Source organism: Malaclemys terrapin, chromosome 1 (genome assembly GCF_027887155.1).
Source record: "Malaclemys terrapin pileata isolate rMalTer1 chromosome 1, rMalTer1.hap1, whole genome shotgun sequence".
Lineage (NCBI taxonomy): Eukaryota > Metazoa > Chordata > Testudines > Emydidae > Malaclemys > Malaclemys terrapin.
In genome coordinates, this window is record NC_071505.1 from 38675141 (window position 1) to 38783097 (window position 107957).

General features: G+C 42.6%; 1 protein-coding gene across 2 annotated transcripts; it reads right to left on the reverse strand.

Annotated features, from left to right (window-relative positions):
• Positions 1–28520: 28520 nt before the first annotated feature.
• MAPK12 (mitogen-activated protein kinase 12) lies at positions 28521–105858 on the reverse strand. 2 transcript variants are annotated; one of them, XM_054022610.1, is made up of 12 exons: positions 105522–105855; positions 103847–103976; positions 78079–78137; positions 66167–66278; positions 56762–56791; positions 54822–54869; positions 45533–45647; positions 43076–43147; positions 36193–36272; positions 35192–35270; positions 34124–34297; positions 28521–31376 (listed from the first exon to the last, which is right to left on the reverse strand). In XM_054022610.1, exons 1-12 carry the CDS (start codon positions 105635–105637, stop codon positions 31306–31308), a joined length of 1086 nt encoding a protein of 361 aa, XP_053878585.1. In that variant the 5' UTR covers positions 105638–105855; the 3' UTR covers positions 28521–31305. The 2 variants fall into 2 exon arrangements, with proteins under 2 accessions (XP_053878585.1, XP_053878594.1); XM_054022619.1 differs by lacking the exon at positions 28521–31376 and adding an exon at positions 31388–32226 and having other exon boundaries at positions 105522–105858.
• Positions 105859–107957: the final 2099 nt, after the last annotated feature.

The following is a 107957-nucleotide window of genomic DNA, read 5'->3' on the forward strand; positions in this document are numbered from 1 at the left end:
ACATTAATTCTTTCACTCAAATGGTGAGATTGTGCCCATGCATTTCTCAGCCAAGCAAGGGAATAATGGGGTTTAAACACTCAAAGTCTTGCTTAGCCTACATGGGTTCCAGTCTGTAGAATGGAGAACAACTGCTGGTCTCTGGGTTGTGGGCAAGTGGGTGGGGAGAGGGAAGTAGGAGGGGCCCTGGCTCTGAGATGCTGGCCAGGTGTGAGTGGGGAAGCAAGTGGAACCCTTTCCAGGGCTGTATTATATAGCAACTATTCCCTTCTCTCCCCTTCAAAGTAAGGAATTGTGAATCTCTGAGCCACAATTTCTTCCTGGGGCTGTTCCTGGATTGGAGCAGTTATGAGCTGCCACTTACTCAGCATTGTATCATAAGACTCACTCTAGTCCCAAATTAGTATTGCAGGGAGTTAAATCAATTTTCATATTTGCTTACTGTGCTCTGTCTTTAAAAGGATCTGCACTTTCTAACTGTAAAGAAAACTATTGTGTGTGAGTGAATGTGGTGCTTATTGAGGCAGATGGACTGAGCATCCTGGAGACACAAGATCTCAATTTATAACAGGTACAACACAATAGAATGACCACATCAAGAGACTCCATGCTGGCCTCTCAATATGTCTCCACCAGGAATTGGAGGGACAGCTCCTCTTGTCTCAGAGAGATCAGTGCAGCCTGTCAGAAGAGACACATACTGTGTGCTCTCTCATGGAAGTTTTACTTCTGCCCTTTCTAGTTTTGCTGTGTATTCTTATCATTCTGACTAAAAGTATCTGCTCCTTGAGTATGGAAAAAATGAATACATGTATTGTTAGCTATAAAATGTGATGGTTTCGAATACATTTTACTTTCAGCTTTTTAGTTCATGTGACTCAAAAGCCAGTGACCACACAGCCCTGCTGAGAACACTAGCTTTCATAAACACATACCCCTTCTGCTTGATATTTGTCACTGTTTCTGGTTTGAGGCAGCAACTGAAACCATTAACTAGTAGGCCATAGTTCCAGTTATTTTTGCTGGCTGCCTTTTGCCTGAAAACATAGCCCTTAGGATTGGGCTCTTGATTCTATTGCACCTTGGTAATCATCTAGTTCAAGGGTATATTAGCTGAGTCAAATTGCTCATCCTGTGCTATTCTCAGCATCATCATTTCCCAAGTAAGCCTTCTCCATTCTGACACTTCAGTTCCACACATTCACAGTTCAGTGTTAAGTACAAGGAAGTTCTTAAGCTATATTTATTTGTAGGCCTCAGTAGTTTGACATCCTCCATGGAGGGAACTCCAATTGACATACAGTCTGCCAGCAGTTGGCTATACTTCATCATTTTTAACAAGACTCTAGCAAGCCAGTCACTAAACAGAGACATGGCTTGCAGAGCACTTCACATCGATTAGTATGTTAACTCCTCCACAGAAGTAGGAGTTACAGCCCTTGGTGTTGCCTTTTCTTTTTGTGGCTACTTAGCTGCTCATCAGCATTGTGTGGAAAAGTTGCAATGTGAATTTGCATGTGGCTTCATAAGGGAATCCTTTTACCATGTGTTTCACCACCCCCATCCCACTTTGATGAGTTGTTTCGCTTCCTTCATCTGGTTGTGCTGCATTTCTTGCTGCTCTTCCAAATCCTTGTGGGACTCCAATGGAAGGGCTGCCTGAGTAAGAACTACATAAAAACAAAGAAAGTAAGAATTGGTGAGGAAACTGAGTGAGGATATTGCAGGGCCTATATGCCTTTTTTGTCATTATTAAACTAAGTTTTGCTAGCTTTGAAATATGTGATGCTGTCCAGTCAAAAAGTAACTGCCGTGTTCTACAGGTATGTTGTTCCTGAACATGTGATTCAAGCTTCATTCTCTTCAAGACTTTTGAAGTAAGTTGTGAGATCACTCCCTTAGCCACAGGCCATATTTACTGTTCTTGACTATGAGAGACAGTCACCTGTTGATGGACCCTGATAACTTGAATAGTCACCGGAGACTACCCTCCTCCTCTACTCTGTTCCCTTCATTTCCTTTGACTGTTCCCAGGGAGACAGAGATTAATGAGGAGCCATTGATCAGACTCTATAAGAAATGGGACTGGAATTCTCTTCAAAGAAGGCAGGAGTTTGTTTGGGCAATCTGAACAGATTAGAAAACTAAGTATTAAAAAAAAAAAGTTAAACTAAAGATTTGGTGAACTATTTAGCCAGAATCATTTTAGATATCAAACAAATAAAATAATTGTAGAAATACAAGATGGTTTGAAAAGGATCCAACCCTTAAAACTTTGTGCCTTCGCTCTCCACTCAGGCTTTGGCTACGCTCGCGGATCACTGTGAAGCGCGAGTGTAGTCGCGCCGCTAGCGCTGCGAGAGCTCTCTCGCAGCGCTGCAAGTACTCCACCTCTCCGAGGGGAATAGCGTGCAGCGCTGCAGGCGCTGATTACACTGGCGCTTTACAGCGCTACACTCGCTGCGCTCAGGGGGGGTGTTTTTTCACACCCCTGAGCGCAGCAAGTGCAGCACTGTGAATTGCCAGTGTAGCCAAGGCCTCACAGTCCTAATGAGAGATTTCCAAGAAGCCCTGCTCTGTCAGTAGTAGAATAAATATTTTGTACTTTAACATCCCAGTTGCCATTAAACTTTGCCACACTAACATGCTTTCGTCTATGACAGCAATTATTTCATCATCTCTTCTTTTGGTTTTGATTTTGGTGGATTACAAAAAATGATGGTAAATAGATACTGGCGCCAATATAACTGTGAGGAATAGTTGTGTTTGGTACTGAAAGGGTTTTCTTTAATTTGTTAATAAGAATGGTTTTAAATATGCTTTAATTTTTTTTAAACCAGAAATATTATTTTTACTTAAAAAGAGCTGTAGATGCACATAGTGCAATACTGTAGATCGTTCAAGAGAACAGGGCTACTGCCCTGGGATGTTACAAATGAGGAGCTTTATCTTTATTACTATTAATTATTTATTGGAGAATAAGGATTGTCCAATGGTTCGGGTGCTTGTCTTGGACTTTAGAGACCCAGGTTCAATTTCCTGCTCTGTCACAAATTTCCTGTGTGACACTAGGCAATTCACTTAATCTCCCTGTACCTCAGTTCTCCATCTGGAAAATGGGGATAATAGCACTTCTCTATCTCACATGGGTGTGGTGAGGCTAAACACATTAATCACTGTGAACACGGGCATCCGGTGAACTGGCCTTTGGGGTAGGTTAGCCCCCGACCCCTCCCCTTCTGCTTGAGTCCCAGCCCCTCCTCCTCCCCCCCTTCTGTCCCTCCTATCCCGCAGGAGCCCAGAGCACCTCTACCATGGGCCCCAGCCCCAGGCCACCCAAGCGCCTCTAGCCCCAGAGCACCTGATGACGCAGTCCCAGCGCCCCAAGCGCCAGGCAGGTGGCATGGCCCCAGCGCCAACTGCCCCGTGTCCTGGTGGCAGGCCAGCCCGCCCCAGCCCCAGCGAGCCTGGGCCAGGGAAGAGCAGGAACTGCAGGAGGGGACCTGGAGGCAGAGCATGGGCAGGGTTATGCCAAGCTGTTTGGGGAGGTACAGCCTCCCCCGGCATATGATACCCTCTGCCCATGACTGTGAGAGACTCAGATAGAATGTTAATAAGGGCCATGGAAATACTGGCAGGAGCTAGTACAGTAGTGCCAAGGGCCCAGGGTATTTAGCACCATACAAAGAGTGAGTGAGTAACAGCTTTTAAATAGACCTGCTAGACAAAGGCTGGACTAGGAAACAGGGGCGCGGTGAGGTGATTTGTTAGTGGCAAAGGCAGGACTAGAAGAACTCACATCTCCTTTTATCCCCATCCAATGCACTATCCCTGGGGCCACTCTGCTTTCAGTCCAGCCTCACCTAAGTAATCATTTCTCGTGGAAGTCAGTTGGACTACTTGCATGAGAAGCTTTTAGGCTCAGAACCTCAATTCAGTGCAGGCCTACAAAGAGGTAAAACATCCTTAGAAGTATCTGTAGGCTGCATTCAGTGGATGGCAATACAAAGCTGATAGTAAAGTTAGAGGCAGTGGTTGGGTAAATGCTGTGTGCAACACAGGTTGTTTCTGAGAGGATAGTGGAAGGAGAAAAGGAGGACAAGAGTTGAAGATTATTATAATGCAAGTGAAATTCCTGCTCTTCAAACATATATACGTTTTGTGTAGCAGAGACCATCGTTTCATTAGGTGTCTGTGCAATGCTTAGAACTTGGGGCTCCAGCTCCAGACTGGGACCTGTAGGTGCTAGAAACATACTATCTCCATTGGGATTCTATACTGCGGCCCATCACTGTACTATGTGAGCACTTTGCACATAAAATCAGTAGCAATAGCCACGTCTCTAGTGGATTCATGGAGCCCCTTGTTAGGGATTAAAAACTAACCTATGCATGTGGGGACAGTGGTTGTTGTTGATGGTTTGATTTGCTTGTTTGTATTTATTGTTAGTTTTTAATTTTTAGTTTCGTTTTTTTAATTTACTTGGTTTTAATTTAATTTAATTTAATTTAATTTTTTTGCGCAAAAGTGGGGGCCTGTTTAGGTAGATGGAATGCCAATGTTGGGGGGTGTCATTCTTGTTACAGAGGAAAGAGTCTTATGAAGAGGCAGATTTTGCAGCATTTTGTAAAGATGATCAGACTCTGGGTTTGCCCAATCTCCTGCAGAAGTTCATTTTATAGTCAGATCCCCTCCACTGAGAATGCTTTGTTCCCGGTAAGTAAATAATAATAGGAATGAATATGCAGGTTTTAAGAATAATTAACAGGATGATTTAAAGAAGACTACACTGTACAGAAGGGTGTATTGAATGATTTGCCAGCCCCTTTTGAAGTAAAAGTTATGTAAAAGTAGTTCCAAAGATGCTGTATATGTATGCTTTAACATAAGCCAAAGATAAATTCATTTGGATGAAAGTAAACAGCAAATAGATACCAATTGTTTGTAGGCCATTGAGAAAGTAAACAGGGTCATCTTGTCTGTTCCCAGCACTTTCTTTGTCTGTGGCCTGTAGTCAGCTACTGATTAGCATGATAAGACAAAAACACATCAAGACCTGAAAATTATGTCTGGCCTCTGGCTGTTACTGGAGATAGCTCAAATCAGTTAAGAAAGTAAAACTTTCAGATGAGTACTCACTTGACTCCATTAAGCCGGGAGCTGCCCCTTTCAACTGGACTTGCCAGCTTCCTGAATCCTACTTCATATTATGCTAGGTTCCTGGAGGAAAAAAACCCACGGCTTGGCATTTATAATAATAAACATTGGGCCAAATTCTCTGCTGATGTAACTCAATTGAAGTCAATGAGACTTAATCATGTGATTAAAAGTGAAACATATAATTAAATGGTCTACAGAATAGGGATAGTCTTAAATATGTGTTTAAGATTATGCATAGGTTTAAGTACATAGGCTGAATTGGGCCTTATGGTCAAATCATGAGATCTTTTTCATCAGTGAGAGCTTTGCTTGAATAATGACGGCAAGATTTGGCCCACTTGTTTAGTTTGGAAAATATATTGTAACATAAATGAGTGAAATAAAAGTTCTATTTTCAAGTGGCTTTAGTGAACAGGGATTTAGAAATAATAATTTGTCAGCAAATAATCAAAGCCACAGCCTGCAGATGCATTGTGTTTCTATCTGATGGCTTCTTGGTAGGTTGTTTTTTGATGGATCCTGCTATAAATCTACCAAGATAATAACATTCTTTTTAAGTAAGTGGATTTACTTTTAAAAATTCTACAAAGAAAAAACTGTTACACAGATGAAATATTAGTCTTTACTTTTGAAATTTCTACTTTAATAGTATTCTTGGATTCAGATTTTTTTCTATACTTTCCAAACTTTTGCATTCAGATAAACACAAACAGGTAAATGTACATGACCCTTTTGGCTAGCTCTCTTATAAGAAATGCCTGTGTCTTAAATCCATCAACTGATACAACATTATAACCAAGCTTGTTTTTAGGAAACTTCATTCTGAGATCATGAAAAAGAAAATATGTTTGCAATAGGTGTAAAACTGTTAGGACAGGGACTGTCTTTTATAGAGCATCATGTACATCCTACTGATGTATAAATGTGATAATGATTTGTTCCTGATCATTATCAAAACAATTCCCATTGGAATAGTTCTAGTTTATTCCCACTGCCCCCTCCCAGAGGGGTAGTGGGACTCTTCCAAATATCTGCAAAAGACCTGAATATTCTCTACTTTTCATTTTCCTCCACCCCATTTGAGACCCCCTATTACTGTCAAGTATCAGGGGGTAGCTGTGTTAGTCTGTATCTACAAAAACAACAAGGAGTCTGGTGGCACCTTAAAGACTAACAGATTTATTTGGGCATAAGCTTTCGTGAGTAAAAACCTCACTTCTTCGGATGCATAGAGTGAAAGTTACAGATGCAGGCATTATATACTGACACATGGAGAGAAGGGAGTTACTTCGCAAGTGGAGAACCAGTGTTGACAGGGCCAATTCAATCAGGGTGGATGTAGTCCACTCCCAATAATAGATGAGGAGGTGTCAATTCCAGGAGAGGAAAAGCTGCTTCTGTAATGAGCCAGCCACTCCCAGTCCCTATTCAAGCCCAGATTAATGGTGTTGAATTTGCAAATGAATTTTAGTTCTGCTGTTTCTCTTTGAAGTCTGTTTCTGAAGTTTTTTTGTTCAACGATAGTGACTTTTAAATCTGTAATAGAATGACCAGGGAGATTGAAGTGTTCACTTACTGGCTTATGTATGTTACCATTCCTGATGTCCGATTTGTGTCCATTTATTCTTTTGCGGAGGGACTGTCCGCAAAAGAATAAATGTTACTGACACTCCCTTTCTGGATAAGGATGACTGCATGGGACTCCCAGACACAAAGAGGTTCAGTGAGAGGCTACAAGTCACATCATTAAGTGGCAGGCTGGGAATAGAACCCAGGAGCCCTGGTACCAAGTCTTTTGCTTAATTGCTACATCACATCCCAGTATATACCTATTTATAAATATAGATCTATACCTTGAATCAGGGATTCTCAGTGTTTATAACATGACTTCACAATCAGACACCCTCATCTAATCCTCCAAAGCTGCACCACCCCCACAAATACATTGCTCTAGCATTAATACTAATTTACAGAGATTATGTTAGATATATTATCTGCTCTTACGAACAGCAATACGGTTCCTGATTTAAATGTCAAGAGTGGCAATAGGTTTGCAGAACAAATTGCCATTTTTTAAAAGTATGAACAACTTTGATTTTTATCTCTGCAGTGTGTAGGAACTGGGCAGTATCCCTTTAAAAAGTCTGAGTCTCCTCTAGTGGCACTCTCTGCGTTCTATGTTTAGTAACGTACCCGAGCAGCAGTGTGTACATGTAGGTAGGCCTCGTATGTTGTGTATCCTTAGCCCTGGTCTGCGCTACCAACTTATGTCAGTATAACTACGTCGCACCCTGAGTGACATAGTTATACCGTAGTTATACCAACCTAACCCTCAGCGTTGCTACCGCCTCTCAGGCAGGTGAAGTACCTGGGCTGATGGGAGACGGTCTCCTGTTGTGTAGGTAGCATCTTCACTAAACACTGCACTGGTGCAGCTGCAGTGCTGTATGTGTAGAAAAGCTCTTAGTAAACATGGTCACTTGGACCCCAATGTGCTGCTGTGCTGCCTTCATATTACATTTGCTGTGTAAAGAACAAAAGATGCAACAATTGCTCCCTGACATTGTTAGTCGGTGTCATGATTAATATAACATTTTCTGAGGCACATTCTAGGGTACAATCAACCTCAGTTAACAGCGGTTGTTGTATTGCTTCACTTTGCATACCACCTGCTAACCACTCCCTTAATGCAGCATTTAAACGCTCTCCAATCTGACCACACTCTGTGAATTTCCTTAATTCAGCCCCACATTCAGAAATTGTTTCATTTTCTTTTTGTTGTCTAAAGAGCAAAAGACACAACAATTGCCAGAGAAAGATGTGCAGGGAACTAACAGTTTTTTCTTCAGCCTCCATGATACCAGTGGCACTAGCTCAATTCAATAGGCGCTTTATACAACTGCAAAGGCAGGTTCCTTTTACATGGAGGTTTGTGAAACACACATTGCCTATATTGAGATCAAAGACGATTACTTTCTATTATCATGTCTTGCTGAGAGGTGCACTGATAAAGATGTCTCCACCCTAATGCTTAAACCCTATTCAGACTAAAATAAATGTATGGCACCAGCTCAGCCTCCAGGCTAGGATTAGAGGCCATGACTCCAGCACCCATTTGCTAGTCTGGATACAGAACATATTTTGCCTTTGTGTGAAATGTAACATAGCTTGGTTTGCACAGTCATTTGCTGTCTTTGGGCCACTTTTCTTCCAACTGTGCTAACAGGGAACTAAATTACGATGAATCCAGCCTAAATAGCTGAATGACAACAAGAGCTGAACAAATAAATGGGGAAAAAATTACTAGGCAATAATTTATAAACTGTTTAAACTTAAATGGTGCCTAAAATTACTTTTAAGAATGCGGTTTGCTTTGACTGGTCTTCTAAGGAGCAGGGAAGGAAAGCTGAGTATGGAATGCATGTAATTGACTGAATATTTATCTGGAGAGGGTGATTTTAGTGAACAGCAGGGGTTTCATTCTCTAAATAACATTACCGGCTTCACACTGGGTTTTGTGGCCTAAGATTGATGACTGTAATGTTTGAATCACTTGATGCTCTCAAGAGGCAATTTTCATTATTAAAATAATAGAGGCGTAAATAGATTAGAGGTGGGATTGTTTTAGCTGACAACATTTGAAGGCTAGACTCAGGAACATTAGGGGACAAAAGTAAGGACACCATTTGAAACACCATTTATATATTGGTGCAGGAGAGTTTTCCTGAGGCACAGAAAGGAAAAGTGATACTTTTATTAAGAAAACTAAGTGTGCTTCCTAAATGGGGACGATTGGCAAGTCTGGGTCATCACACTGAAAGCGTTCCACCCCTGAACACAGGAGATAGTTACATTTTTATTGCCATTTGGGGCCAGACTCTGCCACCTTTACTCATGTTAAGTAGTACTTGTCTCAGTAAGGAGTCCTACTGAAAGTGGAGTGAAGCCACTCTCTGGCAGCCTGATCCTGCCCATTGAAGTCAATGGCAAAGCTTCCAGTGACTTAAATGGTGCAGAATCAAGCCCTGAAAGCCAAGTTCTGCCACCCTTATTCACGCTGAGTATCATCATATACTATGAACAGTCCTACTGATTTCAGTGGATCACTCATGGCGTACAGCACTATTCAACACAGGTACAGGTGACAGCACCTGGCTGTATATAAATAGACCACCCATACTACTCCTGTTTTTCAACTGACTCTTAGGTGGTTATGTAAGAATGCATATTTACAAAACAGGACGTTTAAAAGGATTTAAGCTGGGAGGATGCCTCAGTCCAGTACTCTGCACTGGCACATGGGAGAATGGCTAAAATAATCCCCTAAATCCTGGGTCTCTCAGAATCCCTGTGCCAGCAAAGGCTAGGAATGCTGCAGGTGCACATGCCTGGCTCCAAGGGGAGAAAATGCCTTCTGCCACTTGAAGTCCGCACGCATATCCTTGGGCTAAGCAGATTATTTACACAGAGGTTCTGCCCCACCCAGGGTTAAAGATACCGGAAGTGCAGAATTGAACTTGGTCCTCCACCTGCGTTTGCATTATGCCACTAGCCTGACCATGATTTCTTTTGCTGACTGCATAGGTAGTAATGTTGGTTTTTATTTGGTAAATGGATTTGGTAGATGACACTAAAGGATGAAGCATGGGAGAGGGAGATACTTTCTCTGCCTTTTTGACTCCCTCCCACCCCCTAATTTTCCTACTGTTACTTTTTCTCACTTTAACATTTTATTGTTTCCCCACTTTCTCTCACTTCTTTTGTGCTCCTGCCCCCAACTTTCTCCAGTAAAATCAGATCTACGTAGGTGTGGAGTGGGCACTTTGTTAGAATCATCCTCTGGCTCTTTCACTCCATTTTCTGTCTGGACTGCCTGCTTAGACTGTAACCTCCTCCTGGGAAGAGTGTGTGTTTTTGTACCTTATTTAGTACGGAGCATCCTATCCTGCTGGCACTTAAATTATAAATAGATAATATTTCATTTTAATCTTGTATGAGAAATTGTACTTGCTGGGAAAAAAGATGTCTTCTCTGTTCACTTGTTAGGTCCCACAGGCAATTGCTTCTAAAAGCTTTTCAGATACGGAGTCTAAACTGTGGCTGGCAAGTGTAAATTCAATGTAATATTGCTGGCATCACCAATCTTTTCCTTCCTAATGTGAACTGATGAAGCTTGTAATACATTTACACAACCCCTCTGAAATATGTTTGCACTTTGAAATTTCTGTGAACTTTAAAGCAACAACTTTAAAGCAACAAAACAGAGGAGGGATAAGGAACTGTCTTCTTACGTGATGTTGTTACACTTAAGCATGTGTTTAACTGCTTTGTTGAACTGGGGCCTAAATGCCATATTATCAGTCTTGTGTGGCAGAGAATATATTTCTAGGAAGGATGAAACTTTTGAGGTAAGAGTGTTTGTAGCCAATCTTGTGAGTATCCCCAAACTTTTAAAGCCTAACTTTTTGGGCTGGATGAGCCATAAGAAATTTAACCTGTTTTAAAGTTAGGTAGCTGATCATAAGGGATACACTGTGCCAAGTTCTGATCTCACACTAGTGTACTCCATTAGCCTCAATAGGGGCGTATAGGCATACTCTCGTATGAATTTAGCACGTTGGGTATAGCTGACCTTGGGTGATATATTCCTCTTCTTGTTCAGCTTTATACTTTGGACTTCCATCAAAAAGTGCTGAGGAATGATCAGTCATATGCCATTTCTCAGAGTTGGTGATACAGTTTTGGGAAAATCTTCCATTTTCGTAAATAATATACATTTCAAAACACTTCCAATAATGAAGACACATACTGTTTATGGAAAGCCGTTCAAATGCAGTAAGACATGCAGCAAGCTCATTATATTGATCAAATAAGATCAGTGACATCATAGCATTAATCCAATCATCATCCGTAGAATCCACAGTAATTCCACATACTCTAATATTACAGCACAGGAAGGTAGAGTTCAAGTTCCATTTTTAAGACTTATGATGGTATTGCTAATCTATCCATTAATTATAATTTTAGAGAATTAATATTAACTGAGAAAGTCACACTGAGACGCTGAGAATTTCTAAACTTTTGCCTCTTTAAATTTCATTCTTTCACAGCTGTTCTGTAATTTAGCAACCTTAACTTAAAGTTTAACAGGGAATTTTATTTTGGAATCCATAAAAGGAGTCACATTGAAAGCCTGTTATGTGTAACCTGGGATTTGAAGTTTGTTTATATAGTTGGTGCCTCTGTCCTCTCACCCTGCTGGTTGAAGAACTCTGTCTCTGTTTGCAATTTTTTCACTTCAGTGGTTTGACTTATCTGATGAGTGTGAAGGTTTCATTTCAGATGTAGAGAACTTCTTCACTTGTTTGCATTCGGTTTCCTTTCTGTCTCAACACTAATCTTGGTGGTGGAGGGAGGGTGGGGTGGGCTGCACACATAAGCAAGCTAGTCATTGCTAGGGCAAATTACATATTCTAGTATTTTAATTTTTGTACTTATTATGGGTCTGATCTAAAGCCTGTTGAAATCAATTGAAAGATTCACATTCACTTCAGTAGGGTTTGGATCATGCCCTATGACAGGAAAACTTCTAATACGTTTCTTTTTATTTTTAAGAATTATGAATAAATGTTTTCAGCCATAATTTGATCATGCTGTTATACAGAATGCCTGGTCTAAGGACCAGATTTGAAATACTAGATGTTCTCAAACCAACAGGCTCAAATTTCAGCAGGGTTATCTCAACCCTTCATCCTCCCAAGACAGATCACAAAGTACTGTTATGAAATTTGTGGGTGTTTCACTTAAAAACAGAGGTTCTCTGATTAAAGATCTGATGGCACTTTTCATCTTTTCATAAAAAAATAAGGACAAGGGCTAGTGTCTTTGGCCAAGAGTTTCCTTTGACACACTGGTATGTGCTGGATGGCTTTTACACTTTATCCCAGGTAGCAGCTTTTCAATAATGCTGTATTTATGTCGTGTGTAAAGTTCTTTGAGATCCAATATGCAGGTTTAATATTAACTGAATATTGAACATAAGCAATAAGACATGGTAGTTATATACACACACACACACAAAATTACATTAAAAGAACATTAGTAAGGTTGTATGCAGTGTTGTAGCTGTGTCAATCTCAGGATAGCACAGCTGTGCCATTGTAAAGTGCGCCATGTGGCTGCTCTTTATCACCTCTCCTGGCGACAAAATAAAACCATCTTCTAATGAGGGGCGGTAGCTTTGTCATCAGGAGTGCGGCTCCCCCCTGACAAAGCGCTGTCCACACAGGCGCTTTTCGTCACAAAAATTTTGTCGCTCAGGGAGGTGTTTTTTTCACATCTCTGAGTGACAAAAGTTTTAGTGATGAAAGTGCCAGTGTAGACATAGCCTAAGAGAGACAAGGTGGGTGAGGTAATATCTTTTATTGGACCAATTTCTGGGCATACACAGAGCTCTTCTTCAGGTCTGGGAAACTTACTAAGGCTATGGCTACACTACAGCTTAAGTTGACATAAGAGAAGGCTACTCACCTTGCAGTAACTGAGGTTCTTCGAGATGTGTCCCCCTGTGGGTGTTCCACTCCCAGGTGACGGTGTGTCCCGGTGCCATTGATCAGAGATCTTCGGTAGCAGCACCTGGTCGGGACGCATGTGCTCAGCTGCTGTCTCATGGCATCGTTAGGTTCTGCCTGAGCACGCGCGTCCCACACCCCGCTCGGTTCCTTCTCTACCGTAGATATGTCAGAGTAGTACTCCAAAGTAGAGGGGAGGAGGGTGGGTAGTGGAGCACCCACAGGGACACACATCTCGAAGAACCTCAGTTACTGCAAGGTGAGTAACCTTCTCATCTTCAAGTGCTGTCCTTGTGGGTGCTCCACTCCAGGTGAATGTGAAGCAGTACCCACTATGGTTGGTGGGATTTTGGAATTACGGCAGTGACAACTGTAGACAGTACTGTGTGGCCTACTATGGTGTCTGCCGTGGTATCCTGTGTGATAGCATAATGTTTGGCGAAAGTGTGGTCAGATATCCACGTGGCTGCCTTGCAGATGTCAGTAATAGGTACGTTATGAAAGAAGGCAACAGATGTTGACATCGCCCAAGTAGAATGAGTTCTGATGCCCTCTGGTGGTTGAGCTTTCTGAGTCTGGTAACAGGATCTGATACAGTCAGAAATCCACTTGGAGAGTCGTTGCTTAGAGATACACCTCTACCCCGATATAACGCGACCCAATATAACACGGATTCGGATATAACGTGGTAAAGCACTGCTCCGGGGGGGTGTGGGGGGGATGGCTGCACACTCCAGCGGATCAAAGCAAGTTCGATATAAAGCGGTTTCACCTATAACACGGTAATTTTTTGGCTCCTGAGGACAACATTATATTGGGGTAGAGTTGTAGCTGCACCCTTCGATCTCTTGGTAGTGGAGACAAATAGCCGAGGGGATTTACGAAATGGTTTAGACCTGTCTAGGTAAAATGCGATTGCCCGTCTGATGTCGAGGGTATGTAATGACGCTTTTTGTGGAGTCTTACGAGGTTTGGGATAGAATGCAGGTAGGTATATTGGTTGGTTAAGGTGGAAGGTAAACACCACCTTGGGGAGAAATTTAGGGTGGGGGGACGGGTCGCAAGGTAACCTTGTCTTTAGAGAAGGTTGTGTAGGTAGGGTAGGCCATCAGGGCGCTTATTTCTCCTACTCTTCTTGCTGACGTTATGGCAACCAAGAAAGTTACTTTCATAGACATGTGGAGCAAGGATGAGGTAGCCAAGGGCTCAAAGGGAGGTTTCATAAGACCTCGGAGAACTAGGTTGAGATTCCAGGCAGCTGCTGGTGGATGAATCTCAGGGTAGAGATTTTGCAGGCCCATGAGGAAGCGTTTTATGGTGGGGTGGGCAAAAAGTGAATATCTGTCCAGCAAATCATGGAAGGTGGTGAGGGCCACGAGGTGTACTCTGATGGAGCTGAGCGAGAGCCCATCCTGTTTTAGTTTCAAAAGGTAGTCTAGGATGTCAGGGAGGGTCACGGCATGGGGCATCAAGTGTCTATGGGAGCACGATATGGAGAAGCGTTTCCACTTTTGCAGGTAAGTCTTACGAGTGGAGTCTGTGCAGGAGGACATATTGGACCTGCTCAGAACAGACTAGTTCGTGGGTTTGGAACCATGAAGGAACCACCCGTCAGATGGAGTTTCTGGAGCTGCGGATGAAGAAGCCGGCCGTTGTTCTTAGAAAGCAGATCTGGTGTGTTGGATAGAGTCCTCGGAGGATGGATGGACATGGGCAGCAGGTAAGGATACCATGTCTGTCTGGGCCAAGCCGGAGCAATAAATATGACCCTGGCCTTGTCCTCTCTGATCTTGCATAGAACCCTGTGTATCTGTGGGATTGTACATGAGGGAGTTGTTCCACGGGATGAGGAACGCATCTCCTAGGGATGCGGTCCCAAGTCCTGCTCTGGAGCAAAATAGATGGTATTTGCAGTTCTGGGTTGTGGCAAAGAGGTCTATTGATGTGGTGCCCCAGTGGGAGAAGAGCTGTCGTAGTATCGTGGGATGCATTCCCATTCGTGTTCCTTGGAGAAGTGTCTGCTGAGTTATCTGTGGTAGTGTTGTGACACCCAGGCAGGAAGGAAGTGGTGATTTCTATGTGATGTTGTATGCACCAGTTCCATAACCGGATGGCCTCCATGTACAGGGAGTGCGATTGTGCTCCCCGCTACCTGCTGATGTAGAACACATATGCTATATTGTCCATCAGGACCAGAATGGATTTGTTCTTTATGATGGGGAGAAAGTGAAGGCAGGCATATCTGACTGCTCTGAGCTCTAGGAGATTTATGTGCAGATGTATCTCTGACAGGAACCAGCGGCCCTGTGCCGTGTGTCCCCCCCAGATGCGCTCTCCAATTGATCAGGGAACCATCCGTGGTGAGCATGAGCACTGGGGAGTGTTGATGGAAGGGAACGCCCATGCATAGGTTCTCTGGGTTTGGCCACCATTGTAGGGAGGCTAATATGTTCACTGGAGGAGTTAGTGTCATGCAGAAGCTGTGTCTGCTGGGTTTGTAGTTGGTGTTGAGCCACCCCTGAAGACATTTCATGTGCAGCCTGGCATACTTGACCACGAAGGTGATGGCTGTCATGTGGCCAAGAAGCTGTGGGCAAGTTCTTGCCTGTATCCTGGGGCAAATGGAGAGCGTACATATGAGATGTGTAATAGCGAGGAATCTGTTGTGTGGGAGTGAGGCTCTGGTTCTAATTGAGTCCAGCTGAACTCCGATGAACTTGATCTGCTGTGTGGGTATCAGGGTGGATTTTTGGAAGTTTATTTGCAGACCTAGACTGTGGAAGAGGGAGATGGCAAAACGGGTCGCTCGTAATGTCTCATCGTATGAGCCGCCTTTGATGAGGCAGTCGTCTAGGTAGGGGAAAAATATAATCCCGTATTTGCGGAGGTGGGCCATGACTACGGTTAGGTTCTTGGAGAATATTCTCGGTGCTGTGGAGAGTCCGAATGGGAGTACTCTGTATTGAAAGTGGTCATGTCTGAATGTGAAGTGTAGGAAGCATCTGTGTGCTGGATGAATGGATATGTGAAAATAGGTGTCTTGTAGGTTGAGGGCTGTGAACCAGTCCCCTTGTTCCAACACAGGTATTATTATGCCCAACATGACCATCTTGAATTTCTGTACACACACAGATTTGTTCAGTTGGTATAGGTCTGGTATAGGTCTCCATCCCCCACCTTTTTTTGGGTCAGAAAGTAGTGGGAATAGAACGCTTTTCCCCGATGTGTCGGCACAGGTTCCACTGCACCTAGCTGTAAAAGATGAGCCACTTCTATGCGAGGGTAGGTGCTCGTGAGAGGGGTCCCTGAAGAGGGATGGGGAAGGGGGAAGGATGGGCGGGTAGGATATGAAAGGGATGGAGTAACCTGACTGAACTATTTCTAGGACCCAACGGTCCTGTGTGACCTGTTGCCAGGCATGGTGGAAAACCTGGAGGCTGTGGCCAAATGGGCAAATAGGCAGTGGAGTCAAGGAGTGGTCGTGTAAACCCTTGACCAACACTTCAAAATTGCTGTTTGTTTCCTGAAGGGTGGGAGGTAGCTGGTTGTGCACGGTTTTGTCTGCGCCTAGGAGGTGTAGTGCAATTTCTCCCTATATCATATGGTCTGCGCTGGGACCGGTGATATTGTTGTGCATGTGGCCTCTGATAAGGCTGATACTGTTGTCTCCTGGGAAGGGACGGATATATGCTCAGTGTGCACAGGGGTCGGCAACCTACGGCACACGTGCCAAACACGGCACACGAGCCGATTTTGAATGGCACGCGGCTGCCTGCCGCGGTTCCGACCCCCAGCCGCACTCAGTCCCCTCCCGCCCGTCACCGATCTCCCCTGCTGGGGCAGGAGGCAGAAGCTTCGTCCTGCAGCAGCCAAGCTCCCTCCCTCCCCAGCTTCTTCCCCCAGCCGTGGTGCAGCCTGCTTTCCTGCCCCTCCTCCTCTCCTTCCCTGCACCGGCCCTTGCAAAGGGAGGGGGAGGAGTGGCAGCATGCTCGCTGCTCCGCAAAAGCCCCGCGGCCCCGCTCTCCCGGCCAGAGCTCCAGCTTGTGCGCGGCAGCCCCGCGGCCCCTTGCTAAAGCCGGCTCTGGGTAAAAGAGGCAGAGAAGAGGTAGGGACGGGGCCTTGGGGAAGGGGGTGGAACAGGGCATATCCCTTCCAGCCCCCTGCCACGAGCTGCTCAGGACAGGGGGCTGGGAGCACCCCCACAAGGCAAGCACCCCAGCCCTCTGCCCTGAACCCCCCCACACCCAGCCTTCTGCCCTGCACCTCCACACACACCCCAGCCCTCTGCCCCCCCCAACATCCATCCCTCTGCCCTGACCCACCCCACCCCCAGTCTTCTGCCCTGCACCCCCCCACACCCTCAGCTCTCTGCCCTGACCTCTGAAGCCCCCCACACCCCCAGCCTTCTCCCTGCACCCCCCACACCTCTCCAGCCCTCTGCCCTGACCTCTGAAACCCCCCACACCCCCAGCCTTCTGCCCTGCACCTCCACACACCCCCAGTCCTCTGAAGCCCCCCACACCCACCCTGAGCAGGCTGGTGGCATAAGATCAGCGTTTTAATTTTAAATGAAGCTTCTTAAATATTTTGAAAACCTTTTTTACTTTAGATATAACAATAGTTTACTTATATAATATATAGATTTATAGAGAGAGACCTTCTAAAAAACGTTAACATGTATTACCGGCACGCGAAACCTTAAATTAAAGTAAATAAATGAAGACTCGGCACACCGCTTCTGAAAGGTTGCCTACCCCTGCTCTAGAGTCTTTCATAGTGTGAAAAACTTTGTCAGGTTTTTTTAGAAAAAAGCTTTTCTTTATCAAAGGGGAGGTCCTCCACTTTGGTCTGCAGATCTTTGGGGATGCTGGATGCAGACAGCCAGGAAGACCTGTGCATAACCACAGCAGTTGCGGTAGTGTGGGCTGCTGTGTCCGCCATGTCCAGAGATGCTTGGAGCGCCGTCCTGGACACCAATTGACCCTCGACAAGGACTGACAAAGTCTGCTCTCCTGTATTCAGGGATATGGGAGGTAAAATCAAAGAGCTTGTTGTAGTTGTCAAAGTCATAGCTTGCAAGTAGGGCAGAATAACTTGCAATTCTGAATTGCAAAGTGGAGGAGGTATAAACCTTGCGGTCCAGGTCAATCTGTTTGAGGTCCTTGTCCTGTGTGTCCTTGTCCTGCGGGGTGGGCCGGTATCGTGGCTGTTTTGTCCCGTGTGTGGCTGCACCCACTACAAGAGAATTTGGTTGTAGATGGGAAAATAAGAAATCTACATCCTTAGCAGGAACATAATATTTACATTTAGCCTTTTTGCATGTTGGTGGGATGGAGGCGGGGGTCTGCCAGAGTGTCAGCTGGTTCTAGAAGTGCTTAATTTATCGGGAGTGTGACCTTTGATGGTGCAGAGGGTTGGAGGATTTTGAGGAGTCTGCGTTGTGTCTCCTGAACTTCCTCTAAAGGGCTGAGTGCCACCCTCTCGAAAAGTTCCTGGAATTGCTTAAAGTCGTCCACATTCTGGGGAGATGGAGGCACGAGGGCTCTGTCTGAAGCTGATGGAGAGCTAGAAGTCAGTGAATCAGGGTATGGTTCAGAGCCCCCCTCTTCAGGAGGTGGTTCAGGTGCTCGGGATGTAGACAGAGCTGAGATAGAGGCGCAGAACAAGCTTGCAGTCTGGTGGAAGAGTCATGAGGATGAGTGGCAGCAGGAGCCGGACAAGAGTACCATTGAGGCCAAGGCATGGGGTAAGAGAAGTGAGGTCCCGCCCACGGGGGAATGAAGTAGGGAAACTGAGGCTGGTGCTTGTGAGCTGTGTCTTGAGGTATAAATGGTTCCGGTGGAGAAGGAGAAGCGAGTGGGGAGAACTCTGCCTGCTGCTGCATGTCGGTCTCACTGTCAGTGAGGGTAGCCAGGTCAGGTGGCGAGAGCGGCTGGTCAAACAGTGAGCGCTGTGTGTCAAGGAGCAGAGAGTCATGCTCAGGGGCCACTGAGATGTCATCTTGATTTAAAAATTACTGCTGCTCCATGGGCTGTGATCCTGCGGAGCGCGATGTGTGAGAGGAAGCCCGCATCGACTTTTGCTTTGCTTTCACGGGTGCTGCGGTCTGTTTGTAGGTGCCCTGCAGGGGATCCATGTGAGTGTCCGTCAGACCATGGCATAGGCTCCTTGCAGGAGTCACATTTCTTAAATCCTGGGGACGCTGGCATTATTGAACTAGGAATGCCTGGGGAGGGTGTCTCAATGGGAGACAAACGTGAGGAAAAAAGTCCCCCCCCAAACTAGGTAACTATTCTAAAGGAAGGGAAATAACTGGGATATTTCTAACTAACTGTTTCTATGTCTTTGTACTTATTTCTTTCAGTGACCAGGGAAGCTGTTCAGCACTGCCCCGAGCCCTGTCTTCAGCAGAGGATGGTTGAGAAGGAACGGAGGGGGGTGCGTAACGTGCACACTCAGGCAGACCCTAACTGCGAGACAGCAGTTGAGTGCATGCGTCCCAACAGGCACTGCTACCGAAGATCTCCAATCAACGGCATCGGGACGCACCATCACCTGGAGTGGAGCTCCGACAGGGACAGCACTCGAAGAAGTTATGTTGTTCAGGGGGGTCAATTAGCCACCCCGTGTGACATAACTTATGCTGATTTAAGCGCTGGTGTGGAGTACTTCTCCTGCTGATGTAGTAGCTGCCACTCATTGGGGGTGGATTAATTAAGTTGATGGGAGAGATCTCGCCTGTCAGCTTAGATGACGCAGCTGCGCTGCTGTAAGCTGTCTAATGTATCCATAACCTAAGGCTTGGTCTACACTAGCAATTTATGTTGGTGTAAATACGTTGCTCAGGGGTGTGGGAAATACACACCCCTGAGCGATGCAGTTATACCGACCTAACTCCCAGTGTAGACAGTGCTATGTTGATAAGAAGGCTTCTCCTGTCAACATCGCTACTGCCTCTCTGGGAGATGGATTATCTACGCCGACAGGAGAAGCCAGAAAAATTCAGGAAAGATTTCTTTCAGGGTTGGGTCCTGAACCCCCTCTTCTGGCCTTCAAACAACCCCACAACCTCTTCAACCTCATCATCAGAAGCAAGCTCCCCACAGACCAGAACACACCACTTCAAAGAGGCACCGGACCCTTCCAGAACAACAGATGCAAAACCTGCAGACATATCTCCACTGCTACAATGATCAATGCTATCCTCCCCCCACCCCCGCACAACTCACCTTTGAAGATCCTTGAGTCCTATACATGCCTATCTCAACACGTGGTGTGTACCTCCTCCTCCAGTGCACTAAATGCCCCACTAGCAATAGTCTATGTGAATGAAACCAGACAATCACTATGCTCACGAACGAACTCACACAGGAAAATGATAAAAGACAAAATCCCCACATCACAAAGTGATCACTCTATATCTGACCTATCAGTCCTCATCCTCAAAGGAAACCTGCACAACACTTTCAAAACATGAGCCTCGGAGCTTAAATTCATACCTTTGCTAGACACTAAAAATCATGACCTGAATAGAGACACTAGATTTATGCCTTATTACTATAATCCTTATGACTGGAGTGGTGCTAATGGGCCACTTCACCTTGAATGGTCCCTTAAAATATGTGTTGACTACCTATGCTAAACAATCTGTTCCACTTTACATTTAGCTGTAACACTTCGAGTACTTTCCCAGACCTGAGCAGCTCTGTGTAAGCTTGAAAGCTCTCACCAACAGAAGTTGGTCCAATAAAAGATATTACCTCACCCGCCTTGGCTCTCTATTATTAAGATTGCAAAGTCAAGCACACAAAAAGTAGGAAATACCAGAATTAAGGTCACCTATGAAACCTTAATTTGGTCCCCTCGTGTGTATGCATTATGATACAGTCTTTAGCTAAATGATTACAGGACTCCTGCCTCATTCAGTCCACAGGATAGATGAAGCTAGTCAATATTTTGTTTTCTCATTGTTCAATATGTGGCCCCATACTATTCAAACTGTGCTCTGAATACAGAATTATCAATTTCCTCATTAGGGTGACCAGACAGCAAGTGTGACAAATAGACTCATAGACTCATAGACTCATAGACTTTAAGGTCAGAAGGGACCATTATGATCATCTAGTCTGACCCCCTGCATGCTGCAGGCCATAAAACCGTCCCTACCCCTTCCCTGGACTCTGCTGTTGAAGTCCCCAATCCTGTTTTAGGTGACTTCAATCGGCAGAGACCCTCCTGCTAGAGATCCCTGCCCCATGCTGCGGAGGAAGGCGAAAAACCTCCAGAGGCTCGGCCAATCTGCCCTGGAGGAAAATTCCTTCCCGACCCCAAAAATGGCGATCAGTCAGACCCCGAGCATATAGGCAAGAGTCACCAGCCTGACCCCTGTCAGCCATTATACGATTTACCTACCATTGTTTGGTTTTCCTTGACTACTATGTTTTACCATTAAACCATTCCCTCCATAAATTTATCTAACTTAATCTTAAAACCAGACAGGTCCGTCGCCCCCACCGTTTCCCTCGGAAGGCCGTTCCAATATTTCACCCCTCTGACGGTCAAAAACCTTCGTCTAATTTCAAGCCTGAACTTCCCCACGGCCAGTTTATATCCATTCGTTCTCGTATCCACATTAGTACTAAGCTGGAATAATTCTTCTCCCTCCCTTGTATTAATCCCTCTAATATATTTAAAGATAGCAATCATATCCCCCCTCAGCCTTCGCTTTGTCAGACTAAACAACCCAAGCTCCTCTAGTCTCTTTTCATACGACAGGTTTTCCATTCCTCTGATCATCCTAGTGGCCCTTCTCTGCACCCGTTCCAGTTTGAGTTCATCTTTTTTAAACATGGGAGACCAGAACTGCACACAGTACTCCAAGTGAGGTCTCACCAGTGCCTTGTACAACGGGAGCAGGACCTCCTTATCCCTACTAGATATACCTCGCCTAATGCATCCCAAGACAGCATTGGCTTTTTTCACCGCCACGTCGCATTGTCGACTCATAGTCATCCTGCGGTCTACGAGGACCCCTAGGTCCTTCTCCTCTTCCGTTACTTCTAACCAATGCGTCCCCATCTTGTAACTAAAATTGTTATTAGTCATCCCCAAATGCATTACCTTACACTTTTTACTATTAAATTTCATCCTATTTCTGATACTCCAATTCACAAGCTCATTCAAGTCTCCCTGCAGGATATCCCTATCCTCCTCCGAATTTACAACGCCTCCCACCTTCGTATCATCCGCAAACTTTATCAGCCCACTCCTGCAATCGGTCCCGAGGTCAGTTATAAATAGATTAAATAAAATGGGTCCCAAAACCGAACCTTGAGGCACTCCACTAGTAACCTCCCTCCAACCCGACAGTTCACCCTTTAATACGACCCGCTGCATTCTCCCCATTAACCAATTCCTTATCCACCTCTGGATTTTCATATCGATCCCCATGTTTTTCAGTTTAACCAATAATTCCTCATGGGGTACAGTATCAAACGCTTTACTGAAATCCAGGTATATTAGGTCCACCGCATTTCCCTTATCTAATAAATCCGTTACTTTCTCAAAGAAGGAGATCAGATTCGTTTGGCACGATCTGCCCTTCGTAAAACCATGTTGTAATTTATCGCAATTGCCACTAACCTCCAGGTCCTCAACTAGTTTCTCTTTCAGAATTTTCTCTAACACCTTGCACACTACAGATGTTAAACTAACAGGCCTGTAGTTACCCAGATCACTTTTTTTCCCTTTCTTGAAAATAGGAACCACATTAGCTATTCTCCAGTCTAACGGGACCACCCCCGAGTTTACAGATTCATTAAATATTATCGCTAACGGGCCTGCTATTTCCCGCGCCAATTCCTTCAATATTCTCGGATGAAGATCGTCCGGTCCTCCCGACTTAGCCCCATTAAGGCAATCAAGTTTTGTTTCTACCTCGAATACGGTAATCCCCCATCCCGAATGCCCCTCTGTAGTGGTGCTAGTATCCCTAATACCTTCATTGGCCTCATTAAACACCGATGCAAAATATTCATTGAGATATTGCGCCATGCCTAGATTGTCTTTAATCTCCTCTCCGGCAATAGTCTTCAGCGGTCCCACTTCTTCTTTCTTTGCTTTCTTCCTATTTATGTGGCTGTAAAACCTCTTACTATTGCTTTTAATTCCCCTCGCTAGGTCCAACTCTACACGGCCTTTGGCCTTTCTCACTCTATCTCTACATTCTCGGACTTCACTAAGGTAAGTTTCTTTACTAATCCCTCCCCTCTTCCACTCTTTGTACGCTTTCTGTTTTTTCCTAATCACCCCTTTGAGTCGGTCGCTCATCCAGCTCGGTCTAAATCTCCTGCTTTGTAATCTTTTTCCCTTTTTTGGAATGCAGGCCTCCGACAGCTCATGCATCTTTAACTTGAAGTAATCCCAGGCTTCTTCTGCCTTTAGATCCCTTAATACGTTTGCCCAATCCACTTCCCTTACCTGTCCCCTTAATTTGTTAAAATTGGCCTTTTTAAAATTATAAACCCTAGTCTTTGACTTAATTCTGTTACTCCTCCCATGTATTTTAAACCGAATTAGCTCATGATCACTGGAGCCCAAATTGTCCCCCACTAGCACTTCCTCAACGAGGTCCTCACTGCTTACCAGAATCAAATCTAAAGTGGCCTCCCCCCTCGTCGGTTCAGCTACCACTTGATGAAGGAATTGATCAGCAAGCACATCTAGGAACATCTGAGCCCTATTATTACTACTAGCGTTTGTGCCCCAATCTATATCTGGGAAGTTAAAGTCCCCCATAATTACACAGTTTCTATTAGTAATTACTTCTCTAAACACATTAAATAGTTCCTTATCCATATCCTGGGTCGATCCCGGCGGTCTATAGCACACTCCAAGCACTATCCCCGGAGAGGCTCTAGTAGTCCTATTACCCAGTGTGAGTATTGCCCAGACGGACTCTGTGTTATCTAATCCATCCACTATTATTTCTTTACAGCTTATTTCACTGTTGACATACAATGCCACCCCCCCACCTTTACCTTTGTTCCGGTCTTTCCTAAACAGCGTATACCCCTCCATACCTGTGTTCCAGTCGTGACCGTCATTCCACCACGTTTCTGTTATTCCTACGATATCCGGTTTCAGCTCTTGGACCAAGAGCTCCAATTCCTCCATTTTATTACCTAGGCTTCTCGCATTGGTGTATAAACACCCTAATGTATGTCGTTTAGCCTGTCTCCCATTAGTAGCACTATATGTTGCGGGCCTCCTTGCGCCCGTCCCCCCTGTCCTTCCTATGTCCAATCTCGTCTCCCCGGCTATGTCTCCTCTCATTTTACTCACCTTTTCCATACTGGAATCTGGCGTGGAGATTAACTGTGCATCTCCCAACCTTCTCCCCAAACTTCCTAGTTTAAAGCTCTAGGGATGGGGGTGGCGGGTAATAGGAGCCTATATAAGAAAAAGACCCAAGAAAATCAGGACATCTGGTCATCCTATTCCTCATGGACTTTTCTGTGCCATTTATCACAACAGTATTTGAGTGCTTCACAAACACTAATGAATTTATCTTCACAGTACCACTGTAAAGTGAAGGGATGGTATTATCCCCATTTTATAGTTGGAGAACTGAGGCATAGAGACTAAGGCTATGTCTACACTACAGATGCTGCAGCTGCACCACTATAAGGTCTCCTGTGTAGACACTTTATGCCAGCGGGAGAGAGTTCTCCTGCCAGCATAATTAAACCACCTCTAATGCGCGGCGGTAGTTATGTTGGTGGGAGACATATAATTATGTTGGCCTTGCCCCCGTAGGCCTGGGCTAGAGGGAGAATGCGCAGTCTGGTCAGCATTAGGAGCTGTGAAAAGCTTGAGCATGCTCAGTGAGGACAAAATCTTTATAGAGATTTTAGCTGCTAAAATCTGTCCCTACTGAGCATGTGCAAACTCAGAATTTTCAAAGGCTTATAACTTGGATAAATTTGAAGGGATTTTCACAGGGATGGCAAAAGACACTTCCCTGACTTAAAGGCCACCCCCCCCTTGCTAAATTTCATACCCCTTCTCCAAATTATGGGGTGCTAGAATTTTTGAAAGAAAAAGTTACCAGAATTTTTTAACATCAGCAAAACAATTTATTTTCCCCTAGCTTCATTATCAGAAACAGCAGAACTGCTTTGTCTCGGGGAGAGGGGAAGTGTTAGGAAGAATTTCAGTCTCGATTATTAAATTTTGGCAAAGATATAAACAACTGAAAAGAGGGTATTATAATAATGGGAAGACTCAGACTACCTTAATAATAGGCAGTCCTGCCAGCACCAATGCTAATGGTATTGTACTACATTGTATTGAAGGCTAAATGTCACTAGTATCCTAGTAACTATGCATAAAATAATCTAGAAAGACATAAAACAGATGAAAGGTGAGGGAAACTGGATGCAACATACAAAGTGGTCAGAGCAAAGAAGGCACCTTTCTTTAAAAGAAAATGTATTACTCAGGGCAAATTCCCCTTTTAGTTATGGAACTCCATACCTAGCCATTGCTTTATATAACAGCGTTATCTAAAGAGTTTATTGCTTTGTCAGGAAGGAAGCCAAAATTAAATATAAAAACAAAAGCGGTGTTCCTCTGAACAAAATCCAACACCAAAAGGCCCAGATTTCTGTCTATAGATGGGGAACATAGTGCAGTTGCGGGGAGAAGTATATACAAAGGCAGCCCTTGCACTGCCCTGATCCTGGGCTGGTCTCCTGGCATGATTTGGAGGCGTCTGTGGGCTGCTCTGAATTATTGTAGCTGCCTATAGCATGAGGGCCATACAGCAGCCAGCAGGATATGATGAGGTGGGGGTATGGCACAGGAGTCATTACAGCGGTTCTGTGCCATAGGAGGATCCTCTATATTGAGGTTATCCTCCCATGGCAAGGTACAACAGGTTTAGGGCTGGAACCCACTAACAATGCAGTGCAAAGCAGCCACATCACACCTTAGGATCGGATCAAAAGCTGTCAAATCCAGCAGTTACCTTGTAAGAGAGCAAACAGAGACACAGTATTCATTTGTGTTAGCTACAGTAACAGAGGTGCCCCAATTTTTGTCTGAATTGATGAACAATTCTTGGCATCTGCCCATCCACTTGACAGACAGTCAAAACTCCAGTTGACTTCACTGGGACCTTTTCACCCTTACTCTGCCTGCTTTAACTGGAGGTTTTGCAGTGGCATGTTAGTTGCTGAATTAGAAAGAATGCTCATCAGGGTTCATTCACTTGGAGTTAGTTCAATGTTGTGTGGTTATTCTAAAGACAAGATAGCTGAGGTGAAATCTTTTATTGGACCAACTTCTGTAGCTTTCAAGCTACACAGAGCTCTTCTTCAGGTTATTCTAACTGAATATGCCTAAGTGATTCCACTGTTGTTCAGGAGGGTTTTTACTTGAATGGTAGTTTCAGTGCCTTTAATAGTAACATTGTTTCATGTTGCAATATATTCCACATCTTAAGAATGCTTTTCAGAAAGCAAACTGCTTGGTTTTGTTTCAAAGTTTTTCTGTGCATACTTCTCCAATTCTTTTTTTCCTCAATAATGACTCACTGCATTTAAAAATATCAGCTAAATAATTTAAATGAAAAACAGAAAAGTAAGGAGTTTCCTGAAAACTGCCAGTGGTTGGACACACCCCAACTGACAGGGCACAAAGACAACAAAACTAACTGCACTGTCATGTGCACAGAAAGTGAGCCTTCGGGAAAGGGAACAGAAACTTAGTTGCTGCAGCCCCCTAGTGGCCACAATTATAGTCTCAAAAGTATTACAGGTTGTATTGTATTTTCATTGTCTATTGAGATCAATGGGAGTTTTTCCATTGACTTCACTGGGCACTGCATTAGGTCCCAGTCACTGCCTTTGATTGTTACTTATATTACAAGTAGTGCTCAGAGGTGCCAGTTAGGATCAGAGCCCTACCAAAGTAGGCATTGTCCAAACACAATAAGACATTCCCTGCCATGAAAAGGCACGTTATGTTTACAGTACTTTCCACAGCAAAATTGAGAGGATTCTAAAACAGGATCTGAACAGTAATTTGTTTCATTTGATTTCATGCATAGCAGTCAATTTACATTTGCATTATTTCACTTACCCTTCACTTGTGATAAGAGCGTTTCAAATACATCAATACAAGCAATGTAGAGTTTATATTGCGAGGGGATTAGTGCACTAGTCAAATCCAATTGGGAGAGTCCCCACATCCTTAAGTAAAACACTAGTGATTGATGTAGCAGACCATGGAGTGCTCAAGGAAACTGTACTACAGAAGGCAGTTCAGCAGGACTAAAGCAGGGTGGGGGTGGGGTGTCTTGTACTGCAATATTATGTAACGCTGCATTCTGAAACCAATTTCTTTGTCCTCAGTTGCCTTCTCCCTACCAGCAGCATAACAAGCTACATACTTCCCATGTCTGAGAGATGCAAGCGGTTGCTAGGTGGCAATGTAAGATTTTAAATAGTGACATAACAATCACAGAGTGCAAATAGTCTTCTGAGCACTGAGAATCACCTAGCAACACCATGGGGCAGGGGTGTGTGTGTGCGGGCACATAAAAGAGATCCTCCTTTCCTAAACTACCAGCAACCCAAGGCTTGGTTCTCAAACTGTTTAGAAAAGTCTGCCTGGGGCGCTGGTGGCCCATGCACTGAACTGGACAGAACCACTGGCCACAGTAAGTCAAGTGCTACTTCCTATGTAGGAATGGATGGGGAATTAGGAGAGGGAAGGTGGATTGGCAGGGATAGCTTATTCAGGAAGGTTTCCAGACATGTCACTAACCCCTCTGTACCTACAGATAAAGCACCCCCCAGCTTCCCACTGGACCTTCCCCTAAAACAAGTCTAAAGTTACCGTTTTCATTCTTGTCCTCTCTAAACCTATAGCATATCAATGTTCTAGACTTGCTGCTCAGTGTTCAAATGGTTAGCATGGAAACTTCATTTTTAATAGCCTGCTTTCTGGGCTGACCATGTGCATGTGCCAAGTATGAGCCCTAAGGGAGTATTTTAGTCCAAGTTATAATAAAAAATAATCTCTGATATAACATCTGACACAACCTTAGCTGGAGCAGATGGAAAAGGCACTTGATATTTGAATTTTGCAGAAGGTAAGAGAGCAGGAAGCTCAAAAGAGCAGCTCATAAGCTTTTTTATTCTAAGCAATGGCTTTTTAGGGCAGTGGATAGTGAACATTAATTGAACAATTGGTATTGTAAAATGGTCAGGACGCATTTAGGTTGTTGGATTTAGGGCCCATCTCCACTTCCAGAACGCTGCTAGCTCAAAGTTCTCTTCTAAACCTGACGTCATAACAGGTTTACTAATTGTCAGTGTGGACAGGAAGACAGTGGTTCTTTAATCAGGTTAGGGAATGGTTTTATGTCTAGGCCTTGAAAACCTGCCCTCCAGAACAAAAAGTCATGATGTTTCTGTAAAAACTGAGAATCCCTATGGAATAACCAGGTGGCAACACTACACTCAGTCACATTGTGTGGCTGATGTACAGTGCTGGACATTGGAGTGGAGGAGGTTAGAATCTATGGGCTTATTTCATTCCAAAATAAACAAAGCCACCATCTCATATTAAAATGGGATATATCTATAATATCGGGTTTCATACAATTTCTTGACAGCAAAAATATTTTACCCAAACATCTTTCATCAACAATACAACTGGTTTGTGTGTGTGTGTGGGGGGGGGGGGGCAGGGGATCGAAGAGTGGGAAAATGAGACCACTATTATTAAAAAAACAGTTTATTTTTCACAATACATCTTGAGTACATGCAGATCATATTTACATTTCTCCTTAAGGCAAACAGAAATTGGGTTCTTATTGACCTGAGTTGCCTAGCACCAGTAGAAATAGCAAATAAAAACCTATGAAACTTAGCCTCCCCTTTGAATCAGCAGTTGTATCACACAAAGTATACTTTCCTCCACATTCACATTTCTTTTAATAAGCTATTCATACTAATGATCCCTATTGCTCTTCTCAGCAATTTTTCTTATCTTAAGCTCTTTGAGGATATATGATGCAGAGATATTACTTCCTGCTTATGTTAACTCTATGATCCCTGGTCATTTGACACTAGCTCACATAATATTGCATCATCTCCTGTATCTTCCCTGGTACATTCAGAATTCTGTATATTTCATCAAGGTCTTCTTTTCAACATCTTTTTTTTCCTAGAAAGGGTTAAAAAAATAAGACAATCCTATATTCACTGATGGTTTTAGAAAAATTAAAATTCTTTTGCTTATGTCTCGTTGTGCCTGTCCACTTCTACATTTAGAAATCATGGTAAGTTGAGAGGCAAAAGTCCATCTCCAAGCCAATGCAGGAGATGTCGCATGATCCTAATAAGTGCTGAGCAGTAGAACTGGGCAACATTTTCCAAATCTCAATGAAATTAAAAAAAAAACAGACAGGAAAAACAGAATTGACATTTTTCACAAAACAGTCATCCTGAGATTTGACCAACTGTAGTGCAGGAAGAAATTTTTAAAATTTCCAAAAGTTTGGTGAAATTTAGAGTTTTGAGATGTATTTTAAAAATATAAAGCAACACAAACTGAAAAAAATGCATTGAAGTGTTTGTCCCATTTTTCCTGACTAGCTCTATCGAACACCCTTAACTGCCATTACCCTTCCATGAGAGTTGAAGGTATTTTGCTCTCAGCACCTTGGTGGAAAAGGCCCAGAGTTTCCATATACAGACGGTCTCAGATATTAAAGGACCTGATCCTGTGCCTATTGAAGTAAATGGCAAAGCACTTATTTACTTTAGTAACATAGGACCAAGCTCAAGGTGAGAGCAAATGATAGGGGCAAAATGGAACATGACTCTCAACACGTGCGTTCCTTAGTGTCTTATGTGCTAAAAGGTTTTCCTTTGGGTTGCATTTATTCCCTCTTTTTATGCATGTTGTTTGGTTTTTTTAAAGGCTTATTTATGCATGCATAAAATTGCAGGGTTTTAGCTACCAATTCCTCTCTCTATGTACCTCTTCTGGCTGCTAAAGTGTTCATCACAAATACTTCTCTGCTAGATATTGGTATTTATAGAGCTTTATATTAAACAATCATTAAAAACTGAGTTGATGAAGCCTTCCACTTTAAAATGTTTATTGAGTAAAAAAAAGTCAACTGAGCCATCTCTGGGTTCCTTTCCAGTTATTAGCTACTAAGATCAAATGTCTCTTTCCACAGATGTTCCACTTGGCACTGACGCAAAGCAGCACATTGTAGTGGGAGTAACCCTTATGCAAGGATTCAATTTTTAAAGAGATGAGCTTTAACCATAAAAACACATACAAAGGTTTGTCAATTTCCATTTCCTGCTCCCCTGAGATTATTATGAACTAAGCAGCTAGGAAAGTGCAAGAGATGAACACAGCTGAAGAACCCATAGAAGCTTCTAACCAATATCCCAGAGTAACTCATCAGGTAGATGTCTCCTGTGGATATTGTACCTTCTGTCAAGGGATTATTTTTCACAAGAGAATGAGATAATGAGATTTAAAAATAATTAGTTCTGTACACCTAATACTGCCTATGTATAATATGAACAAAACATCTAGCTGCAGGACAGAAGAAGAATAAAAATATTATTATCCCCATCCCTATTGTCATGAAGTGACATTTTCCATGTAGCTTTATTTCTAACTCACATTGAGACACTGATCCCACCCCTCCCGATCACTATGTACATTTTCAATCACCACATCAAAACTATGAAGAAATTACAGAGCTTATAGAATGTTATAAATCCTCACAATTTTCCCCTGGAAATCAGGACCCTCTACTCCACTATATAAAATGAGAGCAAGTTATTCAGAAGAGGAAGAAAATACTGTATTATTTAAAATCAGGACCACTTGCAGCTCTACTCAGTCCCCTGCTAAACCTCTTATAGCCATGGGTGTCCCTGACTGCCACTGCTGCCTCTTGTACACATCTCTCAGAGTAGGTTTGTTGAGCCTATCCAGCAACATTTTCATTCCCTCACAATCTGCAGATCATCCACAAATTGGCTTCTGCAGGAAGGAAAGAACCAAGAGGGAAGCTAGCAAACTCCCTCTGAGGCCTTCTGGGCTTGGCTCCTGGGGCTCATACTCCCCTCCATTCATGTAGGAAGAGGGAAACATTTGTCCATTAGCCTCAGATTGCTTAAGGTGTTAACTATTACTCTATTACCCTGTGACTCGAACTAGCAATACCTGGTCTAAAAACACATTCATGAAAACCCTGGTATTTTGAGGAGTATTTTGATTAAATGAAACCACAAATTTGCACAAAAAGATGAGAAAATTTGGATAGAGGTAAGTTTCCAGGCAGTCTTGAAATGCTACTTCCAAAGGCACTAGCTTCCTGGTTAGAGTAAAAACACCATTATTCCTTACAATACAGATATAACAGATTACATCCAGTTTATTTATAAAAAGGTTTGTACAACTGACTTATCACAAGCATTTACACCCTTCCTGCTTCTTTTGATTTTTGAAGAGATGGTTCATACGGTTACACTGCTGTTTCCTTTGACTCAGGCAGGGGAGATGGCTTGAAGTTTATTACCTCTTTATAGGTAATGCCTGAAAAACAACAGTAAGAGAAAGCATTGCTAGTATGTTCATAAAAGGAGCCTCATAGACAATAGTCGGGAGCCAATCCCAAAATGGCTGGAACGTTGTCTATTTGGGAATGAGAGACAGATGAGGGAAAGAAAACATACCAAGAGGTAGGGTTCAAGTTTTCAAAAGTGGATGCCTAAAATTAGGCATCTAAATAAGTGACCTGATTGTCAGTGTTGCACCTACAACTGGCATTATCGTCAATAGCTGCTGTCATGCACAGCAAATCTGAAAATCAGGCCCTCTCGCTTAGGGGCCTAAATATGGGCACTGAAAGTTAAGTGCCAAAGTTTGAGAATCAGGACCAAAACTGAGCCTCCAAATCTCATCAGAAAGAGATGGTCTCTCAACCTCTATTAGCAATAGGCAGCATGACTACCTTAGGACTACAGCTGGTTGTCAGTCTCACAGCAGGAGAACATGCTGTGAAAGGCTCCTAATAAAAGGGTAAACCAAAGAAGAATTCAATCATGGACAGGCAGGCAGGAAGCTGTTAGAGAAAAGGGAGCTGAATCCCCACTTTTATGACTGCCAGACATCTGGGTGAAGGCAGCCTTAGATTTCCAGAACTGAGCCTGGTATGTATAGGAGCCACTGATGTCTCTGTCTTGTTTTGTTATGAGACATTCACATGCTAAGTATCCAGTTCCCCTGTGGAGGGACATCAGTTGCTTCCTTTGCTTGAAGTTTATTTTTAATTCATCATAGTCTGTAAATCTAGTTACCACAACTTCCTAGTTCCGGTGAGCACAGAAATGCTGCAAGAACATCATCTCTGATGACATTTTAGTATTTCTCAGACTGGCCAACGCTAGAAAGTAAGGATGTGAGGAAATGAAAGAAAAGCATGAATCTCAGAGACAGCCTGGTTTGCATGATGTGGTGAGGACTAGTAACTTCCTTTTTAGTTTTTTTTTTTTAACGGAAAGTTAAATTAACTCAACATTTATATTTATTTAAAAGTCAGCAGTCTCAAGTTTTGTAGATTGTAAAGGGTAGCCCTGGTCATTTTAGGAAATTTAAGGGAATTTGGTTTTAATTTGAGTGACACCAAACAAAGCAGTTAGAAATGGGAGATTAGAAAGAGGACAGCCAGCAGACCCAGCAGCAGAGGGGAAAGAGTAGGTGGAAAAATCAGCAACATTAAAAAAAATATTCATGTTAAAAAAATAAAAAAAGTATATAAGTAACCAATAATCAGCACAATCTCTCCTGTGTATAGAGGCATATCACTCAAATGCATTAATTATGCAACCGCATAACCTGCTTTATATGAAGATGTATCCACTCATGGGACACCTAAGCACAATCAGTAGCTCACTAGGTTTAGGAGAAGTATTCTCCTGCTCCATTGACAGTAAGCAATAATACACAGCATAAGAATTCAGAAATGCCTCCTTTCTGTTCGGTTCAAGGTATCTTTCAGCAGAAAACCAGGAGATCAAAGTACAACTTGCTACTTCCTCTTCCCCTCTATTTTCAACATTTATTATGCTAAGGTAATAACTATGACCTGCACTCAGTCACTGGAGCCAACAGCACACTGAATACTAGTCTTATGTTCCCTTGCACAGGCTCATAACTGTGGCTTGTTGCCAACCTTTGGGAGGCACATGCAGATGGGAGGGTGTTGATAGCTTTGCTGAGGTCTGTTTTAGGAAAGGCAGATTTGTAACGATCCATCATCACTGCTCCCATCCCTGTGATGTATGAATCAGGGAAATGAAAAAAAGAAAACCCAGAACAAAAAGTGAACCCAAATCAATAACTGACTCCCACTCTTCTTTCTTTCCCTCAGAAAAGAGGAAATTATCATTTAAGTTTATTCTATACATAGCAATAAAACCTTGTAATAGTGTTCTACAAACAGTATAAATCTAATTATTTTCCACTTTCAAGACACCTCTGGACAGTGAGAATGTTTGATAAAAACCCAGAATGATCCATAAAGATCAGAGGCCACTCTAGATCTACCAAAAAGCAACAAGGGTCCTGCGGCACCTTTGAGACTAACAGAAGTATAGGGAGCATAAGCTTTCGTGGGTAAGAACCTCACTTCTTCAGATGCAAGTCACAGGCATCTGAAGAAGTGAGATTCTTACCCACGAAAGCTTATGCTCCCTATACTTCTGTTAGTCTCAAAGGTGCCACAGGACCCTCTGTTGCTTTTTACAGATTCAGACTAACATGGCTACCCCTCTGATTCTAGATCTACCAGCCAGCTTTGCTTAACCTCACTGCTAAGCAAGACTGTCCCAAAAAGTAATTTTTTATTTCCATTCATAGTATAAATAGCTGCACTGTAAAGAAAATCTCTGGTCATCTAAAGGCATTTCCCATATGGGTCAGGGAAGGCTTGTTAGAACCTTAGCTAACCTTGGGGGACCGAGAAAGGTGAATTGAAAGAGCTCAGGAAGAGGAAATTTGGTGGGGAATGGGGAAAGGGAGGGAGGGAGGAAAACAGATAAAGCATGGGGGGTTTGGGAGGAGCAGAGGAGGTGCTCTGGAGAAAGATGGAACTAGCAGAGGGGCAACCTTAGGAGGAGGTACAAGGTGAGATTGGGCACTGACTCATTTTATGTTTCTAGACCCCATTGGTGCCTATTTTCTGCCAAGACCAAAAAAAGTCATTTGTAAAGAGAGAACAGTGTTTTTACTTCTCAGCTAGCCCTTCTTAGTCCCTTTTAACCCCACTATAATGAACTTACGCTTCCACTCATCCAGTGGCAAATCCATGTTGTCAAATGTGTCATCATATTTCTCTGCCTCAGTTTCCTCTTCAGGATCATGAATTGGTTCAAAATAAGGATGTGCTAAAGCTTCTACTGCCGTTATCCTCTTCTCTGCATCTAACACCAGCATCTTCTCCAAAAGGTTTACAGCTGTTCAACACAAGCCAAACACGACATTCAAATATTGCCACTGAATCCAACTTGGATTTTAAGCTGTTGTACCATTGTTGTTTTTTAGAATTACAGATGATTACAAAGATGAGTTATTTCATTTCATAGACATATGCTGTTTTAGGAAAAAAATAAAGATACAAAAAGTGTTTTGCTGCTGTCAAGTCATATTACTGTGATATTCAATACAAAAACCACTTCATTATGAGCCAATCCACATGTTCAGTACACTTTCAATCCACTAGTGCAGTCAGACAGCCATGTGTATATCTATAGCACCGATTTTCTCAGCTATGCAACCACAGTGAACTCCATGGTAATCTTTACATGCATTTCAGTGGGATTTGGATCAGGCCCTGTGTGAGTTTACTGAAAAATTCAAAATGTACCGTGCTTACTCAGTATGTTATCTTGAGAACTACCAAATCAAAACCAATTTTCTCTGGACCCTGAGATACTTCTCACTGAGGACTATTTTCATGACAAATTTCAGTTTTCAACCCCTATCTGTTTGTCTTGTACAATCATTCAGAATAGGGCTTTAAGAATAATTTTTTTTAAATAGGAAAATTATATTATCTATATTTGATTTCTTGCTACTCAGAGACCCTGATCCAGCAAAACGTTTAAGCATTGGCTGGATCAGGGCCAACAGCATAAACTACTTTTGGTTAACTTTTTAAGTCCTGCTTGCTTATCCAAGGACTAGTGTTGGAAAAGTTCAGTCCTTAAGATTAAAGATATGAGCAATGGAAAACAAGGGGTTAGAATCCAACCTTAATTACCATAATGCAACCTTAATTATAGCACCAGCTGCTGTGCCTGCTGTAGCACACCACCACAAATGGTAGAAATCCAGACATATTTTCTTACCCAAAGGATTTGCATACTTCAAGATGGCTGCAAAGTCTTTTTTCTGCACTTTTGGGAGGCTTTTGATATAATTTTTTGCCTTAAAAGAAACATGAACATTGGTTAGAACAGTTCTTCCTTTTTAAGTGATAAAATTTAGCAATATGCTTGCTAGGTGAATTTTCATGATTTTTGTGAGAGCATGCTATGCATATGAACACCTTGTTTGCAGGTTTTAAGAAAAAGGAGAGAAACAATGCCTAAGGTTGATCCTTAGTACTGTTTATTACAGCCTGAATATTACTGTATTTAGTTTGGGAAATGTACCTGCATCATTCAACAGAGTTATAATTATTTTTTCCCCACTGTGGGTTGATACAAGTTTCTAGAAAAGTAGGTCCTTCTTTTTAAGATGTATTCAATGAGTATTTAAAATTTACAGGTATGTTAAGGAACGTTAATGTGCATTTAACAGGGTTTAAACTCTCTAGAGAAGTGTGCACATGGGACCAGGGAAGGCAATGTTAAAAACACAAGAACAAATGTGCTCTCAATAAAAGTAGTAGCCATTCAGCTAGAGCTGTTGATGTGCCACATATGTAAGAAACTTTAAGCACTTAGGCGGACATATTTCCAAGTGACCATTAATTTTTAACACTTCAGTTTTGGGTGACCACCTTCAGATAGGACTCAATTTTCATACATGTTGAGCACCTGCAGCTCTCATTGACCTCAGCTGAAATTGTAGGTGCTCAAGACTTCTAAAAAAAAAAATCAGACTCCGTATCCATAATTAATGAACACTTTTGAAAACGTAGGCCATTACCTTATTAAAATGTACTTAATTTAAAACTATTTGATAATTGTGTTTGACTAAATAAACCAAATCAATAAGATTTCCAGAAAATTCTTGAATATTTTTATGATGAGATTCAGAGAACAGCTTTCCATTAAATTTTCTTGCATTTGAAACTAGAACAAGCAGCATATTAGCAGAATACTGTACCAAGCAGTATACTCACATCTTGACTCTGTAGTTTCTGAACAAAATCTTGAGTTGGTGTGCCTGTTACCTTCATTATTTCTGTGAGCTGGTCCAGATCTGAATACCAGATGTCAGGAATCAAGTCTTTGTACAGTGACAAAATTAAAAGCCCTAGAAAAATTATGCAATTTCCTTGCCAATGGAGATCAAAGCGGAACACACAACATAAAGGTGAAATGAGAAACTTTACATTTGTGCAGTTCAAGGTTCTGTGTTTCTTTTGCAAAAGTTGAGGACACTGAAACACCCATAGTCAAGTATATTCCAACTTTATGGGCCAGATAATGTCCTTCCCCTTGGGTAGCTTATACTTGTGAAGTGTGCAATGGATCGTGTGATTGGCACTAGGGTTAGCCCAGTTAGCCAGGGTGTTTTGGAGTAAAACCCTGTAAGCCTTCATGGCTACCATAGCGGCCTGGAAAGCAAAGCTCACCACCATATTTTGTCCTACAGGGCAATCCCCTACTTTTCCTGTTTCCACCATCCCACCATGCCATGGGGAGGAGAGGTTGGACTTTCAGGAGACATATACTCCAAAAATAAACCTGCAGCCAGCAAGTCCTGCAGTTGTCCTGGTTTACCTTGCCACTGGAAATGGTCTTGTTGACTAAAAGTGTGTGCAAGTTGGTGCGCAACTACTTGTTCACTTTAAACAGATTCTCATACATCCTTCAACAGTCTAACAAGTCCTGCGGTTATGGGAGAATGGGGAAAGTGACAGGTGATGGACATTGCTGGGACTCATAGTCATGAATCTGAATGCAGGCAGGTCAAGACTTTGGTCACTCTGCATTGACCTGAGGTAATACTGTAGTCCAGCAGCATCTTGATCGACTTGTCTCCTCTATTCAGGGACAGCACAGCCGACCTCAATACAAGGAAAGGGGCTCAAAAAGGTGCCCTAATAATTGCTCATCTTGATCAGCCCTGACCAGCTTACCATGGCTGGAGGGTGGCCCATCATGTGGTCGAAATTCAAATACGCCTTGAAAAGTTGCTTTTTGTCTCAATGTTGTGACATGGAATGTCCGTACACTCCTTGACTGTCCAAACCAAACTGATCATCCTGTCAGGCAGACTGCTCTGGTTGCTCAACAGCCTAGAAGATAAGTATTGACACTGCAGCACTGAGCAAGATGCAACTTGCTGATGAAGGTCAGTTGATTGAGGAGAGTGCTGGGTATACTTTCTTCTGGAAGGGATGCCCACAGAACAAGCCATACAATGCAGGAATAAGCTTTGCAATCAGAAATAATCTTGTCTCTCGTTTGGAGAACATACCCACTGGCATAAATGATAGATTGATGAAGCTTCGACTGCCCAAAGAGGCAGATGTTATGCTTCACTGATTACTGCTTATGCACCAACAATGACTAATTCTGAAGGAGGAATTTTATTTTTAACTAAATTACCTGATCCGATTGGCTCCCTGTGAAGAAAAGTTGCTTGTTTTAGGCAACTTTAATGCTTGTATTGCCTTTACGACTCTATGTGGCATGGTGTACTTGGCAAACATGGCATCAACAAGATGAACAGCAATGGCCTACTTCTGCTAAGGACAGATGCTGTGCACCATCGAAATATTGAAAACACTATCTTCTGACTCCCCAACAAATATATAACAATCTGGATGCACCTTTGCGCAAGTCATTGGCATTTGATTGACTAGGTGCTGGTTCGACAATGGGACCTACAAGATGTGCGCATAACTTGGGTATTACATGGAGCTAATTGTTGTACTGACCATTATCTTATTCCATCAAAGCTTTCCCTCACTATTTGGCCAAAAATGTGTAAAAAACCAACAGTCAAGCTTATAAATACTGCTTGACTGAATGATCTGTCAATTGCCAAACAATTTTCAACACAGCTAACTACTCTTTTAGAAACTCTTCCAATGATCAGTGATGACGTAACTGCCGAATGGGTATCCTTGCGTGACACAATTGATAACACTGTCATGAATTGTGTTGGACATACGAAATGCCATCATGCAGACTGGTTTGATGAAAATGGTCATAAAATATTGAATCTCCTTGATGTCAGGTGACAAGTCCATGCTGTGCTCTTAGCTGACGCATTCTATGGGTTGAAATAGGCCAGACATAGGGCAGCCTGCAGTACGCTCCAATCCAAACTCTGCCACATGCAAAATATGTGGTTTGACCATAGAGCAGAGGAATCACACACCCTTGCTGATAAACATAACTCCAAAGGTTTCTATGAGGCAGTCAAAGCTGTGTATAGCCTATCCGATCTGTCTTGACACCACTACCAAGTGCTGATGATGAATCTTTCATCACAGATCGCACTGCCATCCTCCAATGGTGGCATGAACATTTTAGTGAACTACTTACTTGTTCATCTACTGTTTCTGATGAGTCACTAAATCAGGGGTCTCAAACTCAAATGAACACGAGGGCCGCATGAGGACTAGTGCATTGGCCCGAGGGCCGCATCACTGACACCCACCCCTTGCTGCCCCCGGCCCCGCCACTCCACCCCTTCCATGAGGCCCTGCCCTTGCCCCACCTCTTCCCTGCCCCCATTCCAACCCCTTCCCCGAAGTCCTCACCCCAACTCTGCCCCTCTCTGTCCCCAGGTGGTGCAGGAGGGGTGTGGGGTGTGATGGGGGCTCAGGGCAGGGAGTTGAGGTGCAGGAGGTGTGTAGGGTACGGCGGGGGGCTCAGGGCAGGGAATTGGGGTGTGGGGTGCAGAAGGGGTGAGGGGTGCAGCAGAGACTTGGGGTGTGTGAGGGTGTGGGATGTGGCAGGGGCTCCAGACGGGGTTAGGGTGCAGGAGGGGTCCGGGGTGTGATGGGTGCTCAGGGCAGGGAGTTGAGGTGCAGGTGGTGTACAGCAGGGGGCTCAGGGCAGGGAATTGGGATGTGGGGTGCAGGAAGGGTGCGGGGTGCAGCAGGGGGTCGGGGTGCAGGGTGCGGCAGGGGGCTCAGGGCAGGGAGTTGGGGTGCAGGAGAGGTGAGAGGTGCAGCAGAGGGTTGGGGTACAGGATGTGGCAGGGGGCTCAGGACAGGGAGTTGGGGTGCGGGAGGGTGTGGGATGTGGCAGGGGGCTCCGGACAGGGGGTTGGGGTGCGGGGTGCGACTCCAGAGTGGCAGCACCTCACTGAAGAGAGAGGCTCAGGACTAGGGCAGAAGGGCAGGGGAAGGGCAGCCTGCCCTGGCCCTAGTGAAGAGGGACACTAGGACCTGCCGGAAGCCGGCAGCTGGCAGAGCGGAGTGGATTCAAGGTGTGCTGCAGGCTCCTGAGTCACCTTGTACTGCAGGCTCCAGGCTCCGGGGCAGTGAGGAGGCAGCAAGTGGGTGCTGGGAGACATTCCGGGTAGGGTGACCAGATGTCCCGATTTTATAAGGACAGTCCCGATTTTTGGGTTTTTTTCTTATATAGGCTCCTATTACCCCCCACCACTGTCCCGATTTTTCATATTTGCCGTCTGGTCACCCTAACTCGGGGGGGGGGGGTGGGGGGGGTGGCAGGTGCCCCAAACATTGGGGAGCAGCGCACGGGGAGCTTAACAGGCACAGAAAATAACTCGGGGGGCGGGGTTGAGGGGAGTTTGGTGGCGACAGGAAGTAACGGGGGGGGAGGCGTGGGGAGCTCCACGGGCCGCAGGGAAGAGCTCCGCGCCGCGTGTTTGAGACCCCTGCACTAAATAATGTATAGAAACACCCCACATCTACTGCACTTGCCGATCCACTCACATGAGCCAAGATGCTGAAGGCCGTTCAAATAATGAAATAAATTCCCTGGCCCCAATGTAATTCCAGCTGAGGTTTTCAAACACAGAGGAAATCTTCTCATTGACAAGCTCTTCGAATTTTTCTTACATGTCTGGCTTCAAGAAATTACACCACAACAATTGAAAGATGCCAACATTGTCACTATTTATAAGTGTAAAGGCTCAAACACCGACTGTGGTAACTACTGAGGTATCTCTTTGCTCTCTGTGGCCAGCAAGATTCTTGCATGGATCCTCTTGAACCACTCCTGACCCAAATCATCGACAACATGCTAGCTGAGTCACAGTGCAGCTTTCGTGCTCAGTGGAGCACTGCTGACATGATCTTCATCATGTGACTATTACAGGAAAAATATGTCACAAACAGCACCAATCTTTATACATCTTACAAATTGCTTTGTTGCGACAGCTTGTCACTTTGGCCTCACCATCAGTTGAACGAAAACCAAGATTATATACTAGCCAGCTCCTCAACAACTTTACCAAGACCCATCAATAAGGTTGGAAAGTTTTATGCTGCAAGCTGTCAAACAGTTTACATATCTTGGCAGCATATTGAACAACGAAGCTATAGTCAACCATGAAGTGGATGTGCGAATTAAGAAAGCCAGCACTACATATGATCGCCTCTATCACCAAATCTGAAAGCAACATAGAATCTGTCTACAGACAAAAATCAAAGTCTATAATGCTGTTGTCCTCAGGACATTGCTCTATGGGTGCGAAACATGGACCTGTTATTGACGACACATTAAAAAGCTTGACAATTTCCATTTGCAACACCTACGATGATTGCTGCACATGATATGGCAGGACTGAGTTTCCAACACGGAAGTCCTGGTGAAAGCTGGTTCGGTTGGCATCAAGGCTCATGTGATCCACACCCAATTGAGATAGGCTGGCCATGTAATTCAAATGCCTGAGACCCGTCTATCAAAACAAATCTTATATTCTGAATTAAGCTTCAGCAATTGTTAGCATGATAGGCAGATGAAACAAAAACTGTGCAAAATGAACATTTCTTACTCATCCTTTGAGCAACTGGCGATTGATCATATTGCACGGTGCCACGTCATAAGGGCGGGTGGCCACAACTTTGAGAAGAATCATGGGAGCAGCTGGAAGCACAGTGCCAGTCACAGAAACAATGTGCAGCTCAATCAACACAATTAGGAAAATGGTTCTGTGGCCAGTGTGGTAAATGTTGTTCTTCCTGAATTGGTCTATGGAGTCACATGAAGACCCATTAGTACAAACTATGATTGTTGACATCATCCTCGAATCTGAGGTGACCAGCTGATTATCATCATAGGTAGCTTCCTGACTACAGCTGGTTGAAAATTTGAAATTTTGACAAATATTCCATGAAATGTTATTGTAGCTTTTTAAAAGTCATTTTCCCTCCTTGCTCCATTCCAAACCCTGAGATTTCCTGAGACAACCTGGGTGGGATAAGGCAAGTAGTCCCTGACCTTATGTCTCCTAAGGAAGTATAGCTTACTCAGCACCAGTATTATCTTTTCCAGGGATTCCAGCAGGTTTCCAGGGGCTGATGCCATAGAAAGCAGCTCTTGTCTGGCGTTGCACCTCTTTGCCTATTGATTTTGCAGAGCTCCAAATACATGAAGATCAAACATTCAAATGCCTGTAGAATCAGAGGGAGATGATGGATGAAACTGAAAAGCTTTTACAAATGATGTTAAAAAAATTATTTGATATCAAATTTGCAACAGAATTTATTTATGGAACTAAAACAAAAGAACTAAAAATTATATTTCTTGCTTTGCTTACCTGAAAAGGACTGGAATGAGATTGTGTTCTCCTTGCAACAGCTAACATAGGTTCACAGATTTTAAGGTCAGAAGGGACCATTATGATTAACTAGTCTGACTTCCTGCATAACATAGGCTGTAGAACTTCACCCAATACCTTCTGCAATATTCATCTCCTAAGATTATTAAAATACTGGTTTTCCCACTCCTGAATTTCTGGTGCAGCTTGAAATTGTGACTCACTTGTTTCCTTGTGTATGCATAAACGTTACATAAGTATCCTCAAGGCCAGCACAGCTCCAGTAATAATACTGGTTAGTTAACTGCTGCCCTGAGGCCAGCAGGAAAAGATATTTTTGTATTCTGTTGTTAACAAGGGACACATACTTGAATCTAATTAATTTAAAAAAATGTGTTAAAAATAGTTTCAGGTACTGCAGCTTCCCTAGTTCCCTCATCTCATCTTTGTGGTTTTGCAATCTCCATTCTTCTCTTTTGAAGTGTTTTTCTCACATAATAAGGGGGAGAATAAGACACAAACAAGCGAAATAGAAACATACTAAAGCCTCAAAATCTTATGCTTAACTTTAAGCATGTATAGTAACTGTTGGCAGAACCCAGGCCTTAATGAATACATATCCAAGGGAAAGAGTGAAACTGGTTATACACAAGCCCTCTCAAATAAACAAAACAGAAAAAAATTAGACAATTTCCCCCTCTAATTCCTGTTCACCGATATTAATTTTAAGAGTTACTTGTAACAATAGAAGGTCAAAAATGTCTATACTGAAGTGGGATTTTTAATGTTTTTTAAGTTGATTTAAGTTTTAAGTTCTCAGCAATGAATGATACAACTCTATTTTAAATATGGAGAACCTTCCTAACCAGATCCTAACAATTCTGGATAAAATCTTGAGAAGTGTGTACCCCGAACCCAAGGCACATATGTAAACTGGGCTCTGTATATACCCATAAGGTTGGGTGTTCACACAACACCAGGTTTGTGTGTGTACACTCCTGAACCGGGGTGCCTGTTATTGAAGATTTTGCAGAGAACCTTCCACCTGAGAATCTGAGAGTGCTTTGTAACATTCAATGCTCATATCTCTGTAGTGAAGTAGCTCAGTAATATTAGTCCTAATTTACAGATGGGTAAACTAAGGCACAAACATCCAGTAATTTGCCCAAGATTTAAAAACAGGTGGGGGGGAGGGAATTAATTGACCATTGTTTTAAATCTATATCCATTATGAAACCAACTTATTGTGACACACAAATACCGACACACTTTTCATATCCTTCTGCCAAGAATTCTTCATGAAAGGATACGATCATTTCCTTTGAACAGTGGCCTCCCTGTTATCATTTCTGCCATAATACAGCCCACTGACCAGATGTCAACTGAAATTATAAAAAAATAAAATAAAATAATCAGTAACATTAAATTGCTGAATTATATTTTTAAATCCCCTCACAAATGTATGGTTAAAATACAGTTTCAGTTATACTTTTTTAAAGAAGTGTATTAATATGGTTGATCCTTTATACGAAAATAAATGTCTACCAAAAGCAAGTTGCAATAAGGTAACTGGTGTTCATGACCAGGACACAGGGAGAGGGCAGCTCCTCAATATCAAGCTGATGCATACAGGAAGTAATTCTTCCAGTCATTTAGGAAGGGACTACAGCTACCGTCATGCTTCTTTAGTACCCCTTCTTTGCTGAATGGTTTGCCCTTCCAGTTGGAGTTAGGGTACAATCTGCAACATCCTGCAGAAGGATTACAGCATGTAGCAAGGGTAGCGCTCGCTACCACCTATGTCCAAACCCAGATTGCCTTTTTCTCTGTCTACACTGGAGTTTAATTTCTGAAAATTGACAACAACAAAGGATTACCCAAATTTTTTAACTGCAGGGAACTTGCTCTTAATTACAGTTTTACATTTTCACTAGGGTTGTCAAGTGATTAAAAAAAATTAATCGTGATTAATCACGCTATTAAACAATAACAGAATACAATTTATTTAAATATTTTTGGATGTTTTCTACATTTTCAAATATATTGATTTCAATTACACAGAATACAAAGTGTACAGTGCTCATTTTATATTTATTTTTTATTACAAATATTTATACTGTAAAAAACAAAAGAGTATTTTTCAATTCACCTTATACAAGTACTGTAGTGCAATCTTTTTATCATGAAAGTTGAACTTACAAATGTAGAATGATGTACAAAAACCCCTGCATTCAAAAATAAAACAATGTAAAACTTTAGAGCCTACAAGTCCAATCAGTCCTACTTCTTGTTCAGCCAATCACTCAGACAAACAAGTTTGTTTACATTTGCAGAAGATAATGCTGCCTGCTTCTTCTTTACAATGTCACCTGAAAGTGAGAACAGACATTTGCATGGTACTGTTGTAGCCAGTGTCACAAGATATTTACATGCCAGATGCGCTAACAATTCATTTGCGCCTTGATGCTTCAACCACCATTCCAGAGGACATGCGTCCATGCTAATGACTGGTTCTGCTCGATAACGAGCCAAAGCAGTGCAGAGCGACACATATTCATTTTCATCCTCTGAGTCAGATGCCACCAGCAGGTTAATTTTCTTTTTTGGTGGTTTCGGTGCTGTAGTTTCCGCATCAGAATGTTGCCCTTTTAAGACTTCTGAAAGCATGCTCCACACTTAGCCCCTCACAGATTTTGGAAGGCACTTCAGATTCTTAAATCTTGGGTTGAGTGCTGTAGCTACTTAGCCCCTCACAGATTTTGGAAGGCACTTCAGATTCTTAAATCTTGGGTTGAGTGCTGTAGCTATCTTTAGAAATTTCACATTGGTATCTTGTTTACATTTTGACAAATTTGCAGTGAAAGCGTTCTTAAAACTAACAACATGTACTGGGTCATCATCCCAGACTGCTATAACATGAAATAAATATATAGCAGAATGCAGAGCAGGAGACATACAATTCCCCTTCAAGGAATTCAGTCAGAATTTAATTAATGCATTATTTTTTGAACAAGCGTCATCAGCATGGAAGCATGTCCTCTGGAACGATGGCCAAAGCATGAAGAGGCATATGAATCTTTAGCATATATGGCACATAAATATCTTGTGACGCCAGCTACAACAGTGTCATGAGAATGCCTGTTCTCACTTTCAGGTGACATTGTAATTAAGAAGTGGGCAGCATTATCTCCTGTAAATGTAAAGAAACTTGTTTCTCTTCGCAATTGGCTGACCAGGAAGTAGGACTGAGTGTGGACTTGTAGGTTCTAAAGTTTTACATGGTTTTGTTTTTGAGTGCAGTTATGTAACAAAAAAACCCTACATTTGTAAGTTGCACTTTCATGATAAAGAGATTGCACTACAGTATTTGTATGAGGTGAATTGAAAAATACAATTTCTTTTATCATTTTTACAGTGCAAATATATGTAATTAAAATAATATAAAGTGAGCACTATACACTTTGTATTCTGTGTTGTACTAGAAATCAATATATTTGAAAACATAGAAAAATATTTAATAATATTTAATAAATTTCAATTGGTATTCACAATTAATTTTTTTAATCACAATTCATTTTTTAGTTAATGTGTGAGTTAACTGCAATTAATCGACACCCCTAATTTTCACATATTCTCACCATCATTTTTCATTTCTCTCTGAGGAACAAAGATATGGTTATATATTACTTTATTCAATGCATACGTGGGAGCTGCTAAGACTATTCAGAGCAAGGATGTTGAACTTAGCTCCCACACATACACATTACCTGTTTGAGTATAATGCATCCAATTAAGTATGACCTCCGGGGCTCTGTACCATCGAGTAACCACGTAGCCCGTCATTTCACTGTCCGTATGCCTTGCCAGCCCAAAATCCAGAATCTATATTGGAAGAACAAAATGAATGCAGAGACATTCCAACTGGAGACAATAGAAAAAGTGAACATTTCACATAGATGTTTTCTTGCTGCAATGTAAAATTTGGACAGAAATAGCATACAAGTTACGTTTCAGAATGCTTCTCTCCCATTTATGATACTTTAACAAAAATGGAGCTGCTGAGCTTTGTAACTGTACTGAAGGAAACAGTAAATTCTTTAATTAATTTTATTAAAATATTGGTCAAATATTTCATTCTACTAATAAAACTCCCTGTCAAGGAATCGCCATCAAACCTTTCCAGGGTTATAATGAAGCTATCCACCTTAGGTACTTATATGGCCCCCATTCTTGTTGCAGCTGAGTGCCGCACAATCTTTAATGTATTCATTCTAATAGCACCTCTCTGAGGTAGGGAAGTATTAGTATCTCCATTCTACAGATGGGGAACAGAGGCAGAGAGAGACTTGTCCAAGGTCATAGGGCAGGGAATTGAACCTAAGTCTCCCAAGTCTCAGGCTACTGCTTTAACCAACCTTCCTCCCTCTTCCTCTTCTGAAGTGCCTTTTAAGGAGTTCAAGGCCCATAGGTGATACATTCAGAATTATAAAGTTATATATTATTAAACTTACTTATTCATTAAACTATTATTGCAGTCCCTTGGATATTTATCTATACAGCTAGCCATTTCCGGGGGCAACCACTTGAAAATACAAGTACAAGCCTGGATCAACTTCTACAAAATGGTCCAAATCAGAGGACTAGCAGCAGAGACCAGCTAAAGCAGGAGGCCAACAGTGAACAGACTCATAGTCAGCAATGAGAAATTACTAACCAGAAAAGTGAGCCTCTTGGATGAGGTGAATTAACAGATTTATCGCAAAAATGTACCCATCCACTGGCTTGTTGAAAAATAGAACTGAATGGACCATCTATGGCAGGGAAGATTTAAAAAACATAATACATGCTTGAATATGTAGATCTACTAATGAAATAACTGCTAAAATTTCCATGCTTACCAGACTGCATGGATACCTTATGGACAGAGATTTATAGTACAAACACTCATTGACGCTGCAAAAGGACCCGGTATTTGTAACATGCTGACTATAATTCAACCATTTTAAATACTTCACTATTCAATAAAATAGTATCATCACTCTCCTGGCACTAATGAAAAAGGAAAGTTATATTAGGCTGTTATTCATGGATGCAGGATGTAAAATGTAAATATTATGGCTTTATTCTCACTGCATCACTTTAACATAATTTCCATATTTCATATCAGCTGAGGTGTCAACTGCATTTAAAACAGAAATGGGATGCAAAGCAGAAAGAGAGATCTGCTATGTTTACCAATAATTTCCACTTTGCTCAATGGCACTTAATCCCTATTTTGTACTACATCACCCATAAACTTTCTCATTTAAATACTGGACACAAGGCAAATAAATATCTTCATAAACAGGATAGCAAGATATACTTTTAAATGAAGCATCCAGACATCCTTTACGGTGTTCTCAACTAGGTCTTCACAAGACACCAAAGAAAAGAAATGCAACACTTCAATGCTTTTCTATGGTCTGCATCATTTACATAACATTTATTATTACTTATACAGGTTTTTTGATTTGCCAGACTAAGATCTGTGGTTTCATTGAGCGCTAGAAACAGTTGCAATATATTGCAAATCCTGGTGTATTTATTTAGTAAAGGTAGCTAAGAATTACAAAAATAGTTAGTACATATGTTATGCATAGGGTTGGGCAAAATGTTTCACACGTCTTTTTTTTGAGGGGTGGGCAAAAAATGCAGATACAGCAACACAGAAATATTACACACTTTTTTTTACTGTTTTGCCAAAATGTTCTGGTAAGAAAAAACAGCTTAACCCCGCCCCCCTCCAAAAACCATTTTGTTTTGACATTTTTAAGTGGAATGTTTCAATTTTTCACTTTGAAATAATCTTTTGTTTCAGAATTTTTGTTAATTTTATTAAAACATTTAAAAAAAATTAAAATTGTCAAAATCTAAAAAAACCCAAAAACACTTTGATTAACCTGAAATATCCCCCTCCTACTTTTCAATTCACTGAAAAAGTTAAAAAAAATTGGTTTTGGTTCAACCCAAAATGTAATTAAAAGAAAATGTTTTGGAATTGTCAGCAAACAAAAAAATCCATTATTTGCCCAGCTCAGGGCCGGCTCTAGGTTTTTTGTTGCCCCAAGCAAAAAAAATTTTGGCTGCCCTCTCCCGCCCCCACTGCACCCTCCTGCCGCCCCAGCCCTGGGTCACTGGTAACTCGCTCCCAGGGCGGGTCATTCAGCAGGAATTTTGGATGTGCACAGAACACAGACAGGATTGGTTCCTATATGGTTACAGAACTGCAGTAAAGGGGAACAATTTTCAGCTTGTGTGATTGAAGGCTATCTAGATGCATATTATAAGACTGTCCTACATAAAAGAGGAAAAGCTGAGGTGCCTTTATTATTCTTTTGTTCCATTCTTTGTTTCTACAGGGAATTTGCCAATGCAATATCACTGTCTTCCTTTTAAACAAATAAAACTAAAACTTAATAATAAATAATAACAATAATAATAATTAAAAAAAAGCAATGGCTGTTGAAAATAGCAATTCCAGTCCTAATAACCACTGGGAAGCATTTCTTGCTCAATTTATTCTACTTTTTCCTACAGCAAGTTACAGTGGATCAGTGTATTTGATTTGGGAGAAATGAAGTAACAGCTGCCCAAATTGAGCTTGAGCACTCCTGAATTCTGAGGGTGTTCAAATCTGGAAGGCAGGTGCTGGATCCCCTTTCTGAATATTAGCTAAATCTGGAAAAGAAAAGTCAATTTCTGCTTCCATGGCTCAGAAATGTAAATCCTCCTACGTGCCTGGTACTGTATCTAAAGCTGCCCAGTCTAGTAGAGCCTCCCCTCCCTTACTTTTCATTTTAAATTCTAGTGGGATCCACGTACCTCCCTTGCTAGGCTTCAGATAGAGAGGTGCAATGTCCATTTAGTCCACCCAATTCTTTCTTTGGGGGAGAGCCCAGGGCTGGGGCGGCAGGAGGTGCAAGGGGGGGGGAAAGCCCAGGCTGGGATGGCAGGAGGTGCAGGTCGGGGCCAGAGCTGGGGCAGCAGGGAGTGCGGGTGCAGCGCAGGGGGGTGGAGAAAGAGTCCAGGGCTGGGGCAGCAGGGGGGTGCGGGTGGGGGCCAGAGCTGGGGTGGCAGGAGATGCGGATGGGGGGAAAGCCCAGGGCTGGGGCAACACAGGGGTGCGGGGGGAGCCCAGGGCTGAGGTGGGGGGTGGCAAAAAACCTAGAGCTGGCTCTGTCCCTACCATTTACATAGGGTTACCATATGTCCGGTTTTCCCCGGACATGTCTGGATTTTTGGTAATCAACCCCCTGTCCGGGGGGAATTGCCAAAAAGCCGAACATGTCCGGGAAAAATACCGGCCGGGCACTTCCCCTCCCGGGCTCCAGTTGCTCTACTCCTCCCCTGACTCTTCGGCTCTGTTTAAGAGCCGAGCTGCCCGAGCGCTCCGGCTTCGGGCAGCCCCCTTGCCTCCGGACCCCGAGCTACCAGTCGGGCACTTCTCCTCCCGGGCTCCAGCTGCTCTGCTCCAGCGGCGCAGGGTCCGGAGGCAAGGGGGCTGCCTGAAGCCGGAGCGCTCGGGCAGCTCGGCTCTGAAACAGAGCCGAAGAGTCAGGGGAGGAGCACAGCAGCTGGAGCCCGGGAGGGGAAGTGCCCGGCCGGCGGCTCGGGATCCAGAGGCATGGGGGCTGCCCGAAGCCCGAGCGCTACTGGCTTAACGGTTTGCCGGGCAGCCTGCACTCCAGGCTGGGCGCTTCCCCTCCCGGGCTCCAGCTGCGCTGGGGAAGCGCCAGCCAGGGGCGCAGGGTCTGGAGGCTGCCCGGCAAACCGTGAAGCCGGTAGCACTCGGGCAGCCCTTTTTGCGTGGCTGGGAGGGAGGAGGGGGAGTTAGGGCAGGGACTTTGGGGAAGGGGTGGAGTTGGGGTGGGGCCAGGAAAGGGGGGGGGCCAGGGCCCGTGGAGTGTTCTCTTTTTTTATTTTTTAAATATGGTAACCCTAATTTACAGCAAGCTGCAGCATGAGGTTTCAGTTCTACACTCCTTTCCCCTCCCTTTCCTGTTAATTGTGGCCAAGGGAATGCTGGGAAATGTAGTTCTTTCCCTGCTCCGGGGATGGCTCTATAGGCAGGGAGCTAACCAAGGAACTACAGCTCCCAGGGCTCCCTGTTGTTTCTCAGCTCTCATGCTGGATTCTTGCGCCCCTGCAAACTTGCTGCCCCAAGCAGCTGCTTGCTTTGCTGGTGCCTAGAGCCGGCCCTGGTCCAGCTGTAGTCATGCAGCCATTTTAGGATTTTCATTTTGTTTTGTACAGAGTAAATGTTTATTCATTCTTATGAACAGATTTCTAATTATTATGGTTAAGATTATCACAGTTAAGGCTGCACTACAATTTCCGTATCAAGCCACTGTTTTCATACATTCTTGACCTAAACATTTAACCTTTTGGGCTGGAATTTACCATGCTGGAAAGCGATTTTTTGAACAGGTTTAGGCAAAATCGCTATAGCCACTTTAAAATTAAGAATAGGATGGTGGAAAACACATTTCTCCCCACTACAAAAATAAACACATAAATAAATAAATAAAACTCCAGCTTCCCACCTTAATAACAAAACACCAACTGAACTTTGACACTTCAAAGATAGCCTAGAAACAGGCCTTAATGTCCAATATGCATTTTGTTAAAAGTATAGGGGTGAAAAAAATTAGTTTGATGACTCTGAAAATGCATGACCAAGCTTTAGAAAGTTATGCTAAGCTCTTAGCTGGGGATTTAAAGATGGATGTGGTGCACAGTTAAGAGAACAGCTATACTCCATAGGCCCATTAGCTGTGGAGAAAGAGGCTTTCAAATTGTGCTCATAAAAACAGTGGAGTTTATTAGTTCTGTATGTTAGTGAACAGTGAACTTGTGCACCTTGCAAGCTCTGCAAAATATTTCACTCCCAGGGAAGGTGGCAGAGGTTGTTAAGTTTTTCAAGCTGCAGGTATTGTAGTGATGAGATTACTGCCTGATTGGAACCAAGTTTCCCCAATTCTGGACAGAGGAATTATAACTAAACTGAAGTCAATGAAGTTACACTGGTATAAATGAGATGAGAATCAGGTCCTTCTCCTGCATTTCTTACACAGACTAGTCTACCTTTTATAGATTGCTCCCTGCTGTTTACAGGTACCAGGTGTCTTTTCACAACTGTTAATGCCTGTTAATTACCAGCCTTGCATATTTCTTTTCCAATTTTAATAAAATAAACTTTAGAAATTACTGCAACATTAGAGTTTGCAAAGTTAAGTACTTGAAAGTCAGGAATTGTCTTTATATGATCTTAATTTATCTTAATACTTGTGTATCTAAGGTCATAGTATCCCTTTAACATGGGGAATCTGTAAGTGGCTGGATCCACCAGGTTAAGGCTCCAGAGAATTGGAGGGAGTCTATATTATACTGAGAGCTGGGCAGGAAATGGTTTTCCCATCCTGCACACATTTTCAGTATTTCAAAATCTTTTCCATTTCACATTGGGAGAAAACCGAGACCTTTTGAATTTTTTGTTTTGTAACAAAATGACACCCACCGACCCATGAATAGCCAGTGTCCCTGTAGTTAGGGCATTCACCTGGCATGTGGGAGACCTAAGTTCAAAAGCTCCTGCTCTAAATCTCTCCTACAGTTTCTTTGCCCTAACCACTAGGCATTTGCTATTTTAAGATGGGTCTCTCTCTCTCTCTCTCTCTCTCTTTGAGCAGAAATTCTGTCCTGGACCTAAAAAACCTGCTCGATACAAGTTTTGACCCATGAAAAAGTTTTGATTTTGCTGAATCAGCATTTTCCAACAAAAAATGTTTTGTCGACATATCCCCAACCAACTCTAATTACAGTGCCTCGGTGCAGGTACAGAGCGTTAAAGTTGTGCACTAAAACTTAACTGTTCAGTGTGCCAACTCTTCCAATTTTATCATGAATCTTGTGCTGCTGGATGTTTTTCTTAAAGTCCCAGTCCTGGAGTCATGCAACTAGGGGAGAACTTTAACTTTTTTTTTTTTTTTTTTTTAAAGAAGGGCAGGGAGAAAAGATGGAACACATGTCCCACGGTGTAACCAAAAGGCTCAAAAACCAAGAGAGAGAGAGAGAGAGAAAAAAACAAACAAACAAAAACTTCCAAACAATTTATTATTGTTTACAATTTTCATTATTTAAATCCAATTTCATAATTTTTTGAAGCCTGACTTGTGATTTTTGAATGCTTGGTGTTGACAATACTGCTTTTGTATTTCCTGATTTTTGAATGATTGACTGTGCACAGTTTTTGAGTTTAATTGTTGAATTACTTACTAGCCTTTTATGAGGGTGATGTTTGTAACTTTGGCAATCCTTCCAGTAAGATAGCTCACATAGAAACAAGTTCCACAAAATAAATAAGACTTTCGAAATCTTGGGGAGAGAATACCTTTTAATTCATTAGAAAGACAAGGTAGGTGAGGTAATATCTTTTATTTGACCAACTTCCATTGGTGAGAGAGACAAGCTTTTGAGCTATACAGAGCTCTTCTTCAGGTCTGGGGAAGGTACTAAGAGTGTCACAGCGAAATGCTAAATAAAAACAGATAGTTTAGCATAAATAGTTAGCACATATTCTAAAGGACCATTCCAGGTGAAGTGGCCGCTGGGAGCAGTCTGAATCTACTGACCTCATATAAGGGATATAACCAGAAGTCTTGTAATAAGCTGACGGAGACATGTATAAATCACATTTCATAAAGTTTTCTTATTTGCTTTTTTATAACAAACTCTTCACTACAATTAAACAAATACATATTGTGGGGTCTGGGCTATTTTGCATAATTATTTCTGGAGAATAAATATTATGCTCTAACACACTAATGGATTGGAAGATTCCCAAGACAGAGAAGAAGCAGAGTGATAAAATCAGATTCAGTATTTCAGCTTAATGATCTAGAGCGAAGCTTGCAGATGGCAACGCCTACTTGCACAACAGTTCAACAGGAATCTGCTTAGGGCACTCATATGCAGGGATAACTGAACAGAAGAAACAGCTCATACTTCTTTCCATGTAAAAATGTCTTAGAAGCAAAGCGCTGACTTCCTAATTTCCCTGGGGGTGCCTGACTCCGCTCTGCCCCAGCCCCTACCCCACTCCACCCCTTCCCCCAGGCCCGATCCCTGCCCCTTCTTGCCCCCACTCCACCCCTGCCCTTCTCTTTCTGCCCCCTTGTACCCTCTCCCCTGAGCGATGCCCTGCCCTCACTCCTTCCCTCCCCCCCCAGCACCTCCTGCATGCCGCTGAACAGCTGATCTGCAGTGGGTAGGAGGTGCTGGGAGGGAGGGGGAGGAGCTGATTGGCAGGGCCTGCCGGCGGGCAGGAGATACTGGGGGGGGGGGAGGGGAAGGAGCTGATTAGTGGGGCCACTGGTGAGTGCTGAGCACCCACTATTTTTTTCCTGTGGGAGCTCAAGCCCTGGAGCACCCACAGAGTCGTCACCTATGCTTAGAAAATCTTAAATACCTGCCCCTAATTAACAAAAAAATTACCAACTGTCCAATTAAAGGACACAAGCTATTCTGGAAACCCACTAGAACCAGTACTGCTGTTAGGAAACTTTACAGTATGCATTTAACATTATCACTGGCTTTCCTAGTTTCAGTGTCTTTTTAAAAGAAACAAGAGCCCCATTTCTGATGTGTGAATTTAGGTCCAGATTCGGATATCCTCGCTCATGTTGAGTAGCACTTTACTGCACAAATACTCCCACTGAAGTGGATGGGACTAGGTGGTGTAAAATGGTATTGGACATGAGAAAGGGTATCACAGCAATGCCCTTACACACTAGCTGCCTTTTGGCAACACGGACATTAACTCTTTTGGAAAAAGTCAGTTTTTTAGCTGAGTGACTACATGAGAAAATAAGTAGATATTCATCACAGTTTATGTATTACACATACCTAGACCTGAAGTAGAACTCTTTGTAAGCTCAAAAAGCTTGTCTTTCTCACCAACAGAAGTTGGTCCAATAAAAGATATTACCACACTCACCTTGTCTAATATGGCTACAACAACACTGCATACATACCTACACTGATTATTATAGTTTATACAATTATGAGGGAACATACACACTTACAGCAATCCACTCTGCAGAACCACAGACCTATGTATAAACAGCCTTCTTTTTATACCCACTCTAAAGCAGCCAATTTCAATTTTTACAGTAGGCTTTGCCACCACCTCCTCCAACCCTGTAGGGAATTCCTGGTACTGTTGATCTCAGCAATAACTTGTGGTTGTTCTGTCATTATTATAACCCGTGCCATAGGCTTGCTCATCTAACAGTTATCCTCTGCACATCCAACTGTTATGTGAACTCATTACCAATACTTAATATCATAGTTGAATTTCCTTATGCTCTGAAGCTTCTTGAAGGAAGATTTAAATAACACTGTACCTAATATTGATCCCTAATTTGATACTTTGTTTTAAAAAAAAATTCATGACAAAATAGCAATCCTTCAGCCAATTTCAAACCACCTGACATTGCTCATAGTCAAGCTAATGTGATGTAATTTAAAAAGCAGGATTTCATGACACTATTAAATGATTCACGAAAATCCATATAGATAACATCCACTGAATTCTATTTTGTTTAAAAAGCAGCAATTGAGGGTATTTGGCAAAGTTTTTCCTCCAGAAATAGTGCTACTTGCTCGGTTCCATAATCCTCTCGGAGGTTGATCATCCAATCAGCTGCTTGCAATCACTCAGAATTGTGTAGATACACCCAATGAGATTTTGATCTTCAGGTTCCCCCCCCCCCCGCCAAATAATATAAGTTCCATTTGGTTCTTCCTCCTGCTAAGGTCCTGGGACCACATTTGGTCCTCCCTCACCTCAATTTCCAGGTAATTCCCATATCTCCATGACTCTTCAAAAGTCATAGGGTAAAATCCTAGCCCAACTGAAGTCAACAGGAGTTCTGTCATTGACTTGGTTTCACCCATGTTCTCCTATGCAGTGTGTTTGTAACAAATTCAACTGCATACTTCAGGAAGTGTTCCTACCTTCAATTCACAATCTTCATTTACTGCTAAATTTCCAGGCTTTAGATCCTGTAAATATATCAAGTTTGAGATGGGCTTTTACAACAAACAGAAAAATACACTTTTTAAATAAAAACACTTGTGTTATGTGAAGGAAATTGTGAAAGATAGGGCAATTTCTTGCAATAGCCTTGAAAAACCTTATTGAATGTTATGAGCTTCAAAAGTACTATTTTAAACAATGTGCCAGACAAGAAAGAACTTTTGGGACAAACAAAGGTAAGTGGGTTTCCTAGAAAATACCTGTGAGGAGATGAATGCAAATTCCCAACTCTGGCCCCAACCTTTTGAAGTTATATCCTAGGACTTACATAAACTCAACTGAAATTAAATAGCTTTCCTTCATGGCTGTTAAGCCACATATGTGTTCTTGGAAGAAATCTTCAATGAAAGGTCCATTAATATTAATTGTGTTTATTGCAGCAGTGCCCAAGGGCCAACCAAGAACGGAGCCCCATTGTGCTACAACCAGAGAAGAGTAGACGGTCCCTGCTCTGAAGAAATTACAATCTAAATAGACAAGGTAGACTGAGGGTGCTATAACACATAAGCAAATTGTTAATATACATCAGTATGCACCTAAGCAGATTGTTTATCCACCTGGGATGCTCTTGAGTATTAAAAGAGATAAACAAGATTTTATGATCACACCTTCTTTAGCCATAACATGCTCTCCTGTCTTAGGCAAAGTTTGGATAAAAAGGGATTTCCTGCTAATTTGACTCACTTGAATGGAGGCTGTTACTTGTTACATTAAAAAAATGCCAACAATAAAAAGTCAGGTCTTGATCACCGCAATATCCCTCTCCATTTAACTGCTGCAAGACTTTGAGACTATAGATAGGGGAGGATACTCAAACAGTTTGAAAAACTCAGACCCTTAAATTTTATTATACAAGATTAATGATCTGTAGAGATTCCAGATTTAGGGAGAAAATCTGAGCAGAATATCCCCACAACTTTTGCAGATTTATGTCAACTACACCATAAAACAAGATGCTTGTAGAAAATTTCTGCACAACTTTCCAATTGTCCATCCCAAGAATGGATGGAAAAAAAAAAAAAGCAGGGGATGTGGACGGTTAACATCATAAGGGCCTTGGAGTGAGAGAAGGGAGACTTCGAGTTGCAGAGGCTCTACAATGGAATTGAAAGATGATCAGTCAGCGGGGGAAACTTAGAGAAAGCTGAGTGTCTGTCAAGCTTAGACTATGACTACAACAGCTTTGGGAGCTAACATTCACACGTACTGAAGTGTTACATCATGTTGGGTTTGTGATGACTGATATAATTTCCAGCAGTCAAATTGAAGCCACATGGGCGAAGTAAATTTTTTATGATGCTCCTGGTATTTTACTACAAAGGACTGATTTCTTCTCTTGGTTAAGATAGGACAGCCAAGTCTTTGTGGAGGAATGGTGCAGTTTGCAAGTATAAGGGCAGGCAACCCAAAATGTTGTCATTTCAAAATTCTCACACTGATTTTGTGAGAGCTTTGGTGGGATTTTCAAAAGTAATCACAAAGGCCAGTTTTATTTCAGTGCACAAAATTTTGATAAAAAATATTCTTGTCAAAATATTCAGTGGCAATTTCTGACTCTTTGCATTATGGCTGAAAATTTTTCAGTTTTTATGTGCGGTTTTCCAATTTTCTGAGGAAAACACACTTTTCATGCAAATTTTTGTTTAGTCTAAAACCCAATTTTCAACCAGTTCCAGTTTAGTCATTGGCTGTTCTGAAACCCCCAACGTGGGGACCATATCAATTAAAAAACATCCAGCCAAAATTAATCAAGTCAAGAATGGTGTGCAAACTATATCTATGGACATACAAGCACACAAACATAGTCTACAGAATACGAATAAAAAAAATAAATATTTTTAATTCTGTTTTCACTTACCCTGTGAATTATGCCTGCTGAATGGATATACTGTGAAAACAAAATGATACGTTAATTGACACTTGCTGGATTCTCAATAAATTATTATTTCAGTTCTGCTGCAAAAATTGGCCTTATGTGGTGCTAAAGTGATCTGAAATTAATAATACACTTTTTAGAAAAAAATGAGGCAATCAAATGTATTGTCATATAAAAAAATTTAAATATCATTAGATGCCAAGTAGAAAAGTTAAGAGAGATCACAATGTTAGAGGCAGGTGATAATCAGGTTTACACACCTTTATATCAAATATTCAAAGAAAAAAATAAAAGTGTATTCATTTTATCAGGTTTCAGAGTAGCAGCCGTGTTAGTCTGTATCCGCAAAAAGAACAGGAATACTTGTGGCACCTTAGAGACTAACAAATTTATTAGAGCATAAGCTTTCGTGGGCTACTGCCCACTTCTTCAGATGCATCCTTATGAGCTTATGCTCTAATAAATTTGTTAGTCTCTAAGGTGCCACAAGTACTCCTATTCATTTTATGACACAATTACAACTCATTCACCCTATGGATTTCCTGCCAGAGAGATTAGAGAATGATTTTAGAGAAGGTCACACTGGACTCCTAAAACTAAATTTAAGGTATAAGATTATTTTTGCTTTCTAAAGAAAGTCTCAAGTATAAAGCTGCTGCTTTTTTCAACCTATAATCATTATTTCTGTAGTTCTATTTGAATATTGATACTGAATCAGGTCACCATGCTTCCTCACTTTTAATTTCCTCATAAATCATTTTTGTGTCCAGAAACTCTCTGGTATTGTTAGAAAAATAAAATCATCCTGAAATTGGGCTGTGAAATATATGGATTAAAATAAATCCTATTGTTTACTTACTGTAAATTCCTGAGCTAGCTACAACAGAAATCTAAACTGCACAATCACAGTTTAGGTTCAGATGCCTCTGGTAAACCCCAGATTGAGGAAAGCATGTGCTATACGACTGCAGTCATCAGATTTAAGCACAAATTTAGCTTTAGGAAAGCAGATGCTCAGCTTTAAGCATGTGCTTAAGCACCCTTCCTGAATAGGTATCCTTTCCAGAATAAAGGCCTGAATGCAAACAAACCTGAAAGTAATCTTAAAAAAAGCATTTTACCTTGTTGGAATATTTTCACCATCTTTCCAGAGCTCTGTGTGAGGATGCTCAAGTTTTCAAAACATACATAACTCAACATAAGGGAGGTCCAAGGACTAGAGTTTTGGAAAAGCAGCAAAGAGTCCTGTGGCACCTTATAGACTAACAGACGTATTGGAGCATGAGCTTTCGTGGGTGAATACCCACTTTGTTGGATGCATGCGACGAAGTGGGTATTCAACCACGAAAACTCATGCTCCAATACCTCTGTTAGTTTATGAGGTGCCACAGGACTCTTTGCTGCTTTTCCAGATCCAGACTAACATGGCTACCCCTCTGATACTAGAGTTTTGGAGAAACTGATGTTTATACCATATTGAGCAGCACTGGCTATGTTCTGATAGGGACGTGCCAATGTGTACATTCCAGTTACTAGGACCTTCTGAAGTTCCGTAGACAGTTTGGTAAATAAGGGAGATAATATCGTTGTTACATTACTATGATGTCTAATAACTTTGGTTCCTCAAAGGGGCAACCAGAAAGATGCAAAAGCCAGATTGAGATGTATGTAATGTTTGCTTTTTTGGTATTAGTAGCAATTTGAATTAGAGCAGTTTTGACAAGTCCACTTGGAATAGTGTTCTATCTGCTACTGTGCCGCATTTCTGAAATATGACATAGCATGACGATCGACTCTCTAAGCTCACTATATAACCGTTTGGGAGTTAAATGAAAATCTCTGTGTTGTTTGGATTTGTAGTCTTAGTTTAAATGCTCAGGAGCATAGCAGTTTTACTCAAAGGGACTTTTCTTGATTTGTAAACCACTTCAACTTCTAAACCAAACAACCAGAAGGCAAATACCCGCCTTGCCTTCATCCTAACACTTCAGAAGAAGAACAGTTCTGCCTGGTTCCACCTCTGACTCTCCCAGCTGAGTTAATGGTTCCAACAGTCCACAAAATCTCCATAGAGAGCAGAGCAGTTATTGATGAATATTCTGCTTGAAAATTCCATTTTGTGCAGAGATTCTCTACCAGACTTATAATGGGTGGGTTAGTAGCAGTTATATCCATATGCAGTGCTTTACGAACACTAAACAACCAATCAGGGATGGATCAGGATTGGAACCTAAGTGGCAGGAAGGGACATCAATCAGCTTGGTGTACTGGGAGGGCAGAGGAACTCCAAACTTGGTACAGAGCTCAGGCACATGAGCTCACCTTCTGGGCAGCCCTCCACAAATCCTGCCTCTATCCACCCCCAAAAGGAACCATGAAGTTAAGCCATAAGCCCTACAGTTGCAAGAAGAAAGGAGAGTCACAGATGGGCGTTAGGGGTGCCAACCCTCCAGGGTTGTCCTGGAGCCTCCAAGAATTAAATATTAATCTTTAATTAACGATTATGTCATGTGATGAAACCTCCAGGAATAGGTCCAATTAAAATTGGCAACCCTAATTGGTGTCCTAGCCATCTTCCTCAGCAGACATATTGTGTATTTTAGTTTTAGATCTCTTTTTACAGGAAACGGACCAGCACAGGAACTAGTATTTCAAGGTGTACACTGCTTAAAAACCAGAATAATATGACAAGATGAAATGCCTCCCATGCATGTATTGGTTTTGTGATCTTTTTTCCCTTTGTTGTATTTCAATGGATACATCAAATCATTTAAGGATCTAGAAATTAAGATTATATAGTTAGCTACTATTATTGCATTTAGTGCAAGAGGAAACAAACCTTCACGGACAAAAAATTGTTTTTTTTTCTTTTCCATGTATGAAATCTAAGAGTCAGTACTGGAATCCAGTGACCTGTACCCCTACTTGAAGATCAGGCCCAGTGTAGTACAGCAAGAACACAAGCTTCCCATGCAGCCAGACATACAATTTTAGAGCAATGCTGTTCAGAGTCCATTTTATCTCTGCCCATTGCAAAGACTAAATAACTCCTCATCCTACCACATTACACAGAGGTTCCCTCGCTCTCACCTGACATAACTTGTTTTGAAAGCCAGCCTGCTCTTGAACTGCTTACAGTAGTGAGTTTACAAGCCCCATCTTTGCATTCCTAGTGCTGCTTTCATATTGGGACATATCTGTCTGCCCTTGGCTTTATGTTCTCCTAGACCACCCTTAGCTGATGCGATTATAAAATAGTTTCTTGTTTTGACATAATATGAGCAGAGGGTGCAAGACGAGTCATAACAAGAAATGCCACACTAAATGAGTAGGCCTGGGAGAGGGACCACATATACTGGACATTTTCAGCTGGAGGATCAGTTCCATTTGTGAATAGCCTGCAGATCAGACAGTTCCAGCACCATCACTAGGGAGTGAAAAACCACCTCCCATACTCCCTTCCATAGAACTGACTACTGTAGAGAGGAGACGTTGGTGCCATGGAACATAGCCTGTAGCACTACTTCTACCACTGACTGGAGGAGATTGGAAACTATGAAGTGCTATTTATTTCGTGGATGGAAGGGTGAAGTATATCAGGATGAGAGAAGACTGCTTAAACAAGAGGAAGTCCTGTCACTTGGGTACAGAGTCCTGAGAGTATTCCTATGGAAAGTATTTGTTCGCAGTCAGACTCCCAGCAAAGACCGGTAACATCTCCTGCCAATGGCAGGTTTAATTTTTGAGCAACAAGCATGTCACAATGACCATATACATTCCAAATTGTTTCTTAATGTCTTCTCACTGAATCCCCTTCAGATACTAAGACAGAGTGCAAAACTGTACATAGTCGGGAAGTAAACAGAAGGCCTAGGGACTTTTGCACAAGAACGCGGGATCTAGAAACAGGAATTGTAAAAGAATTTTAGCCTCGGGAGCTTTAGTAAAAATGGGCCTTAACCACCTTCAGAGAAGAGAATAGTTTTCCTTAAACATCTTACTTTCGCTAATGGTCTCTCCCTCACCATACCCAGGAATGAGTGTTAGAAATGCAAAGGAGGAAAATAAACAACTCATTTAAACACGTTGGATATAATTTACATGTTTACTAAACACTCTTCTTAATAGAGAGATGGTGAGACCAAATTATTTAGCACTTCATTTCTGATGCCAGGTTTCTTTTATAAACGTTCTTTTTTTGTAAATCAAGATATTTAAATCTACATTGCAGTGTACCCCAATACTGAGGAAACTACTCCAGCTTAGTTCAGAATATTTTCATTTTGACGGCGTCTCTCTCTAAAATGGGATTTTGCACTCTCCTATTATGGATTTTTACCCATTCTCTCATAAAAGTATCTATTAGCAGAGAGATTTAGACCATATCAGTCATTTCCCTCACAACATTGTCACGATTTCATCTTAACAACTGGTCTTGTTTCTCTGATTAGGGTGAACAAATTGATTTGTAGTACAGGAACCTTGGGAATAGCTAAAAGGCAAATTTTGGTACTCTATGCAAATTCAGTTCAGTAAGTTACTGCACCCTGTTGGTAAACTCTTCATCATCCGTCACCTGATAATAAGTGTTCTTGGCAGCACATAAAATATAAGGGCAGAGTAAGGAGCCTGATCCAAATATGAATCTTCCCACTGACTTCAACGGTTTTTGGACCAACTCTTTTGAGCATTTTAGAGTACAATCAATACAGGAAGAGATGGCAAGGGAGTTTGCAAAGTGAAGTCTAGTGAATATTTTTTAAGGGGAAAACAAGGGAATGACTGAATTTAGTATTCATGAAAACAAGAGACTAATAGCACTAAGTTGAGTCTATCGTAACAAGGGCTGGTGCTGTGGAAGTGTCACTCAGACAAACAGCACTGCAATGTTCCTGCTTTTAGATCAGTTCCTTGGAGACTTTTCCAGCTAGACACAGTGCTTGCTCAGAGTGAATTATCACAGGGAGAAAGATCCAAAGTATAGTGACATAAATGACAGGTGAAGTAGTAAAGATTATTGTTGAATGTCTGACTCACAATATGAAAGGACTAAAACATCAAAAATTAATGGATGAATAAAGCCGTACATTTTTGCTGATAATGCTGAGGTTATTAGAGATGCACTTCTCCATATGACCAGATGGAAAGCAGTTTTGCAAATAGTCAAGGGAATCATTTCTATTTAAAGATACAGTAAGATTAGGGTATCGAGCTATACTGGTTTACTAGGATTATCTCAGCATCTCTGCAAGATTTGCTGGAACTGGAATGCCCCAGTTTCTCCAAACCCTGGGATGCCGGGTCACCTAAGGAGCGTCCTCCCATTTCCTCTTTACCCAGTGTACTGCTTTGAGTGCTTCATACATCAGCACTTCACACCTGCTTTCCCAGCTTCCTATGAATGTAGTGCATCTGATTAGCAGGGACAAAGGCATCCTTTGGGACTCACAAAGCCTACTCTTGTGGGTGCTCTATGATTGTAGGGGCCTAAATATGTCAGGGCTAATCTATGTATTTTTTTTCCCACAGTAGGTTTCTAGCCCTTTTCCTTATGAAGATATCCTAAAAAGGTAAATCAAGCCCTACAGTTGGAAATTCATAATTGATTTTTTTCCCCTGAAGATCCCATCTACCCCACTACTGTCAACTCAGGCTGGTCTTTTAACATTCATGAAACCCTTGAGCACAAACCTTTTTACTTGGAGCCAGGGGCAAATGAATAAATGAGGGACAAGATAAAAATATATACACTAAATCTGGAGACAGGAGAAAACAATACAGACACAAAGGGGTAAATGTACGAAGTAGTGGAGTGAGGTCAGAGAGGAGGGGAAAACAGCACTCCTAGGCACCCATCACCAGAGTATCCAGGCACAATGTGTCCTGCCTGTTCTTTCGGTTTCAAATGTTTGAAAGGTCCAACGTAAATTAGGAAGAAAAACTGGTTAGAATCTGATCAGGCATGATATGCCTGTCTCATTTAGGGCTTGATTCTGCAGTTTACAAAGCACAGGGGGATCCACTCCACCCATATTAACTTCAGTGAAACGCTGCATGAGTGCAAGGCTCTTCTTATGAGTCGTAAATTGCAGGACCCAGGCCTTAAAGACCAAACATTCACAGAATCGCCAAAAATATACATCTAATTAAAAATTCTGCTATTCCATAGCCTTGTTAGAGTTTGTCTCCCAGGGTGAAGGGAATTCAATTCTACAGAAATGGCTGTCACTATAGGAAAGACAGGTTTCAGCCTGCCAAACTAGGTCAAAGCACTTTCAGCAATCAAATCTCAACTGTATGCTAAAATTGTTGTTGAAGCACAGCGTGTTAATGAGGACAGAATACAGCATCTTTTATAAGGAAGCTCTCTCCTTTTGGATGCACAGCTTTCACTAGAAGGAAACAAAAAATAAACCTTTATGATAAACAACATACTTAAAAACCAAAACAACACACACTGTAATTTAAAAATTAGAGTCAACGTTTTCATTTCCATTCCTAATCTAGAATGAGACGGATTCTAATCTTTGATTTATAGGAATCATTCAGAAACATGGGGGTTCAAAAATATTTTTCTGTTTTTTTTTTTTAATCATTCATGGTTTAAAAATAGAATGTTAATGATCATTGTCTATTTTGTGATAATAAGACAGAAAATATCATATTGCCTCTATATAAATCCATGGTATGCCCACATCTTGAATACTGCATGCAGATGTGGTCACCCCATTTCAAAAAAGATATATTGGAATTGGAAAAGGTTCAGAAAAGGACAAGAAAAATGATTAAGGGTATGGAACGGCTGCCATATGAGGAGAGATTAATAAGACTGAGACATTTCAGCTTGGAAAAGAGACAACTAAGGGTGGATATGATAGAGGTCTATAAAATCATGACTGGTGTGGAGAAAGTAAATAAGGAAGTGTTATTTACTCCTTCTCATAACACAAAAACTAGGGGGTCACCCAATGAAATTAAGTGGTAGCAGGTTTAAAACAAACAAAAGGAAGTATTTTTTCACACAACGCCCAGACAACTGTGGAACTCTTTGCCAGAGGATGTTGTGAAGGCCAAGACTATAACAGGGTTCAAAAAACAACTAGATAAGTTCATGGAGGATAGGTCCATCAATGGCTATTAGCTCGGGGGAGGGGGGGGGGCGCGGCAGCACAGTGATCAAACACCATATTCTGTGTGTCCCTAACCTCTTGTGAAGGCCAAAACTATAACAGGGTTCAAAAAAGAACTAGATATCTTCATGGAGGATACGTCCATCACTGGCTACTAGCCAGGATAGGCGAGGATGGTGTTCCTAGCCTCCGTTTGCCAGAAGCTGGGAATGGGTGACAGGGGATGGATCACTTGTTCATTCCCTCTGGGGCACCTGGGCATTGGTCACTGTTGGAAAACAGGATACTGGGCTAGATGGACCTTTGGTCTGATCCAGTATGGCTGTTCTTATGAAAGCCAGATGAAACAAAACAAAGAACAATGAAGATGGAAATCTGTTTATTTAGCTGAAATGAGGGAAAGACAAACATACACATTGTACAGCAGTTTAGTATATGAGACTGGATACTTTTGAGGTGATCCACAGTCATTTATAAACAGCATCATTATTAAAAGACAGTACATATGAGAAGAAAATTTCTGATAGCAGAAGGCTCTATAATCTATCAGACAAAGGTATAAACACGATCCAATGACTGGAAGCGGATGTTAGATAAATTCAGGCTAGAAACAAGATGGAATTTATTTAAACAGTGAGTGTAATTAACCATTGGAACAACTTACCTAGGGATGTGGAGATTTCTTCAACACTTGAGGTCTTTAAATCAAAATTAGATGTCTTTTAAAAAAAAGCTTTAGCTCAATAAGATATGGGCTTAATACAGGAAACAGTGAAATTCTATAGCCTGTATTCTGCAGGAGGTCAGACTAGTTGATCACAGTGGTCCTTTCTAGCCTTAAAATGTATGAATATGTCCATTATCAAATAAAAATATCAAACCCTGAGATAGTATCAAACTATGTTCCCAAAAATCATTGAAAAGTGATGCTGTTTCAATGGATACTTTTCCAGCATCTTTCCTCCCCCATCATTTACAATTTTTCTGTACAGACGGTTGACTTCTTTTTGGGGGTGGAGGGATGAGAGGTTTTGAAGAAGTTCTAGCTTCTCTCAGCCACATTACACACTAATTTGTCACTAAAAATCCAGAGTGTGTGTTAGCGTGTTTTTTCTCTACACCAAGCCACCCCACCATCTCATGCTAGTAGACTTCAGAGATCCTTCAGATCTCTAGGGAAAGGCTACATAAAACGTTACTAGATGGAAGTATATTTTAGAATTTCACAGGTAATGTTAGAACCCTGATTAGTCAAGGTAATTAAGCCTGTGAGCAATCCCATTGACTTCAGTAGGATGAGTCATGTGCTTAAAGTGAGGTATGTGCTTTAGTGCCTTGCTGAATTGGGGCCCAATTCTGTAAGAGGCTGAGGGCTCTCGACTCCCATTAACTCTAGTGGGAGTCAAGGAAGCTCAGCACCTCACAAGGGCAGGTCTTTACTCTGGGATGCCCATGCCTAAAGGTCTCTGTTCATCTTATCAAAAAAGGAATTAAAACAAATTTACAATAAGCATAGGTAATATGAGCATGAAAGGAGATCCCCGGAGATAGTTAATTAAAATAAACAGAACTGACATGAAAGCAAAAACTGGAAAGGCATCACATCTGATGTCACATCTCCAGTAGATACAGCAGGGGAAAAGCACTGTTCTCTTAACCACAGCACTTTAAACTGACTTTGACAAAATCTGCAGATTAGCAAATAGGAAACTTTTAAAACTGACCGTGTAACCTGGTGCTCTGCACCGCCATATGTGAAATCCAAGTTTGATTCTTGGCTTGGGATCAAATCCTGGCCCCGTTAAAATCAGTGCCATTGTCTTCCGCAGGGCGAGGATTTCACCCCTGGTTTCTAATTATCTCAGGTAGCAGGGGCTAGGTGTGCCAAAGAAGCAGCACAATCAACTGCTGGAGGAGGATGGACTAAAATCACAGTAGTGACTTTTCTGGCTTGTTAAAATAAAAGTGTTGCTGGTCTACAAGAGAGTCTTCATGGATCAAATATATTTGCAACTATAAAATCATCAGGACAAGGGACTCACACTCCAACCCCCACACGTGATTTTGAAAAAATATAAGCAAATATTCATCATCAAGAAACACATCTATTGTGGGGAATTCCAGAGCTCACAATGTCTATAGGGAGATTAAATTTTGCTCAGCTTTCAAATACTGAAAAATGTATGCAGCTCTCTAAATCAACTTTCTGAGAAAAAATTTAACATGTGAAAGTAAGAAAGTAATAAAAATGGCAAACCTTTAGGCCCTTTAACATTTGATAGACCAGGAACTGGATTCGATCTTCAGTTAATTTCTCATGCTTCATTATCTTACTCAAGTCTGTTCCCATAAACGGCATGACTAGGTAGCTAAAGAAAATCGAGTACAAAATAACTCCATCAAGTTTGTCAAAGTGAAACATACCCGTACATTATATCTCAATGAGAATTAGAAATTACAGTCCTTACCATTTAATTAAGCTACTGGTTAATTTGATCTCCCATTTAATTAAATACCTCTAGAACCAAATAATTTCTACTAAAAATAATATGACTTCCCTGCTTTATTTTTATCAATTATGATTGCTTGAAGCAGGTACTGAGTAACTCAATCACTGGTTATAGGAAGTTGTCAATTAACAGGAAATGACAAATTCTGAACAAGATAAAAGAGCCCAAGGAAGATCTTTGTGTGCTTAAAAGATAACTAGATAAAAAGCTCTGTAATTTACACATTGTTTACCTAAAAAGAACTATCATGAGTTATGCAAACCAGTGGGTACTATCCATAACAAGGTCAACTACATACCTCAGTCAAAGTGACAGGAACAAGATCTGATCAAAGTCAGAAGAGGGTATTACTGTGAGACATGATTTCTCAACCTGGAGGTCATGAAAAAGTATCACGGGGTCATGACCACCCTGCACTTCCCATATTTCTAAATGGGAAGGGAGTCCAGGTACAGAAAAGGCTGAGAACTATTGCTGTATGTCAAGTTGATATTTCAGGCCTAGCCTTAAGAATGGGACAGTTTGGGACCTCATGTTTCTGAGGGCCTTCAGTAAGCTCACAATTCAGAATCTAGCCTGATGTCCAACTTTGACAGGAGGGCCAGCCTATAGCAACTACTATAGCCAAATACACTGCCAGCAGTTTAAGGATCAAACCTTAAGGCTGTACCTGCATATAATGAAAACTAGACCCAATTATGAAGTATAGAAATACATTTGGTCATTGTCTGAGCTATAAAGATTTCACCAATTTGTCTTAAAGGGTTTTTCTTTGTTTAAAATCTATGGAGTTTCAATATTTTATGTTCAGTCTTACAATAACTGAGGTTTGCCACACAGTATCAATGTCATTAAGAGAGAAATAGAAAATTTGATTCTCAAATTAAAGAAAGAGCAACAGACATTGAATCGTAAATCACAGAGGAAAGGGAACAATAAGGTAGTTCCAAAGAATTTTGGCTGGAATTTTCAAAAGAGCCTAAGGGAATGAGGCTCCCAAATCCCTTTCAATGGGATTAAGCACCTAACTCCCTCAGACTTCCTTTGGTGCAAAGTTTAAGCAATTTAATTCAAGTACAATGTGGAGAAACAGAAGATAAGTGGAGGAGCAGAGAATGAAACCTCTCTGCTCTCTATCAGTATATTTATGGCACATGAAAAAACATTTCTCACTGATAAAGTGGATGACCTAGACAATAGATTTTAACCTCAAATATATTGGTGTTCCTGAACAATGAAAGCATAGATGGACATATTATTTTTTCCACAATCTTATCAAAGTCAATTATCGAGAGGCTATGAATATTTGAAGTGAGCTAGAAAAAACTTACTGAATGTTCTAGCAAAAACATAGGTTTTAACGAAAAAATCTAAAGGATTTACTAACTATATTTTTGTTATTAATTACTAAATTATTATTATTATTAGAGATATTCAAACATGCTGAAGGGATTCAGAAGCACTGATTCAGGGGTTCTCAAACTGGGGGTCATGACCCCTCAGGGGTTCATAATGTTATGTGAGGGGTCGCACGCGTCAGCCTCTATCTCCAAGCTCTGTTTCACCTCAAGCATTTATAATAGTATTAAATATATAAAAAAAAGTTTTTAATTTATGAGGGTGGTCGCACTCATAAGTTTGCTATGTGAAAGGGGTAGGGTTGCCAACTTTCTAATAGCACAAACCTGAACACCCTAGCCCTGCCCCGCCCCTCCCAGAGGCCGCACCAGCCAGGGAAAGGGCAGGACTGGCCTCTGGGGACCTGAAAGCAAGGTCCTTCAACTTGGGCCTTTTCCTCTCCAAAGGTGACTTCCAGTTTGTACAGTTTTGATCTCTATGTGAGATCAGTCACCAGGTGGCCAGCTCTGCTCTGGCTGCTAGCCGGGGCTGCTGCCTGCTGTGAGTGTGTCTGAGCACTGGGGTGGGAGACTAAAATCCAGATTTTACTATAGTTTTGTAATCTCCACCTTGATCCTTACAACCCTTTGTGGTAAGGGAAAATCCTGGCACCAGAAGCAGCCTGACTCCTGCATGAAGAGGACACCTGCCAACAGTGGTTGTCAGCCCTCTGCAGTGACTGAGGAGTCCAGAGCCATCTCTGAACCTGAGGATCTGTGGCGGAGTTGTGAGTCACCAGTTAACTAGTCAGGGAAATTGTTTGGGAGACCACTTACCAGGAGCACCATTTTGGGGGTGGGGTGGGGGGGACTCAAACTCCTCCTCTCCCCCCTCCCCCCCCCCCAAGTTTTATATTTGAGGTTTGCTAACAGCACATGCCCTAGCCCCAGATGGAGCTCTTAAATGCAAGACAACTTGAGTGTGATAGGTGATGAGTTCTGTGCTGCTCCAAGCTTCCACCTTTGGAGCAGGGAGTTTGTTTATAAACAGAGGCAGGGTGATTAAGATAACAAAAGGCTTGTAATTAAATTAAATTAAGGATCATTAGATGATCCTGAAAGCATTGCCAGGCACTCCAGTTAAAAAATAGGAAACAAAGGGTAGGAATAAATGGTGAGAATAGAGAGAGGTAAATAGTGATGTCCCCCAGGAATCTGTACTGGGACCTGTGCTGTTCAACATATTCTTAAATGATCTGGAAAAAGGAGTAAACAGTGAGGTGGCAAATTTTGCAGAGGATACAAAATTACTGAAGATAGTTAAGTCCAAAGCTGACTGCAAAGAGTTACAAAGGGATCTCACAAAACTAGGTGACTTGGCAACACAATGACAGATGAAATTCAGTGTTGATAAATGCAAAGTAATGCACATGGCAAAATATAGTCCCAACTATACATACAAAATGATGGGGGCTAAATTAGCCGTTACCTGTCAAGAAAGAGATCTTGTGGATAGTCCTCTGAAAACATCTGCTCAATGTGCAGTGGCAATCAAAAAAACTAACAGAATACTGGAACTCATTCGGAAAGGATTAGATAATAAGACAGAAAATATCATATTGCCTCTATATAAATCCATGGTACACTCACATATTACATACTGATGCAGATTTGGTCACCCCATCTCAAACAAAAGATACAGAGAAGGGCAACAGAAATGCTTAGGGGTATGGAACACCTTCCATATGAGGAGAGATTAAAAAGACTGGGACTTTTCAGCTTGGAAAAGAGATGACTAAGGGGGCGGAATATAATAGAGGTCTATAAAATCATGACTGTTGTGGAGAAAGTGAATAAGGAAGTGTTATTTACTCCTTCTCATAACACAAGAACTAGGGGTCACCCAATGAAATTAATAGGCAGCAGGTTTAAAATAAACAAAAGGAAGTATTTCTTCACACAATGCATAGTCAACCTTTGGAACTCCTTGCCAGAGGATGTTGTGAAGGCCAAGACTATAACAGGGTTCAAAAATGAACTAGATAAGTTCATGGAGGATAGGTCCATCAATGGCTATTAGCTCGGAAGGGGGGCGGCGCAGTGATCAAACACCATATTCTGCGTGTCCCTAACCTCTCTTTGCCAGAAGCTGGGAATGGGCAATGGGATGAATCATTTTGATGATTGCCATGTTCTTCTGTTCATTCCCTCTGAAGCATCTGATATTGGTCACTGTTGGAAGACAGGATATTGGGCTAGATGGACCATTGGTCTTCCCTGTATGGCCATTCTGATGTTCTTATATAGATCCCAGATGTATGTGCCTCCCGCTGTAACCCACTAGACCCCACTCCCCTCCCAGACCTGAGACAGAACCCAGGAATCCTGATGGGAGCTCTCTCTCCACAGAGTTAGTAACAAAGTAAGAACATACATTCAAATTTTAAACCTAACCAGTTTCCCTTAAGTGACTTGCCACAAGATGTCAGAACACGTTAGTATTAGCGCTGAGTGGGTCCAATATTTCTTTAATTTTGTTTCTTTCATGTAGGAATTAAATACAATGCTTCTGTCAGCTAATTGTTAAGTTATCTGCCAAAAAACTAGAGTTTTCAAGTGCCTAAGTAAGCCCCTAGAATCACAGTTAAAAGTTGCGCCACCTGACCAAAATCTGAAATGGTTCCACTGCCACTTCCTGAAATGTGTCTTCAAGCCAGGGGGTAAGGGATTTGGAATTTTGTTACCTGCTGCCTATTGGATCTGCAGAGGGACTTACCACATTATCTGACTTGTGAATCTCTTGGGCTGTACTGAACCGAGTCAGCCACATTGCTAAGTGCTGCACAGATGATATTGTGGTCACACATCATCAAGAGCCCCTACAAAGTACGCGCGCCAACAGGACACTAATTTTACATTTGCTATATCAGGTCACATGACTGGGGAAATTCATGGGTATTGCAGGGGCCCTCGTGACCCTGAGAATAGTATTTTACCCTAATATATTTATCTTCTGTTTAATATAAGTACTGTCTTAAATATATTATATGTGTTTGTGTTATTTCATCGAAGTCTCCAATTATCTGGCAAGTAAGTGGTGGTTACCCAGTGATTAGAGTTTTCCTCCCAAGCTGCCCTGGTGACCCTGCCAGGAAGGAGCAAGGGAGTGGAGGCACCACCAAATAAATTCATATGGGAAGAAAAAGAAGTTACACCCTGCTGAATGTATGGCAGGATCCAGAAGAACCCAGGCCTGTCCATCAAAACACATCAGGAGATTGGCACTAAAGGAGGTAACCAGGTGGACAGGGGACACTACATACAATTTGATGTTTCTGAATTTTTAAGAATCAGGATAAAGAACAATCTTTTGGGAGAAACACACAGGTGTGGTACAATAAAACAGAAAGTTTGAATATCCAGTATTTCTGGATATTATTGGAAACAAATTACAATGGAGTCTCAGATTATGGCCAGTAAGGTTCAGAGACAAAGGAATTAGCTGCAATGTAGGATTCCAGAACAAAATCTCAATTTAACATTGTTTTAAACATGCCTCTAGGATACGAAGATCACTAAAATCTACATAAATAAATAGGCTTCATTCTTCCAAGGCCCTGCACAAGCAGCATGTTTCAGGATTGCGTCAGTCAAGAGAAGACAAGACTGACTCAGGGTTATCTAGACATAGCTAAACTGAGACACTCGGTCCAGCCCATCTTTGGCAGAATTCCAGCCCAACTAAGGCTGTGTGGTCTATCTCTATGTTATCCTAGAGATTCCTATATGCTCTTAAAATTCACCACCTGGTTATAAATCCAAGGTCCCAGGAGCTTGTTGGAATAACAACATTCATCAAGGAAGAAAGGGAAATTAATCGAGGAAAATATTTTACTTCAGTTGCATAGTTATCTGTTAAATGTTTTTACTTCCAAAAGTGTAGTTGAATATTAGGAGGTAAGTCCTGCTCTAGATGTAACAGTTCAAATTCATTGAGCAGCAGAGACCTTTGTTTTATTGACAGTAATTTTATAAACAGCTATTATTTGAGTACTAATACGCACAAAGGTTGATTTTAATATTAATTCTCCATTGATACAATTCAGACTGTTTTCTCATTTTATTTTCTATTTCTTTAAAAACATGCTGGGCTTATTTGGACTGGATACAAAGCTCATAGTTAATTCCAAAACTGGAGTTCTTAAAGAAGTCTGATGGCATTAGGTGCAAAACCCCCAATTAATTTCAAGGGGAGCTGGGCACCTAACTTCCTTAAATTCCTTTAAGAATTCCAGACTAATCCCTACAAATAGGCGGCTATAAAGAAGCACTTGACAGCACCAAAAATAGTGACACCACAGACTACATTATAGTTCCCACTGTGCAGATACAAGAGCTATTCCTAGGGGAATTCCACACCAGTGCATGTGTGCAGAATTCACACCCGTCACACATTTCTTTGCTTCCCCACAGAAAAATGACTTTCTGACAAGGAAGCAAAGGGAAGCAGCAAGAGTAGTTACGTGCCCCTTCCCAGCAGCGCAGGCTGTCATTTCAGGTGCCAAGAGCAGTTGTTGGAGAGAGGAATCACTGGGGGGGGGGGGGGGGTCTGGGGACACCCCAGCTGGTGCCAGATCAGACCCTCCAGGAGCCAGGGACAGGTCAGACCCATCCCCCATTCACCCAACCCCTGTGCCTCTGGACCCCCTATACTCAGATCCCCCCCTCGATAAGCTTCACTTTCTGCACCCAGAACCCCACCACCAAGCCCCCTGGACCCCCCTACTGACCCCCACCCCTGCACCCAGAACACTGTCTACCAAGCCTCAACCCCCAGTACCCAGAACCCCCTCCACTCCTACGGAGCCCCTGCGCATCCAGATTTTCCCCCCGCACCCAGACCCTCACTGAGCCACCCACTCGCAGACTGCCCGATACAGAACCCTCTCACCCCACACCTGGATTCTCCCACACTAAGCCCCTCCGCACTTAGATCCTGCCAGGCTGAGCCTGCATGCCCACACCTGCTGTGCCTGGTGTGGAGGGGCAGGGGCCCAGGGCGTTTCTGGGGCAGGCCTGGCCCTTTCACTGTGTGAGGGTCAGGTGCAGCCTCACCGCTAAGTCTATGTCCTGGGGAGATGTGGGGAAAGCAGGGTAATCTCCCACCTCTGTGCAGTCAGCGGCCTGTGCTCCCCACTGCCATGTTGGAGCCTCCACATTTATTTATTGACAAATAAAATGAGCAGAATTTTAAAATATTGTGCACAGAACTTTTATTTTTTTGGTGCAGAATTTTTAATTTTTTTGGTGCAGAATTCCCTCAGGAGTAAAGAGCAGGCAAGAGACAGTGCAAAGTCCTGCATTCTCGCCTCCCTCACTTCCATACTTGTTCAGGAAGCAACTACAGACCAAGGCTCTGATCCTGCAAAGACTTATGGAAGAAGAGGTGGATGAGGCTTTTTTTTAAACAACTAACAAAATCATCCAAAGCACAGGACTTGGTGGTGATGGGGGACTTCAACTATGTAGACATCTGTTCAGAAAATAATACGGTGGGTCACAGATTATCCAACAAGTTCTTGGAATGTATTGGAGACAATATTTTAGTTCAGAAAGTGGAGAAAGCTACTAGGGGAGAGGCTGTTTTAGATTTGATTTTGACAAATACGGGAGGAACTGGTTGAAAATTTGAAAGTGGAAGACAGCTTAGGTAAAAGTGGCCATGAAATAGTAGAGTTCATGATTGTAGGAGGGAAAACAGCACAAAAAAGCTAAAGGATTTCAAGAACTCAGGGAGTTGGTAGGTAAGATCCCATGGGAAGCAAGTCTAAGGGGAACAACAGTTCAAAAGAGTTGGCAGTTTTTCAGAGACATTATTAAAGGCAGAAGAGCAAACTATCCCACTGTATAGGAAAGATAGGAAGTATGGCACTAGACCGGGGATCGGCAACCTTTGGCACGCGACTCGCCAGGGTAAGCACCCTGGCGGGCCGAGACAGTTTGTTTACCTGCCACGTCTGCAGGTTGGGCCGATCGCGGCTCCCATTGGCCACGGTTTGCCATTCCAGGCTAATGGGGGCGGCGGGAAGCGGTGCAGGCCGAGGGATGTGCCGGTGGGAGCCGCGATCAGCCGAACCTGCAGACGCAGCAGGTAAACAACCGGCCCGGCCCATCAGGGTGCTTACCCTGGCGAGCCGCGTGCCACAGGTTGCTGATCCCTGCAATAGACCACCCTGGCTTAATCAAGAGATCTTCAATGATCTGAAACTCAAAAAAGTCCTACAAAAAGTGAAAACTAGGCCAAATTACAAAGGATGAATATAAACAAATAACACAGATATGTAGGGACAAAATTAGAAAGGCCAAGGCACGAAATGAGATTAAACTAGTGTGACAAAGTTCTGTCCTTGACTCCATGGGTCCTGCATTTCCTGATGGATTCTGCTAGCCTCAGAGGCTCACTGCAACCCTCCACATAGCCCTTCTCTCTCTAGAGGCAAGGGTCACAGTCTACTGAGCCATTTTCATCATAAGCCAGCAAGGGAGATAAGGAGAAACAACCCTCCCTCGCACAGTCTCTGTTGTCTCCCAGTATCAGTGATTAATCAGAGACATTATTAAGGGCAGAAGAGCAAACTATCCCACTGTATAGGAAAGATAGGAAGTATGGCACTAGACCAGGGATCGGCAACTTTGGCACGCGACTCGCCAGGGTAAGCACCCTGGCGGGCCGAGACGGTTTGTTTACCTGCCACATCTGCAGGTAAACAGGAGGGTGGGGGGAGCCCAGGCCCAGCCTCTACTCCGGGCTCCAGCCCAGGGACCCTAAAATTAGCAGCTATGGAAGCTGACTTTTTGGAAATAGAACGTGTACAATTCCCTGGGCTACTTCCGCACAGCAGCCCCCCACTCAATACCTTCTTCACAATTACCTCAGGGCCTCCTTCCTTGCACCTGATATGGATTCGTACCCTATTTCATTCCTCCAACAGCACAGCTCCCTCCTATAGCTCCTGACACCCACACCGCACTAACTAACTGGGAGGCTTTTAACTAGTTCCAGCCAGTCTCTGATTGGCTTCAGGTGTCCCAATCAATCTAGCTATCTCCACGACCTTCTAGAAGGATCTTAATTGGCCCCAGGTGTCTTGATTAACCCGAAGCAACTGCCATTTGGTTACCATGGACAGGACAGGGTAGGCCCATGACTCAATGGGGGGGGGGGGGGAATAATAACAGTAAATGTGGAAATGGCAGAAATATGAAATGACTTTTTTCTTTCAGTTTTCACCAAAAAGATTAGTAACGATTGGATGTCTAACATAGTGAATGCCAGTGAAAATGAGGTAGAATCAGAGGCTAAAATAGGGAAAGAACAAGTTAAAAGTTACTAAGACAAGTTAGATGTCTTCAAGTCACTGGGGCCTGATGAAATACATCCTAGAATACTCAAGGAGCTGACTGATGGGGTATCTGAGCCATTAGAGATTATCTTCAAAAAGTCATGGAAGACGGGAGAGATTCCAGAGAACTGGAAAAGGGCATATATAGTGCCTATCTATAAAAAGGGAAATAAGGGGAATTACAGACCAGTCAGCTTAACTTCAGTACCTGGAAAGATAATGGAGCAAATAATTAAGCATCAATTTGCAGACACCTAGAAGATAATGAGGTGATAAGTTACAATCAGCATGGATTTGTCAAGAACAAATCATGTCAAACCACCCTAATAGCTTTCTCTGACAGGGTAACAAGCCTTGTGGATAGGGGAGAAGCGGTAGATGTGGTATATCTTGACTTTAGTAAGGCTTTTGATACTCTCTCACATGACCTTCTCATAAACAAACTAGGGAAATACAATCTAGATGGAGCTACTGTAAGGTAGGTGCATAACTGGTTGGAATACCATTCCCAGAGAGTAGTTATCAGTGGTTCACAGTCAAGCTGGAAGGGCATAAAGAGTGGGGTCCTGCAGGAATCAGTTCTGGGTCCAGTTCTGTTCAATATCTTCATCAATTATTTAGATAATGGCATAGAGTGTACACTTATAAAATTTGTGGCGATACCAAGTTGGGAGGGGTTGAAAGTGCTTTGGAGGACAGAATTAAAATTCAAAATGATCAGGACAAACTGAAGAAACTGTCTGAAGAAAATAGGATGAATTTCAATAATGACGAATGCAAAGTACTCCACTGAGGAAGGAACAATCAGTTGCACACATACTAGATGGGAGATGACTGCCTGAGAGGGAGTACTGCAGAGAGGGATCTGGGAGTCAGAGTGAATCACAAACTAAATGTGAGTGAACAGTGTAACACTGTTGCAAAAAAAGTGATCATCATTCTGGGATGTATTAGCAGGAGTGTTGTAAGCAAGACACAAGAAGCAATTCTTCCGCTCTTCTCCACCCTGATTAGACCTCAACTGGATTACTGTGTCCAATTCTGGGCGCCACATTTCAGGAAAGATGTGGACAAATTGGAGAAAGTCCAGAGAAGAGCAACAAAAATTATTAAAGGTTTAGAAAATATGACCTCTGAGGGAAGACTGAAAAAATTGGGTTTGTTTAGTTTGGAGAAGAGAAGACTGAGAGGGGGCATGATAACAGTTTTCAAGTACATCAAAGGTTGTTACAAGGAGCAGGGGGGAAATTATTCTCCTGAACCTCTGAGGATAGGACAAGAAACAGTCGGCTTAAATTGCAGCAAGAGCGGTTTAGGTTGGATATTAGGAAAAACGTCTTAACTGTCAGGATGGTTAAGCACTGGAATAAATTGCCCAAGGAGGTTGTGGAATCTCCATCAATGGAGATTTTTAAGAGTAAGTTAGACAAACACCTGTCGGGGATGGTCTAGAGATAGTACTTAGTCCTGCCATGAGTGCAGGGGACAGGACTAGATGACCTCTCAAGGTCCTTTCCAGTCCTACGATTCTATGATAAAGTTAACTGTATGTTCCATGGGTAGCCCTAATAAAGCAACACAACTACTCACAGTGCAGAAAGTTCAATGTAAGCATGAATCTTTGCAGGATCAGGGTCCTATCTTCGCACTTCTTGAGGTAAAGGGCTGGGGAGGGGTGGGTATGTGGGGAAAATGGTCAGGTGTCACCTGGGAGAGCACGTGGGGTCTCAGAAGGGGTGGGCTTTAGCTCCAATACGTCTTCCACATTGTCTGGCAGATTGATGCTGATGGCAGACCTCAGTGTATCCTTCCCTCTAAAAAGAAGGAGTAGGAGCCACATCAGCGTATGCTCCTTCCAATTCCTAAAGGATTCACACAGACATAACACCCCAGGGGACTGGCAATGGTGGAACTGCCTGACCCAGCACTGCTGTTTCTAGCCACGAGGCAGCTGCATTATAGCAAGATCAAATTCATATCACAGACCAAACAAGCTCCCACATGACTAGTTAGCAAAATGTAAACAATCAAATCTCCCCTTGAATGACTCATCTGACCTTCAATGCACAAAAGCTTCCCCTCAATTTCTGTTTTAACTGTAAACACATTTGTACTTGCTTACAACACATTTGCAGCAGACTGCTGCACTTCTAGTAATTAAAAAAGCCTCCATCCGCCTCTTGCACCCTCAAAACTCCTGGGTGATGTTTTACCCAGCCTGCTAGGCCCATTAGACTGTAAGGTCTCTGCCTCAAAGGCATGCGTGGGTAGAGGGGGCACTCAGTCCACATGTTTGGGCTTAACCCAATTTTTGTGTTTCGTTTTCTGCTGTTTTATTTTTAACTTTGTATTTTTAAACAACTTGGGATAGATTTGTATTACCAGAGGAGTGATTTCAAAACATTTTGGATCCGATTCTGATCCCAGGTATAATAGAGGAAACATACTACAATCTACTGAAGGTAACGGGTTTACTCTAGATGTACATCAGAATTTGGCCCTTTGTTTTTCTGATATGAAATCAATACGTTAAGCCTAGGATTTTCAAAGGTGCCTAAGGGAGGGATGTACCAATTTCCATGGTGTTTCAATCGCAGGTAGGCACCTAACTCTCTTACAATCCTTTGAAATTTTATAGATATGCACATAATACTTACATTAAAGTTTCAGAGTAGAAGCCGTGTTAGTCTGTATCCGCAAAAAGAACAGGAGTACTTGTGGCACCTTAGAGACTAACAAATTTATTAGAGCATAAGCTTTTGTGGACTAAGTGGGCTGTAGTCCACGAAAGCTTATGCTCTAATAAATTTGTTAGTCTCTAAGGTGCCACAAGTACTCCTGTTCTTTTTACATTAAAGTGAAATTCAAAAATAAACTATAATCTAATGCCTACGATTTCCCATAGAATCAAAAACTTACAAATCATTAAATTTCTCCAGTGTTACATCTGGTGTGAACACATCCAATATTCCAATAACCTAAAAACAGGAGAGAGAAAAAAAACAGAAATATATGGATTAAAATTTTATCAAAACAAAATCCCCAAGCCACATAATAAATGAAGAAATATAGTGGAGAACATTACCAAAATGAGACATTAGTTACAAACATAATGATGAGAACTGGCTTGCCTATAGCAAAACACAGAACTTCTAGTGTAAAACAGGTCTGTCACCCATTATCCATCAATTTTCATCTCCATCACTAGGTCTGCTTGACCTAAGGATAAATAAGCTTTAAATATACAGTTTTTTTATATATAAGCAAGGTTGAGTGATAATTATATAAAACAGCCGATAAAACCTCTCATCCTGAAGGATTCCAAAGTGTTTTACAAACAAACTAAAACTTTGCCACACTGTACACACAGGAATAGTCCATCATTGTTATTCAGTCACCTCTGGGGAAAAGTGAGCCAACTGTGGGTCAATGCATAGTAACACTAAACAATTTAGGATAGCAAATAAATTTTCCAAATTCATCTGCAGGGAAATTTTGGTAGGCAGAATATAATTCCCAGAATGGAATTTGGTCAGGACCCTGGGACTAAACTTGTTTATTCCTGTGAAAAGGGCTAATTGGCCTTAAGTGACCATAAGTCATCAAGAATGCAACTGGGAATTTAACAGCTCTATATCTTGGATTCTCCTTAACAATACTCTGTATGTCTTAACAAAACTGTAATAAAATGTATAAAATAAACATGTCTTTCCTGATTTTCCACTAGTAAATCCTTCAGTGGAATGAGACCAGTTGGCTGGATATACTTACAATCACTGCCAATACTCCACTCAAGTAAATTAACCATCAGTAAATTAAATATTGGAAAAATACAATAATCAGGACTAGCAGCTTATCATGCTTTGGAGCATTGCTACGAAATTAAGGATCAACATTAGAAACTATTTTAAAACCTGCTTTGAGAAATGCCAAATTGCCTCTTTCCTTCCAGTACTTAAGAGGTATTACCAAAGATCTTTAAAAAACAAAACAGGAAGTACAGCGAAGAAGGGGTGAAATAAATAAAGATAAGGAATAGGATTTGTTTCATTTAAATTTTTAAATATAAAAAGTCTTCTCTCCCCTTCAAAAATCCCTTACACACAAACTGTCACCTTTTTCAATTATTTCAAAAGTTTACAGGAGGAGTTCTTAAAGTTAGCCTGGACGCAATCAAAATACTATGGTGATGAATGCGGTAGAAACCCCTACATATTAAATACCCCAATACAAAAGCTTTATCTCTGCATCCATGCTGAATCCTTGGAAGCTCTACTAAGCATGTCATTTTCCTGGAGTTTGTAATATAGTTCTTTTAATGGCTTCAAAAAGACAATACAAAAATGAAAGAATCATCCCACTAAACATTAATAAGACCCATTACTAGACCATCAAAAATAAAGTAAAAGAGGATGTATGTATTCAAAACCATGCTCTAAAGTGCCGAGGTTATAGCAAGTATTTTATTTTTCAGATTTCTACAGCAGATTTTTATAAATATCCACCATAGAAACTTTTCACTCATGATGCAGAAAGTGACACCAAAGCTGAATCATGGAATTCTAATGATTAAAACTGTGCATGTACACTTTTCTAAAGCTGTACCTTGCTGAATCTAAATTTCAAAAATTCTTAAAATATATATAGATAGCATCTAAAGAGTGTGTCATTAGAAACGGAAAGTTAGTATTTGAACTTCAACGTGGTCCATCAAGTGCTTTCTCTTCCCATTAAAACCCCCTACTTCCTGTGAAGAAGTGATCCTTGTCCTCTAACCAATAAGCTTTCTGTGTCCTCATTTACCCGAACTGTTGTCCTATGTCTTGTCTATTTTAGATTGTAAGCTACATGATGGTGACAGCAGGCTTCAGCAGGAAAAGTAATTGATACCGCAGAAGATGAGGCAATGTATGCATGCTGCACCATATGGATTTGCAACCAGTATCCTTAAGGCAAACAAAGCATGGGAACCTGTATTATGCTCCTGTTCTTATTGTGAAAGATGGGAAGCTGGAAAAGGTGTTTCAACAGAAAATACCAGCCAAAAATCGCTCATTAAAATTCCCCTTCATCTCCCATTAAAGTCAGTGGGAGTATATTAGTTACTTGGACTATCCTGTTCGTTAAAAGCAGGATTTGTCCTGAGAGGCAAAGAACTGAGCTCGTACTTTTCAGGTAAACTGGCAAACTAATTGAGACAAGCTTGTCATCTGTCTTTGTTGTTGCAAATCCTCTGAATTGAAAAGACCAGGGAAAGAGCAGCAACTCCATTCTAAACATCTTGAAGGAAATTTCAAAAGACCAATGTAGAGAGCAAAATAGGAACTGAACACAGAATATTTTTATAAACATACAATGGATGGTAGTTCCTCTTAGTCATACCCATTTGAGTCGATAAACTAGTTTCTTCTTTTTCATAATGGATATTCTAAAGCAACATCATTGAAACGGATAAGTCAGACTAAGAATAATTAATCATTTATAAATATCAAAGAGAGAACTCTGTTTCCTTCTCATCAGTGACCTTTATTTAACAGCTGTGTTTCAGAGTGTTTTTCCCAAACTAGAATATAGTTATTAATATTTCCATTTATGTCACAGCTTACTACAGATACAAAATAAAATAAATACTCTAAGGAAGATGTAATTTCAGTGACTAATGGAAATATAAGAAAAATGACTGGATAGTATGTTGGAAATATTCTTCTCCATAATACCCTGCAAAAATATTTGCTACCATGGAATGCCATCCCTCTATTAAATATAAGGCACTTAAACATAATGACTGACATAAAGACCAGTTTGGATCGTAAAGCACAAATGACACATGGGCTTATTTCTTTTATAACTTGGTATGTATAAAATAAAACAGAAAATACCTTGAAGTTATCAACAATGATAGAGAGGCCAGGTTACTGATACAGAGCAATCTGGAAGACTCAGTAAGCTGGGCACAAGCAAATAACATGCGTTTTAATACAGCTACATGTAATGTACACATTTAGGAGAAAAGAATGTAGGCCACACTTAGAAGATGGAGGACTCTATTCTGGGAAGCAATGGCGCTGGAACTGGGAAAGGGAGCAGTGGGCAATGCCCCCCCCCACACACACACTTTTAAAAGTGGGAGGGCCATGCCCCCCACTTTTTAACAAAAAAACAAAAAAAACCCACCATGAGTTTGGTTCCCCAGAGGCGATCCATGCCTGCGCATAGTGGGCACAGTCAGGGCAGTGGCTTCAGCAGATGTTACGGAGCAGGCTCAGTCCATCTGAGCCTGCTTAGTACAAGCCAAGCACCAAATCTTTGCGGGCATGTGACCCTGCATCCTGCCCCGCACCTCTACAAAGTTTCCAGTGCCCTTACTGGGAAGTGGTGACTGAAAAAGATTTGGGGTCATGGTGGATAATCAGCTGAACATGAGCTCCCAGTGCAAAGCTGTGGCCAAAAGGGCTAATGCTATCTTTGGATGCATAAACAGAAGAATCTCAAGTAGGAGCACAGACGTTATTTTACCTCCTTCTTTGGCACTGGTGCAACCCTGCTGAAATACTGTGTCCAATTCTGGTATCCACAATTCAAGAAGGATGTTAATAAATTGGAGAGGGCTCAGAGAAGAGCCAAAAGAATGATTACAGGATTAGAACATGTGCCTTATAACGACAGACTCAGGGAGCTCAATCTATTTAACTTAAGAAAGAGACGGTTAAAGGGTGACTTCAATCTAGCAGACAAGGTATAACAAAATCCAATGGCTGGAAGTTGAAGCTAGACAAATTTAGACTGGAAATAAGGAGTAAATGTTTTACAATGAGGATAATTAACCACTGGGACAATTTACCAAGGGTTATGGTGGAGTCTCCATCACTGACAATTTTTAAAATCGAGATTGGTTTTAAATATATGCTCTAGTTCAAAAGGAATTATTTTGAGAAGTTCTATAGCTTTGATCACAATGGGCCCTTCTGGCCTTGGAATCTATGAAAAAACATTCTTCAATTATATTTTGATTGCTTCCAATGAAGTGGGTTCTATCCCACGAAAGCTTATGCCCAAATAAATTTGTTAGTCTCTAAGGTGCCACAAGGACTCCTCGTTGTCTTCACCAGTGTGTTACCCGAAATTGGGCCAGCTAGTAAGCTTAGGTAGGACTAATGACCCACCAGAGTTTGGCAGAAAGCAGCACATTTATTATACTGATAGCTAAGCTCAAAAGAAAGCGGGTGGGGCTACACTCACACTCGCATACTCACGCTCCCAGGACAGGCACAGCACTGGAGATGTCAGGATCTTTCAAGGTAAGTGTCCCAGAGCGCAGCGATGGATGGTGCGATGAAGGTAAGTCTTCCCGAGGCACGATGAAATGCAACACGGCAAACCACTGGCCAGGTGGTCTGGGCGAAGGGCCTTCACGGGAGGTACAATCTTGTGAGTGCATGAGTGCACTCCTGAGCACATGGCTCCTTCCCCTTTTATGGACCTCCTCCTCATGGCCTGCGACTAGAGATGACTTGGCCACATCTGGTTGGTTACACTCCACCTCGGGCAGTATCCATGCATTTGGTGTGTGATCACTGCCTAATCAGAGTCCCAGACACCTTGTCTACCTTGGAGCTCTTCTGATCTTCCAGCTGCTCAAGCAACCCATTCATCCCACAAGCATTCCAGGAGGGAGGGGGAGGGGGAAAGCCACTTCACAGGTATTCAAAGAGGGAGAGGAGACAAAAGGGGGGGGGGAGATGTAACAGACCTTTTGAACATACAGGTTATACAGAGCATACAGATCACTGCTGCTCCTACAACACAGTGCACTTGCTATTATTAGAGATGCAAGTTCTGTGGACAAGGAATGCTACTATGAGATACCACTGGAAAAGGTCTATGTCTATGGGAGACACTAGCAGTGATGCTCTCCTCCAGTGTCTCACTTTTACCAATCAGTTTTTAAGATGAGAGTTCTGGCATGGAATAGCACAATGAGGTGTGTACACCATCAACCCATAGTCACCTGAGTGATTGATTATTTTATCCTGTGTTCATTGGTTCCTTGTAAACTCAGTGAAAGCCCCTCCACCATCCCTTTAAAGACAAATCCAAAGTGGAGTGAATGGTATGGGGGAAAAAAAAATCAAACTCAGATTTTCTTGTTCAATATTAGTGTCTTGTGTAGCCCCACACCCCACCCCCTTCTCCTTCTCCGATAGAGCAGGAGAAGCTACTTTGAGGATAAAGTAGTAGTGTGACTTATCTTGAAAATCTGGAGTGCAAGGTAACAAAAAGAATAGCAATAAAATTCAATTGCTGTCAGGAATTGTTAGTAGCAGCTTGCAACACCATGTTTAAGAATATTTCCAGAAGAACAGATTCTGAAAGAAGGTCTATGGATAGAGAAGACAAGACAGTCAACACTAAGTTGTTTAAAGAATTGATTTGCTATCAGCCATTATAGATGAGATCAAAGATGTGGGATATTTTTCCAGTATCCATTGGCTCAACACCGGATGTGTCACATGTAGATCAGCTGACTGGCATCTTGCGTTATGTGCTACCCAGTAGACCAGTTGAGTGTTTCATAACCTTCATAAACATCACTAGCCACATCGGGGAGAAACTTGCCCTGTATCTACTTGATTTCCTCACCAAATGGGATTGACATCAGCCTTTGTTTTGGCCAAAGTGATGACAACGCAAGTAATATGAGTGGCAAATATTCAGGGACGCAGGCAAGGATAAAAGAGCGCAATGCTTTGGTTGATTACATACCATGTGCTGCACACTCACTCAACCTTGTTGGCCAGTCTGCCATGGATTGTTGTGTTGAAGCAGTTTCTTTTTTTTGGATTTGTCCAAGAATTGTATAATTTTTTCTCTGCATCAACCAGTCGTTGGATGATTCTCAGAGATTCACTACCAAAGGGATGCCCAGTGCTCAAATCACTCTCAGAGATGTGATGGAGTGCCAACGCTGAAGCTGTGAATGCAGTTTTTCTGGGATACCCCAACATCCTTGAAGTGCTAGAGAACAAAAATCAGCAACAAGAAAAGATGCGAAGATCATGAGTGATGCAATGCACACTTTGGAAACTGATATTTTGTCTGTGGTCTGGAATGATATACTTCAGCCATTCAGCAGATGCAGTCAAAGCTTGCAAAGCGTTGAAATTAATCTTTCCACTGCTGTAAACCTAATGTGGAGTCTTGGAACTGTTCTTCAACAAATGAAGGATAGTTCTGCTGAGTATGAAATTCAGGGGGCTGCAAGGACTGCTAACCATGAGTATAAGTCAGCCAAACGCCGCAAAAGACAGAAGACATGCAATGATGCAACTGCCCACTCATTCAGTGACAAGGAGACCTTCAGAGTTAATACCTTCATCACAATCATTGACAAACTGAAGAGTTCACTAGAACATCAGATCGAGGCTTACAAAAATATTGACAAAACCTTTAGTGTACAGAAATTTTTCGCCTAACATGTCAAGTTCTGAAGTCAGTGAAGGTGTCAGAAGTACCCGGACTATCTCCCAGTAGATTTTACTAAAGAATTTCTTCAATTTGTTGAATTCACATCACTCTCAGATATAGAGAGAAAAGATGACAAAGGCAAATCTATTTGGATGTAGCAAGTTATCACTGAATCCAATGTGAGAGAATGTTTCCCAATTGTTGAAACTGCAGTACAGCTGTATTTGTCACTAATGATCATTAACTGTAGTGGAGAATGTTCCTTCTCTCTTCTAACAAGGATCAAAAATGTCCTCCACTCCACCATGACTCAAGAGCATCCCAGTGCTTTGTCCCTCTTGAGCATTGAGAATGAAATTGTCAGGCATTGAATGACGATGACATCATTCATGTCTTTGCCACAGCTAAAGCTAGGGGAAAACAATTATTTGTTTGAAGAATGGAGTGTAGTGAGAGTAGGATAAATGTATTAACTTTACATAAATAAATAAATATGTAAATATGTATGTAGATAAATGTTTGATGACTTCATAATTTTTTGCAATATATAATTCATACTTAGGCACTTCCCTCCCATTAGCCTTAGGCCTCTCATAACTTTAATCCAGCCCTTTGTGGAGCCCACAGCAGGGTCACCTAGTGGTGTGTCCAGTCAGGAGCTGTTCTTTACTCCAGGGGTGTCTAGACAGTCTCAGCAGTCGCACTCTGGCAAGCAAGACGCAGGAGAGGAAACCCTTGGTAAGTGATTTTGCTTTGTGAAGTGCGGAGGTGTACTGAGAGCATAGAAATGTACAAGGTTGGCCATGTTACTATGTGTTCAACATTTCCCCATGCAGCTAAGCAGTATGGCGAAAGAGGATGTTGATGCACATGGAGATTTCATGGGAATCCTCCTGAAAAATCTCTAGGAAACTTTCCTGGAGGTACTCGGCAATCCTCTGCTGAAGGTTCCTTGGCAGAGCTGCTTTGTCCCTTTCCTGAGCCATTCTGCAATTACTTGCACAGGGACCAAAGCAGCACACAGGTAAGCAGCACATGGACTAGGGCATGTAGTAGATGCACCCTTGCTTCCCTACTTACCTTCAGGAGTGAGATAGCTGGTACAACCATGCACACATGTCGAAAAGGATGGAAAAATTTTAAATATTGTCCCTAGTCGACTGCACTGCATCCCTTTCATATTGCTTTTCTCCCCATATAAAATGCACCTCGCCCCTGGGTAAACTCACCATGCATGTGTGCATGTCAAGGGTCAGTGAAAAAGTAATTGGTATGTTATTAGAGGTGTATTTTATTATTCTTGAACCGCTCCTTACTGCTATCTAAGTTTCCTGTGTAAGGCATTAAGGGGTACATTAGATCTCCAGGATCACTACGGGCATTTCAACATCCCTTACTGTAATCTTCTGGTCTGGAAAGAAAGCCCCCACTTGCAGCTTTCTGTACAGGCTGGTGTTCCTGAAGATACGTGTGTCATGCACCTTTCTGGACTACCCGGCATTAATGTCAGTAAAACGCCTGCAGTGATCCACAAGCACTTGCAACACCATGGAGAAGAAGTACCCCTTCCTATTGATGTACTCCATCGCAAGGTGGTCCAGTGCCAAAATTGGAATATGCATGCCATCTATTGCTCCTCAACAGTTAGGGAAACCCATTTCTGCAAAGCCATCCACTATTTCTCGCACTTTGCCAAGAGTCTTGGTCCTTCACAACAGGATGCAATTAATGGCCCTGATACTTGCGTTAACACAGCCCCAACAGTTGACTTCCCGACTCCAAAGTGATTTGCAACCGACCTGTAGCAGTCTGGTGTTATCCAGCTTCCACATTGCAATTGCCATGTGTTTCTCCACCAAGAGGACAGCTCTCATTTGAGTGTCCCTGCACTGCAGGACTGGGGTGAGCTCAGCACACAGTTCCAGGAAGGTGGCTTTCCTCATCCGAAAGTTATGCAGTCACTGCTCGTCATCCCAGACCTGCACAATGATGCAATTCCACCACTCAGTGCTAGTTTTCCAAGTCCAAAAATGATGTTCCACCATGTTCAGCTGTTCTGTGAATGCCAAAAGTAATCGAATGTTACTCCTATCGATGTCAGACAGCCCTGCATGCAACTATGAATCGCACTGAGTTCAGAACTTCACGATTAACTGTACTGCCATTCACAATGTGCTACTGCCTGCTAGCAGAGCATCGAAGAGCAGTGTGGCATCCATTCTTTCAAGGTGTCGCGGTGCACAACTCAGCGCGGCAGCCCCTCCTGCTGGTCTCTCAGGGAATTAGCTCGTCCAGCGTCCAGAGCACCCTCTGCAGGCCGGTGTTCTGCTGCCGCTGGCCTCCGTGTCCCTCCCAGGAACCGGTGCCCCTTGTCTTTGGGGTGCAGCCTGCTGGCAATATCCCTATAGTCTCAGGGTCTCCCCACCCAGGGGAACCCCCAACCCTCTATACCGACCTTGCCTCAGTCATGGGCTACTGCCAGTCACCATCTAGCCCCCGCTCACTGGGACAGACTGCAGTGTAAAAGCCACTCATCATAGGCAAGGGGGGTTTGGACCTGCTGCCTCTGCCTACCCGGGGGCTGCCCCCTGCAACTTCAGTACCTAATTGGCCTTCTACTAGGCCGCAGCCTGGGGGGTTTCCAGGCCGGAGCTCCCCAGCTCCCTTGGCCTTTCCCCAGCCCTGCTCCACTCCAGGTACCTTCTCTCAGCTCCCTGCAGCCAGGTCCCTCCCGCTCAAAGCTAGAGAGAGTCTGTCTCTGGCTTCTGGCCCCAGCCCTCTTATAGGGCCAATGGTGGCCTGACTGGGGCGTGGCCCAGCTGCAGCTGCTTCCCCAATCAGCTAAGTAGCTGCTTTCTCCCAGCCAGTCCTCCCAGGGCTGCTTTAAGCCCTTCAGGGCAGGAATGGGGTAATCACCCCGCTACACAAGGGATGTTGAAAAGTTCCACAAACCAAAGACAGAAGCACATGGAATGCTGGGATGGAAAGCAATGCATCACGGGACACTGAGCCCAGACCCATGATGCGCTGTGATCCATTCTGCCTTCCCGCAAGACCTCGCGCCAAGTGGAGAGCTGAACTGTGGGATAGCTACCCACAGTAGATTGCTCTCACTGTCGATGCTATTGCCCCAAGTGTAGATGCACTATGCCAACCGAGGAAGACAGTGTGAACATGCAACAACAATTTTCTGTTAGCGCTTTTTGATCGTCAAAAAAACTCTGCCAGCGTAGACATGGCCTTAGTCACTAGGGGATAATGTATCTCAGTGAAAGCCCATTTGGATGGGGGGAGTTGTCACCGCACCCTGTTTAGCTGGTGATGCAATGCAAAGCTCAATTATTTAGCTCTGCGCAATACTAGGATTTTCAATGGGAAACTATCAGAGGCAAATGCAAACAATCAAAACCACTTAGAAGTAAGAAACAAACAAGACAGTGGTTCGCCCTGTCTGTGAGTAGAAGTTTGTTTTCAGTGTGACACAGAGGACGGAGAAGCACTATGGATCCATTCACTGAGGGAACCCCTTTATGGAGAGGGGGTGTTTCCATGAACATTTAGATCCACTTTCTTGGGAAACTGGTCAGCTTTGCAACAGTTTGAATTTGCGGGGGCGGGGGGGGACCTACTTTATTAAAGAGAAAAGGTAACCATTAATAAGAATAGACCCAGGTTTGCATTTTGGATTGAAACCATTTGTTTCCATCACTTTCTCTCATTTCTAGCAAAAACACGAGGAGTCCTTGTGGCACCTTAGAGACTAACAAATTTATGCCCAAATAAATTTGTTAGTCTCTAAAGTGCCACAAGGACTCCTCATTGTTTTTGCTGATGCAGACTAACATGGCTACCACTCTGTAACCTCTCATTTCTAGTTAAATCTTTACCCGTTCTTAAATAAACTTATTTTTGTTTTATTGTAAGTGCTCACAAGTGCTATGTGGTTTACAGGAGCGGTGGTTTAACGTACATTGCTCCTTTGGGGGCAGCAGATCTGGGATTTCTTCGAGTAGCCAGTGTTAAGGGCTGGATATCTCACACACACACACACACACACACATATATATATATAGAGAGAGAGAGAGAGAGAGAGAGAGGGGAATGATTCAAAGGGACTTGGGTGCATCTGTAGTTAACTTGTAAGGAGAAGACTGGGCTGGCATAGCCCAGAGGTGAGTGCCTAAGTGGCTGACAGGCTGGTGGTATTAGATGAGCTGACACCCAACCAGGCACAGGCAAGTCTCCCTCACACTGGAGGCAGGGGATAACAAGGTGACTCACAATTTTGGGTGCCCCAAGAACCATCACAGCCATTCTCTTTAAAATACAATGTTTGCTAGTTTGGGAATCCAGAGGTATCAGAGTCGATTTGACAGACCTAATTGGGCAGCACTTCCATTAGCATGAGCCAACAGAGAGTTTAATTTACATTTTTGTATTTATTTTTATTTAGTACCATCAAGCTGCCTGCAATTATTTATTTAATTATTTTTAAAGATAAAGCTAAAATTAAGGTAAATTACATCAAGATTAAAAAAATTGAGTAGATTCTCTCTCCTGAATTTTACCATTTGTGGCTACATAGTTTCAACATGTTCCTTAGCTTAAGTAACTGTTACAAAGAACGTTGGAGCCTACCTTTAATTATTATGGTTTATCTATCAGCATCCATCAGCATGTATGTACTGAACATTTGTATATAGCATTATAGATGTACGTAGTGCTTTATGTAGTAAAAATATGGGGGTAAAATTCTGGCTGCACTGAAGTCAATGGCAAAACTCCCACTGACTTCAATGAACCCAAGCTTCCACCCATGGTTCCTGCCCTAGCTTACAATTTAAGGGACTGATTCTGCAAATGCTTACTACTGAGCAGCATAGTACCATGAACAGTCTCAGTGGGTGCTCTAGAGAGTGCTTTCAAGTTCAGATCATAGATTAGAGAAAACATTATATGACACAAGAAGATTCCAGGAGAATGAGGAGGGAGAAACATGCAGAATAAAGATTACTTATTTTCACAAGACACATTCTGTTAATTCTTTTTAAAATTGTTATAGTATTCATTTAGAAGACATGAGAGAGAAAAATCACGGCCTATTTAAAGGATGTAAAAAGTTGAAATGTTGGGACGTTGGGTGGGTTTCAGAATCTGAGTCACAACTTCAAGATGTTGTCTATACCGAGCCCCATTTGCCCAAGTCTGTCAGCCCTGGCTGGGAGGCTTGCTCCAACATACTGTTGTAGACATACCTAGTGAGGTCCCTGTTCAGGAAAACATCCCTAATTGAGGAAAGCACTTAGCATATGTTTAACTATAAGTATGTGCTTAGGTCCCATTTTAACATGCTTAAGTGCCTACCTGTATCAGGGCACATAAGGAAGCAAGGGATACCTGCGGCCAAAGACAGACTAACATCTAAATTTGGCCCAACTGATGAAAAAATAGCCTCAAATCTGCAGATATGTTTCCATGGCAATTGTGGGACAGATCAGTTGAATTCTTCAATGCTCTCATAATCCATTACTGCCTGTGGTGAAGGAGGGTGAGGGAACCAGGACTGCTCTCTGAAACTGCAAATTCGTTTTTCCTGAAGAGATTTGTGCTTCAGCATGCCTCTCTTGTTTTATAGGTAGGAATCCTTCTGAGCATACCTAGGCTGTGATGTTATTACAATATGAGTGTATATTCCATTTATCAGAAATAGTTGCAAACTTCACTGAGGGTGCAGACATCTTTGGGCCCAATTCCTTATAATCCCTAAAAACGACCACACAGTAGGGAAAACTTTAAAAGTTTGTGCAGTTTCTAGCAGTATTCTCCATTACATCTCTCACAAATGGCTACTATCTGTCTGAGAACATTTCTAAAATATCTGTAGCCATATATGCATATTTCTGATCAAATACAACTTTCAAACAGTTGATGAAATACAGTGTACCACAAAAACTTACATGCTTTTTTTTTTTTTTTTTGGCATGCAAAAGTGGCAATATGAATAGCACAAGCAGGGCTGGCCGGCTCCAGTGTTTTTGCCACCCCAAGCGGTGGGGGAGTAGGAGGGGGAGCCACGATTTGCGGCAGAGCTGCCGCCGCTTCATTCTTCAGTGGCAATTCGGCGGCAGGTCCTTCCCTCTGAGAGGGACTGAGGGACCCGCTGCCGAATTGCCACCGAAGAGCAGGAGATGCCGCCCCTTTCTGTTGGCCACCCCAAGCATCTGCTTGCTGCGCTGGTGCCAGGCCTGAGCACAAGATTGAAGGGATTGGGAACTTGCCAGCTGAATTCTGCTTTCCCTGCAGTCTACACCTACAAAGAGGGCTGTTCATTAAGTTTAACTACCTCTTTGGGTACTTAATGAAACCCTGTTTTGAAACAGTTTTATTTCTACTACTATTCAAAGAAGAGTGAATTAAGCCCTAAGGGCAGGTCTACACTTAAAATGCTGCTGCTGCAGCACAGCTGCACCACTATAGTGCTTCAGTGAAGATGCTACTCCACTGACAGGAGAGCTGCTCCAGTCGGTTTAGTTAATCCACCTCCTCAAGAGGCAGTAGCTATGGCAACAGGAGAAGCTCTCCCGTCAACATAACACTGTCTACACCAGGGATTAGTCGATATAACTGTATCGCTCAGGGATGTAGATTTTTCATACCCCTGAGTGATGTAGTTTATACATTTACATCAGTATGTGTAGACTTGGCCTAAGTCTACTCTGGATAAAAGTATCTAATTGTATGTCAAGTGTTAGCTATTAACACTGACACCTTGGTTCCAATGTTCGACTTCACTGGCGTGCCAGAACCAATCTGAGAGCTTGTCAAGGCTGCTTCCCCACTTTGAACTTTAGGGTACAAATGTGGGGGCCTGCATGAAAACTTCTAAGCTTAACTACCAGCTTAGATCTGGTCCGCTGCCAACATCCCAAAGCTAGTTCCTTTCCCTGGGTAGCCTTGAGAGACCTTCACCAATTCCCTGGTGAATACAGATCCAAACCCCTTGGATTTTAAAACAAGGAGAAATTAACCATCCCCCTCCTTTCTCCCACCAACTCCTGGTGGATCAAGATCCAACTCCCTTGGATCTAAAAACAAGGAAAAATCAATCAGGTTCTTAAAAAGAAGGCTTTTAATTAAAGAAAAAGGTAAAAATCCTCTGTAAAATCAGGATGGAAAAATAACTTTACAGGGTAATCAAACTTAAAGAGCTTAGAGGACCCCCCTCTAGCCTTAGGTTCAAAGTACAGCAAACAGAGATAAACCCTCTAGCAAAAGGTACATTTACAAGTTGACAAAACAAAGATAAACTAACACGCCTTGCCTGGCTGTTTACTTACAAGTTTGAAATATGAGAGACTTGTTCAGAAAGATTTGGAGAACCTGGATTGATGTCTGGTCCCTCTCAGTCCCAAGAGCGAACGACTTCCCAAACAAAGAGCACAAACAAAAGCCTTCCCCCCACCAAGATTTGAAAGTATCTTGTCCCCTTATTGGTCCTTTAGGTCAGATGCCAGCCAGGTTACCTGAGCTTCTTAACCCTTTTCAGGGAAAAGGATTTTGGAGTCTCTGGCCAGGAGGGATTTTATAGTACTGTACACAGGACAGCTGTTACCCTTCCCTTTATAGTTATGACAGAGCTACAAACCCTTAGCTCTCTTGGAGTGCTGTTGCCCTATGACTTCACAAAGCAGGCTGGGGAGCAGCTCTATCTTGGCTGCCTCTCCAAACTCTACTCCTCCTCCTTTCTTGCACTCTCCTACCGTGACTAGAGTCATTGATATACTGACTCTGCCTTGCATTATGGCTTGATGAACAATGAACACTGTTTTTTATATTTTATTTAATATGAACTAATAAAATTATAATCAAATGAAAAAAAGTTATACCACCATCATTTCAGCACTGTAGAATTACTATAGGATTTCTGATGTAGATTTTGTTATATCCTCTGTTATTTTTGTCTGATAGGGAGTTTTTGTTTCCAAGATTGTCCATACTTCTGTTTCTAGTGAACTTTGTGTTTTACATATATATTTGAAGATGGTCTGGATAAATTTCAAGCCAGATTTGTTCATCAAATTTCATTGTTTGCCAACCATGTTATCAGTATGGCACGATGTTGCAGTATGATCTGCGTGGGTGAACCCTTGCACCCCTGCAGAGCCCCAGTGACTCTAACAGGACTCCACACACACAAGAATCCACCCACATCAGACTGCAGGACTCAAGGATGTAAATTACATTTTTAAAAGTATCTGAACAGATAAAACAACGTAACTGGATAAAGACTTCAGTGGCTTCTTTGAGCAGATATATAATCCCTTTTTTGAATGTCAAATTATGCTTTTTTGCAATATGCTGATTGTCTTCTGTATACTAGATTTTAACTGTAAGAGCAACCCCACTTTTCTTTATTCCCCACTATTATTTATTCTTTATTAAAGTGGCAGGTCTTTAATGTTGGCTGTGTAGAAATACCCCTAGACTAATAAATACTTTATTACAAGCACTGATTCTGTTTGAATTATACTGATATGTTTTAGAACAAATATATATTCTGTGTTTCAATATGGTTTCATTTACTGAAGCAGTCTTATCTGAGGAATGATTCCACAAGGGGTAGATCAGGGGTTCTCAAACTGCGGGTTGGGACCCCTCAGGGTTATTACATAGGGGATTGTGAGCGCTCAGCCTCCACCACAAACCCTGCTTTGCCTCCAGCATTTATAATGGTGTTAAATATAAATTAAAAATACTTTTTTATATATGGGGGAGGGGTCACACTCAGAGGCTTGCTATGTGAAAGGGGTTACTGGTACAAAAGTTTGAGAACCACTAGTGTATATAAAGGAAAGTTTTCTGAAGTTAGATGCAGCGTATCACCTGCAGTCTCAGATCTTGCTTACGTTAATACATAATGTAGGGCACATTTCATGTTGTAAGTGCCTCATAGTGTAGGTGTTATGCATGGGCAAAACAGTGAAGCTGAGTGACTTTGGCACTCTTACTGCAAATGTAAGAACATTCTTATATTATAGGAGTTATCCCTGCTGTGGAGTGTGCATTAATTGCAGATCACACAGTTTATTTCCTGCAGGGTTAGTTTCATTTTGGGCATATTTATATCTCACATCACATCATTTATCTCTCACATCACAGGGTCTCTGCATTCATATAGTGTTCTAAGTACACCCCCATCCTTTTTCCTCTTTAAACTACCTTGCCACCAGGCCTGTCCTGCAGCCACCTTTCTTCCTGAATGGGTCTCTCTTCAGTGGCTGTCCATTCCACTCCACCAAAGAAAAGGATCACTGCTGATGGATAGAGAACTCCCTTCTCACTCCACCACATAATCCTGACAGGCTGAGCACTCTGCCCTTTTAAGAGTCCCCACATAATTCCATCCCCCCATTTTATAAAAGAATGAATAACTAACAGGGCACACCCTGTGCCCCTCTAGTTCAGGTTTTCTCCCTCTCTTCTTCAGGCTGGTGCTCGTTATTTATGATCAAGTCCCCTTCCCCAGTTTCTAACTATATACAGGCTTTTTACAACAGCTTGGCCTACCACAAGCCTGGCCAGCAACAGACTAGGAGACTCCCACCTCCCTCTGAGCCTGACCTTTGCCTCCTGCTCTCACTTCCTCACAGCCTTATAGCTCCTGCTAATGAAGCTGGCAGGTGTAGTCAGTTACCAGGCAAGCATCAGGCTATCTACCCAGCCCCAATCCAATCCCCCTTATTGCAGCTGGAGTAGCAGGAGCTGATTAAGGCCTCTTTAACAGCACCCAGCCACAATAACCAAGAAGAAAAAGTAACAGAACAATCAGAAGAAAACTTCCTTACCCAGTCATAGATTCCTGAGAGCTGAAGGAGATGATGATCCTTGTAAAATAAAAGCACATCAGGACTCATGTGACTACTGGATGCTGACTTGTGTGGTGAGGAAGTAACACTCCAACAACATGACCAAGAGATGATGTCAACATGCCTACAGACTCTAAAGTCAGGCTTGAATAGCTCCATTCTTTTCTCTGAGAGGTCTCAGAAAGTAATATTTGCTTTCTCATCTGCCCTGAGGGCTCTTTTCTGTGATGTACTGCAGGGTTCTATTCTGTCACTCATCCTGTTCAGTGTGTATATAGGGCCAGTAGGGCAGATAGAAAGAAGGTGTGGGTTGCAGTGACATCAGTATGGTGATGACCCTCAACTCTACATCTCTGTTTGACTGGATCAAGTTTGTGCAATTGATTTACTTTCCTAGTGTCTAGCCAAGCTTGGGGCTTGGATGATAGCTAGTTAGCTGAAGGTTGGTCCAGAAAGGAAAATTGGTAGGTTGTCAAAAACCAACAAAGGAAGTGACAGAAGTGATATGTCACTGCACTGAAAATTTTCCAGCCTTTTGTTACTGAAGTTCATGACTTGGGGATTCTGTTAGATCCTTGGCTATTCTGAATACACAGACAGCAGAGATAGCCAAGAATGCTTTTTTCCATCTGTTCTTTGGCAAAAAAAAGCTATGAATGTGTCTTTTGAATGTGATCTCTCACACTCGTATGCCTTTGTCACTTCCAGCCTACATTACTGCATTGCACTCTTCTGGAGTCTACACCTGATGTAGGTGAAATTTTAGCTGATGCCAAAAGTGGCTGCCCAATTACATAGCAGTATTCCTTGCAGGGAGTCTATGCTCCAAAAACTGCAGACTTTCATTACACTTCCTGTTGCAATCCAAGATGCATGTTTTGATCTATAACTTCCTTCCTACTTTGGGTTTTATGTATCTTAGAAACTGCCACTCTTCCCATGTTTTAACTGGCAGTTGAGATCAGCCAAGATGTTTGAGCTGACAGTCCCAAGATTTGTTCAGCTGGGGACAGGGAGTTTCTCAGCAAAGGGCACTTTACTCTGGAACAAATTCCTCCCTTGATCTGACATAACCTGAAATTATTTGCATTCGGGACATGTTGGAAAGCTTATTATTCAGGCATTTCGGGTAGATGAATGGGTGGACAGGGGAACATCAGTTTAGGTGGGATGGGGGCTATTTTAGCTTTGACACTGCCTCAGGATGAATTATTTTGTAAAATGCATTTTAAATTGTTCATGGATTTAGAGTTTGCTGATAGGCACACTGTATAAGACTAAACAAACAGCCCTACAATAGAAGCAGTTTGCAAAACAGAGTTCCGTTTGTTTAATATTATCTATCTAAAAACTGGAGGGCTGTAGCTTTCTCAGAAAAATATATGGCGATTGTGAGCTGATTTGGTGTCTAATACACAACTGAATTCTCTCCAAAAGTCAGGAAAAAGTAAAATATTTCTTATATTATAAAACATACATTGCTTTTTGGACCTGGGAATATACTAGAGAATGATCAGTGAATCAAACAATGAATAGGAGAACAGTATAGAGTTTCTTCTAAATAAATAAAAGACTGTCTAGGAAGGAGTACGGCAGAAAGGGATCTAGGGGTTATAGTGGACCACAAGCTAAATATGAGTCAACAGTGTGATGCTGTTACAAAAAAAGCAAACATGATTCTGGGATGCATTAACAGGTGTGTTGTGAGCAAGACACGAGAAGTCATTCTTCCGCTCTACTCTGCTCTGGTTAGGCCTCAGCTGGAGTATTGTGTCCAGTTCTGGGCGCCGCATTTTAAAAAAGATGTGGAGAAACTGGAAAGGGTCCAAAGAAGAGCAACAAGAATGATTAAAGGTCTTGAGAACATGACCTATGAAGGAAGGCTGAAAGAATTGGGTTTGTTTAGTTTGGAAAAGAGAAGACTGAGAGGGGACATGATAGCAGTTTTCAGGTATATAAAAGGGTGTCATAAGGAGGAGGGAGAGAACTTGTTCACCTTAGCCTCTAAGGATAGAACCAGAAACAATGGGTTTAAACTGCAGCAAGGGAGGTCTAGATTGGACATTAGGAAAAAGTTCCTAACTGTCAGGGTGGTTAAACACTGGAACAAATTGCCAAGGGAGGTTGTGGAATCTCCGTCTCTGGAGATATTTAAGAGTAGGTTAGATAAATGTCTATTAGGGATGGTCTAGGCAGTATTTGGTCCTGCCATGCGGGCAGGGGACTGGACTCGATGACCTCTCGAGGTCCCTTCCAGTCCTATAATCTATGAATCTATGGATCTATGAAATATTGAATCTGAATCTCCAAATGCAGTGTTCCAAGGAAGAGAAAACATCTGTAGCACATGAACCAATTCAAAACTTTTAAATATTATAGGTCACTTATCAAGGAGTTCAGACCAAAAATATGTTCTGAATTTATATTTGGAAGGGTTGGGTTAAGGATGTCCTCTAGATTTTATCAATAGGATATTTAAAAAACATTTCACTCCATTGCTGAGAAATTAAAATAAAGTATTTTGACAATAGACTCTGTTTTTGAGCATCATAAAATCCCCCCTCAATATTCTGTACTCCTACTGGTGGCTTTGCAACAGCCATTAACTAACAAATATCCTCAGAAGGACACCAAGATGGATATAATATCTGTCACTATACAAATTGTTATTAAATGAAAACAGGCATGTTAATGCCAGCTCCATTCAGTGTGCAAAACAAAAACCAAAATAATTTGTCAAATGGAAGTAACAAAGGCCCTGATCTTGCAAGTACTTGCACATATTTAACTTTATGCTCCATTGATCTCAGTGCAATTATTCGTGGGTGGAGAGGTAAGCTGTAGCAGTGCCTGCTCCCGGCCCCTTCACAAACTCAGTCAGAGACTGCTCCAAAGTAAATGCACCAGTGCTCTTTTATTGTTCGTGTCTGTCCCCATCCCTTCTATTTACCTATCTTACAGACCAATACCCTAGGAGACCGCTAGCGTCTCCTGCCAGCAGGACTCTAGAGCTCCTTGCTCCTCCCTTTCCTGTCTCTTCCCTTCTGCTTCCTCCCAGCCAGCTTTATATAGCAGGCTGGCCTCTCAGGCCCGCAGCTGCATCCCCTCAGGTGATTAGAGCATGGCCTCCCCAGCCAGTCCTAACTAATCCCCCTTTTAAGCGGAGCTGGACTAACAGGGGCCTGGGTTAGATATCCTAGCCAGCACCCTGTTACATAAGCAAACACGTGTTTGCAGGATCAGGTCCGAAGTTGGTACATTAAAATATTTGTATCCTTCTGGGTATTACAAACAACTTTTTCTTTTCCGTTCAGCTTTAAACCTATAATGTAGAGAGTTTTAAAGGTCACAATTATAGATTTAAAGTCAAGCTCAAAAGAAAAAAAAAACTGCTAAAAAATCCTCCGATTGGTAAACAGCCTGTTTTTCTGTATGGGCTGATACCTTGACCTCCACAATATCCTCCATCAGCTTATACCCAGAACTTTTCAAATTATAGGTAAACTCGAAAGATTAAAAAAAGATGGACACTACTGCTACTAGCTTAAGTGGTTCGTTTTGTAATTCGGATACAAATGGAACAGAATCTCCCAAGTTCTCACTTCTCTGCTCCACAAACACAACAACCCTCACACACAAAACCTCTGTGGTCTCACATCACTTCTCCACATGAATTCAGCAGTAGAGGGCTGAAGTGAAGTCTCTCATTACCAAGACTTTGTTGCCTTCAAAAAATCTTCTATAGCAGTGGTTCTCAAACTTTTTTTTCCGCAGACCACTTGAAAATTGCTGAGAGTCTCGGTGGACCACTTAATGATCTTTTCAAATGTTGTTTGTACTGTTAGCTAACTATTGTAAAGCGCTTTGAATAAAAGTGCTATATAAAAAAACCCTTAATAATAAATAACGCTTTTTTGTTCTACAAATAAAAGCACACAACTCATATTTAAATATCAGTGGTCTTACCTTTCTAATGCAATGGATGTGCCCTCTCTCCCCTGCCGCAGCAGCCCCCAAGCTGGGGCTGGGAAGGAGGGCCATCTCCCCAGCAGCCACAGCCCTGGAGCTGAGGAAATTCGCCTCTCTGTGGCCACTGCAGCTCTGCACATCCCAAATTCCTCCCCACCCACTCTTCTCACCCCACTGCCCCCTCCTACCAACCCCCACTTCCCCCCACCTCACCTTACAAGTGCATCTTCTCCAGGGTCCAGGCACCTAATTTGTGGAGCCATGCCTGCACGGCTCCACTAATTAGGAGGGTGGCTCTTCATTCTTTTGTGTGCGGCCGCCCAGGTGTGCACCTTAGAGGGAACTATCTGCGGACCACCTGAATGGAACTCGCAGACCATGGTTTGAGAACCTCTGTTCTATAGTACATTTAATAGTGTACTGTTATTTCAAAGCCACCAACATGCACAAAGATCTAGAGTACATAAAAGAAGATGGTATCCCTGCATCCAGAGATTTATGATGTGGGGCTGTGTCTTGAAAATGCTTAAACATCTACTGATATGAGCAGCTCCACCTGTGATGACATTCTAGTTAAATTCAGTAAGACAACTCACATATTTGCAGGATTGTTCCCTAGGTGACTGATCCTACAACTCTTACTCATGTGAGCAGTCCCACTGAAGGCAATAGGAATGCTCCACTAAGGATTACTCATGTGAGTAAGGCATTCTGGAATATTGATAGTAGTTGCTTCCAAATGTGCTAATGCACTGTTGTGACATAGTAGTGGATAGAGTAAGCATACCACAATGAAAGTTCAAAGAATTATTGCAAGGATTTTTGACATAATACATCATACCCTAAGACATATTCTTCTATCATTCTGAATATGCCATCAAGTGAAATGATTACAGCTGAAAACAGTCATATATATATTCAACATAACGTAAGATCTTTCATTTTACTAGCTACTTGACATATTCCATCACAATGGCTTCACAAATGAAAAAAATTATTGCAATACTTCTATAGCATATTGTCAATAGACAAATACTTTCCATAAGAATTCCATATTAAATGCTTAACTACTGCATAAGACACTTTCTAAGAAAAAACATTATACATAGTAGAAAATTGGATATAATTTTAACTCTGATGGCATTCCAGAATCTATAAATCATTTACATCTTGAGGGTGAAAAAAGCAAATTGAAGAAGACTGTGTACTAGCAGATTAATCCAATATTGCAGCAGTGTCCCGAGCATAAAATGCAGCAGCAGCACTGTTAACCTTGGCATGCAGTGCTGATAGATTGCCTATTATATACTGCCTACTCTAGAGGTCATTGGCTAGGTGCTATTAAAACCTAAGATAGATAAGACAAATATTAGTAATATTCACCTCTGTCCTGTTCCAACATCATCTTATTTTGGAAACCAGCACTGCAACTCTATTCATTTTTTATAACAATTGTATTTATAGTAGAACCAGGAAAGGACTACCCACTATATCTTTCCCATTAATGTCTTTTGGAACTTGTTCTTAAATAACTGCAGCTAAGGTACTTTGAGCCCCCTTACTTTATAGCCTATTCCACTGACTAACTGCTGATACCAGGAGAAGTTCATTCAAATGCAGGAAGGCCTCTCAAAATACTCATTGTCACTTCAGCTCTGTGGCAGGGATGTCCAAAGAAGAGGGAATTGTTGGGGCACAGTGGCGGTGGGTCCAGTGCATGTTTCTGCAGAGGAACCATTGGGGTGGCTTGGAGTAGGGGGCCTCTGGATCCATACATGTTTATATTCAGTGGCTGGGAAACCTCAGAGGGACCGTGTTGCAGGTCCAGCTATCCCTGGCTGGGAAGAGTGGTTGATTTCTAGCCCCCTCAATCCCCACTAATTCTCAGCACAGATACCACTTACTCAGGCTTTGTTCTAGGAAGCTTGGGATGAACTCTTCCTTAATATCTAGCCTAAACTTTTCCTCCCACAGCTCCAAGTCATCGCTCCTTGATTTCCCTTCTGAGACCTTAAATTACTTGTTTCCTTCATATATGGTGATTCTTAAGCCTTTTATGGATTGAGATCACATCCCCAGAGTCTGCTCTCTTCTAGAGTCTTTAATTATCAAGTAAGCACATGGAAGAGTTCAAGATTACTATCCCCAAGGGCATATACAGCACAAAGACAGCAGCTGAAAAACGCTAGCCAAGTGAAGGACAGATTACTTTGAGAAATTGGGGGAAAAAATCACCGAGCTCTGATGGACACATGGTAAATGCAGGAGTCCATCATCTCATAAGTGTTCAGTCAGAGTGCTTGTGAATGTTCCAAATGTAGTAAAAAGGCCTACATGATGTACAAACATTAACTGAACAGCACTTTGAACATATAAAATGCTAGCTGCTAATGGCAGAACACAATTACTTTAGGGGTGCAGTGAGTGAAATGAATTGACCATAAATTATAAAAGGAGGCTTAAGGCTAAAATGCCTGAGGGACAGACGCTAGTGGGTTTGTAAGTCTAAAGTACAGTCTGCTTCATCTAGACAGGGAACCAAGGTGTTTCACAGATTAGTTTTAAAACTGAACTCAGACAGTGTTGGTGCTGTGTTCTAAGTGTCAATGCCATCATTTTAAATGACAAGGATTGGCTATTCCAAGCCATTAGCCTCCCTTACCCCCCACTCTCCCTCCTGCACAAGCTCTTGCTCTTTTCAAGCAACCTGCTCCTCTCAGATTAAAAGCATGGTCTGATCTCCCACATCCTCAAATGTTTTGCCAGTTGACCCACCCTCCCTCTCCTTCTAATGTCTCCATCTCCTCCCTTCCTTCCCTCTAAACCCATGGAACATGCCATTTGTAGCCATTACGCTGATCCTCCATCTTGGGCCCCTTCCAGTCTGGCTTCAACCCCTTCACTCTATCAACCTTTCTCTCATCCAAGTCTCTATAACTTCTTCCTGGCTACATTTAAGGCCCTGGCCTTCACCTGTTCTCCTTGACCTTTCTGCCACTTTAGGTACTGTTGATCATGCTCCCCTTGAAACCTTTGCCACTGTCCTTTCCTGGTTCTCCTATTACCTCTCCAATCACTCTTTCAACATCTCTTTTGTGGTTCCTCCCCTCCCAGCAGGAGCCCCACAGGGCTCTGTCCTAGACCTAGACCCTCTCTTTAGGGGATATCTTCAATTAACGTCTGTATCTCAATGACTCACAAATTAACCTTTCCACTACTGACCTGTCTTCCCTTCCTACATCTAATCCTACAACTTAGCCTCTCTCTCTGTGAGAACTTTTTCTGGTATTCCAGCCCTCAACTTGAATTTAACATAGTTAAAACTGAATCTGAGATTTCCTCTGAACCCCTTTCCACTGCTCACTATTCTCTCCCACTGTTGACAATATTACTATCCTTCCTGTCCATCTGACATGTACTCTGGGAGTCATTTTTGACTCCTCCCTCACCTCCCATCTTGATTACTGCAGCCTCATCCTCTTCCACTTCCCTGACACATACTTTCCTCCAATCCACAGCAAACACAGCTGTTACAATCACCTTCCTCTTACACTACATTGATGTATCACCTCCTACCTTCTCATTTTCTTTGAATCACCCTCTGGTTTCCCTCTTCCACTGACTACATCCAATTCAAGCTTTTCCTTTTAGGTAAAATTTTCAAGAAGCACCTAAATGACATTTTCAAAAGTGACTTAGGGCTTGTTTACACTTGAAACACTATAGTGGTGCCAGTGTGCATGGCAGCTGCACCACTGTAGCGCTTCAGTGTAGACACACACTATAGCAACGGGAAGGGTTCTCCCATTAGTCCAGATAATCCACCTCCCCAAGAGGCAGTAGCGAGGTCGATGTAATGCTGTCTACACAGGCGCCAACTTTCCTTGGCGCCGGTGGGTGCTTGCATCTCCAGCTCCGCCCTGACTCCGTCCCCTCCCTGCCCCTATTGGATCCATCCCCAAATCCCCGCCTCGGCCCCTTCCCCAGGCGCGCCATGTTCCTCCTCCTCCCCCCTCGCAGCACTTGCCGCACGAAACAGCTATTTTGCGGCGCAAGCGCTGGGAGGGAGGGGGGAGAAGCAGGACTTGGCGGCGCACTCAGGGGCAGAGGCGGAGGTGAGCTAGGGCCCAGGGGACAGGTCAGGGAGCAGGTGCTTGTGGGTGCTCCAGCCCCGGAGCACCCACGGAGTTGTCGCCTATGGCTGTCTATACTGGGGGTTAGTCAGCTTAACTACATCACTCAGGCATGTAGATTTTTCACACTCCTGAGCGACGTAGCTAGGTCAAATTAACTTCTGAGTGTAGACCTGACCTCAGGCATTTAGGAGCCTAAATCTCATTGAAAATCAGTAGGACTAAGGCTCTTAAGTTTCTTAGGCATTTTTGAAAACGCTACCCTAAAGGCTTGTCTACACTTACATTTTATAGCGCTCTAACTTGCTGGCTCAGGGGTGTGAAAAATCACGTCTCTGACCGCAGCAAGTTTCAGCGCTTTAAAGCGCTAGTGTGGACAGGCTCCGAGCGCTGGGAACCGTGCTCCCATTGCTCGGAGCTGTTCTCCTCATGGAGGTGGACTACCAGGAGCGCTGCTCGCGAGCGACCACACTCACACTTCAAAGCGCTGCTGCGACAGCACTTTGAAGTTTCTAGTGTAGACGTAACCTTAATCTTCATGCCTCTTCACAATTCTACCTCTCCCTAGATACTCATCTCTTATCACTTTCCCCCATCCCGTATGTCCACCAATAATGCCAGCCTTGACTGCTGCTCCTCACAAAACCATTTTACTCTCTTCCAAATCACCCCGAGTTAATCCTCAAAGCTACTCACATATCCCTCCACTCCAACAAGCCTTCCATCGCTGGAGACAGGCATATTCACAGCATAAGTTACAATGTATATATGGGTATATTTATTGATTTGTTTATATTACAGTAATGCCCCAAATGTGCTAGGCTTTGCATAGACACACAGAAAAATCCTATCCCTCCTAGCTTACAATCTTCAGGATAGCCACAAACAACGGAGTGGCCACAAAGGAGGGAAAGACAAGTGTTACAAATGTATGATCATGCAGACAGTTGAAGTTATAGTCACTTTTTGATGGCTCCTCTCTGATGGTACATACACACACCCCTATCATCAGATTTTGTATGCTGACCCACTGATGGCTTTGCTCTTTTTATCAGAACTTTTGGTAATATATGGCTAAAAATCTCTGTTACAGCTAAATTACTGATGATATTGGGCAACAGCATATCTACCTTGGCAAATTATGGGCATAGTGGAGGCAGGGGGGCAGTGGATCAGGCTGTGTGCATGGTGGTGTGTACGCATTTTGTTGTGCAAGCTGCAGACTTGAGGGGATATGCTAATGACTAAACTCACATTTTCATGCTTCATGTGTTTCAGGAGGCGCAGTTCCCGGTAGGCTCGTTTGGCAAAGAGTTCGGACTGAAATGGGCGGTACAGTTTCTTGATAGCCACTTTGGTGCTATTTCTTCCATCGATAGCTGAGCTTTAAGAGAACAAGAATAGAGTTTGTGAGTGAGGATTGGAGTGATGCTGCAAGTCCTGCCACCCAAGATGCAGTGAACAATAGGTTAGAGGACTCCTGGTGTGTGGCTGTGCTCTGCCATGTGACAGAGGCAAAGTCACATAACCTCTGGGCTGGTCTACACTGGGGGGGCGGGGAAGGAATTCGATGTAACATACGCAACTTCAGCTATGGTAATAGCGTAGCTGAAGTTGACGTATCTTATTTCGACTTACCTCAGGTCCTCACGGCGCGGGATCGACGGCCGTGGCTCTCCCGTCAACTCCGCTACCGCTGCTCGCCCTGGTGGAGTTCTGAAGTCGATGGGAGCACGTTCAGGGATCGATATATCACGATATATCGATCCCCAAAAGATCGATTACTACCCGCCAATTCGGCAGGTAGTTTGGATGTACCCTCTCTGTGCCTTTGTTTATCCTGCTGTAAAGTGAGGATAATAACGCCCTAAGTACTACCTCATCAGGGTATTGAGAATCTAGCATGCTCCCAGACCCTTTGATGAAAAGAAGCTAGTATTAGAAAACTGTAAATGGGAACATTTAGGCAGGAAAAAGAGAGATGTCTTAATTCCACTATATTTTATTAGACTACGAAAGAATTTTTGGTAAAAGGTAGAAAGAGGGGAAATTAAAAATTGGCTACAAAATAGACCATTTCCCTTAGCCAAGTCAGATGAGCCACAGCAGAGGTCTATAAACTAATGGATGGCACGGAGGTCAATCAGCTCTCATACTGTAATAAACAGTGGAATATTTTTATGAAGTAGAAATGCAAAAGGATAATAGGGAAATGCAGTTTTACAGGACCCTGTAACTGTGGAACTCACTGCCACAGGACACCACAGAGGGCAAGACTTTAGAGTGGTTGGGAAAGCACTTGGGCATTTCTATGGATGGGAAGTTACCGTAGACAGGAGAAGAAAAACGGAAGGGACAGAAACCCTTGCTGGCACTTGAAGAAGAGCTCCCCGTAGAGGCAGATTATTGTAGAACTGTCCGCTCTGGGCTTTTCTTGCAACTTCGTAGCAGCAAGCCCCCCGGCTAGCTGGGCAAATGGGCGTGGAGTCCCGGGCAGAACAGGAAACGGGGCGGGACGCACCTGGCCTGGGAAGAGCCAGTACCTTCCCCCCACGCAGGAGCGGGCCGGGCCGGGCCGAGCCGATGTCACAAACTGCTGCCCGTCCGCATTGGCTGCAATTACACCGGCACCGAGGAGAGCGCGGGCCGGGCCGGGGCAGCCAAAACACAAAGTTGGAAGGAATTAAAGCGAAAGTGGCCGCGGAACCGGCGGGTGTCCCCGCGAGCCAGGGAGCCGAGCCGCCTCCCCAGGGACCTGCCTGCCGCGCCAGGGCGAGCAAAGTCCCTGGCTGTGAAGGGGGCCGCCAGCCCGGCTCCCGCGGCCGGGGTGCGCAGGCAGTGGGCAGCCCTCGTCTAGTCGGGGCGCCCCGCCCGGCCAGGGGGTGTCTTGGGGAGGGGAGACCCACCCTCTTCCCCCCGCCTCACTTACCAGACAGCGCCGTAGGCTCCGGAGCCCACCGGCTGCAGGTCCCGGTAGCGCTCCCGCACCTCCCATAAGGTTTTCGTGATTTCCTGCCGGTAAAAGCCTTTCTTGGCGGAGGACATGGTGACTCAGCCCCCTGTCGGCGCCTTCCAACAAAGAGCCCTGAGGAGCAGAGAGAGGGGAGCTGCGGCGGCTGGGCTGCTGCGAGGGGCTGGGCTTGGAAGCGCTCCCGGGGTGTGTGTGTGTGTGTGTCCCTCTCTTAGCGGAGATTGAATGTGGCTCCTGCTTTCTCTATGCCCCCCCCGCATACCCTCTCAGAGGAGAGGAGGTCCTGCTGGAGCCACTGTGAATGAACCCCTTTCCCCCCCCTCCCCCATCTGGGGGCTGCCTGCTTTGTGACAGATAAATAACTCTCCTGTGTGTGGCTGGTGGCAAGGCTGGGCCCAGGGGCTAGGGAGGAGCTGCTCGGCTTTCTCAAACCAACTAGAAACTGGCCTTTTTGTTTGAGATCACGTGGTGAGATATCCCTACACTCACACACCCCTCCCCTTCCAAAAAGCCACTTCTAGCCTGTTTGTGTGAAATCTGCTGTATTTGAAGGCAACCTTCTAGATATGTGAGATTCCCTCCCTGAAAAGTTCTTTTAAAAGAAAAGTGTTTGTGTGTGGGGAGGGGATATTTGAATCACACACTCTTATTTAACAACAAAGAGTCTGGTGGCACCTTAAAGACTAACAGATTTATTTGGGCATAAGCTTTCGTGAGTAAAAATCTCACTTCTTCGGATGCATGGCTATGCATCCGAAGAAGTGAGGTTTTTACTCACGAAAGCTTATGCCCAAATAAATCTGTTAGTCTTTAAGGTGCCACCAGACTCTTTGTTGTTTTTGTAGATACAGACTAACACGGCTACCCCCTGATACTTGACACTCTTATTTAAATAGATTGTGTTTGGACATGCAAGCAACAAGACAAGGAAGAAGGCAAGGTTTGCACTCTGCATTACAGACAAGGTCCCTACCAAGAGGGGTTTAGGCACCAGCCAGTCCTGCAAACTGTGACCTCCTGACTAATCCATTTAGTTTCCTGTATGGAGCCCATGGGTTTGTCCCAGTGAGCAGTTTGATCCTAGATAAACATTGCACAGACATAAGTAGAGGAGAGTAACCAAAAGCAAGTTGGATTTCCAGAAAATTTGGTATATATTTTAGTTCTATAACTTTTGTAACTTCCGTAACTTGGCTGATGACAAAGGCTAACAAAAAGAGACTGGAAGCTGCCCACTACCATCTTCTGCCAGTTCTTACTTGACTTTTCTCACTTTCTCTTTCCTCCGGCAGGTAACCAATTCAATGCTTTCTTAGCATGTCTCCCATCTTCCATACGGTGTCATGTCTCAACCACCAGTGTCTTCTTTCTTTGCTGATATTTTCTAGCATGTCTTGCTCTGTCAGCTCCCTTACTCTCTCATTTGTTATTTTGTCTTCCCATAAAATGTGTAGTGTCTTCCTTCGCCATCTATGGTGGGCAGCTTCCAGTCTCTTTGTTAGGCAATTGTCATTGGCCAAGTCTCTGCTCCATACAGTACCATGCTTAGTATAACTGTATGGTATAATCTGACCCTTAGTTTGGTGCAGAGATCTGTCAGGCCAGATGTTGTTCATCCTTCCAAAAGTGGTGTTTGCTTTTCCTAATCTCATATTAATATCTTTATCACAACCACCTTCAAATGTCATCACACTCCCCAGATAGCAGAACTCTTCTACCTGTTCAATTTCTTTTCCAGCAGTGTACATCTTTGTATCTGTTGTACAGTTTCCTACCTTCATCATCTTGGTTTTGTATGCATTTACTTTCAATCCAATTTTTGCTGTTTCTTGTTCTACCTCTGGTGCAAGGGTAATCCTTCAGTTCCACGTCATATTTAGTATAGCAATGTCATTGGCAAAGTCAAGGTCATGTAACTCGTCCCTGCTAACCCATTTTACACTGTCCATGATGCCTTTTGTTGCTCACTTCGTCACCCAGTTTATTGCTAATGCAAACAAGTTTGGTGATAACATGCACCTTTGTCTGACTCCACTCACCATATTGAACCACTCACTCAGGCCTGTATCTCATCTTAATTTATATCTCCTTCCATCATATGTTGATAAGCTTGTCTGGTATCCCATAACTTCTAGCAATATTTCACAGGGTCTCTCTGTGGACACTGCTTTCTTTAAAGTAGATAAAATTAATTAAGAGGGGGTGTTGCTGCCAACCAGTAGCTTTTTCGATGATCTATCAAAGAGTGAATATCTGTTCTCAGCATGACCTACCTGGAGGGAACCCAGACTTTTCTTGTAATCTTTCATCTACTGCCACCTTCATTCTATTCAGCGTAAAGGTAGCCAATTCTTTGCCTTGGATTGATAGCCGTACAATACCTCTCCAGTAGCA

Coding starts and splice junctions, on each gene's coding strand:
- MAPK12 (XM_054022619.1), bottom strand. CDS start 105,637: ATGTCCTCCGCCAAGAAAGGCTTTTACCGGCAGGAAATCACGAAAACC. Junction 56,792..66,166: donor AAATGTTAAAGGGCCTAAAG/GTTTGCCATTTT, acceptor TTGTTTTCACAG/TATATCCATTCAGCAGGCAT. Junction 43,148..45,532: donor GATGCATTATACTCAAACAG/GTAATGTGTATG, acceptor TTATAATTTCAG/TTGACATCTGGTCAGTGGGC.